This window comes from Diplotaxodon limnothrissa, linkage group LG5 (genome assembly GCF_057381915.1).
Source record: "Diplotaxodon limnothrissa isolate DT_005_m linkage group LG5, D_limnothrissa_male_GT1.1, whole genome shotgun sequence".
NCBI lineage: Eukaryota > Metazoa > Chordata > Actinopteri > Cichliformes > Cichlidae > Diplotaxodon > Diplotaxodon limnothrissa.
In genome coordinates this window covers 13,160,814-13,282,709 of record NC_140600.1, presented here as the reverse complement: position 1 = coordinate 13,282,709, position 121,896 = coordinate 13,160,814, and the positions used below count along the sequence as shown (strand labels likewise).

General features: G+C 44.0%; 3 protein-coding genes across 4 annotated transcripts; 2 read left to right on the top strand and 1 right to left on the bottom strand.

Moving 5' to 3' along the window:
• The first annotated feature begins 303 nt into the window (after positions 1 to 303).
• Positions 304 to 11,562, top strand: LOC146631742 (mitochondrial S-adenosylmethionine carrier protein-like). Its single transcript, XM_085353883.1, has 6 exons — positions 304 to 441; positions 954 to 1,110; positions 3,262 to 3,380; positions 9,797 to 9,901; positions 10,651 to 10,698; positions 11,398 to 11,562. The coding sequence occupies exons 1-6, from the start codon at positions 409 to 411 to the stop codon at positions 11,407 to 11,409; spliced, it is 474 nt and encodes a 157-aa protein (XP_085210009.1). The 5' UTR covers positions 304 to 408; the 3' UTR covers positions 11,410 to 11,562.
• Positions 11,563 to 37,260: 25,698 nt separating this feature from the next.
• Positions 37,261 to 57,919, top strand: LOC146631741 (mitochondrial S-adenosylmethionine carrier protein-like). The gene is made up of 6 exons (XM_085354834.1): positions 37,261 to 37,269; positions 37,375 to 37,419; positions 44,517 to 44,586; positions 47,335 to 47,399; positions 52,268 to 52,341; positions 57,510 to 57,919. The coding sequence occupies exons 1-6, from the start codon at positions 37,261 to 37,263 to the stop codon at positions 57,604 to 57,606; spliced, it is 360 nt and encodes a 119-aa protein (XP_085210960.1). The 3' UTR covers positions 57,607 to 57,919.
• A 3,563-nt stretch (positions 57,920 to 61,482) lies between these two features.
• lrig1 (leucine-rich repeats and immunoglobulin-like domains 1) lies at positions 61,483 to 95,706 on the bottom strand. 2 transcript variants are annotated; one of them, XM_085353072.1, is made up of 18 exons: positions 94,731 to 95,706; positions 84,313 to 84,384; positions 83,477 to 83,551; positions 75,028 to 75,165; positions 74,661 to 74,804; positions 73,576 to 73,719; positions 72,984 to 73,127; positions 71,200 to 71,343; positions 69,000 to 69,080; positions 67,356 to 67,427; positions 67,102 to 67,173; positions 66,812 to 66,975; positions 66,164 to 66,520; positions 65,200 to 65,481; positions 63,576 to 64,010; positions 63,304 to 63,438; positions 62,790 to 63,074; positions 61,483 to 62,332 (listed from the first exon to the last, which is right to left on the bottom strand). In XM_085353072.1, exons 1-18 carry the CDS (start codon positions 94,931 to 94,933, stop codon positions 62,136 to 62,138), a joined length of 3,144 nt encoding a protein of 1,047 aa, XP_085209198.1. In that variant the 5' UTR covers positions 94,934 to 95,706; the 3' UTR covers positions 61,483 to 62,135. The 2 variants fall into 2 exon arrangements, with proteins under 2 accessions (XP_085209198.1, XP_085209199.1); XM_085353073.1 differs by having other exon boundaries at positions 61,483 to 62,329.
• Between the last annotated feature and the right edge of the window lie 26,190 nt (positions 95,707 to 121,896).

The following is a 121,896-nucleotide window of genomic DNA, read 5'->3' as shown; positions in this document are numbered from 1 at the left end:
GAGCTATCGAAAAGTGGGGAAATTTTTATAATTTTAAGTAATTTTACAGCATCCCTCAAACACCTCAGAGCCTCAAACACGTGGAGGACTTACCACAGCTCATCAAATGACACCACAGGTATTAAAAGGCACATATTATACTGTTATAGAGCATGTTACAGTCAGAGAGTCTGTCTTACTGCTTTATTTCCCTCTCGTTCAGACACTCTCCGAAAAACAAACACGCACGTGAAGCTTCGGCTCAAGCGGTCGACGTCATATGCGTCGTGACGCAATGCGGAAGTAATTTAACCAAGATGGCTGCGTCCTTCACAGGCATGATTTGGTTTCACTGAAGTGTCAGATAATGTGTAGCAGTTGCATTTTTAAGAGCTAAAAGACCACAAGGGCAGCTTTGAGAGCGGAAACATGGAGAGGCGAGAGTTCGTGGCGTCTCTGGTGGTAAGATAATTTTATTTACACAGAGTCGTACTTTAAATACAGACAAATATAAGCTGTTAACCCCCCTCTCATATATCTGGATTAAAAAACGCCACTTTGCCGGTTCCTTGTTGTTCAGACAGTATAATGAAATCTGTTTGAACAGGTAAAAGTCCATGACGCTTTATATTTAGCTCGAGAAAATAAAAGAACGGTACTGAAATGAATATATGTAAACGTTATTATAATGTAAATATAAATATATAGATAAATATAAATTGATAAACTTCAGTTAATCTTCTAGCCAGTCTGTTTTCGGTTGGAGTTTTGTGGAGACTTGAACCGACCTTGAAGAGTCGATTTTAAATGAACTCTTACAGACACAACCAACATTTCTCAGCTCTCCTTGTTTTGCAGTTAAATATTTGCTAGACATTAACGTGACAATATAGCAGTGTTTTCTGTTTCTTAAGTGGACAGTGGGTGAGTGTTGCAGCATTACTGTACATCTCACAATGTGACTGTCACCGCAGGCAGGTGGCTGTGCGGGGATGTGTGTGGATCTGACCCTGTTTCCACTCGACACAATAAAGACCAGACTTCAGAGTCAGCAGGGCTTTTACAAGGCTGGAGGCTTTAGGGGCATCTACGCCGGAGTCCCATCTGCTGCTGTCGGCTCCTTCCCCAATGGTATGATGTTAAATTGTGACAGCTGGATATGTATTCCCTCTGAACTATTGTTTGCATTATTTCTGTTCTTGTGTTATTCTGTCAGTGTCTCACTGTGTATCTGTAAACATAAGTCACGGTGTAAATAATAATAATATTTACACCGTGACTTATTCAGCTCATTCATCTTGAAGAAGATATAAAATTATATCTCATATTAAAAAAAATCTACCTTAATCTCACCTGATTCTGTGTCCATGTATATGGAGGGATTACTGAGTAATGCAACCAGAAATGACAGCAACATATATCTAATTTTTTTTTTTAAAACAACAACAAAAAGAAAAACTTCCAAACTGCAATCATAGCTTATGTCTTGGTCATGAGTTGTTTTGGAACATATCTTTTCCTACACTTCCTACACCTGTCAGCATTTAACAGAACTTACCTGTTTGGTAGTATAATCTTTCACCGTTCACACATAACCTTATTTTGCTCTTCTGATAGACGTCTGGTTGGATATTTTAGTTTGGTAGTTCACAATCAGATTAGTTTGATAAGAGGCCAGCTGATTTTTCAGTGGGCCGATATTGTCAGTTGATATTAGTTTTTTGTTAATCTATCAGTATTGGCATTTTCGATTAGCTTAGAACTTTGTTTTATATCTTCTCTTCGAACAAGATAGAAATTTAGGAGTAACTTGGCCTTACAAACCCAACAGTGAGATCTTAAGAGATCCACAGCCTACGGCTCTTCAATGGGGTGTCACAGGGTCCCCAGGAAAAAAATGTTTAAATGTAAAATAATAAAATAAATATTCTTCTGTAGCAATAACAAAGTATAACATAAATTATTCTGTAGCAATTACACAAGAATATCCAGTAATGTCCCTGCCTACAATTAAACACATTCACTTACTGAAAATCGGGGGCATCTGCTGTGGCAAATGGGTTCAAGCCTTTGACCACAAACTTAGACACTGCTCGGTGACATTCGTCTATCCTGGCCTGAAAGGAGACGCTACCGGTAGACTGCAGTGAGAACTGCCAGCATCTGAGCCAGACTCTGTCCGTCTCTCTCATCATGGTCACCTAAATGCACAGTAATGGCAGGTTTTGTAATAAGGCAGATCGCGCTAACATAATATGCACTGTTAGTTGATTATTTACCTGCCGCATTAACGGGAGAGGACGTGCAAACGTTACCGCTGCTGCTGGGTTGAGATTCATGAGTCCGGAGCGGAATTAAAAACATGACATTCATTTAAGGTTATCGCGTGTTTTTTGCATATTCGTAGTGTTTGTGTTCAGGCTTTCTAACTTTTTCTACAGTCACTGCTTCAAAGAGGATCAAATGTTAAAAAAAAAACCCTTCAAAATCTCCATGGAATGCACTTGTGCTTTTCTCACAACTTTAAGTGCTGCCAATTGCTTGTTACTCCTTTAAACAGTTGCTGAAAAAAGTAACATTAATAACACTGAAGCTGATTCATTTATTTGTTGAGCTGCAGCAAATTAACCATGCACTCAAAGAATTTACCACAAATAACACTGTAGCTTTCTGAAAATTTAGTGATTATTTGAATTCACTGGAACCTTAAACTAAATGATGCTCTCCTTTTAGCATTTCGATCAATTATTTTGCTTTACAATCCTATTTAAATGTCCCTTTTATATCTGTTTGTTTTCTTAGGATTTAATTTGGGAACTTTGAATTGCCTTGTAGTTGAAGTGGTCTATAAAGGGCCTATAGATGTAAACCTCTCTAACTGTAGCTTAGTGTTTTCCACACAGGCAGCATCCTGGTCAAGGAGAGCATTTGCGAAGGTGCCAAGCACAGTCTTACAGGGTAGCAGCTCCAACGTACCTAATATTTGAGCATCAGTTTAAAGAAAGTATGTTTTTTCTGCATGTCTACCACTCTCACAGTCAGAAATTGGAAATACAATAAGCATCTCTTTATTTGAGTAGAGTAGAGTGATTTTGATGATTTCATCTGTATACTTTTGCAGAATGTGTTAACTTTCTTTGGGTTTAAGTGCAGGCAGACACACACACACACACGCACACACACACCTCAGTTCCTCCCCTGTCAGTGGTAGTGAGGGATATTAATTGCTCTATGCTGGTTGACTAATGGGCCTTAAACGCCTGTGGTTCTGCTTGGTTTCAGCCGCTGCTTTCTTCGTCACCTACGAATACACAAAGGCCCTTCTCGGCACCGGTGGAGTGTTTGCATTACCACATGTGGCACCTGTCACTCACATGCTGGCCGCCTCCCTGGGAGAAGTAGTAAGTCAGCCTGTCCCTCATTCTCCCATCCTTTGTCTCCTCTCATGTGGATTTCTATCCCTGTTTCACTCTGGCAGTAAACTGTTGAGTCATTTGTATTCTTTTGTTGGTCTAAATGATTCCCAGCACTTCCATCTTTAGAAGGCCAGCTGTCTTTACATGCATATTTTTGCTCTTCTGTGTTCTTGCCCTTGTTGTTTCTTTCCCACCAATGTATGTCCCAAATGAAAACCAATGGCATGTCTCTTAATGTTTTCGCCTTTTAAATTTCGTAGACCGCTCTTCAATGGAGTAGCTGGGGAGGGAGTATGTGGTTTTGGCTGTAGGCCTCAAGGTCCAGCTGGGTGAGTTAAGGGGGCTTCCTCGGTACTGTCCCAGCAGTTCTCTCAACCAGCTGGGTAAATAAGACCTCATTACTGCCTATTGATTCATCTACTTTCCCATCTCAGTACCCCAGACTCTGACAATTTAGTCTGGGGAATTCACGCTTGAAACCAATGAGAAGCAGCGCAATTTCCTCAGCCGAATCCTCTCCCAGTCACTTGTAGTGAACCGCAGGATTTGAGCCATAAGGGGGCCATGGGTATTCACACTGGCATGAAATGGGGGATATGGAAAATAGGATGCCCCCCTTGGTATACCCTAGGCTGTCTGCAAAATGCTAGACATTCAGTATTCATGGCTTTTGGATGGGTGTAATTTAGCCAGGTTTTGCATGTTTATGAAATGGGATTATTCCACATGGCAGGTTGTTCACTGTACTTTAGGTTACCTACGAGGTGCGATCAGAAAGTTCTGAGACTGAGCCTGTTCTGCAAGAACGGAGCGAAGCATGGCATCATGGTTTAAGACCTAGAGCCCAACAAGCCTTCTAGTGGGAGAGTTTCCTAGGAGCAGCTTGATCTGATGCATCATGCAGATGTTTCTTCCTCTTTCCCAGAATGAAATTCAAGTTGAAAGTTTGACATTTTGACTTGGTGGAAGAGATCCAGCGCGGGTCGTTTAAGGCGCTTACAGAACAGAACTTCCGGAGGGAGCGATCCGAGTGTGGCAAAGCACAGAGAACAGCGCGGTGCTACACAAGTTGTTGTTTTGTTTTGTTTTTGTTTTTTTTAATTTACAGAAGTCTGTAGCCAAACTTGGATCAGGGAAAAGTTTTTGCCTTTTTTTAGATGGAGTCTCTAAACTTTTCAGGCCTCACAGTGTTCGCAAGAGGACATAATGATACTCGAAGATTAGCAAATCTTCCCCTAGTTCTCAGAATTAGTGTATCAGTTATTGGGGTTACCGTATGTGTTTAACACTTAACAATCAGAACATTTTTTTCAGGTTTTTTATGTATACTACAGTCAAGTTGAATGTGAAAGGTCAGGCAGAGGTTGCCACTACCTCTAACCTCATTGTGGATTTGAGCACATCAAAGGCACAAATCCACAGAATGGAGCCGAGCAGAGCAGGGGCGGTATCCTCCTGCATTCTGCCAGCTGAGATCGTCTTGTTCAAAGAGGCTAATCTTCAGGCTTAGCCATGAAAGGCCTACCCTAGTGCTGCCCCGAGTTAGATACAAGACCTAAACTTCTGCACTGTGATGCAACAGCAGCCAAATATGATTCTTTGTCTCAGTAGGTGCTAATGACTTTTTATAACAGTCTTGTTTTGAGTGTCTGACAGAAGTGGTGACAATTTCTTACTTTTCTTAGTATTTGCCAAGAAAATAATTAATAACACAGGCAGCAGAAAATGCGTGATTAACAAACATTCTGGTAATCCTCACTTCCTGAAGTTTTGTTTCATGAGAGGTGTATCTGACTTACTTTAGCACTCTTTTATTTAGCTTCAGGAGACAAGACACCCTCTTTACTTTTATGATGAGCATAAATCTTTTCTTTTTAATTGAATTTATAGTTTGGTCTTGATAAGTAAACTTGAAGCCATCCGTTAATTAGGCTGCTATGGCTGCTGTAGGACTTCCCATGATGTACTGACCCTTCCTTATTTTCTAGTCCTCATGTATATAATGTTGTGGGCATTTAGTTTGATTTTGTCGATTCTCTCCTGTAGTTTTTCTCCTTTTGAATGTTCATGACTGTTCTCTCTTCTCCTTACACTGGTCATGGCCTTACACAGGCCATAACCAGTGTAATAAAATAAAACCCAATTCTTATCTGCTGACAGGGTCACTTGAATCTTACGTTATTCACTTGGTTTCATCCAAAGTTCCTTTTTTTAATAGTCCATCTCATCTGAGCTGAGATTATATCATAACTGGCCAATCATAGCTAGGTGTGTTTTTCACTTGTCCAAATGTTTTATGAGTCAGTGCCAGGCAACAGGTTAAAGCAGAAGCACATCAGCTCTGTCAGATGTGTGTGAGATGGGTGACAGAAAAACACAGTGAACACAGTCACACAAGACTTTATTTTCTATTTTGGCACTTATATGTGCTATAATTTAATATACAGTGTGCTAAAAATGTTTTTGTCCTTTAAGCCACAAATAAAAAGGACATTAGGCAACAAATTGCCAAAGGAAAATTTTGAGGGATCAAGGAAAATATTTCACAAACAGATTTTATGAAAACTGTGCAGCTTCCCCATTTTCATCCAAATGTAATATGTCAAACAGATCGTAATGACCACCTATCTTTAACCAGATCTAATCAATCTTCTTTTTTTCCCCCTCTTTACAAACAGGCCTGACTTTAGTAAGCAGTTAAGATGGTGGGATGGATGGCGACTGTAGATCAGAGTGACTCGCTTTGATTGTTTCCTTATTGCTCTACCTCCTTCTCGTTTTCTCTTGTGGAGACCAGAGCAGCAGTTGTGTAACACACACAACTTAAAGAAGAAGCAACTTGTTATTTGGTCCTCGCCTGACTTCCCCTCTCTAACCCACTCAGTCTACGATCCTTTCCCCCAGGAGGCTAGTGTGTTTTACCAACTGTTTCCACTCCACAACGTTCACTACAGATGTTTTACGGGCACTTATTGCTTTGCGACTTTGATGTCCAAGCTCAGTGGATTGTGTGCTTGACTTAGCAATATCTTATTAATAAATGTAGACTAAATCTATTATAGCCATACCAAAGGGAGTTTGCTGCTCAGATTTTATTCTGTACCAACGTATGATAGTGGAATTAAAATCCTTTGGTCTAACAAGTGCACAGTCTTTGTGGACGAAGCCAGAAATTTACTAGAGCTGTTGAATCTTACTCTTCAAGTGTCTATATTAACCTAGTTACCACTGCATTCACCTGCAGGCAATAACAGAGAGTTGTAGAGAGAAAGAACTCGAGAGGGTCGAGACAATGAGAGAAAATCCCCACTGCCACAAACACCTCGGTGTTTGTGCGACCGCAGTGGTGGGACGCTCCCATAAAGAATGTGTAAGCTGATGGCGTCTGTCAGGCTCTAGCAGGCTGTTATCCAGCCATTAGATCAGATTTATCTTCATTCCCATTTGCTCGACGTCTGCCCTGAAAGCTCATTTGTCAAGGCCAGGCAGCAGGCTTCTCTCGCATCTATAACCCCCCCTCCCCACACCCTCTTACTGCCACACATCTGTGGGAGGATGTACTGGAAAATACAGTGTGACATGACAAGATAGGGGGGACATTGAGAAGGAGGGAGCACAAGGGAGGAGTTTCTTTTTTTGGGAGGGAGGTAGGAGAAACTGGCAGCCACTTAACTTGGCTCTGAGAAATAATCCATGCATCGCCTTCGAGGAGCGCCACGCTCTGTGATTTATTGGCTGTTGTTTCAGACTTGGAGACATGCAGTGTCCTCATCTCTACCCTTCTTCTCCATGACCTTTTTCTTCTCCATCTTCCTTCTTTCTTCCATTTTCCTTGCTTACTTTATCCTTTGCGATACTGTAATGCATTTGAAGTATAATGAAATCCAAAGAAACAGTGGTTACAGACAGTATTGTCTTTTTGAAAGGGCAGCTCAAGGCACTCTTACTGTTTGTTTTTTATTTTTTATATTGTGTTAACTGCACTATAGTTGCAGCCAAATGTCAACAAAGAAAAAAGATTAAAATTTACTATTGTCCACAAAAGGGCAATCTTGTTTCTTGGTGGTGATCGCACTGTTTTTTAATGATGAATAAATCCAAATAAGTTAGGCCCAATGCAGTTATTACAGCCTATATGTTTTCCCACCTGTTGTTGCTATGGTGCCAAACGGCAATCCCGGTCCCGACTGACCGACCACAGTGTCCTGATGGCCAGACGTGGTAAAAGAGGCATGGGGGCAAAGGCTTGCCGGATGGAGGGATTTAATGACTCTAATGTGCTACGAGTCTCTGCTAATTTCCCATCCCTTACTGTGGTTCTCCCATGACTGAGTGCTGGACTTTCACTACAAACAGAAAACATACTCTGTCATTTGGACTAACGACAACAGGCCAAACTGAAGAGCTTCAAACACAGACAGGCAGCTTCCTAATGAAGGCTGCTTGACATATCCAGCAGCTTGTAAATAAAGATAAATGGTAGCAGAAATTTAAAAGGCTACCAACAGATTTCTAATAAGTTTACGAGCCGGAGGAAAGTGTTGAATGCTTGCATGCTTGCTTTCGTTCCCCTTCTTGATTCTGTGCTCCTTTCTTTTTCTTTTTCTGCTTTGATTTCTTTGTATCTCGCTTGCTCTCCGATGAGATATTACCTCCGCATCTCTAGCCATTATTTAGATTTCCTTCATCCCAGCCATACCTCATTGTGTCCTCATTCAGCATCACTCATTTCCCTCCCTCGTTTGCTGCCGCTTCTGATACTGTATCTGAAATAGCCTCGGAGACCACACACTCGATCTTTTATCCACTCAGCATCATCGCCGCCACCTCTAGTTGCACAAATTACTCCCAAATAAACAATGTTCCTCATTTATTTGGTGTAATCTGTGTCTCATTCTGGCCTCCTCGCTGCAGTGACAGGAAAGGAAAAGGCCATCTTAAGTCCAAACCCCCAGCCAATTACATCAGTAATTACTTGTCATAGCCACTTTCTTTCCATTTAGCTGCCGTTTTCTGCTCCTTTGGAGAGTTGGTTTGGGGTAAACATGATGTACAATGTATTAGAAATTCTTACTTGACCAAAGGGGGAGGGTAAATGAGATCTCAGAGGCAGATGCAGCAAGCTCAGTTGTTGCGAATGGGTCATGCAGGTGCGAGTTTGGGCACTTGGTGGTAGTGTTGCTCCGTGGTTGTGCTGCAGCTGGACACACTGATGTGAAACACCAGCAGCCTGCACAGAATTATAGAGGCACATTCAAGTCGTTTGTTTTTGCTGTTATGTATGGAGATTAAGGCTGCTGTGTTCACTGTGTGCTGAAAAGAGGAACAACTTGCATAGCCTGCAGAAAACATGATGTAGTGAAAGTCAAAACAAAGTTGAGAATTGGTCCATCTGTTGCTCAACAGTCAGCAGGTATTATAGCAGTACAGAAAAATAAGAGACGACAGAGAGAGCAAGTGTCCACCAGAACCCTTTAACAGCTTGCGGTGTATCTTTGCCTTCTTATTTACAGGGTATGGCCCAAAAGAGCCTAAAGAGCCCAAATGCTAAATCACTATAGCGACAGCTGAACTGGGAAAGGAGCAAAACGGGAAGCGTCTTTAATACACTGCCTCTAACATTCCTTCTCTCCTTGCTATCCTACTAGCTTGGTGTTGCTGTGGCGTCTGGCATCTGTGCGACTAAGGGAAGTCACAGTAGGGTGGGGGGGGGCTCACAAATCGCTCTCAAAGATTGCTTGCTGTTAGCCGGTTTTTCCACTCCGGTGCAGGATAAGTGGGAAATCAAGTCGCCAGGTGGGCAGCTGTGCTTGCCTGCCTGCCTCTCCTTGCCTTTCGGACCATGGGAGTTATGAAGCATAAATATTCATGTCTGTCTTCACTAGCTGTTGGCAGTCCATATTTTTGTTGACATATGGTGGATGGGTTGGGACTTGAGCAGGGAGTGTGGCTGCTGGGGTGTGCATGCGTGTCTGGATCTATCAGGGTGTTTGACGGTAGCATGTTCCTTGGACACAGATACACAGTCAGCCTGATGACCTTTTGCGAACATGACAACTGTTGCTCTGGTGTCATGTCCGCTCTGTGTACCAGTTTGTTAATTGGCCCAGTTGCGCACTAACTAAAGCAGTCGTTAGCCTGCCAGCTTCATGTAATTGCTCTCCTCGAGCCGTGCCACATCATGGCCACCTGCCACGTAGCAGAAACATACAGAAGGTGATATCATGTACAGCAAAAGGGCATCTAGGGGAGTGGCGTGGGTATGTGCGCACACAAAGATGTGGGTTTCCTAACCTCCAATTAAGCACAACATGGATATAAAGGGTCTATAAAATGAAAGTATAGTGTAATACAACAACTACAAATTCAGGCCTTTAATGTTTTGTTTTTTCATCCTGTAGGTGGCGTGTCTGATCCGGGTACCCACAGAGGTGGTCAAACAGAGGGCCCAAGCTTCCCTCTCATCCTCTACCTACAACATACTGCTGGCTACTCTTAGAGAAGAGGTATGTGGCAATCAGAAGCTCGTTTTTGGCCATTAATTTTGCGTTTATGTGTGTGTGATTTTTGGCTGTCGTTCATATCAGTAACGCTGCTGAGATATGGGATCTGAGGCCATTGATGAAAACAAGCCTGTTGCCAAGAAATGCAAGCAGATTATCAAAAAGCAAACTTATCTGAAATCCAGAACTAAAGTACTCGCACTGTGAGTTTACAAGTAATGAAGTGTACTGCTAGTTCATGTGAAGCCATGATTCAAGGCTGAGGTGTTGATAGTAGTTCCAAAAGGTAGCAGATCAAGGTGGGGAAGATTTAAATGAGTATATTGTCCATATTCATATGTTTGAACATATAAGTAAATTAAGTTTCTGAAGTCCCCTCTGCTTTGAGCCAGATGTACCGATCAGATCCACCAATCACTGTTCTGAATGGGTGTGGATGTTGGGTCACTGATTTCATAAATTGTAATAAATTGTTAGACTCTGCCGCTCCCATCTAAACATTATGATGTTGGGTGGGTGTGGGGTGGGGGGTTTAAGACGAGTGCTTTGGTTGGAGCATACCAGCGCCTTAACCCTAACAGCTCTCAGCAGTTATGTGCTGCTATAATCTGTGAAGAAGCTGAATAAACGTTGTTCCCACAGATGAATTATACAAGTGCTTTATCTGTTCATTGACTGATGTGCATTAAAGCAAAAATTAGATTTTATACGTTAGATTTAAACATTTTTTTTCCTGTTGTTTCTCGGGGCAGGGGGTTCGAGGCTTGTACAGAGGATATGGCAGTACGGTTCTCAGAGAGGTAGGTTTCATTCACGGGTTAACTTCACACTCAGTCGCTCACTTGTGTCTGTCATCCACTGTTGATACCATCATCAGTACCTGTTCCACAGCAGATCCTGCACTTATGTCTGTCTTTGGTAAAGTTTAGTTCCAGGTAATTACAAAGTATGTCATACAGATCATATTGAAATCAATACTAAAAACAGCTCCTCAGCTCTTTGAAAGATGTGTGGTGGATTTTTTTGGATAGGTTGAATGGATATTGAGGCTTTCCACGCTTGTGACTGAAGACAATTTAATTTCTCTGGGGTTGGATTGAAGTTTGTAGTATTGATTTACAGATTTTCTTTTTTCCTCCCTCACTTTCAATTCAGTCAATTACTTGCACAAGATGTGTGCTCTCCTTTTTAGAGCTAAATCTGATTAATTAATTCAATTACTCTGGTTATAAATGCAAAACAAAACAAGGATAAATGAGTTCTGGGCTAAACTCCCTTGATAGGCGCTCACCTTTTTGTAATGGAGAAAAAAAAGCAGCTCTAGTTCTTTGATTCATGATCCTCTGCCTAATTGCACCTGCAGTGCGTGATATTGCAAAATAATTGCGGGAAGCATTGTATGGGTGTTTTGAGTTTCAATAGAAGTGGAAAAAGAAAATGGAGAGGGAGAAAGAAGTATATGAAGGTGACACTTGTCTTTTTTTTCTTTTTTTTTTTAGGGAGGTGGGTGAGGGCGTAATCTAGTCCCCTCTGCTGTGCTAGCCTGTACTTATTTTCTGCCTCACTAAACTGATGTTATTCACGCAAATTCCATCTGGACAGCCAGGGAAAAAAAGGACAACAAGACACTGTGATTTCTCCGAGGGGCTCTGAATAAATGAATACATTTGGAGGCTGGCGCACGGCCTGTGTGCATACTAACACTGGCAGATGAAACGCAGCGGTGGCGGCAGGGATTTGGGGCACGGGAACGGCAAAGGATGCTTCGTGGTGATTGGCTTTGACGTGTGTCAGGAAGGTAATTCATTTTCTCTCAGCCTCCGTCGCTATCCGCCCATCTCGCTCCTTTGGCCAAGAGACCCTGTCAAGATAAGTTTGTTTATGTGGTACGGCATGGCGCCTCCCTGCTCTCACTGGCCCACTAATTGAGGTCCTATCTGTGCTATATATTCATTAGGCAGCCTTCAGAAGCCTTTTCTGATGGGTATGATATCGCATTAGCGCCCAGTGTGCAAGAATCCACTTTGATCATCTTGGAGGGTGGAGTAAAGGAGTACAAGTGTCACGTCAGTTGTGATCCGTTTGTCATTGTTGCGCCAGCCTACATGTACGGGCGGTTTTTGCCCAGCGCACCCCGGCTTTGCCCAAAGTTGTCTTTAAAACTTAAATCTAAATTATTGATTAATAGGATTTCAGTTCTTTTTAATTTTGCACCACATTAATCTTTATTGCGGTATACCCTTTCTGTCAAGTTTTCTGCTGAGTTGGCATCTTATGGGTTCCAACTGAACAGAGCATGAAATCACTGAGATTTAGATTGGGGTGAAGGAAACTGGAGCGCGGTGAAAAATTACTTTATTCTGCTCTAGAAAAACAAGGACCTTTTTTAATTAACACCAGCAAGACTTTGCTCAGGACTTTGAGAGAGACTACACTTGCCCCATATCCCACATAAGCTGTTGATGTTGTCTGTGTGTTCATTTGCATTCATTGTATGAAAACACACAGGGTAATCTTCCGAGTCTAATCAAGACTCTAATTATATGTCATCAGTAGTAGAGGTCCTCATTTCGTCAGGATTTCCTGCACTTGCGCGGTTTTGGATTGTACCATCTTTCTCCACTAGATGGCATGTTAAGATTGGTACTGCCTTTATGAAGCTTGTGCCTGACTTTTGTTTGAATTCCACACAATCTGTACTTCCCCTCCTCCCTCTCCTCACCTATCAGTACCAATCCAGCTCCATGACATTTATGCACAGCAGTTACTGATTTTTAAAAGAAATTATTTATTTTTATATCGAGCCCTTTTTTTTCTGATCCAACATATTCTGAGGCAATATTGAGTAATTGAGTCTTAAGTGGGTTATTAGATAGTGTTTAGTAATGCAGTGTTGTGTGGGTTGCGGAGTGGCAGGTGTAAGTAAAGCTGGCTCTGTAAAATGCACCTTGTCTCAGTGACTCTGACATACAGCCAGTCTACATATAATCACTTATAGTTATGTTCTGGAAAGTGTCTGCTCTGAATGCTCTTAATAAACACATTTAATCTAGGAAGCACACAGACAGGGGAGGCATTTGAGCCACCTAAGTTAAAGCAAAACCGGGTGTTAGAATGACTTCCCTTTACCAGCATTACATATAGTTTGCTTAATACAACCCCTCCGTCAACCTCAAAGCTTCCCCACTTCAGCAGCTGGGACCTGGCAATGCAAAGTACAGGCTCTGGCAGCTGGGCTTATGAAACACCTCTCCATCCAGGCTCCCCCATCCCAGCTCTGCTTTCTATTTATCCATCTCCTCTTCAATCTGCTGCCCGATCCCCCCCCCCCGCCTTCTCCAGCAGAGGGCTTAGCTGTAAGGAAAGACACGCTAACCTGGGATTTAACTGTTACCAACAGATCAAATACAAATCGGAGCTGATTTGTATTTGAGCTACAGAAAAGTGACAAATGAGAGAAAAACATGAACCAAAGACCGCATTTTGCCACAATTTGACCAGCTTAAACAGAGTTCTCTTTAACTCTGCTTGAATATATTGTTACATTGAGTGTTCTGATGTCATAATGATCATTAAGTAATTGCGTTTAAATGGTAACCACACTAGGGTCATTTAGGAAACTCAGCGTGTACCATGTTTACATGTCTGACAGCTCAGGTCTTGTGGTGTGTACACTGGGTTATAATTGTCAGAAACAATGTGGGGGTGGATGCTGCTTCCTCTGGTGGAATCCTAAGGTTGAAATTGTCTCAACAGGCACACAGCAGAGCGTGTGTGTGTGTGTGTGTGTGTGTGTGTGTGTGTGTGTGTGTGTGTGTGTGTGTGAGAACCCTTTCCCCATCCCCCCCCTTTTTTGTGTCCACCCTCCACCCTTGATGTGGGTTCAAAAGTGGAATCACTCTATATCCTGTGTCTGTGCACACTGATCCATAGAGGCTCATGTTTATATACCCTCATATGACTGAGACAGAGCAAAAAGAGGGGAAAAAAGAAATGGTAGTAGAAGCGAAGGTTGTTTATTTTCCTCTAATATGTAAAGGTAGGATTTGTGTGACACGTGTAAAGGAGTGAAGGCTTCCTCCTGCGTTGTGCTTTAGAGTTGGAGCTCATCGGAGCAGCTGCCGCTAGTCTCAGAGACCCAGAGAGCAAACCAACTCTTAAATTACTTCAATGCCTTTAAAAGCTTAACAAGACTGGATTAAATAAGAAGGAAAGTGCACTGGAAAAAAGAGAAATTAAGCCAAGGAAAATATTAAGCTGTCATTCGAAAATGAAATAGAAGGCTCACTAGTGAGATGAATGTGTTCACTTATTTTGGGCCTTTTCTTGATTCGTTTTGCACTGTTTGTGTGAGCTGTTTTCATTTCATAACTGTTTGCTATTATACAGTTATAGAATAAGACTTTTATCAGCCTTTGAAATTAATAAAATGGAGCGTTGCTCCGATGGGTTCACATCAGAAGCGAATGGGAGCTGCTGGTGTTATCTGTTTACTCTGTGATCAGTGAGCGGGCTAAGAGGACTGAAGAAGCCTGTTGACCTCAGTAGATCTGATCCTTGACCTGTGAAGGGCTATATGTGTGTGTTTGCGTGTGCTCCTGTGATATGGAGGAACCGTAGAGGGTTGTCTGCCATCTTGGTGTTTTGAGTCAGAACTGTCAGAGTACACATTCAAAGTATATTTACATTATACATACACAGTGGTGGTCAGAAGTTTGCATACACTCTTCATGGGCATGGTTTTAGCCAAATATGTCACTACTTTTCTTGGCAGAATTGATTGGTTTCCTGGTACTGACTTGGCATTTAAGTTTAGTTTACAAATTTATAATGGGATTGACATTGGGGATCTTCTAAGTCTTTTCCAAAAGTTTAGTGTCACCCTGCTTTATTCATTGTAGACGTTTTCGTGTGTGTTTGGGATCATTGTCATGTTGGAACATACAATTGTGTAAAGATTAAACTATTTAGCTGTTGATTCTGAGGTGAGGTTGAAAAATGTAGAGGTAGTTGTCTTCCTGCATTATTCCATCCACTTTGTGCAGCATTCAAGTACCACTGGAAACAGAAAAGCCTAAATTACCCAAACTGAGTCTATGTAAACTTTTGACTACAACTGTTTTGGTCAACAATTAGTTGGACCACCCCATATAATATGTATATATACTAATATAATATATACTAAGATAATATAATATCCCCTTGTGGGGATAGGTTAATTGGATAATCCAAATTGCCACTAGGTGTGAATGTGCGAGTGAATGTGAGTGTGAATGGTTGTCTGTCCCTGTGTGTTGGCCCTGTGACAGACTGGCGACCTGTCCAGGGTGTACCCTGCCTCTCGCCCTATGACAGCTGGGATAGGCTCCAGCGCCCCCCGCGACCCTGAAAAGGAGAAGCGGAAGCGAATGGATGGATAATATAATATAATATAATATAATATAATATAATATAGGGAACCATTTAAAAATAGGACCAATAGCCAAGGATGTCCTAAAGAAAAAAAGTGCAAAATAAGTCAGTTTGTTCCACAGGAAGTCCAGCTATCATTACAAAGAAAAGTACGACTGTATAGTGTGTATTAAAGAAGATAATAGAAAGTAAGGGGAGGATGATGTAGATTTATTTGGTGTTTACCTTAATTTGTCACCAGTGGCTAGCTGAAACGTCCATATGTTCAATCAAATTAGGTGATTGGTGTTGGGGATGTCCTTGCAAGTGCCAGTTCATTAACAGAAGGCTTTGAGTGACTTCCAGAACATTTAATGACAAGCAGTGAATTTGATAAAATAAATTTAAAGAATACACGATTGGAGGCCTTAGCTTGATTTCTCGGTTCGTATCATTCCTTTCTTTACTGTCAACTTTCTTGACTTATGGGATACTCTTTTTGAATCCTGCCCCTGTTTGCATTGCTTCCAGGTCAGGCTGACTCTTGTTAGAAGAGTGATGACCTTCTTAAGCGATCCACTTGTCGCTGGATGATTTGTATCACTTTATCATAGATGTCACTCAAGGGAATAATGGTTTTCCTCCCACTGCCATTATGGATGACGGATGAATGCGGTTCTGGCTGCACCTGTCATTCCCATCAATGTGCCTTTGTGAATATGATCATATCTATATATTTTTCCTCTTCTGTGTTTCCTAATGCAGCCATACTGGCATGCACGTAGCGTATTGCAGCCCACTCGTATATCCAGTCCCTCTGAGGTGGCAGTAGGACATCTGCTGCAAATCTGACTAAACCTCAGTAACCTTCCTTAGATCAACATGTGGTCTTATTGATGAGTTCTGCAGTCAGTAGGGCTAAAGGAGTTAGCTGCCATGCTGTCAGACCCCCACGTGTGGCTTTTGCTAAGTTCGGTTGGGGGACAGCACCGGGCTTTCTCTGCTGGCTTGTTTAGGATGATACATTGGAAGCCTGTACCACTGAGAGCCATGGATCACACACTTATGTTAAGTACGCTGGTCCCCGTTGACGACGACTCCGAAATCCATCATTCTGGTTGCAGTTCATCATGCACGGCTACTCTGTGCATTTTTGAGACTTATTACCGATATCATCTGCCAAACATATTCCCAGGAAAAAGGCACTGTTGCCTTTAACGGCTATAGTAGCTTTCCGGTGTATAGTGCCTGTGTAAGTGCTGCATTCATGACCACAGTGGCCTTGTTAGTCAGTGAATCCCTCGGGGTCTTGGGGCTGTGTTTGCTTCCCACAACTTTATGCATGTTTGTCTCAATCCAGGCAGAAAACCTTTAGTAATCCACATGTGTTTCTAATAACACACAGCCGACAGCCTGGCAAGGGACTTACGGTCTGTGAGTATTTGTGGGATTGGTGGGGGTCTGGAATGGAGGGAAAAGCGATGGCTATGTTTTGGATGTCATGTGGAAGGAAATAAGTGTCAGGAGTGTGCTTCTGTATGTTGGTGCCATAACACAAGATTGAGAGTGATTCATTATTCCCCTGACAGCCATACTTGTAATGCAGATTTAGCTTGAATTGGATGCCTGTTCCACTTGAGTTTAGCAGGTATTTAAGTGACATAATACCCCAACAGCCTAATTACTCTAACACCCATCGCAGTCAATCAGCACTTTATAAGTTACTGCATTTGCTGAAAAAGAATGTTTACATGAGGCAACTCATCAATCAGATCCACTCTATATAGCCAGTGTCTCATTTTCACTTTATCCTGGAGTGACAGGACAGAGTGAGAGCTGTGGGAGTGGAAGAAGGATAAATCAGTGCTGTGTAAAAGCCAGATGTGAGGAAGCACCCCATAATTAGAGGTTAACCTAACTTTTTTTTTTTTTTTCGTGAAAACCAGTGATGCAGATCCTTATTCCTCCCCTTTCCCCTCACTTCCTTTCCAAAGCCAACCACCTCTCTTTCCTGTGGATTTACTGTAACGTTCAATTCAAAATGTAACTTATCGCTCCTTGTCAAATTAGTTGGCTTTTTGACTTTAAATTGAATAGTTATGTCTATAACTTCTGTTCCCTGAAGGAGAGTAATGAAGTACAACACATAAGTATGAGATATCGCGCCCTTGCGTGTCCTGGCTGAAGAAACCTTTATTCACACCTTTAAGGCAGATGACGTTTGATGACACGCGCACGGCCCCGCCTGCACATATAGCCGCTGTCATCACAGTCATCCCTCAGTTCGATGGCCGCTCTTCACCGAGCCAAACTGCTCAGTGGGGCCACCTTGTGTTGTAACTCGTTCCTCTCCTTCAGGGAACAGAAATTATAGACATAACTATTTGTTCCCTGTCAGTCGATTCACTCCGTACAACACATAAGTATGGGACATATATACACGCCCCGCAGAGCAGCCACCGAACCGGAATCAGACCACCACCACCTTAGTGAGCGGTAGACCCAGCAGAAAGGACAGCATGAGCCACCAAAGGGGCTGTAACGTCCAACCAGGGTGGGCCTTTGCTCCAGGCTGACTGGCATGGAGGTCGGGCCGGAGGATGTGTTCCTGCTGGTGGCACACTACAGCAGTGGGCGCCGATCTCCATGCCGGAGCATGGAGATGGAGCTCATGGCGTGAGCACTGCCCGATAAATCTTCTCCAGCTGCAAAGCAGAGAATCTGCAGTCCTTGGACGGCAGAGTTGTGGGGCCGCCGACACAATGGTTATGGGACGGGGCCAGATAAGCAGCCATAGATGGCTCCATAGGGGGTGGGTTCGCTAAGCTAGCCTCCTCGGCGCTGTCCAACTCCATGTACTGTCCATAGCCGGGCACAGTGACGCGGGAAGACAGAGGTTTGTCCCATGATGCTGTTAGCTCGCAGATAAATTCTGGGAACATGGGAAGGCAGTTTTTGGCCATTGCGGGCTCCGGTGGGAGGAAAAAACCTGGGAACCGCAGCAGTTTGCATATTTTGCTGTGCAGTACAGCCAGACTTTTGACCGCTTCACCTTGGGCATTTTTAATCTGTAGCTCTGCTCTAAAAGAACATGCGTACCTGGACCCGCCTACTATCCTCGGAAACGTAAAATGATTGGCTAGAATCTAAAGTGTATAACAGCTCAGGAAAAAAAAGCACCGAAATAAAGCACCGAAATGTGCGCTGCTTTTCGGTCTGGTTACTATCGTTTAAGTCAGATGGCACCGGATACCGGTACCCATCCCTAACCACTAGAGCTGGGCGATAGAACGATAACGATATGTATCGCGATATAACTTTTACTCGATAGAGAAATTAAGCTATTGCGATAGACCTCGCCACTCTTGTTCTCTTAAAAAAAAAAAAAAAAAAAAAAAAAAAAAAGGTCAGCCAATCCAAATTAAGTAGCGCAGAGCCGAACCAATCACAGCCGCAGCGTCACGTCGCGTGACTTGTTACGTACAGCACAAGTGCCAAGCCGCACGTGTGTTTGTTTGGGAAGCAGCCAGCGGGTAATGGAGGAAATGAGTGTGCCGACTAGAAAAATCAACCGAGCGTGACCGAAGAGAAAACAGATGATGGTTCCAATGCCGGAGAGATTGTCGAACGGAAGAGCCATAGAAGTTCCGTAGTGTGAAGGTATTTCGGCTATTTCAAGTCTGACAAAAAACAGAGTAGCGTGCACTGTAAATTGTGCCGAAAGCAAGTCTGGAAATACAATAAACTGGTGCATGCGTCACACTGTGCGCCACGTTATTGTTTCGGTGAAATGAATTTCTACAATACTGTTACTGTTAATTCTACTCTCTGCAGTGTTTAAATGCTTACATATACACACAGTTACTGTCCCTCCACACATACGACTCGGTTCTGCTTCTATGCCCCAGCTTTGTTTACTTTTTCCCACCGAGGCTTCTAGACTTCTGATTGGCCAACATTTCTGCACGGTTAGGAGTCTAGCGCCACCTGCTGCTTTGGCATGTTCATAGCAGCGTTTTCCTTCATTTCTGCCTTTATGTGTGGACGGGATTATTTTTTAAAACGAAAACGGAAAATCTCCGTTTTCAAAAATACCCGTGTACGTGTGGACGTAGCCTCAGTCTCTGACTGGAAGCGCTAATTCGTCATTCGGCTTTTGTCAGACTAAAGTAACTGTTAAAACTGTTTGAAAAGCTAAGCTATACAACAAGGAGAGATTGAGAATTTCCTTTTAGTTCTCAGTTTATTTGATATTGACAAAAGTTAGTCAGTTTTGTCTGTTCTTCTGTAAAACAAACTAAGATTTATTTTTAGAATTAATATTTTGTTTCTAAGTGGAATTGACAATTTAGTCTGTTTCGTTTGTTCTATTTTGAAACTTAAACGCTTTAGCGGCTGCCTTTTGTGTAGTTTGCAATATTTGCCTTTATTTATCTGAAAAAGTCTCATGTTCCTTAAGTACATCTACCCTGTTGAACTTATTATGGGAAATAAATATTTAAATCAAAACAAGCTGCTGATTATTTCACATTTTACTTGTGAGCAACGGCACATTTAAATCTTACAAATAGTTATTTGGCTTATATCGTGATAGATATCGTTATCGCCTGAAATGAAAAAAACATATCGTGATATGAAAAAATCTCATATCGCCCAGCTCTACTAACCACATGATTAACTTTAGCTGTCACACTGCAATAACTCCATCATCAGATCAAATATTGAAAATGTATTGTGTCTTTATAAAAAACGGGCTCCAAGTGTATAAAAGTTAAGTTGTTTTTTAGGATTAGTTAGCAAAAATCTATTTTTTGCAGGGGCCTATCCCAGGTGATGGTGAATCTCATTCAGGTGACTAGTAAATGGGGAATTACAAGAACAAGTAAACAAGTATTAGAAAAGTTTCATACTTTTATACCATAGTATACTATAGTGACCATAGTAAACATATCACCTGAACTATAATGTGTTATAAAAAAAAAAAGACAGCTCAGCCCAGTCATCTGAAAATCTAAAACAAAAGCCAGTATTGGAGTAAATGATGAATTAGAAATGAATTAAAGGAACCGTCTTAATGTCATTCTGGGTGATCCGGTAACTGGATATCTGTACTATTTATTGTTTTTGAGGCGCATGAAGACTGAATAATGATGGGTGTGTTAGTTGAACTAAGATTTAAGATGTCTTATCCATGAAGGGTGTGTGTTTTTATTTCCACTAACGATGTTTCATCTCAGCATTATGTTGTGCTGCCTTTTGTCAAGCCCTTCAACGGATCAATCAGGCCCATACATGGTCTTGTTTTACTCGTGTGTGTGTGTGTGTGTGTGTGTGTGTGTGTGTGTGTGTGTGTGTGTGTGTTTTTCAGAATAGTTGCGTCACTGCCAGTATGCACTTTTCTCACTGTGGAGATTCTGTTATTTCCAGCTGTGCTGCTGCTGTGCTTATCTGATTCCCAGCTGATAAGGTACAGCTTGCGTGTGTGTGTGTGTGTGTGTGTGTGTTACTTTTCAGCTGGCCAACTGGTTAGCTGGAATGACTCTGGTCTGTGTTTTATTGCCGTGGGCACTGCTCCCAGAGAGCACAGTGTGTGTCTGCTCCTCTGCTATGTGGGTTTCAGATGGGCATGTGTGAGTGCCATGCTGGAGATATAAAAGCAAGCGGCCTTGTTCTGGACCTACCTTAGTGCTTTGCTCTTACTTTAATAACCTTACTGAAATTGGCACAATTGGTTGTTTTTTTACTTTTTCCTGCATAGTGTCACTGATGCATCGTGATTTCCAGGTTTACTCCTTCACCTATAATACTTCATGCTTGTAACCAGCTTGAATTAGCCTGTCACTGAAAAAGCAGCTCCTTCAGAGACAAGCTGTGGTACCAAGGGTGTGTGAAGGAGAGATTTAGCAGGTGGTTCCTTCCCGCTGCTGCAGACCCCATGTATAAATACACATGTGTATATACATATGCACTCACTGCTATATCTCAATGTGCAATAGTTTTCAGTCAGACAGTGCAAAGCTTCTTATCTTGTCTCCTACTAAGCATCTAAAACAATTTAATGTCATCCTTTGTATCAAATATAAACACACGTATTTAAATTATATTTCTTTCTACAGTCTATAGTTTAGTTTTTCTCCTCTACCTTATGTAGTTCATATTTTTCTTTTGTTGTGTAGTATTGGTGTTATAGGGTATATTGCATGTATTTTTTGTTTTGCTTCTGTAATAATGTGAGTTTCCCCATTGTGAGATTAATCTTATCATATCAGCCTACTATCTTAAACGATGCCTTATGTTGACTGGTTCCAGAAAAATCCTCGTTGAAATGTTTTAGCTGAGTCACATGGCAGTTTTGCAGATACACTTAAAATATTTTACCCTTATGACCTTCCATATCTGTTTTGTGTGTCATAGTTTTGATTTTGATCAGATATTATCTACCCAGGGTTTCTCAGATCTCAGTATCTCTGGAAGCTTCTCTTGACACCAGCTATCTTTGGTGCTAACAGTGAGATAGTTGACATTAAAGAGAAATGCTCGCCTGGTCTGAGCTACTTTATCATATGAAGAAGACAAAGCAGATGTACATTTGAATTCTAATGAGTTTAGTCAACCAGAAACCTCTGAAAAGAGTGTGTGTGCGTGTGTGTGTGTGTGTGTGTGTGTGTGTGTGTCGGTCATTACTTTGAACATGCCTGCTCCAGTTGCCCTGCTGTATAGTGTGCTGGGAAGACAAGTACCAAGTGTCCAGCTCTCTAGCCTCAGCTAGCCTCCTTGCCTGCGCCTCAGCTCCCAGCACCAACATGTTTTTCTATCTCTGTTCCCTCATGTCTCGCGCTCAGCTTCAGACCGAAGTCCTGAGGCAGCAATACATCTCTGTTCCTGTCAACAGCTAATTGGTCGACCCTCAGGGCATCCTGTATCACACCACATCACCATTGATTGGCTAATATGCCCTTTGCTATTGATGTCATCCATCAATGGCTGTGGCGGGTCAAACCATCATGCTTTTAAGCCAGCCATAGAATAAGTATGACATTTACTTCATATATAACAAGTTCAACTCAACATCTTCAACGTTTTTTTTTTTTTAACTAAGTTTGCAATAATTTTATATATTTTTCCTTTTGACATCATATGTGGATGCCTTTGCTTCACAACAGTGTTGCATTTGCAGTGGGCTAGACTTCACGTCGTAAAGGCCGAGTAGCATCGGGTATCCGTTGATAGGACCCTTTGTGTTTTTGCGTGTTCTGCAGTATCGTGTGTCCAGTCTGAAGCAACAAGCTGCACAAAGCTGCACACAGGTGGGAGGAAGGGGGGGGGGATCTCCAGCACAACATAAATATTATTCAGTTTCTGGGAAGCATTTCTCTCATGTCGATGGAATTGCTCTCTTGAATCTTTGCCAGCACACTGTTTCCACACCACCACCTCCTTAAGGCTTTTCTTTTCCACTCTTTCTCAGTCTCTCTCTCTTCTTCTCTCTCTCTCTCTCTCTCCAGCTTCGAACAAGTCTTAATTTGTCAGGACTATAACTCCGCTGTGCTGAGATTTTTGGTGGGCCGTGGCAGCTTATGGGAACCCAACTCCAGCTGCCATTTGATTGGCTCCAGCGTGATGTGCCGGCGCTTAAACCTCTCCCTATTTTGGCTTGTTTAAACATACGCACACACGCTCGCTGCCCTTGGCATTCAACACTGTCAGGTGGAATTCTTCAGCAAGTGCAGTCACACTCACACTAGTTTTTACAGCGCACAGGGGCTAGAAACTTTGGGATGAGCTATCGCTTGTCGCTTGCGGCTGAATGCTCCTCGCATTTACGCCGTATAGACCTTAAAGGGACATGCGCTTCTGCTGCCGGATGCACGGCAGATGTACGGCCTCCAACCCTCTTAATCTGTGACAAATTTAGGTTTGGTGGAAAGGCTCTGAGAACAAGGGAAGTCCTGCTTTTTTTGTGTTGTAGGTTTAGGTTGGATAAGCTTATGATTTGTGTGAAGCGTGCCTCAGGGGAATCTAGAGACAGGTGTGTATGTATGCACATGCATGCCTCAACTGACAAAGCATATGGGAGTCTGTTTTCTGTAATTGAGAGAGCAGGCCTTGGCTTCTACTAACCGGGACTATACAACCACCAAGAGAGAAGTAATCGAGCCTTCTCGTTTGCCTCTCTCTTTCGCTCCCCCACCCCCAGGCCAAACAGAGGCCCAGAGAGCCAGATCAGGCTCTTTCTATTGATTTACTTTTATATGTGTGTGTGTGTGTGTGTGTGTGTGTGCGTTTGTTTGTGTTTTTTAAATGTGTATTTGTTTATTTATTTAAGAAGACCTGAACCTTTCTGTCCCTAGAGTGTACTTAGGTGCATACACGCACGTACACACAGAGGATCCCTTTGTCTCTCTTATTGGACTGTACACATTCAAACTCCTCTCACAGTCCAAGGCAGGTTTTTTGTGGTTGTTGTTTTCTGTTTTTTTGCTGCGTCACTGCAGGATGTGAGATGTGTGATCACTCCACTTACTACCTGTGTCATTACTACAGATGTACAGCGTTTACATGCATGGTGTGGAGCCTGTGCAGAAGAGGAAAATAATTAACAGCCCCTTGAAGATTTAAAAAAAAGGCCAGGTGGAGTTAGCTAGCTCTGTTTTTAAATCATGGCACTACTTAACTGTTGTTTGGATAGAAATATAAGTACGACTGGCTTTAGCGAAGTGTAGAAATTTCCATTTTACAAGTTTTACTTTGGGTTTTGATTCGTCAAATTGTAGCCAACTGGTCTGGAACATGTATACGTATCAATCGCATCCCCTGACCTGTATTTAAAACAGGCCCGCTGTGTGCTCAAAGCTCATGGCATTGCAACATGCATCCATATCGCATGTCAGTGATACTTCGTTAAAACAGCACTAACTAGCAGCATGCCTGTGGTGAGTGTGTTTGTTTTTTCAATGTTCTTTCGTTCTCGCAGGCATGCACAAACTTGTTTTTAAGCGATCGATTGTTTTCATATTTTTGTCTTCAGCTGCCCTTGCACGCAGACCTACTTTTTATGTCAGCAGATAGTCCAACAGGTCTGGCTTCTTCTCGCTCAGTGACTTTTTAGCGACTGTGGTTGAGCCCTTGGCACCATAACCTACAGAAGCGTCCAACACCACCTGCCCGTCTGACATGATTAATGACTTTATCGACTTTCAGCATATTAAAATATGATCTGTCTGTTTGTTATCAGCGTGTCACCGCAGTCAGTTCCTCGTCATACTTTCGTGACACACAGCAGATGGAATGTGGGTGTGTCTCGATGTTTGTGTGAGAAGCGTATGCACGCGCTCATGTGTCTTTGGAAAGTGAATCCGGCTTGCAGCCCTGTTGCATTAGCAGGTAATAAATGTGGACTTAGACTGTGGGCTTTGCTGCGCCTGCATAACCCGTGTGTGTGTGAGAGAGAGAGAGAGAAAATGGTCCATAGAGGTCTATAGTCCTTCTTCCCTTCGAATAAGGTTCCTACTGAATGCTTCACCATCTGACTTCCATCTGCTTCTTTTTTAAAAAGGTTCCTCCTCTCCTCTCCTTTCCTCTCCTCCTATTTCTTAATTGGACCATCCAAAGTCAGCTACAGCTCTTAAGTGACTCACTGTTTCTTAAAATGACTATTTAAACATTTGGAAAAGACCTTATGTTTGTTTTCACTTGTGCATAAATTGAATTTGACGTAACATACGTGGTCTCATTTGAAATGGTACATTTGGTAAATTCCAAATCCACAGATTTAGGAGGTTTTGCCAAATGGATTTGGAATGGTCGTTGAGTATCGAGTGCTAACTGAGGATATGCTAGACTTCTCTGCCTCATGAATCATTTGCTCTTTGCTCATTTGCTCCACATCTGGTGGCAAGAATTGGGTAGGGGGGAGTTCAAGATTGCACCACCGTGTCTTGACTGAGTTACAATGTGAGTATTTATTATTTGTGTCTGGGATTTCAAAATGTAACTGTAAAAATCTTTGAGAGCATCCTTTACCGTCATTGTGATGATGGCAAACAGTGTCATCAAGACCACCCGGGCTTTTTTACTTTTTCATTTTTTTATTTTTTTTTATTTTTTTTTTGTGAGACCATGAATTGTGTGTTTGAACACATTTTTAGCAAGGTGGCAAACCTGGTGTGTGTGTGTGCGCGCGTGTGTGTGTGTGTGTGTGTGTGTATGTGCGTGTGTGAGAGAGGGAGAGAGTAATGTGGTAATAAAAACTGAAGCTGGGTTTCCACAAGGCTCAACCAAGAGTGAATTATCAGCTCTAGTGGAGTGTGAACAATCAAATTTGCACAACTGGTAATATGCTTTTTGGTATCACAGATAATTAAACCAAGCTGTGTGATCCACTTAGGGAAAGATACACCAGATGTTAATTATCCACTTGCCACAGTTAAACACAAGTTGCGTTTAAATCGGTCCAATCCCAGCCTTTATGGATGGAAATGATAGCGTGTGTTCCAGGTCACCACTTTAGCTTGGACTGGAACACCGTAATAAATGTTAAATTAGAGTAAGGTATGCATTAGGCAATAAATCCTCAGTGGATGTGCTTTTTCTCTCTCTCTCATATTGTAACATTCAGACCTTAATCTAACACGCTAACACAGTCTCATAAAAATAATAGCTGGATTTAGTCCGAGATTTTAGTATGTTTGAAATGGCTCCAATACTAGAGAGAAGTAAACAGCAAACCTTAGTAAATCATATTTGTGTAATTTTTTAAAATATTTGCCACACAACATTTTGCACTTGGAAACAAAAGCTCCTTCATAAGGCAGCTGAAAAAATACTTGGCTCGTGACTGAAAGTCATAAACTATGTCTCTTTTAACTCAGTTCAATTCAATGTATTTATACACCGACAAATCACAACAACAGTTGCCCCATGTTGCTTTATATTGTAAGGTAAAGACCCAAAAATAATATACTCCAAGAATCAAATGATCCTCCTTGAACAAGGACTTGGTGACCGTAGGAAAGAAAAACTCCCTTTTAACAGGATGAAACCTCCAGTAGAAAAAGGCTCACAGAAGGGAAGCTGCAACCAGTGTTTAGTAAACACAGAGTGTAGCTTTTTTAGGAGTTTTATCAGTAAATCTGGCTCTAAAAGCATTTACACATCGGATGTGTATGTGAATATTTCATGCATTAAACACGTTCATACCAAATTTGCAGCATTTTTTTTCTGCTCAAGTTTAATTTTTCCACATTTTTTTAAATGCAAATAAACAGATGTGACCAATCAGGCCACTGCATTTGACAAGAAGTGTACATGTAGCTCAAAAAGGCCCGGTACTGAATATACAGATAGTAAAACAATGCTGTTAAAACTCAGACACACAGCTAGACGCTGCTCTGGGTCAATCAGCTTTCTGACATTGTTCCTATGCTTCCTTATGTGTCCCAACTCTGCTAACAAGAGCTCAAACTGCCCCACTGACATCCTGAAATATGTACCATTGCTTCAACTTCTGTATCAAACCAAGAAATACTCTCTGCTGTTGCCTTTTAATGAGAATTGAATGAAACCAGAATCTTGGTTTCTTGTTTAGAAACATTAGGACCAGCTCATCATGGCTTGATATTGACTTCATGTTTTTCACAGTGAGGTTTTTGGACAAGTTTGTATCTGAAAATTTTTTAAAAACACGCTCTGTGTGGAAATGGCTTGATTGACTAAAATTGTAGGGAAAACCATGTAGCTTTTAAGGCTAACACTGCTAACATGCTACAGCTAGCGTACCTCCAAGTGGAGCTTTTGTAAATTTGTGTTGTGTGTAGAATTTATGAAACTTTGTCAACAGAAGTAGACTTCAGACAGTTTGATAGACAGATATTTGTTACTAAGTACTGTAACGATGGTTAAGTGTTACTGGACAGTGACATGTTGGTTTTCTCTGCACACTGTTGTTGTTCCTTTAAGATTCATGTTTGGTTGGGCTGCAGGAAGTAGTGAGGGTGGTGTACAGGAAGGGGTGGGGGGACCTGGTTGTTCTGTGTGTGTGCCAGGCTGAAGAGAGGTGTAGTTCGAGAGCGCTTCCCCCTGAGTTAACAACCCGCTGGCTTATGTGCCGAATAAACGGACAAACTGAGACCCCAACCGTCTGGTTCTTGTGAACGTTACATTGGTGTCAGAAGTGAAGAAAGAAAAAAGAACCCCAGAACGCCCGAGACCCTGTTGCCGGCGACGCTTGCCGTTACGAGACGAGGATGTTGCCGGGCAGGATTAAGAAGGAGACGGAGGAGAGGGAGGTTCGTCCGCGCTCGCCCGCCCATGGAGTGAGGGAAACGGCGCTGCGGCTGTCTGCCGAGGCTGGATTTTCTCCAGGTTTGACTAGGCTCGGGAACTGTTCGCACAGCGGCCGCGATTCCGGCGGGAAGGAGTCGACCTCGCTTGGCGCGCCGTCACGTGATGTAAACAAACATGGCGGCGCCCAGCAAGCTGCAGCGAATATAAAAACGCCTAAGTTCAGCGGCAAGACGCCATGGGAAGTGTTTATCGCACAGTTCGAGCTGTTAGCTGTTGCAGCTGGCTGGTCTGAGGAACATAAAGCTCTCCAATTGGCTTTGTGCCTGTGTGAGGATGCAGCTGCATGCCTGCTGCTGCTGACCGAGGAGCAGAGGGGAGATTATAATGCTCTGGTCGGAGCACTTCAGAGGCGCTTCGGGCAGTATAACCAACCAGTGCTGCTGAGGTCGGAGTTCCACAACAGACGCAGATTGCCAGGTGAGCCCCTCCGCATTTTGGCCCATGAAGTCGAGTGCCTTTGCCGGAGGGCGTATGACAGCATGCCACCATCAGTGCAGGCGGAGTTAGCTCGGGACCAGTTCCTGCAGGCCCTGAGCCCTAAAGAGCTCCGCATGCAAACTCAGCTTGCTCGGCCGGGAGGGAGATGCTTGCAGGATCCTCTGGGGGCGCTGACGACGCACACGTGGTGAGGGCTGTGTCAGCACCTGTGGAACAGATGGAGACGCCAGCGGGCCTGTGCAGTTTGGTGCAGACAGCTTCGCTGCAGTCGCCTTCCCCTCGGGCTGGCCCACACCGCCGACCTCAGAGCTGCTGGGGATGTGGACAAGTCGGACACCTCATCAGGCAGTGCCCCAAGCTTGCAGCGGTTCAGGGAAACGCCCACGGGCCCGTGTAGGCGGGAGTACACGGGCCTGGGAGAACGACATCCCCACACCACCGCCACCTCCACCCGGTGCGGCCATCACTGTGGGCTGGACCCAGGTTGGCGGCTTTTGCCATGTTCCAGTGACGATTGCGGGGGTGTCCTGTACGGCCCTGCTGGACACGGGATCCAATGCAACGCTGGTCCGACCCGATATTGTCCCAACCGGAGCTGCTGTACAACCGACTAACGTGCAACTTAAGACTGTGACCGGTGATCTGGCCCCAATGAGAGGGAGGGGAGTGTTCCAGTTCAAGGTGGGGGACCTCGGTGTGTCTTATGCTGCCTGGGTGGCTGACGTGCAGGACGCCTGCATCCTTTGGCTGGATTTTTTACGAGCCATTGGTGGTGTACTGGACTTAGGCAAAGGCCTCCTCGTACTCCCTGATGGGAAGAAGGTGCCGCTTATTCCTCCCCCGGTCTGCACAGCATCTGCCGCGGCGTCCACCTCCACCGCAGAGACCCCTGCAGACCCGCCAGCAGAACAGCGAGCGGAGGAGGAGGAGGAGGAGGAGAGGCTCTCAGCAGTGAGGAGTATCTGGTCAAAGAACTGTGAGGGGCTGACTCCACAGCAGCAAGAGAGTCTATGGCAGGTACTAAAAGAGTTTAGTGACATTTTTGCCCTGAAAGAAAGTGATGTTGGCTTGACACACTTGGTAGAGCACGTCATTGAGACCGGGGATGCCCAGCCTATTAAAGTGCACCCCCGCCGCCTGCCCCTGGCTCATCAGGAGGCTGCAGACAGGGAGCTGTGTGAAATGATGAAGGCGGGCATCATAGAACCATCTGATAGCCCGTGGGCCTCCGCGGTGGTGATGGTGCCTAAGAAAAAAAGTCCTAGGATGCGTTTCTGTGTGGACTACAGACCACTCAACAAAGTGACGAAGAAAGACTCTTACCCCCTTCCCAGGATTGATGAGTCCCTCGACTTAGTAGCCGGGTCCTCCTGGTTTTCCACCCTGGACCTGCGGAGTGGCTACTGGCAGGTGCCACTGTCCCCGGAATCCAGACCGAAGACAGCCTTCTGCACTAACAGGGGACTATGGCAGTTCAAAGTCCTGAGTTTTGGCCTTTGCAACGCTCCTGCGACCTTCGAGAGGCTCATGGACAGTGTGCTGGCTGGCGTCCCACGGCAACGGTGTCTGGTTTACCTGGATGATCTTCTAGTGCACGGGAGCTCCTTTGATGCTGCCCTGGATGCCCTGAGACAAGTGTTGGAGAGGGTGGCGGCTGCAGGCCTGAAGCTGCATCCCGACAAGTGCCACTTCATGAGGAGGGAGGTGGAGTTTCTGGGCCACAAGCTGGGTCGTGAGGGCATCAGCACGTTGGAGGAAAAAATTCACACCATTACCGAGTGGCCCACACCAGCAGACCAGAAACAGCTCAAAAGCTTCCTAGGACTGGCGTCTTATTACAGGAGGTTTGTGAAGGGCTTTTCCTCCATAGCCGCACCACTCTTCCACCTGCTGCAGAAGGACCGTGACTTCATCTGGACCCAGGACTGTCAGCAGGCGTTCGACACCCTCCGCAGATCGCTGACAGAGTCCCCAGTCCTTGCCCCCCCTGACCCCGCCCTGCCTTTTGTCCTGGACACTGACGCAAGTAATGTGGGGCTGGGAGCGGTGTTGTCGCAGGTTGGACCGGAAGGGGAGAAGGTGGTGGCGTACTTCAGCCGGGTCCTGAACAGGAGTGAGCGGCGCTACTGTGTCACACGACGAGAGCTGTTGGCTGTGGTGGCGGGGGTGAGACACTTTAAATACTACCTGTGCGGCACAGCATTTGTTGTCAGAACTGATCATGCTGCCCTTCAGTGGCTGATGTCTTTCAGGGAGCCAGAGGGACAGGTGGCTCGCTGGCTGGAGGAGCTCCAAGCCTTCAATTTCACCGTGGAGCACAGAGCAGGGACGCACCATTCTAACGCAGATGCCCTCTCTCGCCGCCCATGTGCTGCAGCTGGCTGCCGTTACTGTGAGAAGCGAGAGGAAATAGAGCGGGAACTCACGACAATAGACGGAGCAGCACAGCTCGCCTGCAGGGTTCTTCTGGTGGTGGATGCAGCGGAGTGGAGGGCACGGCAGGAACAAGACACAGACCTGCTGCCGGTCCTGCAGTGGCTGGAGAAGGGGGAGCAACCCCTTTGGGATGAGGTCACTGGGTTTTCCATCTGTACCAGGGGGCTGTGGGCCAAGTTTGCAGCTCTCAGGCTGAAGGAGGGGGTGTTGGAGCGTGCCTGGAAGGATCCTGCCACGGGGGAGGAGAGGTGGCAGGTTGTGGTGCCAAGGTCGCTGAGGTCAGCTGTGCTGGGAGCCTGCCATGGGAGCACTGGCTCTGGCCACTTTGGGGTCTCCAAGACTCTTCGCCGCCTCCGCCAGGGCTATTACTGGGGTCAACAGCGGAGGGATGTGGAGGACTTTTGCCGCAGCTGTGATGCATGTTCCTCACACAAAGGGCCACAAGACCAGTCCCGGGCTCAGCTTCAGCAGCAACCAGCAGGAGCCCCAATGGAGCGAGTAGCTGTGGACGTCATGGGCCCATTTCCTCGCACAGACAGAGGAAACCGCTATGTTCTTGTGGCCATGGACTATTTTACCAAGTGGCCGGAAGCATACGCCATCCCAGATCAGGAGGCTGAGACGGTCGCTGATGTATTAGTGGAGGGGATGTTCAGCCGCTTTGGAACAGCAGAGACCCTCCACAGTGACCAGGGGCGTAACTTTGAGTCCAAGGTATTTGCTGCCATGTGTGAACGCCTTGGGACTAAGAAAACCCGCACCACCCCACTTCACCCCCAAAGCGATGGGCTGGTGGAAAGGTTTAACAGGACGCTGGCCCAGCAGCTAGCCATCCTTACCTCAGAACACCAACGGGACTGGGATTACCATCTTCCCCTTACCCTCATGGCCTACAGGTCGGCAGTGCAGGACTCCACCCAATGTACGCCTGCCCTGCTCATGTTAGGGAGAGAGCTGAGAACTCCTGCAGAGTTGGCTTTTGGGAAACCCCCGGACGCGCCAGAGGCACCACCGGGCCGGGACTACGCAAGGAAGCTGCAGGACCGGCTGGATTCTGCACATTCCTACGCCCGAGAGCAGCTGGCGAAGGCAGGCCTGCGCCAAAAGAGGAATTACAACATCACCACTAAAGGGAGGCACTTCCGTGCTGGGGAGCTGGTGTGGGTCTACAGCCCAAAGAGGAAGAAGGGACGGTGTCCTAAACTGGATAGCAGCTGGGCGGGGCCTTGCAGCGTCCTAGAGCGAGTGGGGGAGGTTGTTTACAGGGTGCAGTTGCCTCCTAGGGGGAGGATAGTAGCGCTGCACAGAGACCGGATGGCCCCCTACAGAGGAAAGTCCCTCCCCTCCTTTCCAGAGGGACGTGTACAGAGCATCCATGACCCTGCTCAGAGGGGCCCCCGACCGGGGCTGCGTTCCCCCCCCTCGGACTCTTCACCCCAAAGCCCCGAAGCTCCGCGTCCTCCTCAGGGGCTCAGGAGGTCAAGGAGGGAACGTAGGATACCGCCCCGCCTCAGAGACTGTGTCGTTCCCTCGGGGACGAGGAACTTATTGCTGGGGGGGCAGTGTAACGATGGTTAAGTGTTACTGGACAGTGACATGTTGGTTTTCTCTGCACACTGTTGTTGTTCCTTTAAGATTCATGTTTGGTTGGGCTGCAGGAAGTAGTGAGGGTGGTGTACAGGAAGGGGTGGGGGGACCTGGTTGTTCTGTGTGTGTGCCAGGCTGAAGAGAGGTGTAGTTTGAGAGCGCTTCCCCCTGAGTTAACAACCCGCTGGCTTATGTGCCGAATAAACGGACAAACTGAGACCCCAACCGTCTGGTTCTTGTGAACGTTACAGTACTATCTTCCAAACAGTTTAAATCAAAGTACATCAAATTCACACACTAATCTCATTGGCTAGTGTATTATGCTAAATGTCAGACGTATCAAGGCAAATTTTTAGATTTGAGTTTGGCCTCAAGTGAAGTTGATTTTGGAGTGCTAACCCACAGTAGCCCAGTAGCCCAGTTTCTAAAGTAGGAAAGCATTCAACGTTGAGGGCTGACATACTTTTTTTGGAAAGAAAGCTTTTGGAAAAAATAAACCATGACTTTCATCGCTTGGTTTGGCCATCTATACATGTGTCTGCTTGTCTCAGTATCCATCTCACTTACTATTTCTCTCCTGCTAAATGCTCATCAGTATGCAGAGGCTGCAGTATGACCTATTAAAAGTCATTTGTCAAATTGCAGCCAACTGGCCTGCCTGCAATCAGGCTCAATGTGAATATATTTTGACATGTGTTTTTCCTGCCCTCCGCTGAGTGCCTAAGGACCTGTGACAGCCCGGAGCCTCTCTGAATACTAATAACGTTAGGACTAATACAGTTGGCAAGGACACACACACACGTACACACTCAAAAAACACGAGCACTGTCAGCAGAATGACACAGCAGACGCAATCTCCATATTTGCATTATATCGTACCTGACAGTCACAGCAAGTGGCACTGTCACTTTTGATCATTTGTGAAATACATCAGCGAGAAAACAGAACGCTGCTCTTCATACACACATGCGCACACATAAGCAAGAATATGGTTAAGCACGCCAATGTATTCATACAAAAAAACAACAACTAAGGCATGCATATGCAGGATAACGGGTCTGAGTGAGGGCCCTGTTTGTTTGTCAGGCGTGGAGTCCTGTCCCTGGAGGATTACTTGAATGTACAGATGAGTAGATACTGTTGGGCAGTGCAGCAAGAGCTGGAAATACATCATAAACTGGAAGGTTTATGATCTGTTTTCTGGTTAAAATATTTAAATTATTTGCCTCTGCTCCTTAAGCATGTGTGTCCTTATTTTAATGTCGAGTGATACTTCATGTTTGTAGACCTCAACAACGTGATTACTGCACTGGGTGTGTTCGCCTCCATGGTTATGATTCGGTTGTAGCCCGTGCAGCCATAGAAGTCTACTGATTGGCTCAAGCTGGGGTTGAGCTAGTAAAATGTTGGCAAGCAGAGAAAAACCTCAGTCTTTTTCAGTGGACATAAACAATACTAGTTCTCAGCCTTCAGGGAAGTATTTTATCCCACTTTAACAAACAGCTACTCATTTGTGACTTCCATGTCAAATAAAAAACACAAGGAAACAAGATAGAAATGTCCTCTTTTTAATTAGCTCTTAAATTGAACCTTAATTGATGAGATAATGATGCGATTCTCCTCGCCTGTGTGGCCTGATAATCCTAACTTTCTTTTCCATTTAAAGGAATTCATTAAGTCATGTTTATTAGGATAATCACAACAGCCCTGGACCTTCCACACACATGCACACGTTAACTTGGCTTCACAGAGCTGAATAGCCCATGGTAGCTGAGGCATTATATGAGGCGGTGGGATGAGACAGAGTGAGCAGTTAGCACCGTGGGGGAGTATGGAGTTTATGCAGCTTGGCTGCCTTCATCCTAACCAGCCTTAGAATAACCCGGGATGCCTGCATGGCCTTGTGTTAGTCTAGCATGACATAGCTGAGGTCTAAATGTGCCCTCAACACTTGTGGCAGACGCGTCTGTAACTCAGAATATCAAAACCATGCTGTTTTTGCCCACTGGCAAACACTTTGGTAAAGTGTGCCATGAAATTTAGCACCTGCAACCATTTAAAAGCAGCAGTGCACAGAACAGTACACTAAACAGTCATTTGTTCAATATCGAGAGTTAAGTGTAAGATATTTTCATGAGGGATTAATGGTAATTTTGTTTTTATGCTACTTTTACTGTCCCTCCTTCACTTATAAAAGCCAGTTGGGCTTTTTTTTTAGTTTTTCCACCAGCACTGCAGAGGGCTAACGCTCCAAAAAAAATCTGTAAAAATAGTACTTCCCAACTTGCACAATGATCCAACTGAATAATAACAGTCACACATTATCCCTGAAGAATAGTCATAGTCATGTTTTCCAGAGGATAGCAGTTGAATATTTTAGGCCCCTCTTTATCTGATTACAGTGTTGTTGGTGAAATTGTGACTTATAGAATATGTTAGGTTTCTCTCACCCTTTCTATAACATGGTGCAGGTTTCAACTCTGTAACCCTTGAAACTGTTTCTGACTGGATGTGCTTGTTAGTGAGGGTTCCTCTCAAGAAAGACGTCCAACTGCGTCTGCATTGATTTATATCGAGGGTCAAAACTCATCATTAAGGGTACAGAGGAGGTCATCAGATTTGATCTTTATACGGGACAGAGTTTAAAACAGTTTGTCCCACTCAGCAGTGGCTTGAACTTTCACTTAGTTTGTGAGTAACAGCGAGTCAGTCAGGTGTGACATGATGTGCATGTCTGTCTTTTCCCAACAATGGAAAATAAATTTCTCTTCTGGGCTTTTTTTGGGTTTTTTTTTCCCCCAAAGTCTTGCTTGTGTTTTTAGTTCTTCTCCATGGTCTAAGAAGCAGAAGGGAAAGCAGAAACACATGTTCAGTCCCCTTTGTTGTTTTCAGCTTCCCATTCTGTCTCTACCTATCTTCAAAATTTATTCCTTCTTTGATCTCCTTCTGACACTACAGCAACCTCAGGTTAAAGCATTACAGTAGAAGTGCAGAACCTCACATTAATGCTGTAGAAACAACTCTATAGCCGTTAGCTCATATGCCCTCCAGCCTGCGTTCTTGATTTTGTAACTCAAGCAGACATTCTTCTAAATGTCACATGGAGTCAGGTTGGTACGTCTTCCCAGTTCCTCGGTTTGCCTCGGTTTAATGAGAAATTACTCATCGATTTTAATCAGACCTCATGTGGTTTTTCAGAGGTTTCATCTTTGCCGGGCAACGCGCTCAAAAAAACGAGCACTCCTCTCCAGCTCAGTGTGCCAGGAGTGTCAAAGCGAGCCATAAATCACCGGTGGATCATTCTTTCCAGATCCTCTGCTGAAGCCATCTGTCTTTGTCTCGCTTGCTCTCTCTGTCTTTGCACTCACTGCAACCAAAGATTTTGTATTTTTTGGATGAAATTTTGTAAATTAATATGTAGTAAAAAACAAAAAACCTTGTCAGTTGCATTTAAGGCTAAATTTAAACAAGTTTTTGATAATTAATGCTTTTTTCAGTTTGTAAACAGAAGTTACTGTCGCTTTATCTGTGCTGCATCTATCTGTGCCTTATTTAAGGTGACGTTACAGTAGTTTTGCACTTATGTGCACAAGAATTCTAGTATAAAATATAAATATAAAACCTGTCAGGATGTGTTTACTTAGGTTGACTCTCAGTTTACTTTGACTCATATCAGTACAACATGTTCCCCTTGCACTCAGCAGCAGTACCCATTACCCCTCCAACATCCCTGTACTCCCTCTTTCTCTCTCTGTCCGTCTCTTTTCCCAGCCTGGAATAGCAGAACTCATCAGGGTGGTAATAAAACACAGGTGCACTTTTATAACACTCCACTTTCTGGGGGCTGGATACCAGGCTTCCAGTATGTCCCAAAAAATTTTTTTTAGATAATCTTAGAGGAGTGAGAGAATTTGCTTCTGTCTGCACAGATAGACCAGATGGGTGAAGATTTCTGACCTTGCACATGCCAGGCCCATTTATCAAGGAAAAGTCAAAAGCCGCCTGCAGTATTTTCAGCTTTAACGCTTGAGTAGTAACTACACTAATGCAGAATTGCATTTAAATCTAAGGGTCTAGGTGAGTTCAGGTGTAGCTGCAGTGCCTGTGTGGGTGGGACAGTGTTATGGGGATTACTTACAAACATTTTACAAGCAGTGGAGTACAAATGTATCAGTAACAGCTCTAACCTGTCATGGATGTCTGGTTTTATTCAGTAGGTGTTTCTTTAAGTTTGAATCTGTACCCCTCCCACCTCCACCCTCCACCCTCTGCCCCTTCGTAATACTATCTCATGTTCTTTATTTGTCATACTTGCATTAGGTCTTTTATCAGCTCATCTCAGAAACTCAATTTCCTCCACTTAGTTGAATTTGCACTCAATTTGACAGCTTTATGTCTTTACTTTAATAAAACTCTGGGCCTCTATGAAGATCTTTAAAAGTCTTATATTAAACTCTTAAAAAGCAGATGCCCTTTAATTGAATCTACTTCAGAATGAGTGTTTATATGAGGTCAGTCCATTTGGACTAAGCTCATTAGGTGGCGTAAACACACTTGGTGCATTGTCTTTGTGCTTTGGCTGACTCAGTTTTTGCCAATGTGCTAACATGGTCTGATGGAACATGTTGGAGGGGGTGGTTCGGATGGATGAACGATCCTGTTGTATGTGTGATCAAAGCCTGATGACACAACTCACTGTCACTTTATTTATTTCTTCCTTTGCTTTTGTTTTTTCCTGTCTTGCCTGTCTTCGTCCACTGCAGGATGACAGGATATGTGCGCGTGTGTGTTTTCTCTATTTGTTTGCTTAGTACACAAATGGAGAAAGTATACTCGTTCCTATGTCTGTGTGTGTGTGAGAGAAAGGGAGAATGTGTGTGTGGTCTGACTGCGTGTCATTTGCACCTCGCCTTGGCACTGCCATCGATTTCTTTCCACTGTAACTTCCTGCCTGAGCCGATTTAGTCTTTCCAGCAGCAACACACACACTCCCACCATCCCCTCATCCCTCTATTCCTCTCTCCAACTTTGCTCCATCTATACATCCATCCATCCGTCTGTCAGGACTGCCAGACCACAGCCCGTCTCATTCATTAATCATCAGCACTGAGAAGGAACAAGGGAGCAGTCAGACGAGTTAGAGGAAATAGAGAAAGGTGGCAGGAATGACAAGTGTAAGAGATTAGAGGTTAAAGATGAAACCTGAACCTAAAGAAAATGAAAAACTAATGCTGACATAATGACGATGATTAACACTCTGCCTTCTTTCTTTTTTTCAGATCCCATTCTCTCTGGTTCAGTTTCCGCTTTGGGAATATTTAAAGGTATGCATCTATCTCTTATTTTATTCCCTTTTGCATCTTTATTGCTAATCTATTTTATCAGAGTAGCATCATTTCCAGTGAAAATTATGTCGAGGATAAATCCACTGTACAGTCAAAACTCACACATTTACAGCACGCTCACCCTCTGCATTCTCCTGTATCATTGTGGCAGGCCAAAATGGGACTTTGCACCCCGGTTTAATGGCTTGTCACGACTGTCATCAAACCAGCCTTTCGATTTATCACGAGCTCTGAGAATAGCCGTGTTGCTCTTCCTCTAGCTTTTTCTTGCTTCCTCTCGTCCTTAATGTCTTTTTCTGCCCCATGTCGCTGCTCTCCCCTCGCGTTTCACAGATAAAAAGCCATTTCTCTCTGAAAAGATGGCGTTTTGTTGGAGTGACATCATGTCTCAAGGGCGCGAGAGGCGGCCAGTCAAACATTCCATCAATGTTGGGAGCTAACGGCCGAGCGAAGGCGAACAATACGGCGCACAGCTGTGTGTGTATGCGTTTCTGTGTGTCTGTGCATTTGCGGGAGTTAGATTTTGTCGTTCACAAGTGTCTCTTTGTCCCTCAGTCAAAGGCCTCCTCTCTCCAGGCCATCTGGACACATCCGTTGGTGGAGAAATGAACTGCTGGAATCTGGACCTCTCCTCTCGAGCCGTTTTTGAGTTCTAATGGCAGACTAGCCAAGAAAACAGATGAAAATAAAAACCCAAAAAGCAATTGCTTAGAGGCAAGCAAGTTTTTACTGCTGTTTCTTCAGTGACCACAGGGATGTTCAAGAGGATTTCTCCAACAAAAATAATGTGATATACTTTTAAAAAATGCTAAACCGAAGGAATTTGAGACAGTGCATGTGTGTGGCATGGTTTCCCATCTGCTTCACGGCATAGTAATGTGCTGCGTTATGGTTTTTTTTTTTTTTCCTTTTTAATTTCACATGGAGGCAGCACAGCTGTCAGAGAGAAGGGGGGAAGAAAAGAGAGCCAAATGAAGAAAACCCACGACCCAGTGCTGTTGTCTCGTCGTAAAATGGCCAAGCATCTAAATATCTGCATATCACAGAGGCAGCATTTTGCAGACACAAGTAGTCAGGGAGTAAATCATGAGGGAATCGGTCACTACACTGAGATTTAAAGCTTCTCCACGCCAGATTTCAATATCCATGTGAATAATTCTCACGGTTCTTTCACACATTAATTTCACAATATTTTGGTTTTCCCGCAGTTGTTTTCCCAACAGCATCTGCAGAATAAAGTGCACAGTTTGCTCCATCTGTTCTGACCTCAAAAATAACATTAGCAAAACAGGAGGGTGTAACACTTTTAGGTTATGATTGAACACCAACTTAGACCCACAAAAAATCCAGGGAATGTGGAGTCAAAGGCATGATGGAAGCTCAAAACGAGCCAGTGAGATATAGCACTGTTTAAAAAAAAAAAAAAAAAAATCTGGAGTCATTTCTCCTCCTTACTAATATTTTGCTTCCAAGGAGCTATGCTTTCTTCTGTTCTTTAAAGTGTCTTGAGCAATAGTTCTCCATTCCTTGAGTTTCGAGGGATGAACCAGTGTTGTCTACATATAACAGATAACTTAGCAAAGAACCAGTCTATAAAAATAACAAAAATAAGTTTCACAGCCAAAAAATAAGTATTTTTGCTCCAACAAGAAGGTTCCAAAAGAGCTATTAGCTGAAAGCTTTATATATGTCAGCGTGGTGTAAAACGTGTCGTTAAGAAAATTCAGTTGATCCATCTACTGCTGCTGAAACTGAAATCAGATGATCATCAGATATGTGGACAGAGGAGGTCAGGAGAAAGCTACAGCAGTGAGTCTCTACAGCTGTCTATAAAGCTTGGTGGAGGCTTTGTCATGGTTTGGGACTCCAATCATCTAGTTCAGCGGTCCCCAATCTTTTTTTGAGCCACGGACTGGTTTAATGGCAGACAGTGTTTTCATGGACCGGCCTTTAAGGTGTCGCAGGTAAATACAGTGGTCCCTCGTTTATCGTGGGTGGGTGTTACTTTCTAAAAAATAACCTGCGATAGGTGAAATCTGCGAAGTAGCCAGCTTTAATTTATACAATTATTGTAGATTTTTTAAGCAATGTTCCCTCTAATTTTTCATGTGTCGGAGCGAACACACAAATTCCCTGAGCGGTCTCTTGGACCGCTGTGAGCAACATTAGACGTGTGCGCTGTGGTCACGCCAGCATCGAATCCATCCAAGTTACATGGTTTATTAAAATAATCTAATTACAGCATTTATGTTAGACTACTTTTAATTAAGTGCTTTAGCCCACTTACAATGAAAATTTAAAAAAAGAATCTTGTTCTTGACCTGTGCAGCATGTTAACACTATTGGAACTAAAAATAACTTGAACTCCAATTTATAAACACAACTTTTTTTTTTCTTTTTTTCTTTTTTTAAATAAAGCTCTGACTTGTATTATGAGTCTGTGGTCTTGGAGAGAGTCCTGTAACTCTCTGTCTGCAAAACACAGTATATCAGAATCAGAATACTTTATTGATCCCTGGGGGAAATTATTTTTTGTTACAGTGCTCCATTATAAACCAACATTAAGACAAGACAGACAATACACTAACTAAGAATAGTACAATATATATATATATATATATATATATATATACATACATACATACATACATACATACATACATACATACATACATACATACATACATACATCACTCATAAATAAATAGCTGAACAAGAAACATGTGTAGTTATAGCAGCAAACAGTGTGTTAAGTGGAAGCGTTGTACAGGGAGATGGCCACAGGCAGGAAAGATTTCCTGTGTCGTTCAGTGGTGCTTTTCGGTAATCTCAGTCTCTCACTGAACGTGCCAGCATGCAACAGCATAGAGGATCGCACTATAATGACCAATGTTGGGTAATTAATTATATAGTTAACTGAGTTATGCAAACAACAAAGTTTTTTGCAGCTGTTTACCTAAAAATGCAGCCAAGGCAGTGTTTTTAAATAAACATTTCAAACTATTTACAGAACAATCAGCTTGTTCTGACACACACAACAAAACTATTGACTACACTACACGCTAACTACACAAGATTTGCGCTAAACGTTGCAAATCTCTCACATCTCAAACCACTGCCGTCACTCCTAAAACTTCCCCCTTCCTAAACAACTAAATGCCATGTTGCCATATCATTTTTTTGATTGGTCAACATGATACATTTTTCCACCAATAGGAAAGGGTGGGATTTTTTTTTGGTTTTGTTTTTGCTCACAGGCGGAGAGTGCTTTGAGCGTTTTCCTTATAAAACAGTAAATATAAACAACATCTCCAATGGTTGTACACGTTGTCATTGACGTGGCTTCACTCCATATCAGGCACGCCGCTTTGCTAGCTGAAACACCGGTGTCTGCACATAAGGACGCTGTCCTAGCCTGTCAATGACGTTGATTAGCTGCGTATATACGGATGTGAATCGCATTATTGGCTGGACTATGGGATAAGGTGGTATCGTTCTAATCCCATAGTCACTTACTGACTAACACTGCAAAACAGAACTGTTAAAGTTTTAATTTTAATGTCATTTCAGGTTGGATTTTTTTTTTTGTGCGCAAAGCAGATTTTCTGTGCGCAGAGACCGTGCCAGCAGTGCGCAATTGCACACGCGCGCAGCTTAGAGGGAATATTGGTTTTAAGGCTGTAAAACCCCTCACTACACACTTTAGACACTTTTCTCAGAAAGGCAGGAACATTTTCACACTTTTCTCTCTTGTTTAAACGCTTTCAATGTTCAAACCTTCGTAGAAAAATAAGTCCAGTGTTATAGAATGAAACCAAAGGCACACGCAGTTGCCTTAGGGTGCAAAACGTTTCGTCGACATTGTTGTGTTTGTTGGGGAAACAACTTACAAACATATAATGTAACACTTCAGAGTCACACTGCTAGCGATCGACAATTTATGTAAATTTGACGAGCTGAAGCATTCTGTACTGTAAAGGAGACACGGCACGAGATTGACAGTGATTGACAACGGTCTACAGCCAATCAGGAAACGGAATACAATGCGCTGTAAGAAAAACGAAATCATGCAAAATTGCACCAAAAAAAAGTTATAGCGAGGGACCACTGTACAACAAAATAAAATGAACAAGACAAAAACTGGTATTTTGTAAATATAATAATAAACGCAAATTCACTGTGTAATTGTGTAACTTTATTAGCAGCGTCCTTCTGAAATGAGCCAACAACATTGAGAGTAACATCCTCCTGTCTGCCCCTTAATGCTGTCCGGTCGCTATGGTAAGGCGTAAATATTTCTTTCAAAATAAGACACACAACTACAACACGGGAAAAGACCCAGGGAAGCCGAGTTAATGATAAAAACCCTGAAAACCATAAATTTCACACCCAAGCCTCAACTGGTAGCTGGTACCAAACGACTCACGGACCGGCCCGTGGGTTGGTGACGGAACAAAATGCATATAACATCCAAAAAAGAGCTTTAAATGTCCTTCAGCCTTGATGAACTATTCCTGAAGGCTACTTAAGGAAATTAGAGGAAAGCTGTGTTGAAAATTAAAGGTGGTCATATTGACTTTCAAGCTTGCTACACTATATACTGTGTTTCCACTTCTGTTTTGCACATGTATTAACCCCTGCACCTATTTACCATTTTCCTAATAAGATATATTGGGGTTTTTTAAAAGAGGGATGGCTCAAGACTTTTTCACAGCATTGCATCTTTACTAAAGGACGTTTCCCAGGACAGAAATTCGAACATACACGTGATATACACAGACCCACCGCCCACTTTCCTGTGGGAAGGCAACCAGGTGCAAAGGCTGATCCTGACACAAGGGTTCAGAGGTCAAAAAGTTTGTTTTCCCAGGTTTACTCCTTATTATTTATTCATGAAACGGGCAGTAAGGGAGGGGGAGAGTCGGAATAGGAGAGAAACAGAGGAATCCCCCAGCGTGAGGCCTTTGATGTGGAAAACAAAATCTCCTTTTTAATCTGCCCTCTAATGAAATACACATGACATATCCTGAGCTCATCCACGGCCTCTGCCTTTGCTTCTTCCTTCTATCTTTCTCTTTGTGTTTACTTGTTTGTGTGTGCACACGTGTGCGAGAAAAAGAGTAGAATGAATTAACATGAAACAGATTCAACTTGTGAAGGAGTGAATAGACAGAGAAAATATTAGTAATCACTCCATGCTGTTGCTCAATTGCTCTCACTGAGAAGTAATCATTACTTGCAGCACCCGAGGCAGCCCAGCTGTCCACATGTATTTTATACGCAGGCTAACCTTGCAGAGTTGGGCTCCTCGCCATTTTGCCAAAAGTGGTGAGGGCAGAAAAAGAGACATCCTCCCTTCTCATCCTGACTTTAATCTTAAAACAGAAACATCAGGTGGTTTCACTCAGTAGCCACTCTTAACTGTGAGAGTTTTTATACACAGTAAGTACTTGGAAAATACACTTATCTATATAATATAAACAATATATTCTATTGATACAATTCTGGGCTGTTTTTTGTCGGTGTAGTTCGGTCTGTAAAATTGCAACGCTAAAATAATTTTCAAATCTTTTAGGATATTTAAGGGGAAGAATAAATATAGCTCCAATCACACAAAAAATCTAGTTTAATTACATAAACTGTTGTTGCATGCAAAAGTTTCCTCATTTCTGAGAAAATATAAAAAAAAACCCATAAAGTTAAAGATTCAACATTTCTTTGGTATTTGCAAATACTACAACAAAAAAAAGAAAAGTTTAGGGACTGTCATGGTCAGTTTTTTTAACATCTGCTTCAGAAAAAAACCTACTGAGGCTTTTCTTTGGCTGGTGAGTCACTCAGTTCTTTTGGGGGGGATTTTTATCCATTCTTACTGTATGAGATACTTGTGGGTTTTCATTTTAATTTAATTCAATTTTTTAAATGTTTATGTTGGATATTGTGAAGTTCATGCAAGCTTTTGTGTTTAGTATCATATAGCGTTGCTAAGGCTGTTGTTGGTTATGAGTTAGCCACACCTTAATAACAACCTAATTAAGGTGTTGTTTTTTTATTTTGTTTTTGTGGGGTATTTTGCATTTGTTTCACATTCACTATATGTGGAGACGTAACAGTCACCAAAATTCCTTGACCGACTTTGAAATTTGAAAAAGAACCGCAGGCCTAGTGCCTTGGACAGTTTTACCAACAACATCAACATTTTGCATACCAATATTCAACAGAACATTTATATAAAGAAAGCTTTAATTAGTATATTGGCCACAAAATAAATAAATTATAAAGTCATTTGTCTGAGATGAACACTTGTAGAGATTTAAAGCCATTTAGCAAATATAGTGTTCTAGCAGGCTAATAACATACTGTTAGCTTAAACATTTGCTAATTAGCGCTAAATGCTAAGTACAGCTTGAGGCTGTAAGCTGTAGCACCTTTAACTGTACTTAGTATTTAGTGCTAATTAGAGGATTTAGAATCCTCCCCACTATGTGTTAGTATGTTAGTAATACCTTTATAAGCGGTTTGATTTTAAATAAAAAATTTAGAAATCAAAGACAATAGTGAAACACTTCTAACCATCTTTTCATTAAGAATAAATCTGCTACTGTGATGTTCCATGAAATATGTAAAGAAGCATTTAAGTAGGGGTTTACTGACACAGCTGCTTGGCCAGTACATTGATTTTGAGCTCCTGGTGTAAAACTACTAAAGTGTCAGTATATCCTAATATAATTTAATAATTATACTGAATATCTGAGTATGAGATGACCTGTTGTACTAAGTATATTCTCTTGCCTCCCTCTTATCCCACACCATGTCTTGGGAAACAAGTAGCATGACATCACTGGGGAGAAAAGGCAACACAAAAATAGCTGGACAGCTCATTTCCCAGCTGTGGGCTCTAAACCCCAGACCAGACCAAGGTTCACAATATGTTTTCAATGTGTCTGATAGTCCCACTAACTGCAGTCTCTCTCTCTCTCTCTCTCTCTCTCTCTCTCTTCCCCCATTTTCTTTCTCTTTCATCATCCTCCTCTATCTGCAACCCTCTCTCTTGACATTTCTTCTCTTTCTCCCAGACTCTGTGGTCGTCGAGGCAAGGTCACACGCTCTACTCTTGGCAGTCAGCAGTGTGCGGAGCTGTTGCAGGTGCAGGGGATTATATGCTGTGCTGGGAAAGAGGCAGAGAGGGAGGAGGGGAGGGAAAGGGGTTGGGATGGATGGATGGACGGACAGATGGATGTTAGATAGGATAGGTGAATAGATGGGCAGGAGGGCAGCGCAAGTTTACCCAAAACCACATTATTGCAAGGTTTCTCAAGTGTGAGCTCTGCAGACAAATCCCATTCTCTCCTCCACCCGGGATTTGCTAAAGACGACTAAGGAGAAAATGAGAAAATGAATTCCAGTATTTTTCTTACACACAGATGGCATTAAACTGGCAGTCCTCGGTGCATTGATCCTGGATTGTTTCCACAACAGAAAAGTCACATTATCACAGTTGTCGGCTCATTCAGCTAGTGACTATTATTCCACTGCAGACTTTATTGTTCTGTCTTGATCTGGGTGAATGGGATATACAGACAACCAGAGGAAAGGACGGGAAGCATGAGATGGAGCCGTTTCTGGCCACGCGCCCCTGCAGCGCTGTGACATCCTGGGCACTGGAGCCTAAGCTGCTTTAAGAAAGGGAGAAAGAGATTAGACAGTTTATTAGAACAAAATTCACAATGAGAATTTTTTTTTTTAAATAAATGAGGTACGGATGCACCTTCTTTATCCCAGATCTGGGAAATTCTTTTGGTTTGTTTTTTTACAAAGATTTTACAAAATTAAACTAAACAAAACATTTTCAGGAGGTAATACATTTTACTGCATGTTGTTTTTGTACTAGTTGTAATTAAATGTAGGGTTTCAATTCATTTGGAGAATAAATGGAACTCTGAAACACGACAGGCTTATACTAAATAGAGTTTGTAAAACTGATTCTCTGTTATCATTTTAAAGAGTTTTGCTTGTTTGTTTATTATTTGTATTTATTATAGTGACTTGTCGTACTTGGAGTTTCAGTGTAACCAGAGAGAGAAATCTTGACCCGGGGCCATTTAAAGCGGCAGCGCTGTCCTTCATGGAAGAAAATCTGCAGCAACATCTGTCTTTCCACCCAGTCTTGCATTTTTTGAGATAAAAAAATTAAAACCTGAATGTAAAGACATATTTCAGCAAAAGAACAATTCTGTAGTTCAGTCTGTGGAGCATTTATTGGACTTTTACAGCTTTCAGTCCATAACTCTTAAAATGCTACAGCATGCCAGACAGGACAGGAAGATGGAGGTTAGGTGATCTGGGGGCGTGATGCTGAGATTGAAGTGTGACTGATTTAGAGAAAACACACAACACAGCACCCTGAGGAATTGGGACGTGGCCTTTAGCCATCCCCCATCTGGGCTGTGGTCTCAGTGAAAGGAAGATTGTAGATAGAGATGCTTCAAAAGAAACAAGTGTGACAGTGGGTGTCATTTTAAAGAGGAAACCCCGTTTGGATTTATTGAAGGATTTCTGCACGAGCTGGCTTGAACCTCTTGTGCAGCTAGTAATTGTGAATGATGTCAAATTGCTGCACCTAATTCCTTGTTTCGTTAGTTCCTCATGAAATAATACAAAATCAGTGGATCAAGACTGCACTGTTCACTATATGCAAATAGTATTTGAGTATTTAAGCAGTCAGGCGGCCTGGTCATTGGTTTGAGAATATGTATTTGTAGAGAGAACAATGTGGGGTGAAGGATCGGGGGGGCAGGGTGCTGTGGGTCCAGGGTAGGAGTCAAGTTCACGTCCCTACGTGACCAAGCTGCTGTCCAAGAGGGATCCTCAAGTTTCAGTCACTTCCCCTAACATTGCGCTTCACACTCACTCTCTCTCACTCATACATAATCTGCTTGACGCTGGAAATGCTCACACATGCGTGTTTAATCATCCCAGATATCTCTATGAGTATCCTGCGTTGATTTATGGCAGCTTTCAGCCTGTGTAGACACCATCATATCAGTCACCTTCATCACCTTCACGTCCCCCACTTACCAAGTGTAGATTATTTAATTGAGCGCTAGACATGTGAGATTATTTATTGGGATGATCGTAGTAAAGCATGCCACAGTAAGACAGCTGTACTGTTTTATTCTTGAACTTATCCCCCTCCCACAGCAGAGAACAAAAGCCATCTATTATAATTAGCTATTAACTATAAACCCTAACGCGGTTTTCCTGCAGCTCCACCTCACTTACAGTCACATTGCTCCTCAGTGGCCCATATAGATATGTTTACCAAGAACAGTTGCTATGTTTGTGTCAGGGCGACACACACGTAACACACACTTTCTCAGTTATACACACTCTTCTGCTCACTGGAGGCTGCTCTGGATTTTGCTGCCTATCCAGCTTCCAACTTGGAGTGTTGGGAGGGAATTTGGGGTGGAACGTCTCTATAAAGCTCACAGGAGTGAGTGTGTGTTTTAGGGGGTCTGCGTGGCTTTTTTTTGCATGCATGTGCATGTAATCAGGTGTGTGTGTGTGTGTGTTTATAGCTCAGGGGAAGACGTAGGCTGGACGAAGCTGTAGAAAAGGGGGTGCTGGGAATAGAAGCGCGTCTCTGGTTTTTGTGGTCTAATAACAGGGGAAGGTCTGGGACTTGGAATATTATGATTTTATGAACTTAATGGAGTTGAGGGCCAATAGTTCTTGTGTTTATTGCTGAATTAATACATTACTGTAACTGTGGTTAAGTAATTGGTCTCTTTTATGGGTTTATTTTTAATATTTAAAGTCTGTTCTGAGAGCATAGAGTAAAGGCCTCTTATGTTTTCACTTTGCTGAGCGCGTTTGTGTGTCTTTCTGTAGGTGCAGTAGCCGCGCTTGTTACCACTCCTCTTGACGTGGCAAAGACCAGGATCATGCTCGCAAAGGTATACACACTTTAAACACGGCCACACAGCACAACGCCTCCTCTGGCAGCGAATTCATAAACACTGCTGTCAGGTGATGCCTCGCAGGCGGGGAGCTGAGCGACCCCCGCAGTGGTCGTGAGCACGTTTTGACAGTGTCAGCATGCAGGACCGGAGCAGGCCGAGGTAGCGCCGGGACATTAGTGACACCTGTGTGCACATATATCACCTCACCTGGAATATGGACCATTTCGGGAACACGCTGTTTGTGCGAATGGTTAGTGTTAAGAGTGCGGACATGTTACTACTTCAGGAGAATTTCCATCCCAAGGCTGCTTGTCACTGAGAGGTGAAGCAGAGGCCCATTGTCCCTCCGGTTAACTCTCCTACTATGTCCGTCTTCCAAGGCGTCCCCCCCAAAATCCTCGTGTTCTGCGAATCCTCCTCTTCCTCCCTCTCCAAGCCACCTTTTTTCTCTTCTGGCTCGCTCTAACTGTATGTCTGGCTTCCCTCACTTTGTCCTGTGTGTGTGTGTGTGTGTGTGTGTGTGTTTGTGTGTATAAAGGGTAGTGAGTTCAGAGTAACCTCAATCGGCCCCCCACAGACAGACACACACACACACACACACACACACACACACACACACACACACACACACACACACACACACACGTGCACACTTACACTGTCCTTGGAGAAGACACAGTGTTCCATTCCCACCCCGTCCTAACTAATGAGACACTGGAATTAACATAAGACTCCGACAGTCTTGATCTCTGGTGAGAAGCCGTTGGCTGTAGGTGGAACACTGTGTTACAGAAGCTTCCTGTAAACATTATCTGAAACACAGCTGCTGTAATTTAACCACCAGCAGAGGACTTGGCCTGCATCGAGTTTCAGTTATAACTTTATAAGGCCAAGTCTTTGATTCACTAAAGGCGCCACAGGTGAGAAAAGGAGAGTGAAACGAGAATGTGCTGCTATGCCGTTTAAAGCGCTTCTACTTCCTGTTTAAAGTCTGTCCACATCCACTTTACTACAAGGAGGATTAAATGTGTGCATCTCAGACTTTCATTTTTTGTAATTGAACTCAAAAAATGTAAGCTTTCATATATGCTATATTCATGACATGTAAAGTGAAATAACTTCAAGCCTTTTTTGTTTTAAATTTTAGGATGATGGCTTGCAGTTCATGACAATCAGAAACTCAATATCTCAGAAATGAGTGATTATTAATTTCCGGCTCTCTTATACAGTGTGTCTTTTGTCTTGTCTTTCTCCTCTCACGCTCAACTGGTTGTGGCGGATGGCCTCCCTGAAGCTGCTTCTGCTGGAGGGTTTCTTCCTGTTCAAAGGGAGTTTTTCCTTCCCACTGTCGCCAAGTGCTTGCTCACAGGGGCTAATCTGATCTTTAGGGTTTTTTCTGTATTATTTTAGAGTCCTTACCTTACAATATAAAGCACCTGGAGGTAACGGTTGTTGTAATTTGGTGCTGTAGAATTAATATTAATTTGAAGTGAAAAGTCTGCATGAATCGTTGGACTTCAAACACCTTGGATTCTGTGCCTCTGCATGCTTCCTCCAGACTCCAGGACCTTTGTTTTTCAGTAAAGTAAAAATGTGCTTTGATCTGAAAATAAGACTTTGGGCCGCTGAGCAGCAGTGGTTGTTGAAGCTTGTGCTTGTTCCTGCCACACTTTCCCCTTCCAGTCCACTTGCTTTTTATTCTTCAGCACAGCACTCTACTAACATCCTACACATGGAGGGTGTCAGTGATCATCATCATCATCTGGACAACGGTTAGGTCAGCAGGCTTTCCAATCGTGGCGGCGTGCACTGAACTACCTTTGAGTATAAATACTGTTGAATTGTAATTTAGTCAAACTTTAAATGAAAAATTCTAATAATTTGAGATACTGGATTTTCAATTTTCATGAACATCAATCGCTAAGCTAAGCTGCAGATTTTTTTTCTCCAGTAACCTCAAATCATTATGTTTAGGAGTTAGGAGAAAGTGATAATAATGCCAATAAATGTCTATTTATGATTAACAGTTTAAAGCTGTGATATTGAGTTTATATTCACCAACCTGGAAACAACAAATCTTTGGCATTTTTTTTTTTAAATTACTGAAAACCCCCCCCAGAAAAACATCATATTTAATGGCTGTGATGTATTTCCTGTCAGCCAAATTAGCAACCAGTGGTCCCGATAGTTCTTAAAGTGGTGCTGAAAATGAAATTGTAAACTATTTTTTGTGAAAATTATAAATTATTTCCTGTGACATCAGAATTTATACTGTCCCGATCAAAAGATCAAGACCACTTGAAAAACTGCAAAAAGCTATATTTTGCATGGTGGCTTCCAAGTAGAGCTTCAACATGCAACAAGAAGAAATGGGAGTGAGATACAACTTTTTTTTTTTTTTAACATGCAGTTTATTGAAAACAACACTTAAACTGAAACAGGCTGTTTTACAGCTGATCACAGGTTTAGGACCACATGCATTTAAAAGGCCAAATCTGTGCAAAAATGTGGATTCATTGTCATTTTCTGTCAGGTAGTCACACTGTCATGACGTTCTGATGGCAAAGGCAAAAAAACGTTCCCTTTTTGAACGTGGTTGGGTTGAACTGCATAAGCAAGGTCTCTCGCAGCGCGCCGTCACTGCTGAGGTGGGACACAGTAAGACAGTTATTTGGAATTTCTTAAATGATCCTGGGGGTTATGGAACGAAGAAGTCAAGTGGAAGACCCAAAAAAATTTCACCAGCACTGAGCCAGAGGATCCAATTGGCTGTCAATCAAGACACCGGACGATCCTCGAGCCAAATTAAGGCCCCATAACCATCAGACGGCATCTGAAACTGAAGGGCTTCAAAAACAAATCTCCTTGAATGCCACAGAGCTGACTTTTGGACTTTGCAAGCGAGCACCAAACATGGGACAATAAAAGGTGGAAGAAAGTTTTATTCTCTGATGAGAAAAATGTAACCTTGATGGTTTCCAATGTTACTGACATGACAAGCAGAGATGTTTTCTATGTGCCACAGCGGAGGGGGCGCCATAACGGTCTGGGGTGTTTTTTCCTTCAGTGGAACAACAGAGCTTCAGGAGGTGCAGGGGCGTCAAACGGCCGCTGGCTATGTCCAGATGTTATAGAGAGCATCCCTCATGACTAAGGGCGGGTTTGGTCCTAAACTTTTGATCAGCTGTAAAACAACCTGTTCCAGTTTAAGCGTTGTTTTCAAAAAATGTTTTGTCTCACTCCCATTTTTTCTTGTTGCATGTTGAAGCTCTACTTGGAACCTTGTTAAGATCCAACTATGCAACATACATTTTCAAGTGATCTTAAACTCTCATTTTTAGGGGCTCAGGTTTGGTGTCGCTCGGTTGGCTCCTTGTGGGTGACAAGTCCAGGCAGGAGCGTTGAAGAAAGACAGACAGAGCAGGGCTCGTGTTGACTGTGGACGCTTTAGATCCGGGCTATGGGGGGAAACTGGGTGTTGGAACTTGTCACATCAGTTTTCTTCCCACAGGACACAGAATGAAAGACTGGCGTTGTACAGTATGCAGCCTAGCGCAACCGAGACCCAGGCAGGCCGACATCCAGGGCACAGCTGGAGGAGCAAAGCCCCTCCAGGACAGGACTGCCTGCAGCAGTGGCAGCGTGCCTGTTGTACCACAGAGCTGCCTCATACCTCCTATGCTGCTACCGCACAACACTGGTCTTCTTAGAGTCGGAGATTTCTGCCTGTTCATCACAGTGCTGCCATCAGTGTCATGTTTACTAATATCCACTGAAACCAACTGTGGCAAAGACAGGAGCCAGTGCAACACTTTATAGAGCAGCCGTTACTGTTCAGACTTTTCACAGGAAGCATAGTGGATGCCAGAAAACCCAGAAAAACACATCAAGAAGCACTTTTAAATCTTATATTTGGACAACAAAAAAACACGAATCGGGAGAAGAAACTCATAAACTGAGATGCATAAAGATATTTTTGTATGTCAGCATAAGTTAGACAGGGACTGTGTGTGTGTGTGTGTGTGTGTGTGTGTGTGTGTGTGTGTGTGTGTGTGTGTGTGTGTGTTTTGGACACCCTGTTCCTCCATTCCCTCGTTCCACCATTCCACAGCAGTAAAGGAAAAGAAAACTTGTCAGGCCAGAAGAGGAGGGGGCGGGGGTGGATTCATTTCTCAACCACCTGTCTCCAACAGAAACACAAGAAATAGGGGTGTTTTTCCCATTTCCGTGAAGAAAAGAAGCATGAATCCTACTCTAGATTTACAGCGGATGCTGCAGACTGTTTCCTACATGTTCAACAAGCTGCAGCATAGATCGCTGTGCGCACACCAACACACAAACTCCTCAAGCCTGTGCTCAGCTCCCTCCTGCTTATTCGAATCTCACAACTGCCTCTTCCATTTTTATCTTCCTTCCTTTTAAACTGAAGCCACCCACCATCACTTAACCCAATGTGGCCTTATCGTGCCGCTCTCATACCCGTGACGCTCCACGCTGATGGATTCAAAACTCTCTGGCCAGCTAATCCGTTTAGTATAAATAAAACGACCGGACTGGCAGGAGGAGAGGGAGACAAGGAGAACTTGTTGAGTGTGTTTTTTTTGGGTGGGCAGCTGGTTGGGTGTGTTTCTGAGCGGGTGCTGGAGGTGACACCTGCGCTGACACAGCTGTCCATTAGCAGAAAGAGGGGGGAAGGGGAGGCTGGAGGAAGCTGGGCTAAGAAAGACTAAACAGGGTGTCTGTCTGAGGAGCAGGAAGCACGGGAGACAATTTATCAGTCATCGCACCTCTATTTGTGCTCTCCAGGTCCCTCTTTCTGTCTCACTCACTCACTCACTCTCCCTCTCTCTCCCTCTCTACAGGCCGGCTCAACCACAGCGAGCGGCAACATCCCACTGGTGCTCTACGATGTGTGGAGGAGTAGGGGCATTGCAGGGTGAGTGTGTGTGTGTGTTTGTGTGTGTGTGTGTGTATCTTGATTTTGGTGAAACATTCAAAGACCCTTGTGATTGTTTAAAACCAAACAGCCTCTTTACACAAACCATTTTATCCCAGGCCACTTTAGAAAGCTCGTATTTTACATGATTTGATTTAACCCGGCTCCCGATCCCTCGCGTAATCAAGTTTGATAGAGCGGTTCCTCCAGGGAGCGTGAATTTACAGCCACGGCTGAAAAATGAGCTGTATAAAAGCTTTTCCTGACGACTTGCTGCAGCGCCTTATTGATTAAGGTGTTACGAGGGGCCAAGTGAAAGGGTTTATTTAAGTGTTTTGATGTGTTTATGATGCGCACTGGACAAAAGGCCAGGTCTAATGGGGTCCACAGAGGGCCGCCAGCACTAAAACAAACCCTCAGTCCCGGTGAGTAATAGGCCTGCTTGTGTACAGGCTGCCATCGCTTAATCGGGATGCACCCCGGCGTAGTGCTCGCAGCAGATTTGGTTTGGGGCTGGGCCAAACGCTAGTAGGATAATGCTCTCCACCCTCCCTGACTCGCAAACACACGCACACACAGGCAAATTTTGTGTTTGTTTTTAGCAGACACAGTCCTGGAATCCAATCAGAGCCAAGGGTGATTCCCTAAAAACCTCTTTCAAACATTGGTAACACTCTGGGCATCATTTTTAATAAAGATCACGTCTGAGACTTGATTAAATCTCAGTGAGCTGATAGTTGGCAGGCCCCCGTGGAAAAACCCTAACTACAAGTCCCACTGTCCCTGCTGGAGCACAGGAGAACTGTTTACAGCCTCCAACTCTGCAGCACATGGAAATCTTTTTTTTGTCTCCCTCTTCTTCTCCTTCTACTCATTGTATCATCATCCTGGGCTTAGCTGTGTCTCAGCTGCACCCAGAGAACAAGGACCATGAGCTTAAAATGACAAACACTTTTTTTTTCTCCTTCATGATGCGATGTAACCAGAGAAGGTGAAGAATGAGAACAAAGAGAGTAGCTAAGAGACACATTAAATGCAGAAACAAAGGAGAGTGTTTAAAAAGTTTTTTTTAAGTACAAAGGGAGGAATGGGGGGGTCTGTTTTGGCCCGGTGGCCCGGTGGTTGCACTGGTGCATGCCTGATACAGATTGCTGGGGCTTTAAAGCTGTAATTATGGTAATAGGCCCAATTGCTGTGTAGTGAAGCTCTAAAGTGCTTCCATGTGTGTGCCATGCCCCAGAGAGCCCGGGTTAGGAGAGAGCAGTGCAGCTCACTGGCCTACCCCACTAACCTGCAGGATAACCAAACACGGCTATGAGTCATGTCAAAATAAACACTAATGGGCAACATGTCCTCGAGGCTCTCTGATTGGCTCCTTGTGCAAACCAGAATAGAAGAAAAGCAAATAAGTAACACGCTCTCAACTCACACACAGAAACCTGTGGTAAAGTGCAATTGTACTTTACTGTTATTGGTCCTGCAACACAGCATGAACGGAGTCGTGCTGTGTTGCAGGAAACAGTAAAGCTGTGCTGCAAAGACACAATGATGAGCAGCTGTCCGCCCATCATTTAAGCCTGTCCCTGTTTTTGTCTCGTAAATATCTCGAGGACTCCAGAACATTCTTGCTTTAGATAGGATTTCTGGGAAAAGGTGTCTGTCTTCTTCTTTTGGAGTCAAACTTTTCTTAGGCGCTGCGCTGAGGAAACACAGAAGTGATTAAATAGCATTTTACAGACTGTTGTTTCCTTCTGCAACAAGTGGGGAGAAACCATGTTTACTAGAATGCCATGTTAATTCAGCCTGTAGCACAGGTGTTGACTACAGAGGGAGTTATTTCCAAGGATTTATCAAATACATGTAGCGCTCTGTCTTCCAGAATTCCTCAGCCACGTCTCAAACTTGTTAGTTCTCACGAGAACTGAACAGTATTAAAGAAAATGTCACTTATTCTTTTTCTTTCTTTTTTTTATAGTTTTGGACTCACACAACACAGAAAGTGCTTGTTAGAGGCTCAGTGGTTTGTGCTATTTGTTCAGATGAAAAATGTCCACCATCACTGCAGTTATAGTTATATAACAGATAAAGATAACACAGAGGAAACAGGGTGACTACAGATGAGTAATTTGTTTTCCAGACACTGATTATTTAGTGTTTTTTAAGGGAAAGTGTGCTCGAGTCTGTTTTTGTCTCTGCAGCTATCGTCCACTTTTCTACACCCACTCCCTGCTAGAAGGACATAAAAAAGATTGATTTTCCTCAGATTTGTTGAAGACCCAAACATGTTAGAGTCGGTCCTCTTTCCTCTTAAATTTATCCTTTCAAAGAGTTTCCGAGGACGGCTATTTTTATTTTATTTTTTTCATGGAACGCATTCTGTCTGCCAGAAATTTGCTTTCAGATACATTTGAAGATTTCTCCCTCGCTCTCTTCTTAAGCAGCACCGGCATATTTCTTCACCGCAACCAAAACATTTTGCGTGAGCTCACGGCGGTTCCTCCATACTGTCCTGCCGAGCTTTGAAACTATATTTAGCCCGGTTCCTCGGGAGAGGCGATTGGCCGACAATAGGGGGATGACGGCTCTCTGTGAATGGCCAGGCCGTGATGTCGAGGAGTCCCAGGGGGAATATTTGAGCTCCGGCTCTGCTCTGACGTCCACAGGTGGGCCTGATCCCAGACAGGAAATGTAACGGCAGCAGAGAGCTGAGACAAAACATGAGCGCTGAGTTTAAAATTAGTTCATTCCTCGCAGCGCGGCTATCGGACCATCACATGATGGAGAAGGTTGAGTGGAATACACAGGGATCTGTGTTGTCATTAGGCGCTCCACCTGCCCTCTGTTACTTCTGTCAGTGGGTTTTGATTAGCTTTGGATTGTATTTGATATCAGGGTGTAAGCAATGCACAGCACTCCCCCGGTGCAAGCCTGCGACTTTTGTTTCAGCAGATGGTGATAGATAGCCGTGCCGAGATGGAAAGAGCACGTCAAAGGGCAGGGCAACAGCCTCTGACTAATGTCCCGTGTTTATTTGCAGCAGTTCGGTTCATGCTTGGATAAACACACTTGTATAAGGTCTCTCACACTTCCAACTTCCTCTCGGTTTCACACACTTATCAAAGCCAGCCATGCAAAGCTAAGCCGTCTGTTGAGACCGGGCGACCTAGGCCTGGAGCATTCTTAAAGGTGGAGTCGTGTGAATGGTTGGGATGTTTGGAAGATCCCTGGCATGCTTGGACACTTGTATAACTTTACAACGGACAACGTGAAAATATCATAAGTAGGAAGTCTGTCATGGCCTCTGATCTCAAATTTCTCAAAAGAGCTGCACTTAACTATGTGTGTGTGTCCAGAAATAGAAGCTTCATGTAGGGCACTGAAAGGAAGATGACAGAGCTTACACAGAGACTGTTGTAGGAAGATCTTCTGTTCCACTTGAACATGCAGGGCCGATGGTTAGGCACAGTAGAGCTTTGAGCTAAATGCTAACATCAGTATAGTAAATGCACAGCGGAGCGCCGCAGTAGCTGTGTCATTAATACAGCTTTTTTTTTTCCTCTAATAGTGAGTAATAGCAAATCTTGGACTGGGTGGCTCTGCAGCAGAAGCTGGTGTGAAGTTCTGAAATGTGATATGGAAAATAATCTGCATACTTTACCTCTCAGTTGCTAGCTGGAAGTCCTGTTTTAATTTCTTCTCTATGAAAACCTGAAACCTTAAAAATGTGATGCCTAAGCACAAAACCGGCCTGGTCAGGTTGCCCAGAAGTTGTCAGCTCTTCAGAATTATTTTCTTTCTCTTTTGATTTGTGCGTGTGTGTGATGTATTTGCATTCAAGAAGCATTTTTAAGGCTGATGAAAACCAAATTAAACTTTGCAATATTTCAAAAGTTTCTCTAGAAATGAAAGTGGACAGGAACACAAGTGCCAACACACCCACACGGATGATGAATGGAGACAGACATGTTGCATGCGTCGACAGTTTTGTTTTTTTCAAACACGTGCGCGCGCGCGCGCGCACACACACACACACACACACACACACACACACACACACACAAGCGAGCACAAGCACACATCCACCAGCACACAATACTTCTCATCTGGCTTGGACTGGGCCAGACCTTGTGAGCGTGGGGGCGTATTGGCAGACAGAAGGTGTTGGTAGGCAAATGCACTGCGAGAAAGTCAGACAGAGTGAAGCGGGGGGGGGAAATAAATGGAGAGACGGACACAAAAAGCCGGATGAACTGACAGGACCGAGTGAGCACGTGTCTTAGAAGTGCATGACGCAGCACGAATAGGAGTCAGAGGAGAAATCCCCAAACAAGTGAGCCAGCTGAGGGGGACGTCGCTGAGCGGAGAGACAGAGAAATGGATGGATGGACAGCAGAGAGACATGTGCAGATGTCATCTGGCCATCAGTCACATAGAGAGAGAGTAGAGAGAGCGAGAAGGAGGTAGGTGGGGGGAGTGAGAGCTCCAGAGAGGACTTGGGTGGAGGCTTGAAGCCTAATCCCAAAAACAGCTGTGTGTAGCAGGAGGTGGGGGGTATCTTGGGAGACTCTTATGGCCCATCACATCCTTTGACCACCACCAATGTTAGCAGCTCCTCGTTGAGCCTCGGTCGCTGTAACACGGGCCCCAGCCTTTGCTCTTTGTGAAAGTGGCTCACTAACATGGCCTCATGTTTGAGGCGCTCTCATCGACCCCTCTGCACCCAAACACCATGCAGAGCTGGACACGAGACGCTCCGGGCTCCTCCTTTCACAGCGCTTTTTCATGGCAGTCATTTAAGCTGCAGCACACTTTTATGAGAGTTGATCACACGTCTGAGTGTAAGAAAATCTAGTCCTTCCTCTAACCACGCCCTTGAAATACGGATGAAGTGTGCTGCACAAAACACCAAGTGTTCTCTTTTTTAAAAAACATACTCTAGCTCACAAACAGGGTGTCACGAACAAGGCAATCTTACGTTGTTAGACAGTAAGCGAACATTAGTGGACTGACATTTTGCTCTTTATATTGAGGACTCCATTCATCCTGCACAGAAGCGCTGTAGATAGTCTTGTAGCGTCTCAAATGCATTACTGTACCGCAATTTTGACAAATGCTGCAAAGATATCTTTTTTTTAAGAAGCACATGTTGCTCTCTCCCCTTTCTCCAGTCTGTTTGCTGGCAGCATACCAAGGATGACCTTCATCAGCGTGGGCGGTTTCATCTTCCTCGGAGCCTATGAGAAGGTCCGCCGCACTCTGCTATAGCAGCACGACCTGTGACTGTCCTGAGTCCTGACCTGATGGAGAGAACCAGAACAGCAGGGAAATCGTCTCTGGAAATGGAGGATCCAGCATCCTGCTGAGTCCTTTGAAATGAGGCAGAGAGGAGACGCTCACGGGGATGACTGCATTACCCAGAGTGCCACATTCATACTTATTGATTAGGCACTCAAAACATCACAGAATTTTTTGAAATGAAGCAACACTGTATCACCTAGGACAACGCAGTCATTGTAGTCGGCAGTGACTGGGACCATTTATGTTTCACGTGTTTGTGAGAGAATGAGTTATGTGATTAAAAACGGTCTTTGTATCTTTCGAGTGAGGTTTGGGGCTTTCTTTGACTCTCTGGAACTCTGCATAGTTTAATGGTCATTTTAGCGTTTTCTCCTCTCTATTGGACTAAGCCACCTGCTTTAAAGACCCACCAGAGAGACACAGCACTATCTCACCATTGTTACAATCCTGCTGCAGCAAAGCTGACCTCATCCACATGCAAAAGCCTTTTTTTGTCCTTTTTTTCTTGTAGAATCCCAGAACAGTAGAAGCCTTTTATTAACAAAATCACGCACTTTGTCATCTCCGGCTCTTCAGATCTTTTATTTATGAATAGATCAGATTTTTGATTCGGCCACTGCTTAAGCATTTTGCTGTCTCTCTTATAGGTTTGTGTAAGGCTTTTTTTTTTTTAACCTTTTGTTGACCTCCTTCACTAGTATCAGTGTCTCTTTGGAACTCAAATGAAGTTCGACTGAACAGCAACCAAACACTCCAGATCTGTTATCTGCTTATTTTGTAAAGAGAGAAAGAAGGAATGGGCTTCATGGGCTAGAAACCTGCTTATAAACCAGTTGACTTGTTGAGTTTCTGAAAACGGGGTAGTTTGCATAAAAAATGGCTGCTTCTCTGAAATTTTGCACTTGCTTAACATCCCCATGTTTTGATGTCAAGTGCTGCACATTAGCGGTGCTGATAGGCAGTTATAGAAAGCCATGCTAGCTTTTCCTCTTATGGCAGTTGTATGTTGTGGGACGCTCTGAGCAACTGCATTCTCCACAATGTACAAACATTCAAGTCAAACAGAATTAGAGTAAGTGATCGACCTGATTAGAAGTCATGAAACTGGTAAACATGCTGATTTTGGCTATGTAAATCACTTGTGCTCTGATACACTCACTGAAGGGATCAGCACACCAGATTTCACAAAGAAGCTTCATTTTCTGCTCTTTCATTTAAGCAGATGGTTTTGATTTTGTTTGCTGAGGTTGTGTGATATCAGCGGTCCAGTCCCACAGCTGAACCGATCTGCATGACTGGATCAAGCAGAGGTAAGGCCGTGCACATTTTTACTCCGGCTTTGATCTTGTTTATTGGAGCAGCGGTTTCCAACTCCTGGACCACAGAAGTGTTGCGCGACCCGGCCACGAGGACGAGATATAAGAAAAGTTTGGAAATGAATGAGAGAATCTCTGAGTTTAATTTAAATTGTTGCGTGATGTGATTTCCAGTGTGGCCTTTTTAAATTTTACAAGTATTCATGCACCCCCTCCCTGCTCCTCAGGCTTTTAAAAGAAGAGGACAACTTGATAAAAAATGCTCCAATACATCTTATTGAAGGATTATTTAGCTGGCATATGGAAGAACAGTTAGGTATCAGTGTGTTTTCAGTGAATTAGCTCCTCTCATCTGTCAGCAGCCGGTCTGGAAGGTAAAACTGCACGAGAAGACAAATGTCCTCACAGGTGGGACTGTTTGTCATGCTGCTTGTCACTAGGCTGTAGCACAACAATGGTCGGAGTGTGATTGGTGGAGGCCGCGGTGGTGACAAACGTCCATCTGGAATGCACATCCTGACCTTCAGTCAGACTCGACTCAATAGCAAATATTTTTAACAGCCCGCAGAAGGAAAAAAAAAAGCCTGCTGTCTTTGCAGCTCCAAGGAGCCAAGAGACATTCCTGGTTGGAAGATTAGCTTTCTCTCTGTGTGTGTGTGTGTGTGTGTGTGTGCGTGCGTGCGTGCGTGCGTGCGTGCGTGGCTACTTGACTACTTTGAAGATCAAGGACTCTGGATTTCATGTCTTTGTGCATGCTGCATTTGAATTGATGGCTTCTCCATAACCGCTGTGACAGGAGAGCAGCGTTAAATGCTAACTCAGCTGTTTGTGATATTGTCGAAACATCCTCCCTATGTGTGTGCTTTTTTTTTTTATATGAGCAAGAAAACAGGCCCAACACTTGTAATAATAGCAAAATGGGATTTTTATTAGACACTTCAATGCCATGTTAGACACTTCACTGTTTTAACTTTGACATTGGGACAACGGTTTCAGACAGTCTGCATCAATAAATTACTCAGGATATGAACTGCACCCTCGCTCCTTCGAGTCCCTTTTACCTACTACACGGGGGTTGCTTTCCCAAAGCCCAAAAAACAAAGAAGAGGAGGAAAAAAAAAAACATACTCTCTGATTGGTCTTGCTGGTAAAAATCACCTCAGTAAGTGCTATCAGGTGTAACCAGAGGAGCATGTCCTCCAGCTTACCTTGATAAGGCCACTGGTGTATTCATGTTGAATGGTACCAAAGCATTCAGGGACTGTGACAGTTCACCCCCCAAAGTTTGGTTACGGCACTTTTCACAAGCCTCCCTAACTGTTCACAGGAGTGAGCTGCACCTTTATCCACCTCAGGCATGAATCGTTATTACTGAACTGCAGTGATTCAGGTGGAGTACTGGCCATCTTTTGCTCCCAAATGCACCACCCCGTACCCCAGCTTCCCCCCTGGATGTCGACCCATATTACAGCAGTAACTGAATGACACAACATCACAATGCATCTTTTGCTAATTCCATAGCATTCAGATTTTATTATTAAAAAGAAGAGAAAAAAAACAGCTGGGCAGCCGGCCAATTAAACATCCAAAAATTGCAGCTTCGGTTATGAATGTGGGCCGTAACTCATGACAGGTGTCACGCAGTTGCACTGAGAGATTATTACTGGCTTTTGCAGCTTCCAAGCAACAGCTGTTAGCTGTTAGCAGCCACATGTGGTTGCAGAATTGTACCAAAGTCACTTTCTGGGACAAATAAAAAAAAAATCGAACTTAAAGAGGACCTATTATGCTTATTGCAGATCTCTCTCTCTCTCTAGATCGATCGATCTAATTTTGTAAAAAATTATTGGCATTGACTTGAGCAGCTTTGCACGATTCACAGTTCAAAACAATTATTTAGGTTTGTACACTGGGCCTAAGTGCAGCCCCCTCAAATCATCCTCTGGCAAACAGAGTGTCTGAACAGCAGGTGGGTGAAAACCGAGCAGTCTGAAGCCTGAGCTTTGGGCTCACAGGGATTACTTCTACATGCACTGACCTCGTTATGTGAAAACTTTGGCTATGTTTAATACGAGCATCCAACACTGTAACAGTTTCCACGTACATCTGCATATGAAAAGGAAATACCAAAAAGCATAATAAGTCCTCTTTAAAACACGTGAAGCATTCATCCCAACCCGATGAGAGCGGCTTTGCAGTAAACGTGTAGTGTTGTGAAACAGGTGGAAGAGCCTTAAGGGTACAGTATGTACTGTTGACTTTAGTGCGTCGAGATATGCGGAACGTCTCCTCAGAGAGGAGGCTACTGCATTCCTGCCGGTGGATCGTGTACACACAGTCTGCATGTTTGTGAAGTGAAGAAAAAAGTGCTTTAACTGATATCCCACCACTCGCACCAACATCTAACGTACCTAAATAATCAGCATCCGAGCTCCTCCTTCATACAAAAACGGTGGTGCGAGCTGTTTCCGTAAGGCCATAGCTGGCAAAAAAAAAAAAAAAAAAAAGGTAAAACATTCAAGTGCGATCAAGTGTTTTGTTTGCGATAAAAAGTGTACCAGGATCTCTCACAGAAACAGTCTCTGGATATATGCTATTACAACTTGAGTTTTCTTTGATCATGCAATAAGGCACTGCAGCTGAATGTTGGTAAAAGCTGAAAAAAGGCTGTTTTTTTTTTCTTGTTGTAAGAAAAATAAAAATACCATCACTCCTTTCTTTGCCATGCACATATATTTAAACACTCTTTTTTGTAAAAGTTATATAATATATAAGAAAACTCTTATGTACAGTCAAAAAAAAAGTCCAAAAGGCATATTTCTCTTTTTAGTCCCCCTGCACATACATATTGTACAAGATTCCCCACATTTACATGCTTCAAATGCAAGTCACATTTTTTTCTTCTTTTTTTTTTCCTCTTTTTTGCAGCTAAAATTTTTATTTTTATTTTTTTTAGCGGCCACCTCCCAAAGGAAGGTTTTTAACTATGTACAGCTGATACGCTCAGATGGGACGCCCCCCACACAAGCTCCGCCTTCAAACTCCGGATGCCCATCCCCCCTCCTCCGTCAGTTCAGATGCAGGAGGCTCGGGACCGTTTGCCTCGATATGAGGTAGCAGGTTATTTCCCAGTGCAAGAAAAAAAATTATTGTATATATCGGTCCACATTTTTGGGGCTGCTAGTCACTGGCTCTCCTTAGAGAGGCGCTCTCATTCTGAGAGGCTCTGAGGGCGTGTCCATTGGACAGCAGAGTCTGCCTGAGCTCAGGCTCGCAGTCCGTGTCGATGTGTCCGTGGCTCGTCACGCTGGCCAGCTTCACCGGCTTGTGGAAGGAGTCTTCCTGCGATGTCTTGGTCTGTCCCGCTTTGCTCACTGCTGAAACAGAGAAGGAACAGGCGGGGTCAGTGACGTGGCACGCACAAAGACAAATATGTGCTCAGCTTTGGAAGAAAGCGAGTCAGTGGAATGTGTGTGTAGAGCTGTGTGGAGGTGAGAATTGGTATTCAAAGGCCAATACCACTGCTATATAACTAAAGGAGCTGAAGCCCAGAACAGGCCTGGGCGTGCATCATCAGGAGGGAGATACATATCCTGAGGGGCTCTGGGCATGTAACTATGATACAGTGTCAGATGCTGGTAGGAGACAATCCATCAAAGATCACATTCAAAGGCACTTGCAGAAAGAAGACTCCAGAATGGCTGATAGCTTCTCATGGCATCACCTGATAAAACTGTTATTCCATCAGGGCAGTGTGGAGCTTTAAGAAGAGTAGTGGATTTATGGGATAAGGCTGGATAAGTACAGTTAAACTCACTACACTAATCACCGTACCTTTTCTATCGTGTTGGTTCAGTGTTGTATTATGGTTTTTTGGAAACACTGATCCTTCAGAGTTCTTTCGGATCCTGCTGGGGGTCCCATTGCAGAGTGGGGTTGTGTGTGACCCAGTGTCGTGCTGCTCCCCGGGGTAACAGTAAGAGTAGGGTGGTGGAATAAGCTGCTGTTGGTACTCCATGCCTGCAGCAGGACCAAACCCGTGTGCCAGGTAGTTGGGATCTTTGGAGTAGCTGTTGCCATTCTCCATACAATCTGTGCACAGCACTGTGCTGTCGAAACCTGCGGGCAGCCACGGGGAAACAAATAAATGATTTGGAGGCAGAAAGTCAACAAATGCATGTCAAAATTGTGCTGAGGGCGTCTCCTGTGATTATTTTTGACACTGAGCAGGTCTTTACAGCTTTACAGCAGCGCTCGTCTCATCATTACGTGACCCACCAGGGGACGTGGGAGAAACTGCCGGGGAGAGCGCAAACATTTGGAAGCAGAGAGCGAACTTTAGCGGTACCTGTGGTGTCTACAACGTGTCCGTTGGGCTGAGGGCCACCGCCGGTCTCCACACGGATGCACATGTCCTGCCGCTCGGACAGAGTCCCCTGGGAGGAGAGGTAGCTGGATACATCTGGGTGAACGATCGTCTCATCTGGGAGAGAGAAAAGAGGCAGACATCAGAGCCAGAACTGTGGGCTGCATGAAGTTTTAGTGGTTTCTTCATTTTTAGATTAAATGTGTTTTTAACTTACAAATTAAAAAAGCAAAAAGAAGTCATTCTGAGCTCACCTGTGTTGGTCACGCTGCACTCCTCGCTCTTCTTCCTCGTCTGATAGATGATACACACCCACACCAGCGATGTCACCACAATACTCGTAACCACAGCGATGACGATGATCCCTATAGTAACGGTGCTCGGGCCTGTCGGCGTGGCGCAAGCGTTCCTGCGCTCAGTCACCACCAGCTGGCTGTGGGCGCGCTCTGTGCCCAGAGTGTTGGACATGAGGCAGGTGTAGCGCCCGGCGTCCTTCAGCAAGGCGGAGCCGATGACAAGCAGCTGGTTTCCCGGCGTGAAGTGGTGTCTGTCGGAGGGGCGCAGCGGTTGGTCGTTGTGCAGCCAGGTGATGCGCGGGGGCGGGCTGCCGAGAGCTTTGCACTGCAGCGCCACCGTCTCCCCGACAGTAATGCTGCGGTCCTCCAGGTCCTGAGCCAGGTGGGGCGTTTCTGTGGAAAAGTGGGGTGATGAGTTTCCTCATAAAAAGAGGCCAAGGATTTCTAGAACTACGGTTTTGGTGGTTCTACGGTTTTCTTTAGCACCTTTCTGTTCACTGTATTGATGACAGACTACCGGATTGTGGTGATTCAGCTGGACAGCCTGAGCACAAACGGACATGTCCAGCCACTGAAAGCCTATCCGTCTTCTAAGACTGATATTTATTACTCAAACACAATGCTGATAAAGTCCGAAGTTTCCTGAAACTTAAAAGCTTTTTGATTGGAGCACAAACATTTCCTCTGGGGCAGGATCCTCTTCAGAGGACCTGTCTGTTTCCTTGCCAGCTTCACATTTCAGTGAATGAAGCACACTGGACTGAGCGATGGTGTGCGTGTTAAGGGTGGCCTCTCCTCTCAGAGTGAGCACTTCCCTTCACAGTGGGATGTACACAGATTAAGACATCTCACTTAACCCACTTCAGTTGTGTTCTCGTCTATCAATATTTTCGTCCTCCTTCTCCCTGTTTCTCTTTCTGCCCTCCCTCTTATTTTCTCTAAATCCCTTTTAACTACCTCCTCCCCCTACATATGCGCACTCACACTCCACCGCTGCAGTTCTTCTTTGGCTCCCATTTTTCTTCCCCCACCACTTTCTTTCAGTTAGGGGCCCCTTGACTACACACTACCCCTCCTTCTCCGTCACTTAAACTCAAACATTAGAAATTCAGAGTGGTTCTACGGTATCTTGTTTCAGTATTTTGTAGTGCTTTGTACAGATTAATTTAAAAGGTCAATTAAAAATGTATAAGTAAAAATATATCCCATCTGTATACAACAGTGGGTTGTTTTGCTCAGTTCAAAGACAAAGGACAATGATGATCTATGTGCTGAGATGGTTATAAGAGAGAAGCTCTGTTCTGTTTAACAGTGTAAAACAGCCAATAAACTGGGAGCACTGAGGCCTGCAGTGAAGCAGCCATGACTGTCCCTCACAGAGAGAGTGTGTGTGTGTGTGTGTGTGTGTGTGTGTGTGTGTGTGTGTGTGTGGTGTAAATGCCTAACAAACTCCCCCTCGATCCCCTCCTTTGACCCCTAACTGTGACCTCTGACCCCTGACCTGCAGCAAGGCCACAGCTGGCGAGAAAGCAAAATATAAAGATTCTCATTCTGCTTCGGACTGACCAAACCCAGCTCTTACCCAGTACGGTGAGGGTGGCGTTAGCAGAGACGGTGCCAGCTGTGTTTTTGGCAGTGCAGCTGTACACGCCCATGTCCACCGGCTTGACGTCCGTGATGAAGAAGACGTCGTCGTCGGGCATGACGTGCATCCGGCGGTCGCGGGCGGCGGGGAAATCCGTGCCGCCGTCCTTCTGCCAGGCGATCTGAGGTGCCGGGTGACCCTCTGCAGCACACTCCAGCCTGGCGGTGTGGCCAGTTCGGATGGTGCTGTCCCTGGGAGTCTTGATGAAGGATGGAAGAACTACGGATGGAAAAATTCCTTCAGTATTAGCAGATCAAAACAATATGACCTTTATATATTGTAGGAAGGTTGACAATCCACTTCATAGTTTGAGTAATTTCCTCATTTACAAACATATAGGCAGTCTACCCGAGCAGGACGTAGAACTGCAACAGCAGTTGTAAAGGATTACAGAGCTGCTCATTCATTTTCCCAGCTGCTGCTGACATTCAAATCAAGAAACTTTCAGTTAGAAAAGCAGGAAACCTTTATTTATACATGAGTAAGCCAAAGCAACAACCAGGTAACTGCCAAAATGCTAAATTCAGTTTGACAGGATCTGCTGTGAGCGAGCACTTGGCTACAGCAAGGGTTAAGAGGTCTGATGGAGGCTTTTTCACACTGCTTTTCTGCAGTTGGACAGTATTTATTCAGAGTTTGGTTCCCTGCCAGAGCGCAGAATAGATCAAGCCTGTCAGCGATGACATGCAGCTAAATCAATTTGTTCCAAATATCAGCCTAGAGGAGAGGACGCTCAAGAGAGTGAGAGAGAGGAAGGGGACTTTATTGTAGCAAAAGACAAACTCACTGTGGGCCCTATAATTTTGAAATTCAGTTGAATAATATAAACAGCTGAAACAATTCGTCTGTTTTAATAAATGAATAAAAGTGACCCAAAGAAGCTATTAATGACGTAACATACCATTGACGATGAGTCTGGCCTTGCTCGAGTAGGTGGAGCCAAAGTGGTTGGTGATGATGCACTGGTAACGACCCTCGTGGGCAAAAGTGACGTGGCGCAGGTGGAGAATCGTAGTGTACTCCATCACGCCTCCTCCTCCTGCGCCCGGCAGATCTGGTGTCGCGGCCTGGTGGTGAGCACGCACGTGGGCGTAGTTCTCCATCTCAGCGTTACGAAGGAGCTCCTGGTCCTTGCGCCAGGCAAAGGTCATGGGGGAGGAGCTGCTGCTGGCAGCTGTACAGGTGAGACGAACGTCACTGCCGAGGACTGTCATTGTGGTTTCCGGCTGTACGGTGATCTGAGGCTTGGGGAGGTCGTCTAAAAAAAGGCAGCGGGTGAAATAAAGTGTGTTTAAAAAGCGTGAGGATATTATCACAAGCGTTGCTCAGCAGGTGTCTGAATGTAAAAAGGGAAAATAAAAACTGACATCATGTTGCTGGAGAGTTTATCACAGAACTAAACAAAAACACTACCCAAATACATGCAAATGTGTCAATAACAGGACAGCGGAGCCCATGTATGTGGCCCATCTGTGCCTTGAACGCCTCCTACTCATCACAAAGCAATGACACAGCCATGTAACCAGAGAACACACACACACACACTCACCACACACAAAGCTGCTGGGCGGAACCTCAAAGACGCTCTTTCCCTTCAGACTTTCCGGGTGGGCGCAGGTGGCATTGATACCGACCTGCAAACCACGTGCCACCAACCAGTCGGGCAACCAGTGGAGCTGGCAGTCACACAGCAAGCTGTTGCTTTGAATGAGACTGGAGGAGAGGGAACAGACAAGCATATGTCACGTGCACTGTGCCCTTTTCTGTATTTGTGAGTGAGTTGCTGCAGGCAGGTTCTGTAAGCACACTCAGAACCAGAAAGATCCGTGTTAAACTCACAGGCTTTTGAGGTTCCTCATCTTAGTGAAGGCGTCGGGCTGGATGGAGCGAATAGCGTTCTCCCCCAAGTTCCTGTTGAAATATTAAATACTGTTTCATCAAGTGTGAACAGATTAGTGTTACCCACACCGATATCATTCTCTTTCACCACGACGCTAGCAGCCTCCCCCTGCCAACTACTTTTACAAAACCCACACCCCCTTACACTCCACCCCCTCTTTCCCCTCTTCCGCTCTCTCTCCTGGGATACTCACAGGTGTTCCAGGGTATCCAAGCCAGAGAAGGCCTTCTTGGCCACGGATTTGATCTTGTTTCCAAACAGAGTCCTGCCGTTTCCAAACACGAGGGGTGTCAATATATGAAGAAGGGGGGAGAGGAAGAGGGAGGAGGGAACATTTTGGGGAAAGGGGATGAGAAGAGAGAACAAAACAGAGAGAGAAGCACAATTAGCCGGTTTGAATCTGATAAGATTGACGGGGGGGGGGTATTGGAAACCTGAACTGTGTGGAGATTAGCCAAGAGGAAGGGTAAAGGGGATGGAACAGGGATGTGGAGGTGGGCGGGGGCACCTGGGCTCTGTGCTGCTCTTCAAAGACCACTTTTATCTTTATTAGAATCTAAAAGCCCCCCCGCGAACAGGACATACGTGTAATCATTTCAGTGTCTGTCAAGCCCAAAGTCTAGCTGCTCTGGGTCTTAATCCCCTTCCTTCATCCCGCCACTGCCACCTCTTCATACCCGTCGTAGCCTTTGGATCGCAGGAAGAGGAGACATGGCTGGCTGGCTCACAAAGAAGAGCCCAGTGTTCAAACTCGTCCACATGTACACAAACAAATGGCAGTCTTGTCACACAGATAACGGTATAATTTTTTGTTTTTGAAGGAATTCAATGAAGCTGTCACATGCACTTGTAACTGAATCAAATCCAAAAATCATCTTTTGAACAGTAAGATCCACTTCCATCCCATGTGGCGGCATTCCCACGCAGCTTTTTAAAAACAGTTTTAAAATGGGAACTCTGTGTGTGTAATGGACACTTTGATGTAAGATTCTCTCTCTTGTTTTTCCCATGGCTCGCTTTGCCAGCGTTGGGATGCATCAGGCAGCTTCCGACAACGCCTTGACAAAAGGGGCAGGGTCAGAGGGCGGGGCTCATGAGGCGTTTGATGTTTGATGACTGAATGCGGCCCTCAATTTCACCCTCTCTCAGCTCTTAACAACAGAGACTGGGAATGAGGGGATGAGAGGGAGTGCGGCTATGGAGGAGAAATAGTCCTTCGCCTATTGGGGAGCGAACCCCTGCCAGCTCAAAGAAAAGCCCTTTCTCTCCCCTCTTTCTCTCATTCTTTCTTTCAGCGGTGCTCACACTGGGAACCATCTTGGCTGGACATCATCTTTTCATCCTGTGGGTTGATGATTGCTGCTCATTGCCAGAAACTTCACGCCTCTGTAATTTCTAAGCTTACTAACTTTTGATATTGAACTTTATACAAGGCGTTTGAAAGCACCAATGAGTAATTAAAAACATGACTCATTTTTCCAGCCATTATCAGCAAAGAGAACCCAGTTTGCCCATAAAGCTTACAATCAAATCACAAGATGAACGCTAGAATGAACTGAAGAGAAAGTGGCCTCTATAGGATGAGGAGAAAAAAAACTAATAAACTAAATAAAGAGGGGACCTTTAAATTGTTGCTCAGTGTGAGCATGTTTTTTTCAAAGTAAAGTGTGGGGTCGTGATAGTGTCTCAAAGTTCTAAACAAACTTAAACTGGAGTGGCTTTGGGATGCAAGAAAAGGAGGCGGCTCCCTTCGCTTTCTCTATTTTTGTTTTCTGAAGAGAGCAGAGAGACAGTGGCAGGCCAGGGCTGAGGGATGAAAAGGAGGGGAGACACTCACAGCTTGATGAGGCTGTCCAATCCAGAGAAGGCCCCGTTGGTGTCCTCTATTGTGCCTGAGATGTCGTTATGGTCCAGCTCCCTGTGGAGAATGAGAGAAAAGAGGAGGATAAGAACGGCGGAAGGCGGTTGAGGAGAGGAACAGGGATTAGTCCTGGCAGCGCTGAAGCGCTTCACAGCCCTGGCAGAAGCTGCTCTTGGAAGTCACGGGTTACCCCCTTCGCCCCCGCTGCACCTGGCTTAAAGAGCCCCTCTCCCGCTCTGCTCTGCCAACCAAGCATATTCTTTCCTTAGAGGGGTGGAGAAGGAGTGTGCGTGTGAAAACGTGTGCATGCGCGCTGGTGTGTTGAGGCAAACCCTAGTGCAGGGAAACATGTATAATTCATGATGGCGTAGAGGGACTGGCAAGAACACAATGCCAGAAGCCAGACAGTTCGGACTGCAAGTCCGATGCTGGCAGGTACGGCGCAGCCAAGAGTGCCGACGGGGTTAGCAGCCAAGCTTAGTCATGGCCAGACAAAGACAGAAGAGATTGAGTGAACGAAAGTTGGGGGTTTCCGAACACTTGCTGAATGCTTCTGCTTGAGAGCTACCTCTTTCAGTGAAGTCATAGCTGCAGAGGGGCCACCGCTCCGCCCTGCTGCATGGTGATCAAAAAGAACAAGCGGCAGAGTCTGAGAACTTCTCCAAGCCATTAAAAAGAAAAAAAAAAGACTTTCCTCAAACTTGAGAAAGGGCCTTCGGGGTTAATGGTCAGCCCCACCCCTCCGCCCCCACCACAATAGCCACCTCCACTCCTCCTCCCATTTGCTTTCCAAGCATCTCTTATCCCCTTTTGGTTCTTTTCACTTTGTGCTGACGACTGTGTCTGTTTGACTGGACTGGAGCTGCCAATTTCCTACTCTTTCTGGCTGGGTGGATGTTAAAGGCTATTGCCTTGTTAAAGCAAGGGCAGCGGCGGGGGCTGCAGAGTAGAGGAGCGAGCGAGAGAGAGAGAGTGAGGGAGAGATGGGGGCACGGAGAGGGGGGCCCCGATGAGCCAACGACCCCCGTGGCCGAATTAGAGGGCAGGCTGGCTTGTTTGGAGCTTTCACACCCCGTTTCAGGCTCCAGCCCCATGCCAGCGCAACCAGCCACTCCGGCCCAATTAAAGCTCCCCCGGCTCCTTTTCAGGGCCCAGCCTATGCACGTCCTCCCCACTGCTGATTAGATTAGGCCTGCCTCAAAGACACCAAGCAGAAGGAGTACAAGAGAGGAGGAAAAAATTCCAAAATTAAGACAGAGATTATATGTATTGTGGGATATCGTTAGGAGATGACAGAACACACTTAGAATAACAGAGGGGAAGAAATGGGCATTAAGAGGGCTTTGAAAGTGTGCAGCCAAATGAAACAAAGCGGTTAATTAAAGACAAGAAAGAAAAACATGAGAAGGGCTGAGATATGGCAGTGAAAGCTCCCTGTTCCACCCTCTGTAGCTAGTTATCTGGCATCCAGCGTGCCAGCAGAGGGAGAAGCCTTATGTGCCTTGGCTTCTGACCCTGCTGTCAGAGAGCCTTTCTAGCAAGCTCTGGTATTACTCTCCTCTCTGGCTCTCTTGTGAACAGCTCAGCCAAGAAGACCTTGGTTAGGGACCAAGACCCCCAAGTCTTTCTGCTGGATTTATCCACCGGCTTTCTCCCTGTGGTTCTCCCCTTTTCTTTCTTTGGGCTTTTTGTACACATGGTGGATCAGGGAAAGGAAAAAAAAATCCTCTATCTTCATTCATGGCTTCAAAAAAGCCAGGAAGGATCTCAAGGGAGCCGAGTGACACAGAACCCTTTTAGATCCAAGATTGCTGGGTGTTTGGAGACAAAACAAACGCCCCAGACAAAACTGAAGAAACAAAGTGAAAAAAGGCACTAAAAAAGTAAGAAGTTGCTACAGAAACCATGACAATAGACACCTTGTAAAAGACATGAATACAAATGACAGTAAACCCTCACTGAAAGCCAACAGCTCCCTCTTTCCTATGTCAAACGAAGGGACTTCATGAGATTAACTATCAAATGTCACCCAGGCAAAAAACAAAATTAAGCATCTCAATTTTCACTGCTCCCAAGTGGCACGTCTTAACCTTATGGTCAGCAGGGGCATAATGTGTGAGTTAGGGGTCTGTTTAGGGCTTGGTAATGGTGGTTGGGGGTGGGCTGGTGTACTTACAGGATGCGTAAAGCCTTGAGGCCTCTGAAGGCTCCCTCGTTGATGTGGCTGATAGAGTTGTGGCCCAGACGGAGGGTGTGGAGATCCCCGAGCACTGCCAGACTCCCTTCATCCAGACGAGTTAAGTTGTTGTAAGACAAATTCCTGGAGAGAGAAAGAAATAGAGACAGAAGAAGAGGAGAGACAGAGAGAAAGTGAGGGAAAAAAACAGAACAGACAGAGAGAAATATTCTGTGTGAGGTCTGGAAGGTTGGCAGACCACTGAGACCGCTCACGACATCATTATACTTCAGTTTCAAAGCCCATTCGATGACCATTTGCCAGTTTATGATGCGTTTTTCCATTGTACGGTTTTCCACACCGCATGATGTTAACGGAGAATGGATTTAGCAGAAGTCAGAGCTTAAATGAGCTTCGCATCGTCTGACAGGAAAGAAAAGAAATTCTGGGTTGGGACTCAGCATGTCTACAACCCCCGTTTATAAGACTACTTAAGCGTGTGGTAAACCCCAGGGGAATAAACTGCTACTCGTGTCCTGGAACCCTCAAAATGTTGCTCATATTCACATCCAGCCTCTAAAGCTTTTCTTTTTTATTAAAAGGCCTGAGGAACATACTAATGGGGTGTCGACACTGCATGGGTTTCCAAGGGATTTCCCCTGTTTTAGGAATTCAGAGAGATGGTTTACTTGCAATCTTAAAAAGAAAAGGAAAAAAAGAAAAGAAATGAAACTACAGCTTGAAGAGACTTCTAAGAATGTTTCTTCTTTTCGTGGTTTTTATGGCAAATCCTGATTACCACTGATAATAAATCTTACAACGGTATCTTTCAAACAGTGCTCAAAGGCAGTATTGTGCATTTTATTGCCCTCTCTGTCTGTCTCAGGTTTGCTTGACTAGTCATGTGTGCAGAGATTCTCCCTGATGACCAGTTCAGCCCGGCGAATCGGGAATGCAATAACAAGGCTTCTCATAAAGACGAGTCACTCACTTCTATCAGCCGTGAGGGTCATCAAAACGCAGATAATAAAATCATATAACTGGTGGAAAGGTGTGGTGCTGGGAGAAACGTGTGCTGGGAGCGTACAGGAAGCGGCGCTGAGATACCCAGAGCAAACTAGCGCGATCACCATCTACCACTTTATCCATTCTGACTGTTACACATAAACAAACATAGGCGCCACAGATAGCCCCGGCTACCTCGTAGTTAGCAACGCCTCAGCTGAGCGAAGCACTTTAAAGCGGCATTACGACAGTCGTGTCAACAGTGCAGGAAAGACTCTCAGATAATAACTCGGCAGACAAAGGCAGTGAAGGTGATCCTTCAGTGTAATTACCACAACATCCAGCGGAGGATTTACACGCCGGTTTGCCGCAGGTTTACACACGGAGCACAAAAACTCATGTCGAAGCGCTCGAGTGCTGTTGAGCCCAGCTCTAATTATGGGATAAACAGGCTTAATCCTAAGAATAGTGTAAGCGTACTGAGTGTTAAAACAAAATGTCGTTTAACCCTGAAAGGGAGATGGTGATGATGATATGGGTGGCAGGTCAAAAGAGTTGGGCTCTCGAGGCTTTAAGAATCCACATTTAGTGTTAGTGGAAACTTTAAGAGCTAGCATTTAAACCTTTATTTTAAAAAATGCAAACTGCACTGATATATACGCTTTTTGTCGTTACCAAGCTGAGTTTTTCGGATATTTAACCACTCTCCGGTGAAACGTTTTAGCGGTACATCTGGCAAGAGAGTGTGCGTTCGGGCTAATTTGAATGCTGGTACTTACAGCTCCCTTAGCTTCTGGCAGAACTTCCACCCATCAGGATTGATGCGTGCTATGGAGTTGTTACTGAGGAACAGCTGCTGCAGGGAAGTCAGTCCGTAAAGCGAGCCACTGTTCACCTCCGTCAGGCTGTTGTAGTCCAGGTGCCTGCATGACACAGAGATACTGCAGTGAGAATCTGTTGATCTCACAACACTTCACCACATTACTGTGACATAAATTACAATGCAATTTGTGAGCATTACTCTGTTATTTTGCGTGTAATTTAAGTGATTATGTAAAAGTTCTGGGTGGAGGGGGGAAAAGTGTAATTGTGAGAAAGTTCCAGTAAGGGTACAAAAAGATCTTTTTTAGTCAGTGAGTATTCCTGTAATGGCAGTAAATGAGTGCAAATAGGATTAGCCAATCAGATAGTGCTCGCTCCAAACTAACTGCAGCACCCAAATTCTTTAAATTAGATTTTTTTTTCTCCAACTATTCGGATTTGTCCTCTGCTGTGCAGGAGAACTTGTGAAAGTAAAACAAAACCAGTCGGATAATAGTTTTAAATAAATGATTCTCTTTGGTATGATTAAAGGTCATGTTTAGTACGTACAGGACTTTCATCTTAGCCAGGTCAAAGAAGGCTCCGTCAGTCAGTTTGCCGATGCTGTTCCTTTGTAGTTTGAGCACCTCCAGGCTGGATAAACCCTGGAAGGTTAGACCCTCCACTTGGCGTATACGGTTCCTGTTCAGCTCACTGAAAGGTGGTAGGACAAAACAGATGACTGTAAACAGAAGACCATTTTAAAGAGAAGCAGCAGAAAAAACATCTTCCCCTTGTTTTGCCCTTATTCAGCAAAGGCATTTATCAAGCATTGGTGGTGGTATGGGGCCAGGGTTGTACACTACATGTGTTATTACCCCTTGAATTAAGACAGAGTGAGATGATTAAAAACTTTACTCATTTTCTCTTTGTATAAAAAGCCTGAGGTGCCTGTGGATGTAACAATGAATCTGTACAGCCGCTGTGTGTGTGTGTGTGTGTGCGTGTGTGTGTGTAGGCTGTAAAAGCCTTCAGCTTTTTCAAAGATAAACATTCACAAAGCTTCTTTTGTGTCTCATGTGCATCACCTCTAGCATGTGGTGATACAGTGTCACTGGGGCCCCATGTCCAACAAAAGGCACCTGGGGAAACTACTGGAGCCACAATGGAGAGAGACTCCCATTACGCGAGTCCCTTTGCTCTCCAGAATGGAGGCGTTGAGCTACAAATGGGTCTACCTCACCGTTATGCTAGAGGGAAGTTTGACGAAGATAAAGGAGCATGGTGTGGGGACTAAACTAACCACTTTGGGGGATATGGAAGAAGGCAATAAATCACCAATAATATGGCTCTGGTGTTTACCTAGTCAGGTCTTATCCATCCCTAGTGGTACAGCTCACACTAACAGCACTCTAAATGTTAAACACACACACAGCTCAATCAGCAGACACTAGAAGCTCCTTCTCAGGGAAAAGGCTCATCTCTGTGTAGTTTCCAAACACTACAATTGGGAAAGGCGCTCGGTTTTCAGCCTAAATATGATATGACAACAGCGTAATGTTTTTGCAGGGTGAACTGTTTTGACAGATCAAAGCTCAAGCTTGTCAGCACACTAGCCTACATTGTTAAAACTGATCAAATCCAGTGGCACTCACAGCTGGGTGAGCCTCGGGAGCTGGAAGGCTTTCACGGGGATCTGGCTGATGCGGTTTCGGCTCAGTCGTAGAACCTGTAGGGTTTCGCCCAAATGGTCCAGAGCTCCGAGCTCCAACACATTGATCTTGTTGTTACTGAGGTACCTGAACAAAGGGAAGTCACAGTGAGGTTTGTTAGAAATCTTATATTTGGAAAACATGTTATTTTGCATGTGCATGTCCATTAACATCACTTAATATTAGTTACAGAACTAAAGTTTCCTCATATAATAAATAACATATTTATCTTTACTAATTTATTTAATTTTGTTTTAATTAAATAGCTGGTGCATGACGTGCCACAGGAATCCTCTGAGATGCTACTTACAGATCTCGGATATGGAGGCCTGCAGGGAAGCACTGTCCTCGCAGCTCAGTAATGTCATTATTGCTCAGGTCCAGGGTTTCCACAGAAAGCAGCTCCCCAGTCCGCCTGCCATCAATACTGCGAATCTTATTATGATGTCTGAAAAATAAAGACCACAAACAGAAGACATAAGGTGTGGTCCTCACTGTTACCTAAACTTTGTGTACTCTTCCCATCAGGGAAGCCACTCCAATCCCACTGGCTTCTGTAAGCCCATTCGGGAAGAGAGAGTGAGAGAATGACAACACACAGAACAAAGTGGTCTTCATCCACCACAAAATGTAGTACTTTAAGTGCTTCCAAACAGAGGCTGGTCTTCTTTAAACAACTCCCAAGGACAAAAAAACAGCCACAAAATCTGTCTGATGGATGGGGCCTCAGTGATGAACCAGAGCCACTTGAAGGAAAATCTTGGTATGCTGTGAAATGGGGAGAGGAGTTACTTTAAAGGTCCTAATGAACCCAGGGAGTTTTCACACAAGGAAACCTCGATCTCCGCCGAGCTTTGTCAGTGGGTGCTAGCCTGGTTTAGCCAGAAGCCTGAAAGGAGACTGAATTTCCTCTCAGGCTGTCCTGTTTAGAGCTCTTGTTCAGAAATGAGGGTGACTCTCTTTACCCTATTCTGACCTCCTCCACATCTGTGCTCTTTGAGAGTAACGAAATTTCTATTCTCTGTATGTCCTGTACATGTGGCAGAATTGACAAATAAAGTTGACTTGACTTGACTTTATTTTGTGGAGCAGACGTGTTCCACACAGAGAGGTTGAGAAAGACAGTGATATAATAAAGAGTGAGATAGACTGATGGAGTGTGATATTTGACATTTATCCGTGTTGCAACCAAAGTGGTGTGTGTGTGTGTGTGTGTGTGTGTGTGTGTGTGTGTGTGTGTGTGTGTGTGTGTGTGTGTGTGTCTGGAGACTGAAGGCCTGTGTAATCTGAGTGTACATGAAAGCTTTTGCTGGATGACACGTTTGACACATGACTAGGTGCTAACTAGGGTCAGGGGATCCATTTAGTACCACATCCATTGTTTTTACAAAACTAAAACAAAACATTTAAAAAGATAGGAAACACGACAGAGTAACACAAAAAGGCAGAGCAATAAGCAAACTGCCACTTCATCATCTGACATGTACCACTCAAGGGAGATCTTTGCTACATGACGGAGGCTTTTTTTTTAGCTTTCACAAGCAACGTGTTTGACATCACCTTGTAAGGCAAAACCATTTGATGCTTCTAACTAGTTAATCACAACTTCCCAAGAGCCTTTTTCCAGCAAATGACACCAACTTCTTTTTTCTCTTGAATTTAAACAAAGCTGTCTGGAGTGCCACAAAACTACAGTTCCTCTCATGGCTCCAAAAGTAGTCCTGCTGCATCATAATGCTAATCGCTGAACGTCTATCATGAAATTAATATAGCTGGAAGCTAATTCCCCTCCTTCGTCAGGTACTGTCTGTAAAGCTGCATCTCTCCTAATTCCAGTCACAGTACTGGATTTTGGTGCTTTTTGGAGCATCTTAATGTAATTCTCTGGTAGACGATGCAACCTGTTGTAAGGTACAGGGTTCATACGCCTTTTTCAGGGTCAAATTCAAGCACCCGTACGAACCCTGAAGGTACAGCGATAGGCAGCACGGATATAGGTCTGAAAAATGAAGCCAATCGTCTGATCAGGGAGGGGGCAAGACTTTCCCGATAAGTTGTTAGGCTAAGTCACTCATTCCAGGAAATAATGAATGAAATATTAAGTTAGAATGGCCACAATTAAACAAAACGGTTTTTCAGAAAGGAGCACATCTCATGTATGGTTTCAAAACAGCAAACTAGCAATGAAAAACAACAACAACAAAACCCCACTTAAGGCTTCACACTAGCTGACAGTAGCTGATAGCTTAGCATTGCACCTTCTGGTCTAAAATAGTGTTCTTTCACATCACATTCTTCATAATGCTAAGGTTAATCGTTCAAAAATCCACAGTGGCTTTTAAACACAGTCTATGATCCAAACCTAAGAGTACTGTCACGTGGCCTGCCTCATTCAGATTTACTGTAGATTCTTTCCAAATCTGATAATACACACTATCACCATGTCGAACCAATTCGGTTAATAAAAGGTCACGGTCTTCTTGGAAGTTAGGCAGCTTATTACTTATCAAACATCAGGGACAGAGAGATTTTAACCAAATCACGTGCAGCATCTTTAAATCAATTCACTTGACCTTTTAAGAGTTTGATAGTGTTATATTTAAAAGGGCAGTGCGTGTGCGTGCTTCACGGAAAGTGTGAGGTGGCAGGTGCTCTACCAGTCAAACTCATCAAAACAAGGTCAATCCCTCCTCTTTTTCTAGCCTGCAGCCAGCAGATGAACACACACACACAGTCATTTATTGGTGTATGGGATGTAGGAGGGTTCAAACCACAGTGGCCCACCTGAATAAACAGTGGCAGAAATGGTTAAGGATGAGCACACATGCGCAAACACACAACACAAATAACAAACGCACACATGGGCCAGAGCAACAGACAGTGGCAACAGTGAGCAATAAGAGCAAGAAAGGGATGGAAAGAAAGAAGGAAGGAAGCAAAGGGGTGAGGAGAAAATGAGGGGGGATTATGGGGTGAGGCGAGGTCAACAGCTGGTGACCTTCACTGTGGAAAAACAGATCAGTCTCAAACTGGTGGGAGAGGCTGAACCCCCCCCCCCCACCCCCACCCCCCCGTTCCTCCTCCACCGCTCCAATCAAACTTTCCCCTCCCACAGCCAGAGCCCAGCTGCACCGTGTGAGAGACGGATAAAGCCTCGGCGCTCATCGTGTTTGAAGTCTGCACATACAATAGTAGCGATCATGAAAACTGATTATCATACGGCTAGTGACATTTCTGATAAAGAGGAGCTCGGTTCACCCGTGCTCCCTTTGATGTCCAGGAGTTCCTTATTCGCTTTGATTCCACTTAATTCCAAATTTCATTACCCTGCCCCATCGACCATCTGATTATCATGAGCCCGGCTCATTTTGACACGTCTTTTGATGTATGGAAAGTGCATTTGTTGGGGGGGATACACTAGCGTGCCCATTCTCCTGTTTCCAGTGCCATCTCTGAAGTCGATTGTTTGGCCCGTCTCTTTCCGTTTGAAGTCCACTGTCAGGACAAAGGGAGAATTATTTGAAAATTAGATCATCCAGTGGGCCATACATATTCTATCCCAAGCTGTGTTAAAGAGCCCCTCTGAAGCAGGCGATGAGCACAATAGGAAAGTTTGTGCTGCTCTGCTGTCGCTTTGACACTCTGATTTTAAAACATTTACTTGCTTCTGGTTTGCTTGTCATCCTGCTGTGGCTTTCTGGGAGCCTGCAGGACATCAGCAGGCTCGCCAACTGTATTGTGGAACTGTGGGTGCCTGGCATATGGCCTTTGGATGATTTAACAGAAAGTTTGACATGCTCAGATGACTTAATAGTAATTCATGTCTTTTATGTGATGATTGATGGACATCTAATCAAATTGAAAGTGACCACAAGTTTCGACCACCCCGCCATGCTTGTCTGTACCCGATCAAAAAGTGCAGCAAAAAACAGAGCTCGCAGACATTTACGGAAAGGATGAAAGCACCAAAGGGAGAGTGCTACAAGAGGCACCAAAAAGGCCAAAAATTTGAGTCTGAGTCATTTCTCAATCAAACAAAACATTGAGAACAAAAGCAACTCACCTGCCCACTCGTCTCTTTTTAGCATTCCTATTATTTCCGTAGAAGCCAGGCTGATGTACTTGTTTTTCATTTTGTATATTGCACACCCACATGAATCAGTCAGCAGTTTCGTTCTTCACCTTCCAGTGAAGGTGAATAATGAATGTACAAAAAAAAAAAAACCCACAAGTGTTCATTTTTGCAATTATTGTTCTTCATTTGGCAGAAATTTATAATGCCAAAAATCCTAGGAGCTAGGGCTGGGCGATATGACCCAAAATTCATATCTCGATATTTTTTAGCTGGATGGCGATATACGGTATATATCTCGGTATTTTTTTAAAGCCATAAGGTAAGAACAAAAAGAGAGTTCTTAGTCAAAGCTGTGTCCCAGATGTCACACAGGCACTTATTAACATACAGCGTAGATGTACATGAAGAAATTACTCAAAAATAAATTATCAGCATTTATTAAATAATAATTCTCCATAAATAAAAGAAAGCAATGTTGTTTTTGTGCATAACAAAAAGCTCACAATTGTGCAGTCAAAATGTAAACTAAAAGACGATGAGCATAATAACAAAGACAGACAGATTTCACAGCTGCTCTATTCCCCAGTTCTACTGCGTGGCTGGCAGCCTTGAGTTTGAAATCCTCTTTGGCTACGTCCACACGTACACGGGTATTTTTGAAAACTGAGATTTTCCATTTTTGTTTTAAAAAATAATCCCATCCACACGTAAACGCAAAAATGAAGGAAAACGCTGCTAGGAACATGCCAAAGCAACAGGTGGCGATATATTCCTAACCGTGTAGAAATGTTGGCCAATCAGAAGTCTAGAAGCCTCGGTGGGAGATAGTAAACAAAGATGGCGCATAGAAGCAGAACCGAGTCCTATGTGTGGAGGGACAGTGACTGTGTGTGTATGTGTAAGCATTTAAACACTGCAGAGAGTAAAATTAACAGTAACAGTCTCCCCCATTGTAGAAATTCATTTCACCGAAACAATAACATGGCGCACAGTCTGACATCAAAAAAGGCGCACACCTTTGACGCTGCGTTTTCTCCGTTTTCCTCGTCCACATGTAAATGCAAAAACTGAGTTTTCGAAAATATCCACCCTGGCAGGCGTTTTTAAAAATCTCGGTTTTCAGTGACCGAAAACGCTGTTTACATGTGGACGAAAGGTGCAAACGCATAGAAAAATCTCCGTTTTCAAAAATACCCGGGTACGTGTGGACATAGCCTTTGCAACCATGTCTCTTAACAGGTGCCATTTATGGCCCTTATACACACACAATACGGTAATATTACGTTGAAGCACAGTACGTGCACTCAGCGAGGCTCCAGACTACGTAGCCGTAATGCTCCGACAATCCATCAAGCGGTGCAGCTCCATAGCTTACCAAAGTCGTACTAAAACATTTTTTGACAGATTGCTGAGCGCCGTGTACCACATAAAATTGGTTCGCGGTCATCAAGCACAACCAGAATTCATACATAAGGCGCACTATCGATTTTTGAGAAAATGAAAGGATTTTAGGTCGTTAGCGCGGTTAGCTCGCTAACACGTTGACGCCGTCCAGCCCCACGCACGGGGCGATCCGCGGTAACTCGTTAACGGAGATTTGCCGTGTTCATCTTGTCGTTGCCTGCAGGTGAAGCTATGGGGGAGGGAAGTTGTGTTCAGTGAAGGAGAGGCGAGGCCGAGTAACGTTGCGTAGAAACAAAAGTGGACGAAAGAGAGGCAAACTTGCGGCTCCATAAGTATAATTATAACGTAACATAGACTATATCGATATAAACGATATTGTCACATCTTATATCTCGTATGAAAATATATGGATATTTAAAAAAAAAAAAAAAGATATATCGCCCAGCCCTACTAGGAGCTCACCATTTATTTCAGGTTCTGTGTCAAGACACCTTCTGGATAGATCCTTTTATTCATGACTGCATACCTTGTCTGCAACAAGTCATTCGATAGACTAGAAGACTCGGAGGGAGTCAGCCTGTCAGTCAGTAGCAACCACATATAAAATGCTCTTGGGCTTTTGGAGAGTTTACTGTTTGATGAGCGGCTGAAGACAGATTCTCTGTCCATTTGCTTCCCTGGGTGTTTGTATGTTTATGCAAGCCACTGTCTCACACAAACTTCTAGTCAGACTACATTCCGGACGATCTCCAACCAACAGCACGGGAACACCGCCCAGCAGCCCGAGCTGCTGTGTCTGCCAAGGTGCATGCGCGCGAACGCGCGCGAACACACACACACACACACACACACTGCAGAGGACTTAGTGGTTGGTGTGTTAAAGCACATTGGATTTACTTTTGGGAATGACACTGAACCCAAGATCACTTCTCACTTCCTTTTTCCTTTCTTTTCTGCACCCTTCCTGCTGCCTCATCCACTACTTCTCCTTTAACCATTCCTCTTTCGATATATGATGGTGTCATCCTGCTCTGATACTACGATCTATTACTACCTCCCTGATTTCTCATCCTTCCTCCCCTTCCCTACCCTCACCCATTTTACTGTAAGCTATGTGACTGACAGCTGCAGCTGCAAGTGCTTCGGTGGGCCTTCACTTCAGCTGCATGGCTTAGTAAAAATCTGACCCTCCCACCAGCCTCCACTCCCATCAGCACTACTGGCCTTTCCCCTAGCAACAGGCTGCAAGTCAGACCCAAAAAAAGACACCCCAATCATTTGCAGGGCCTGCAACTGGACACAGTTTGTGCAAGTAAAGGTGAACTTGCTCCAGTCTGTTTTATATCAGAGGCAGAGTGAACATGAGACTGTGCTAAAACTTAAAGATACAGACCAAAAAACCCCCCAAACAAACAAACAAACCATGACACACAATAACAGAAGGTCAAACTTCTGATACACGTCAACAGACATCTGTTAGAGTTGAATAATCAAACCACAGATGCTTCCCTTACCAACTGTCCACAGCTTACAGTAATATTCTGACCACATCAGTGCATCACGATAAATTCTGAGAAGCAGGCAGATGACACACAGGGAGAGGCGGACGTGTGACTCCCACAAAGATCCCCGCTGAATCTGATATGTCGATGACCAATGTAATAGGAACCAGCAGCTGTGTACTTTACTACCATGCAGCCCGCCTGGATGCCAGCAAAGTGTGAAAGAAAATACAGAGTGAAGCTAATGGTTCGCACTCGACGATGGCCGATTAACTTGCTCGTTTCAGGCTGAGCGAGTTGTGAGAATGTTTGTGGATACCGCAATAACCACAACGCTGCCATATCCATTCACAGGCCAGCATCACTACCCACATTTATTTGCCTTGTTGACCCCAATCGGAGGTGTTGGGAAGAAGTGCACTGCAGCTACATTTATATTTGCACAGTGAATTATGTAGTTCAGCTCGTTTTGTTGGTTCCATTACTGTTACTGTATACATATTTATAATTTTTTAATTAACTAAAACACAAGCAATTTAGGACAATAATGGCATATTTTTCCTTGCTGTTATCGAACCCCTTTTGGCAAGCCCCGCCCCCGTACCCTGAGCTGAGGGGCTAGGCGCTGCATTCGTCACATGCTCTGCACATGTGTGGAGCATGTGCAGAGAGGCCACCGCTGCTCAGCACTCACGAGGAGAAACATCCTCAGAATATTGATTATTTCTATTTGTTAACAAACGTTCAGGGAAACTGCTGCACTTTGTGGCCATGTGACTAATCACTACCTTTGTTGAAGTTTATACCGGTTTTTTAAAAACCTTTGTCTCTTGCATTATGAGTTGCTTTAGGTAACATCCTGAGAAAACAAGGTGTCAGAACTCTTTTATTTCCTTCAATTACTTTGCATTGCATTAACTTTATCTTATTATGAACAACATTAAAAATAAAAAGATCACATATTTCTGTGGGCTTGCCTCATCACTGCTTTCGCCATCTTTTAGCAGCATGAATAAAGTTACTGAATTACCCCCACTTCATCAATTTCCTTCCATTGCAAAAAAAAAAAAAAAAAAAAAAGACACTGCTGAGCCCACGTTTGTGACAAACACAAGTGCACCCACGCCCTTTCCAAATACGGCTGTAAATATGCAGCAAGATGCCAGCCCCCGCCGCCACAATTTCACAACTGGGAGCAACGACTTAGAACTATATACGAGCTGACACTCCAAACAGCCAGCACCACTCACTGCAGACAAGCCCACATGGAAAGGTAAAAGGACTGGTCGCTCACTCCATCACATGCTAATCCGTGAAGACAGAAATTCGTACTGACACCAGCTAATTTAAATGCAGTCGAGTCACATTTGTGGCTACCTTCACATGAATTCAACATTACTTATGAGATGCAAAGGCCTATTCTTTCTCAACATATGTCAACAGACTATTTAAAAGCACGCCAGTGAGGCAACTGACCTAAGAATACAGTAACAGAAGCCCTCTGCAGACATGGGATACATAGGCATGGCTGGCTTCATCAATCTGTTAAAATTACTAAAAGAGCAATATTTGCTGTGCCCTTTCAGACGTGAGTGTGACCGCACTCTCTAACGTTTAACTCTCTTTGTTGTTGTCACTGTTTGTGAGTCTGGGCATGTGTGTGTGTTGCAGCTGTGAACACACAGGGGCACCTCACACACAGGCTACAAGGGAAAGGTCTCTCTTTTGGATACAGATCTTCTGGTGCCATGTTAATCAGTAAGTGTAGTAATACTCACAGGTAGAGGGACACAATCTTGGATGCAGCCTGTCCTAAATCTGGTATGGAGGTCAGCTCATTGTGGTCTAGCCGACTGAAAGTTACAAACACAGAGAGAAGAGGGTTAGAGAAGCAAACCGCTGATAAAGGAGCACCCTTGAAAATTGACTATATACAGACAGACAGATAGATAGACACACAGGCAGACAGATAGATAGATAGATATATGTGTGTGCACAGATATCTACACATATTTAGATATGGTTGTTATAACTCATTTCAGTCAAAGCACGTATAAATCAACATATAGGACTTTTCACGTCTGCTGCACAGCAAGTGGCAAGTCATCCTTTTAAAAACTGAAAATAACATGGGAGTAAAACAGATGTCCGGGAGCGTATGACTGGCCCGCTGGCCTGCCAAAGATGTCACCAGTGTGTGTATCACCAGTACGTTCCTGTATCTGTGTGTGTGTGTGCCTTGTGTACTGGCGCTGAGTGACACAAAACCAAGCCCTCTCCTCACCATATAAAATATTTACAAGGCCAGTGTTGGCCACAGTATCAGGTGGTGGGGGAAAGGGCTTAATATAGAAAACCACCACTTAATTCTCAATTGGACTTAGTTCAAGGGAACACATATGAGAATGCTGCTCGGAAGCGGCGCGGCAAAGATGGGAGTTAGCCAGAATGAAGTAACTGATTTTTTATTTTTTTATTTAAAAAAAAAAAAAAAAAACAGGTGACACTTCAGGTGACAATCCAACAGGGCCAAACACATTTACTGAAAAGGGTTTAGGAGATTTTAAGGAGACTGTCAGCAGAAACCATGAGTGCTCTGCGGGTGACTACTTACAGCTCTCTCAAGTTGGGAAGGTTGGCAAAGGCTTCAGGACTGATGGAAGTCAGTTTGTTGTAGCCGAGATTTCTGAAAACAAACAAAAAGTTGCTCATTACAAGACAGGAAACAACAATTATTTGAAATACCTGCAGGGCAATGGTGTTTCACATCTTTTATTGCTTTTGTCCTTGGCATTTTTCAGCACTTTAAATAAGGATCCTAATCAATAGCAGCAATTATGTTTCCCATTTGACAAACATCCTCATCTGTCTGCATTAAGTATGCCTGAAAACACTGCAGTACATAAATTTACGCCAGCCTTCAAGGAGGGCCCGAATCGATACCATCGATACAGAGCGTCTCTCTCCTGGCTCACTTTCCAAACATTACCCACAGGCCATTCATCTGCAGCAGTCAATCTGCACTTTCAGCTAACGGTGTATTTAATAGCTGGCACTTGACTTGTACAGAAGCTTATTAGTAAGCGATTTGTCCAGTGACACAGCCTTACTGCGGTTAAGAGTGCAGGTAAAAAAAAAACCACAGCTAACACACCTTTGCTTTTTCACCGAGATTCCCACGCCGTATGAATCGAGTTTATCTCGCGTAGACAAGTGCTATCTGTGTCACACACTTGCCTCCTGCCTAGCTGGCATGTCGCCTGCCTGTTGGCAGAGCAGGCCGCAGTGAGAGCGCTGTTTGTGTTTGCGTGGTGGGGCTAGGCTAGGCGAGACAAAGGGAGCCCACAGCTCCGAGCCGCCTGCCTCCCGCCCCTCCATCCCTCTGTCCAGACGTGAGAGACGGCCCAGGAATGTTTCACAGGCCTGCCGAGAGATGGCTACTTGTTCCCAGAGTCTGGGGACACTTTTACCTGATGTAACGCATTCCTCATTCTGCTCTTGTCCCACAGTGGGCTTTTACCACAGTGGCCTTAAAAGCCCACAGACTGGACAGCGACATATATTTTTTTAAAAGATAAATTTGAAGCTAAACAAACACAAAAAACCTGCCATTTTCATACTTCATGCTCACAACACTTTCTCTTAAACAATTTATGCCCATCAGTCTCAATAGCCATCTCACTTGACAGATTTCCCTTTCTTGTCTTCTGTGCTCAATTGCAGATAATGACAGTCTTTTTCCCCATTTCTTTCTCTCAAAGTGTGTGTGTGAGACGAGATAATAGCAGAGCGTGTGTCTGCCCTCGGGGCTGACAGAGAGGTGTGTATGCATGTCTATGTCATGATCATTTACTGGGGCACCTCCCATTCAGGCCTAGATCGCTAAATTATTGTTCCCTGCAACGGGAGGAAATTACCTTGTTATGACGAAGCCAAAAAAACAACACACACACAGAGTCCCCATTGATCGCCTTTGCCTAGAGGCAGGTATAATGAGCCAAAGATACACCCAACACCGACAGCATGAGAGGCAGTGCCGTCATCTGGACAAGCTATCAGTAGTTTCTAATCAACCTGCATTTGGCACAAAATAGCAGAAGAAATTTCAGCAGTCCATGCTGCATAACAAGCAAGTAAAAGATTTATCCAAAAACGCCACAATCATGGAGCTTTGTTAATTTCTAACTTTCATATTTAATATTGAATTAAGCAGAGAAAATTGACTGCAGATATGATACTCAAGGTTTAAAATAAGGAGAAGGATAAAGCAGGATGAAGGAACAAAGTCGAGGTTGGGGGGTAAACCTGTCGGGTTGGTGCCAAAGGCCACAGCAGCAAACAGAACTGGCCCTTTATGTGTGTATATGCAAGCACGCCTGTGCCTTTTTTTCCTCAGTCACCTATGGTATTTACACAACTCCGTCTTTTCCTTCCCACTTCATTGAGACAAATCTGTTTTCTTGCCTATCAGATGAGATAAGTTTCACAGTATTTTAACACCTACTGTAAAGGAGGCGATGGTGATGATAAGGGCTGGGTTCTCTCCCTCTCCAACCCCCATCGCCACCACACACACACTCCCTCATATGGCAGGAAAGAAGGAGGGAATGTGACTCCAGCTTTAAGCATTGTTAATGCTTTCCAGAAAGTGACCTTGCACTCATGCAGTTTCTGAAAGAATTTGCTGCATCGGGTAAGAAAAATACAAGTCTTTGAGTTTTCGACTGCTCCGCGAGTGGAGAGATGCAGACGCCAACACTAACAGAAACAAACATGCTCAGAAGAAGAAGAAAAAAAAAAGAACTATCCAAATATCCTCTCAAATGCTAAACTGGGTTTAGTGTTCCATAAAGCTCTGCAAGTTTATGCTGTATAGTTCAACCAGCTGGAAAACGAAGTGTAGCTGTGTTTTATTAAACATGGCAAACACTACTGCAATTTACCTTAAAAAAAAAATTGAGAGTGGTTCAAACACTGCATTCCATTGTGTGGTACAACTACTTCATAATGGGCAGGACTATTTGACATTAGTCAGCAGGATCACACTCAAAAGCACTCTCAGCCAGGTAGTTAGCCAAAAAAAGTGTGGGAAAATCTAAACGTTGAATCAAATGCTAATTTTCGCAATGACTTCAATCTGTTCTGATTAATGTGCTGATGCCAGTAAAGCATTTTGGATAATCAAAAAGGGGCACAATTAACATTCATCACACAGTCTACCAATGTTTTCCCTCAGATTTTGAGTCCTTTGGTGTGCGTGGGCGAGTTTATGTGGAGGAACAGCTTTTTCAATTATTAAATATTATTTTATCCTCCAAATAAATAACTGAACAATACAATCTGCTGCCTCTTTAGTTACTCGGATGTACTTTCACTCTGCCGTCTCTAGTGCATTGCACCTAAAAATTTTAGTTTTTGCTCACAACAACCCCACCAAGTCAACTTGGCCCAGTACCAGTACCCTAAAACACTTAAAGATGGAACATATCAAAGGTTCTTTATGAAACAGCAACAGGCATACTTCAATTGACAACATCCTAAGCTGGTCGCCTTAACAACTAGTTGGAAGGTTTGACTCAATCCGAGTATACCTGGGAAGGAACGCTTCAAAAGCAAGCATGATAAACTCATGAAAGGCCTGCTTCATAGAGCAGGTGTCTTAGAAAGAAAAATGGAGCCTAGCGCCTGCAGAAGACCATCACTTCTGGACTGTGTAGCCGATGTGACACATAAAACTCATTAAAAAGCTTTAAAAAATTGCTTCGTTATGGGTACTGTGGGAGTAGAGGAAGCCTGTGAGTAGTGGAGTGATGTCATAGCGTATGACACTACACTTGTAAGTCAGCGCATAGCCTGTGTGTGGGAGAGGAGATGTGAGGAGGGAGGAAAAGTGCAGGGACTTAGACATACAGAGATACATCATCATTATCTTTTCCCATTTCTATCGTAGATAAATGCAGTGTGAACTTTGCTCGCTCAAAGTGTGAAGTGATGTCAGGGATGAGCCTTCTGTAGCCCAGTTGTGAGACAAAAGCTCTTTAATGTGGTCGACTTCATGGCATCGTAAAACTGGTCAAATAATAACCTGCGTGTCAGAGAGCCAGACACACAGACACACAAACACACATACACACACCGACGCTGCTCTTCCTGTCATTAAAGGCCAGTTTATAGCCCGGCAACTGCAGTGAGAGTGTACACAAAGCTAACACCAGCTCCCGGCCACCATTTTACACACAAGTCATACAGCGAATGAGAAGTGGGGCCGGTATCTTATCAGTTTCGACAAGGTTAAAAGCATAAACTGGCCGACAAGCGTTACTATAGAAGTGATAAATCTGACTCGTTAAAATCGGAGCAAAGAAACACAGTAAATACCAGATCCTTGGAAGGGGGGGCAAGGAGAACTTAGGTGCAAGATCAGAGAGATGTAGTGCTGATGGGCTCAGCATATTTTACCATTTGCATTACAGATACTCACTGCCCCCACACACATAACTCAAAGAGGCTGCTCCTGCCTTTGAAATCAGCCCGACAGGGAGCGTGACTCTGAAGTTTTCCGATGCAGGCACATCTTGGGGCCATGTGCAGCCCCGTTGTGAGTGTTGCCGCTTTGGGGTTATAGCAGGAGATGAAGCAGCGCACTCCAAACAAACCAGGACGAGGTTGGGGAAAGTTTCTGCAGCAGCCCGAGGCGCTGCTTGAACCCACGGCTGGGCCCACAGACCCGAGACTGGGCACTCCATATGAGAAGCACAAACCCGTTGATGCCGTCTGCACAGCAGGCAAACCAAGGGTTTAATGCAGGAGCATGCTCCTGCCGTCTAGTGTGATAACAGTGTAATGTTTTACAAATGGCGCCATGCTAGATCATTCCGAGTACAGGGAAATGAGTGTCCCAAATTAATCTCGAAGAATAACATAAACACTGTATTGTTGTACTCCTGTCTAGTAGTCTGGCCTAATGCTCTTAACTTCAAAGTGAAGAAAAAGACAGACAGTTTTTCATTCGTTAATTTCCTTCCCCAGTGATGTTTATTTTATTAGCAGAACAATAATTACCCATGGTAATAATGATTACACATTAATATGTGGTTGTTTTGGGATTTAAGTTGATGCTGTTTTCTACAGTATCAGAAAGTACAAAGGCCAAAAAAAAAATCTGGCCCAAGTTAGCACTCCAATCTCCCCTTGTGTCTCGAAGGGCTGTCTGTTTTCTGGGGTGAAGCTGCTTCACTTGCGCAGTACCTCTCACTCTTTCCAAGTCACACTTTTTTTTCTCCCCCAAACATCTTCTCCAGATTCCCAAACTCTTACCAGATGTACAGAATTCACAGATGATTCACTGATCAAGCCCACTTTGTAGATACTGACTTCAGGGTAGAGGGAAAAGAGGAAAAAAAAGAGAAAAAAGAAAAACTTGGCGCCCTAAAGTGTCTTCACAAAAGAGCCATCTATTCTGCTGACTGAATTCCTGTCGAATGAGTTGTGGCAGCAGCTGTTTGATTGTCATTAGAGCCAGCGTGAGGCTATGAGCTCATTCCATATCTCCATATTAATGTCAGACTTTATCTGCTCTTATTAGAGTAGAGGATCAAGCTTTAGCCATTTCTTCCTAATTTGTTCACAGCTAATGCGTTACATGAATCATCTCAGCCGGTTAAAAAAAAACAAGACTTCTATTTAATCTTCCATCTAAGAACCACCAATACTTCTACTAACCTGAAAATCTAATGGCCTGATGTGGGAGGAAAAGTGACGTGGGCCTGATAAAGATCACCTCCAATGATAATATCATCCTAAAGCCTTCTAAACACACAAGTTAGGTCTACAAAATATCTACCAGACATGAAAGTCGCAAGGCCAGCAAAACTATGACAATAAACAAACTTGGTATAATCACCAATACCACAAGATTACAAGGCTGCGTAGCGAGAAATGCCCTAGAAACCACAAAGGGCTCAGCCCTGCTGAGTGCTGTTGCTGTATCTCTGCCCCAGCTGCTCAAATGTTGATGTGTTTAAGCAAGAGACGAAACATTTCTGCACTGTGGTGTTTATACATCAGTCAGTCCCAACATAAAATCCAAAATCCCTGACAGTATAAATGGCCATGATGGAAAAAGTAAACCCAGGGCAAGCATAGTACTAGTGGTTAAACCTATTTTGTGTGTCTATTAATAGCTTAGATGAAGCAAAACACTACCTGAAAATAAAAGTGTTATTTCTGCATATATGTGGCAGTCAAGCAAACGGCTGTGTAACATGCAATTTCCTTTGGGTTTCCACTGTGTGTTACAACATGTGTGACAGTGGTTGAGGTTTCTGACCACTGAGAGGACTTTCACCAACTAGTGGAGCTGAGATTCAGTAAGCAGAAGCAGACTGTGGCATTAACAAGACACTTCCGCTTAATGCATCCCTCTCCACGAACTCCTACTCCCACAGGCCAGGTGATCCAGAGTTACACCCCCCCCCCAGTAACCAGTCTGCAATCGACCATCTGGGCTCTCCATCCCGAAACCACCAACACAAACCTATTTCCTGAGGTAGAAGCCAAAAACCAGCTGTTGGGGGTAGCGTTTACCAATAAGGCTTTAAGTGAGGTTGAAGGCTACACTTTGGGGATGACTTGCAGCAGAGAGTTTGGCCAGCACATGTAAAAACTTGGGAAACCACTAGCAAAATGCCACATTACACAGGGGGTCATTTGAGAGCAGGTGAGTGATTCAAGGGCTCAGTATTCAAGTGAAAAATATATATGTAGAAAAGATGGAACTTTCCATAACAACAAATAGCAAAAAGAAAAGACGGAGAGACGCTGGCAAACAGACACCCTCCATCTGCTTTATCTCTATCCCAGCACGCAATCGCAGCCAAAATCTGTAATGCTCATGCTTTTATTTACTTGCAAAATCCCATTATGCCAGTGGCACAGTGGGCAAAAATGCTTTTAATACACATTACTGTGGCTGCAAATAAGATAAGACACCACTCCTGAGAGGGAATATGTGACTTTGTGAGAGTAAACTTGCTTTATATGTTGTTAGGCTATTCATCAATCAGAAACAACAGGCAAACATCTGAGAGTGGTGGACAGTTTGTTAAATGTTACAAGCACTGATGTAAAACAGGAAAGGACAAGTGCAACGAAGAAGTTCATAACCACAGAGGTTTCAAAGAGGCTGGATGTCCAGGCTGTTAGGCATTCACTCATAAATCTCATGTGCTTAAAGGGGGGGGGGCAATAAAGCATTCTAGTGTGATCAATAGTGATCAATATTACTGCGATACAGTAATCAATGATCTAAAATAGCAAAAAGTAGCTAATACGCTTCTTTTTAAGGGTACATTTCCACACCTGGTCAATCACTGTGTTCACTGCATCATTCCATGTTTGGCACTGATCACCACCTGCACTCATGTATATATCTTTCAACGTAGCACTCTTAATTCTTATTCTCGTGTATATATCTCATGTATATCTCTTGCACATATCTTTCTACGTAGCACTTTTAATTCTTATCCCTACTTTTATTTTTTCATGTCTATTTAAGTGCTATTTATGACACTATGTTTGCACTGAAGCACCGCAGCAATTTCCTAATGTTGTAAACCTGCTCAACATTTGGCAATAAACCCCTTTCTGATTCTGATCACCCATTTTTCCCTTAAAAGTTTGAGTCTTATTTGTCTCTGTTCTTTCTGTGGCCCAGGCAGGATGTGCTAACATCTTTTGTTTCCCTGAATGCACCATCAAGGCCACTTTCTCACAAGATCCTGAGGAGAGATTATTTTGACAACTGGAAAGCATTACTGTTTTCTCTCCACCAAGGGATGTGGACTCTGTGGACTTGGGGCTGCTAGTAATGGATGAACTGCAGTATAACACCGGTCCACTGGCCACTTGTCTTGACTGGCCAAAAAGCTCATCGGCTTTTCCAGATCCATTCTAATAAACTACACTCTTCATCCATTTTCCCTGACTCTGTAACACAGGGAACAACTGCAAGAGCTGCTTTGGTTGTGGCTTTAACCTGACATTATACAGTTCTATTAACACAAAGTGTAAAAGAAAAATGTTGCTGCAATCATTTGCTGCCTAAAAGCTTTGAAATTCTCCAACATCTTGGTGAAGGTATGATAACTCTCTCCAAGAGCAGCTTCCTCGAGTGCGCTGCTGTGTCATAAGAGCCATGGTTCATTACTGTAATCCCAATTTAAGCGCCTGTGTGAGGATAACTGCAGCAGCTAAATGACAGCGCTATCGTTCTTCACCCACACAAAAGGGTGGGAAATGTTCATTTATTTGCTGCTTGAACCATGTTCATTTTACAGACAGCAGAAAAGAGGGTTGAAGGGTTAAAAGCTTCCGACTGTAGCATGCACGCTGTATGTTTGACTAACGGAGGGTGCTTGTTGTTGTGGATTAACAGCCTCTACTCGTTTACCTCAGGTGATGATGAAATTTTTCCTTTATGGGAAGCCTCTGCACTGCGCACTTGAGTGAGAGAAGAAAACTGGTGTGGGTGCCTTGTGTTTATTGACAACCACCAATGCTGCCTTTTCTTGCACCACCACTGCCGCTCCCTCCCCAGGGGGAAATCATAACAATGAACTGATTCCACACTGATTACTTGGCTAAGATGCCTGAAGGTGGAGATAGACAAGCACACTTTGTTTGAAACCAGGGACTGTGCACACTGACTCTTTCAGCTCTTTTGACAGGCTAAAACTATTATTGTTGCACTGTACCACAGCCCCTGCTCTATCTTGTCTTTTTCAACAATACCAAAGTTTCCCTTTCAGCTGTGCACATCATGCACCACACACGAGACAAGCTCTAGTGCACAGAAATAAAAAAATAACCTTCCAAACTGCTGCATACCCTAAAATAAAATAAATTGTTTTCACATAAGTGGACAGAGTTAGCACAGGGTTCACTATGATGGGATCACATTGGGCCACAGGTGAAATTGTCCGTATTTGCCTCTTTGGGTTTACGGTAATCATCCACTAATCTGGCTCATTTACGGACCCCAGAGGCAAAGAGCTGGTTCCCTTTGAGTTAGCCGCCAGCACAATGTGACTATCTCAAGTGGTGTGGAAATATGCAACCTAGGTGTTTTAAAAGATAATTCAAAGCCATAAAGCCATTCCCTTTGAAAACAACAAAGATTGCGGGTCCTTAAATCTCTGCCTGATAAGGTTTGGACGAGATAACAGAAGCCGACTTGGAGCGGCACAGGGCTTGCGCGGGGAACCCTGTCTTCACACAAACCAAAAGGTCCAGTGCAGCAGTTTCAGATGGGACATTTGTCCCACAATACATGATCATTGTCCAAGAGGACAGGGCAGTACTGTGAGTCTGCGTGCATGCATGATAAACAGCATCTGCACTTGAGAATGGCTAAGAGGTGCTTCAGGGCAACGGGGCTACTCAGGCACAAGTGCCATTATTCGTGTTTTCTGAGGACTTTTTAAAGCCATTGCATTCCTGACTACATGGGGCAAGAAAAACTGCCTCAAACAGGAACCTGGGAGCCAGAACAGTCCTAAGGCCTTTATCTAAATTCCCAGGAATACACACACACACACACACACACACACACACACACACACACACACACACACACACACACACACACACACACAAACACTAAAAAATCTCAAAAGTTTAAGGATTTGTAAAAGTCACTGGAAACAGTGGGTGCAATATACTCCAGTGAGAAACAACATGTCAACAGGGAGGACAGAGAGCAGTGTTGTCTGTAAGTAAACTATCTAATTCAGTCTGGTAAGTGCTTAAGTTCCCCATACATTGGGGGATGTTTTATAAAAATGTGCCAAATTAGCTCATTTCCTAAATGATCTGGCAGACAGAGTTTCATTTGTTGTCAGCTTTACTTCCAGGAGCCGGTGACTTTCCCAAGAAATTGAATTTATGAAGTGAATCTAGCGAGACAGAAAGGGGAATCAGGATGATACCTGTCATAAGTCTCACTGAGTAATGACGGTTAATTTGTTATGACATGTTTGGGTCTATTTGTTTGCTCAGGCTGCAGGGACTGTTTGCTCACTCTAACACTGGAAACATGAATACACCTTCAGATAGATGCAACCGAAGGCACATGTGCCAGGCACAGAAAGATAAATCTTTTTTTTAAGCATGAAGATAAACCAGAGCCTGGAACATTCAATCACATCTCTAAAAGTAAGTGCGTTATAAAATACAGAATGACTTGAAGTTAACGATAATTCACAAAGCAAAGCCTTTGACACCCTTTTAAGTGCAGACAACTTGGAATACACGTTTGCGCACGTGGCTCTTCTCGCGATAACAAAAACACCTGTTAACCTACTTACTTTGAGTAAAACTCCCCAAGTCTGACTATTTAAGCAAAAATTAAAAAAAAAAAAAAAAACATCAGCAGGGAATGCCCGAACTACACAAAAAGTCTTTCAACACAGCATCTGGCCAAGTGTCAAACTCACAGATGCTTTTATTTGTTTGGGGGGTACAAAGTTGTGAAAGATTATGCGACTTTAATTTACGAACAGCATGAAAAACAAAAAAGCTCAAGTGGAGTTACAACATGATGTTCAGGGTCTACCTGCGTAAAGTTTTAATGTTCCGTCACTTTCTAGAGGCGCGGGGGGCCTCCGGAGTACTTTGACGGGGTAACTAACTGAAAACAAAACGCGCGGGGCAGGGGGGCAGTTTTGTTTGCTTACATACAGTTAGAAAGGAGGCACGGGCATAGCTTCTATGACAGCTGCCCGTCACTCCCCCCTCTGTTTTAGTTCATAAGCAAAACTATGCAACTCTAAGCAGACCCACAAAAATCTTCTCTGACGGGATTCCTGGGGAGAAGCCCCGTACCAACAGGGGTCCTCTGCTTCAAAGCCGTGCTGTCGGCGTGTTTAAGCAAATAAAGCCCTAACACTCTATGCTGCTGTCCACGTTTTTACACTGTTATCCCGTTATGGGCTGGTCAATAAATAGGTTAGAGCAACTAAGCGCTTTACTTACAAGGAAACAGTCCGAAGTGGAAGGTCCAAAGGCGTCGCCGTCAGCTCCAGATTACTACAGTCCACTGAGTCGCCACTGCAGGTACAGTTCTGGGCACATGGTGTGTCTGAACTCAATCCGTAACTTTGAAAGAATTCGACCGACAAAATTAAATAAAAAATACACCGAGACAGATATCCAAATCGTCCCAGGAAGGCCGCCATTTTGTATCCAGTTTTAATAGCGCGGCTGCTGAGCTCTCTCCCGGTGCCCACAACCTGGTGTCTTTAATGTGGCTACGAAAAAAAACGAAAGCTCGTTATAACGCATTAATTGTCCTCTTGTACTAAAGATGCTAGCACGGACAACTTTGGGGCAGCCAAATGTTTTCCGTCCCAGAAACATTCATCTCTGACACAAGTCCCCCACTTCCAACTTTCTCCTCTAGCGTCCGAGGCGGGCTAAAAAAAATAATGAAAGGTAAATCACGGACTAGCAGCGAAACTCTGCTACAGCGAACTCCTTTAACTCTCCAAACTTTGTGCATAAAAGGCTAAATGTAGTTTGTCAGTAGTGATATTGCTTTTGCCGACCTCTGAAAACATGCAACAGTCAGACGTTAAAGGACACTGCGCCTGTACACCTCTCAAAGTAACAGTTGATCAGCGGAGTAGCACAAAAAAGTAAACACTAAGCAAAAGAAAACTGCCAGACGAAACCAGAAATTTGAATATGTAGGAAATAATTTCGGGCTCGCAGGAACAGTGGTGAAAACTCCAGCGCTGGTCTCTCAAGCCGAACGTTGCATGTCGTCCATACCGCGGCGGTCGAATACATCCAACTTTAAACCCCCCGCACGCCCGGTGTTCTCCACCAGCTGCTTATCAGGTACAGTCTGTGGTCACAAAATCTCGACGATGCGATTAATAGCTAAATTGAGTACCCCCTCCTCCTCCTTCTGAGCGTTCAGTACCACCATGAGTTTTTCCCCCTTACCCAGTTACTTTTCCTTTTTTTTCCTACGGGACCTTTCGGTAATCCCATGTTGGAAACACAACAGCAATTCAATGGTCCTCCCCCGGTTCGCTTGTGATTGGCTGGTGAGAGTTGACGGCCGGGTTACAGCCTAACCTCATTGGTCGTTGCGGGTTCTCACTGCCTCGCGAAGTTGGAGAGCCCTTGAGCAGTTGTCACTCAGCGGTTTCTGGCCCCGCCCATGTTTCCCACCCCGGGGTGTGAAACCGCACCACCTCCTCTCACTCTCACTGCTTCTTAAAGAGACAATCACCCAGATCAAGCTCTGTAATCGCATTATAACAAGCCGTAATAACATAATTGGTTTGAAAGCCCGATTTAAGTATTTGTTAGTAAGGCTGACATCAAGATTTACATACAGAAGAAAGAGCGGGAAAGCTGATTATAAGCAATTGGCTGTATTCCCCTCAGCCACGCGCATTTGAAGGAGTTTCTGTAAAATACGATAAAGTTCCAGCTGGAGAAAGTTGAATTGTGCATGTGCATTTGCTTGTGTAAAGTTTGCGTATGCATGAATATTAACAATTGTGGAATAGTAAGTACATTTCTCTTTCCAAGTGAACACCTCAGTCGACTGTTGCCTAATAATAATAATAATAAGAAGAAGAAGAAGAAGAAGAACCCTTATATCTCCACTCCGCTTCAGAGAACAATTGCACTTTGCAGGTGTTCAGATAAAGAATAGAATCCAGCAGTGAGTGTTGCTGTGAAAGTAATTTAGACATTTTACATCACTTAAAAATAACAATACTACAGAAATACTTTGTTTATAAAGTTCAAAATTTGCAAGTTTAAAAATGCTATACTCCTAGTGAAAGTAGATACTTATCAGGCTCAAATCAAGGTTAAATTAATTGCTATCAAAATGTCAAAATAAAATATACTAATTACTCTGGTCCACTTTCACCCAGTGATAGATGAGAATGTCTTCAACCCCTCATCACCCTGAAATAGATTAGCGATTAAGAAAATTGATGGAAAGGTGGTTGGATATTACTCTGTTTAACGATAGACGATTGTGCAAACATCATTAATGGCGGTGACTGTGGTGATGATTCCACCTATGTATATGTTATCTAATCTAATCTACTCTAATCATTTTATATTCTAATTCTAATCCAATCATAATTAAATGTATTTAATCTTAAATAATAACATCTTACAAATAAAACTGGAGAAAAATACTGGATTTGCTTCCTAGTAGTGGAGCATAAAAAAGTGTAAAGTCAAAATACCAAAAGTGCAGTAAAAGCATAATTAAATATAACTGTATTTAAGTTCTCTCAGGTACTCCAGATTCATCCCACAGGTTAACTTGTGGTTCTAAATTGTCTGTAGGTGTGAGTGTAAATGGTTGCCAGTCCCTATGTTGGTAGAAAGTGATGAACTGGCAACCTGTGCAGAGTCTACCCTGCTTCTTGCTCCATGACAGCTGGTATAGGTTTGTACAGGCCCTTCTGTGACCCTGAATTGGATAAACGGACGAAAATGTATGAATGTTCGGTGCATGAGTAAAGCCTACTTACATTCCAAGTAGCTCAAATTGGCTCCATATTGACACACTGTCCATACGCTGTAAGCAATTGAAAGGCCTCTTATAAAATTCTTAACATAATGTGATTAAATTATCGATTTATTTTCGATCTTGTTGATAATATTGCACAATGACTTTGAATGGGGTGTCTTTAAAATTAGTTGTGATTAAGTAAAGAACCTTTTTCATAACCATCCGCGAAAAGCTGCAAATGTTTTGTGTACATGTACCTGACAATTTGCATACACAATCGCACGCAAAGTGGATGTGTATAATTGTATGTGTGTATGGGCCTGCAAACACACCCATACACATGTGTGTCATTTGTCCATCCAGAATAATCGTTCACCATTTGAGCATGCCCAGTAATGGCCACATGATAGCAGAAAATTTTTCCCAAATGTTGAAATCATATTTGCCCTGTGCCTCAAAAATGCACATCTGTGATAAATCAACGCCCCCGTCAGCCTCCCGGCCCCTTGTACGCTTTTTTTTCTTCTTTTTCTCGTCACATTTCTTTTCTCAGCACTGAAAGATAAGTATTGATTGACTCTGTCGGAGCTATTGTGATCGCTTCGTGTTGGGAGAAGTCCCAGATTTCTTTGCTATTAATCACAGTAGCAAGGACATAGATATTCACACCTGGAGCACTGCAGGCAGTTTAGCAGCGCGGTTCCTTTCCAGTGAATAAGCAAAGGTTTCACATTGCACCATGTGTATGAGTGAGCGCTGTGGCCTACAGGTGAGGCCTCTGGCTCTTGGAAGCGAGGAAAATATCTGCAAAATGAGACACTGTTAAAACATGACTTCGATGGTGATGGAGAACTGCAAATTTCTATAGTTTTGTCCAGAAACTGCATTTCTTTTAGACTGTTCTTTGGAGTTGTGAAAATCATTCAAATATTTTAAATGCTTGATATCTCACAAACTTTCAACTTTAAAATATAATATGGTATTTATATCTATTCGTTTGATAAGAAATGTATTTAGAAAGTAAATTCCAGTTATATAATTCTATTTCTTAGGAATATATGGTGTAGTATTAAATCGTGTCTTTTTTTCAGTATATTTTTAATTGATACTCAGTAATATAATATATCAATAGTAAAATATATAAATATCAAATTGCTAGAGTTTATTATATTGGACTTCCAGCCACTGAACTGCTATTTAAATGTCCTTATTCATATATACCATCGCAGCTATGCCACAAATGCCCAGCCCAACAAACAGGGTATGTGGACCAGGTACTTTGGGGCTCTATTTTGAGTGGACTGTTGACTTGTCTCTTAATGTGATTTATCTGGTCATATAATGTCTACTAGTGCAGCAGGCAGACAGCAGGTTAAACTAATGAGAAATATTTCTTCTCATATTTTTTCCTCCAAATTATTTCTTATTCTTATTTCAGTAGCAGATATTTCTTTACTTTGATAGCATATGTTTTGGCACTACTTTTGCCGTTCATTAAACTGACAGTCAAACAACGATGTTACATTGTAAGAAAAGCATTAACGGCCTTTTCTATCACAACTGGGAAACTCCTCAGACTCACCCCACGCCCATTCTTGTCTGTGTTAGTGGACATGTTCCTGTCATGAGAGTCCATTCTAAAGAAGATAACGATTGCACCAGATGAGCCCTTGTCTTCTTCTTTTTTATATCTGTTTTTTATGATTTTAACACCATTCATATTGGTGTTTATGCAGCTGGAACAAAATCAAAGTGTCCATAAAGACACGTCCACAGATTTCAGGGCCGGTATGAGAAGTGCAGGCAGTAGCTTCTTATGTGTTCACGATGAGTCAAATACACATTGTTCACATTTCACTTTATTTCAGTGCTGGAGGGGTAACGTGATGGCGAGAGGAGGGGAGAGGAGGGGTGGACGTGCGAGGCCTGGAGCGATTCATCACGCTCATCTTACTGGAATCTTCAAAGATAACAAACCATCTGCTGCAGCTATTCATCAACTATAAAGTGGAGAGGCGTGAAACGCAGCCAACTCATCAAACTGGGACTAGATGGCTAACGGGTGTTGCAGGAGTGCAGAGATGCCTGGCTAATAGGAAGCAGAAACAGTTTGGGCACTTGTGTCGATACCAGACTGCCTGCTAAGTGGCGTGATTACGTGGCCTACAAGGCAGAGGACGTGAGTGAAGAGGGGGAAGAGGAAAGCGTGACAGATGCAGAGAAAGAAAAATGTAAAGGCAAGAAGGTGCAGGATGTCTATAAACACTCCACGTGCAAGACATTTTGGATGAAAGACTCTGGCCTTGACTCTGATCTACCTTAGGGTTTCCTCAAAATTAGGAATAATCACTGATTACTTGATGACTACTTATTTTTATAAATTTTAAAAGTCTGAAGAAGATATGTGTTGTAAATAAATGTAAAGATATAAAACCAAAGCATGCGACAGGCTACACTCACATACATTTAATGGAGTAGAGCATTTTTCAGTGTTGTGAGAGAGAAAAGGATGCAGGTAATGTGTGTTTTAATTGCACAATTACTTTAGATACATGCTTGCTATTTGTTTTTTACTGCTACATTGTCACTTCCCCAGCTACTCAGTTACATTATCATCTCCCCATTAGTTTTGCATTATTTTTTTTATGATCACAGTGGGTTTTTTTTTTTTTTTTGTATTTCTGCTGTGTTTTTTTCAACTTCAACTTTTTGTGCTTTTACAGCATTTTTCTATTTCCTGGTGTTGTTAAGTTGCATTGCGTTTGACCTTTCAGGGCCACCGTACAGTCTCCACTGACCTGGCAACAAACCAAACAGATATTCATGTGTAAAACGCTATCATTATGAAAATGCACAGAGAACAACCATGCATCCATCTCCTACACTTGGCCTTACCAGGGTCAAGGGGAGTTACTGGAGCCAATGCCAGTTACTCAGGTACAAGAGGCAGGGCACACCGTTGGGAAGAAGTGCATGGAGAGAACTCATGCAGACACTGAGAGAAAGCCATGCCGACATGGTGGATTTAAACCTAGAACTGTAGGGCAACAGTGCTAACCACCGTGCCACTTCACTACCCCTGAAATTTACACCTGTAGTAAAGAAATAAGCTAGGAGTGATAGCTACGTCGAGAGGAATCAGTATTTCACCAGATAATGAACTAAACCACGGGTATATGAAAGACAATAACAAAGAAGCTTCAAGTGTGGTGCAACCTGCAGGTGTCTAAACACCATAGCTCCAGCTATTCTCCTGTTTTTTTCTCACTGCATAGAAAGTGAGCTAACCTTCACAGTTCACATCACTGTTTTCCTTATGACGAGGGTGAATCAGGCTGTGCCATGCCAAGTTCCTGTCAGTAGGTAAGACTCGCAGCTTTGCAGCCCAACGGCGAGCGATGAGAGACAAACCATACCAGCTCCCTAACCTGTTCCATCACGAGGTAGGCGTGGCGAGAAGCGCACACCTTGTCTACTATGCTTACATTTCAAGCCCACAGTGTCAGCTGCAGTGAAGGCATGCATTGTTGAAAGTGGGGCCCAAAATGGCAGTTAGTTTCCAGGTCCTTTCAACAGGTGTTTGCTTGTGTCTACATTGCTCACATCCTCGCCCTGCGAAGTCGAAGCCACGGCTTGTCGGTTTACAGCTACTTTGACAGACAGGGTGGGGAAAGGTGACTCTCTTGTGTATTCGGCTGTGGTTGTTTTAATAGGCCTTGTCAATAGAATATTTCATAAAAGAAGCAATGGCCCGGAACAGTTTTTGTTCTGTCCTAGCAGAGGAATGTGCTTGTTTCACTTTTTGAAAGGTGGTGCAGGGCTGCAGCAGCCAAACAGCTTTCAGTCTGCCAGCGCTTTTTGTTTCTGTGTTTTTTAGTGCAAACACGTTTGTACGAAAAAAAGAGATCTCATTCTGTCTTTTCTCTCCCTTGCCCTTGTCTTTTGCTCTCTCTTCAGGCTCTGAATGGGATTAAACACAGCTTTTGTTGTTTGTGTGGAATATAGCTATAAAACAGTTGGAATTACCGAACTCGGTGACCTGTCTCCACCGTGCACGTTTTTCTTAAAGCAAAAAAGCTTTTAAAACGACTTGATTCAAATCCACGGATTTAAAATCGCTAGGCCTACGTTTGACCTGTCACATTTCACGGCTGGTTACCCACCGGCCTGGCATTTAGATAGCCAGTGAGCGGTTTAATTAGCTAGCGAAATCAGAATGGTCTGAAAGTCTCAATTCAATTAGGTCTTCAAACACACTCAATGGCACCGCAGACCAGAGGTGGAAAATTCAATTTATTTGAAGTAACTGGATACCCATTCACTAGTGAGCCAAATGGCCTCCCTCTTGGTATGCGTTGTATATGTTTACGAGCAATTCATTCAGCATCATTACTTTATCTTGAGTGTATCATTAACTGTGGAGAAATGGCAATTAGACGGCGTGTTAACTGCTGCCACAAAGACTGCATGTTTACCAGCCACTTCACAGCTCGGGCACAAAACATTTTCCCTCTGAACCACATAAATTACAGTGATTGAGTGAAATCACACTCCACTGCATTTGCACTTGTACATTTATTATCATCTTTAATTGCTGCGCTTTCCCTCTAAATATCCCGGAGCTGGTTATACGTGACACAAATGGACTTATAAAGTGAAGCCACCCATGTAGGCTGATGAACGTAAGACCGGCATTCCATCAGAGAAAAGAATGAACCCGTATTAATCAAACCTTTTCTCTTTTGCAAACCTGTTTCTAACTCTCTCTCCGCTCACACAACGCTGTGGCCAACTCATTAGTGGAGGCTTTGGAAATGCTTGTATAGCCATGTGGAGTACAAAGAGTGAAAAGGCTGATCCCTCCTTTTTTTTTCCCTTCTTCCTTTGCTCCCTTGCTCTTGACAAAGTAGAGCCTTGGTGAATAGTGGAGGCAAAGGCAGAGTTGAATAGAGCTGGAGGAATGGGGCTCGCTCATGCAGAGAGCTCTCAGCTCCTCTATACCTGCTCTGGAGAAAAGAGTGGCCAGCTGCTGCTGAGCCTTTTTTCCCCTGACTTCAATAGAGACCTTGTGAAAAGAGCCTGGACAGGGCAGCTGAATAATGAGAGAGAAAGTGAGGAATGGAAGTTAGGTAAGGAAGGAAGGAAAGGGGGGGAATAAAGAGGAGGTTGGTGCGGTGGGGGATTAATTGGGAGCAGAGAGGGTATGTGGGGTTTGCATAAGCACATCGTCGCTAACACCCCTGCTGTGCACGCAGCTCTTGGGGCTGGTGTGTGACAGCGAAGAAGAGCAACTTGGTTTATCATAAAGGAAATTAGCATGCGGTAGTGAAGCGGTTGAAGTCCATTATTTGGGCAGTTCAAAGTGAGAGATTGACTTTGGAGCTGGGATCTGCAAATGGTGGCCAAATCAAGCTCGGCAGGGCGTCTGTTGAAGCTCAAAGAGAATATGAGTCATTTAAAGAGCTTTCCAATGCATGCCAGGTAAAGTAATGATGTGCACACAGAGGGCCTCCCAATTCTTTCTTCTGAAGATTGCCGTGGGTAAAACCCCTGCTTCTATTTTTAGTCAATTTTTGCATCTATCTTCTCCGCTTATTAATCTTTTTTTTCTTTCCACAGCTCCAACCACACTGCTGCGCTGCCACAGCTGCTAAAATGCATGTCAGCTTGTTTTCCTTCCCCGTGCACTTTACATTCATACTCTCCCTTTACCTACGAACTGTTGCTTTACCCTCCTTCCACCGGCTGCAGCTCCTGTTTTTTTCTTTAGTGCCGGTTCCTTTCCTCCTTCCTTTGCTCCCTTACCTGCCCCCAGGCCACTGTTGCTGCTAATAGGATAATGGCTGCCATGTTATGCACACTTAAGACCCACAGAGCAGCGCTGAGGGCTGTGTGCATACATGTGTGTGTGTGTCAATGTGTCTGTGTGTGTGTGTGTGCTTGGTTTGTCTGTTTGGGGGGTGGAGATGGGGATGCAGGACGTCTTTAAAATTATGTAAAATTACTTTGTGGGGATTGCAGGAGGAGTGAATTATCTTTAACGTTTCAGCACCGGGGCTGGGGACATCTGGGTTTTTAGCCCCTGAGGAGCATTTATAAGAGTTTATAGATGTTTTTTTTTTTTTTTTAAACAAACAAACTTGAGTAATTTTTTGAGGTAAGTAAGATGTTGGATAAAAAATCGCTGACACTTCTACAGGCTGGATTCACTTGTTACTGAAGGGTGAACCAAGTGAGATAGAGGCGGATTTATAGGGCACTGAAAATATGTTCCATTTATCTGCTTCTGTTTATTGAAGGAAGAAAAATGGACAATAACTTAAGACCTTGGGGAGCTTTTCTGAATTTCAGCCAGGTGTTTTTTTTTTAAGGTGCTTTTTAACCTACATAACAGATGTTTGCTTTTTTTTCTGTTCTTAAAGCGACACGGGACAGTTGTTCTCGCAGAAAGACTGTAGGTATGTGTATGATGGGGAATGATTCAAAAGGGGAAACTCTCACTGCTCTCACCTCTGTAAAAGAGCAGGCATGGACACTCATGACACTTTATCATACGCCTACGCTTTAATCCCTTGGAGCTCGAGCTCGAAGAATGCTGGAGTTCAGAAATCCAACCTGACTCCATAAACTCACATATGGGCAAACAAACACATGCAACTTCTATCATCCACACCTGAAGACACATATGAGTTCTGCACATTCCCTGCACACTGCCGCACATGTCAAATTCAAGAATAATAAATCATCCAGCCATCTATACAGCCTTTTTTTTAACCACTAGCCCTACTCAGGATTGCAGCAGGGGTGGGAGCTTTAGTCCATCTCAGCTGTCACAGGTTGTCAGTCTGTCAGGGTCATAAAATATCATTGATGAAAAGATAAACAAATCAGCAGCAGGGCATGCAGCATCGTGCAAATTTGAAACGCTATGCAAACTAAATTTTCCAAAATCAAATTTACCCCGTCTTCAAATGTAATAACTTAACATCTCGCATTGCACAACATCTTCACGATCTCTTCCATCTGCCTTGTAGCATTTGGCATGATGCAAAAAAAAAAAAAAAAAAAAGCCACAAAACACCCACGAATTAGTCGCTTCTTGGTGGTTCTGGTTGCTCAACATTCGTCGTAACCATGAACACGCAGCAGATGTCTGCATGTGTGGAGAAGCAGAGACGTTAGATCTGAGCTGACAGTGAGATATGGACATCTGAGGCCCGTGCTGTAAACATCATTTTACTTCAGAGCTGAGCTCATTCAACAGGTTGCATTTATTCCTCGTTAGTTCATTACAGCTGCTGACAGCGACGAACTGTCGTTCAAACTCCCAAACTCTTCAAACTCAAACTCTTCTGGATCTTTTCCACCTCCAACTTAACTCCTGTAGATCAGTTTAACCTTTGGCATTGCAGACACGTCCAGCTGAATTTGTTTTTACCGGAAAGGTGCTGCTACGCGCCAGAGCTTCCTGATGTTTCCCATTCCTGCTCACACACACACACTCCTGTGGTGAATTTGTTGTGCTTATTTAGCGTGGGCACCTCCGGCTGTTGGAGACCAGAAGCGTGACAGGACAGATGCGCCTCAGTTCTGCATATCTAATTCCGAACAGACACTTGCAGTTTCTCTCTGTCCCTTGTTTTCTAACCTGCTCTCTTTGTTTCCCTCGGTCTGTTCGAACTTAGTAATGGTAAAGACTGATGATGCACTAGGAAATGAAATCTTTATAATGACACTTGGCTTTATTTTCTTTTTAAACAGGCATTTTGAGTGTCCCGGCAACTGCCTGTCCCTCATGTAGTGAGACGTCAGTATAATATCCTAATAATAATCACTCGCTTCCAAGTCAAACACACAAAGTTGATTAAAACATGACTATAGCAGGATATTTGCAGTGGAAATCACATTTCGAGTTGAGGTGAGATGTGGAGCCCTTAAGTCTGGCAGTCACCGAGTGGAGCAGATTGATTGCCTCGTCTCACATTTCATCTTGTTTGGACGAGGGCCCCGTCTTACACTATCATACTTAGCTCGAGCAAATTAATTGGAGCTCTTCCTAATGAAAAGGGACATCTATTTGTTGTTGATGTAGTTTGAAAGTATGATTCCATAGTGAAAGTACGGTGTATTTACCTTTTCTGTCTTTCAGATTTTTATGGCCGTGTGTGCCTGCCGTATTGCGTTTCTCCACATGCCCTGCCTGCTATGTGTGTCTGTATACACAGTATGTCAACATGCATGAATGCTTACATGCCGGCATGTGAGGGAACATTTGCTCTGTGAGTTGCAGACCCATTTGCAGGTGTGAAAATGTGCTTGCGTGCCTGCAGACGTGCACAGTCAAATGCAATAATGACACCAATGATTCCTGGAAGAGTTTATTCCGTCTCACAGTGGGTTTTCATCTTTCTCTTCCCTCTTCCTCTTCTTTTTCTTTTTTGTTCTTTTTTTTTTTTTTTTTGCTCTGTTTGACAGTGGATCAGACAGGAAATGCTTGCCTGATTGGAAAGATTAGTGAAGCTTCTGCCAGCTGTCGAAGAAAGATGAGAAGATTAAAGAATGTAAAGAGATACACTCCCTTGCTGTGTGTATCCTTTCTGATTGTTAAAGAGATGGAAAAAATGCTTTGGCTAGGTAATCTGTTCAGCAAATTACAATGGAAACAACAGTAGGCTACAACCACCTTAGCTGCTCTGTCAGGCACAGGCGCTTTGAGCTAAAAAGGCTATTGAAGTCAATATGCTGGTATAATTTTTGGTACCATGCTCACCATTGTTGCCTTAGCATTTTCAGAGTGCTAACGTTTTGTCACGGTCCTGGGTCTCCTGACCCAGCGTTTTTAGTTCTTTGTGATTTTTGTATTATTGTACTTGTGTGTGATTTATTCTATGGCTTCTAGTTTTGATCCCTTGCCCTTCATGTGTCTCTGTGTCCCCTCTGTTCTGTGTAATTGTGTGTCTTTGCATGTTTGAGTTTCTTGTTTTCTGTCACTCTGCATTGTGCATTATGTTCTCATGGTTGGTTTTTTGTTACTCTCTCTAGTCTAGTCTCTTGTGTTCCCAGCTGAGTATTTCCCTGTGTATTTTGGTTCTTAGACCTCTGCCTTATGGTTTATGTCTCTGTATTTCTTAGTTGCTGTCTCCACTGTGTCAAGTTCGCGTCTCTGTGTGATACTTCCTGTTTTACTTTGATGGTCCGTGTCTCATGTGAATGCGTCCTGCTTTGCTTGTCTCGTCAGTCCTGATTTCTCCCAGCTGTGCCCTCCTTCTGTGTCTCATTCCCCTCGTTACTTCCCAGTGTATTTAAACCCTGTGTTTCTCTGAGTCAGTGTCGTGTCGTCCCTCATGCTGTGTGTGGATCTCCCTGTGTCTCCCTGTGAGTTCTTAGTTTATGGTTTCCCAGTTTAGTCTAGTTTTGTATGTTTGTTCTACCAGCAAATAAAGCTGTGTTTTGAGTTCACCTCCCCGAGTCTGTGAGTCCTGCATTTTGGGTCCAACTCCTGCCTGCCGCACAGCGATTCATGACAGTACGACGCGACCAGACATGGACCCAGCAGGCTCCTCCCGGGAAAGCGATTTGGCCCGCATCTTCAGCCTGTGGGAGCGAGTTTCCCATGCCTCGGACATTAAAGCAATGTCCATTGGGATAAACGCCATCGAGGCAATTCTCAAGGGGAATCCCCATCTTCGCGAGCTCTCAGGATTTTCGGGCCTACTGTCCAATCTGCAGAAAGCCAAGGAGACAGTACAAGCTCGCGAGCTCGTCATACCGCAACAGCGACCGCCACAATCGGGAAACGTTTCCACGCCGCTGCCACTGGACTCCTCTCCATCCACCCTCCACTCTGACTGTCACTCACCCGCTGCTTTTCTCGCAGCAATGTGGTCGGAGGATGAGGAGCCGGCCGTGATCTCTCCGTCGTTGCCAGTTTCCTCCATCACCGCACCTCCGGCTTCCCGAAGAAAACGGCATTCACGCCGCCGACACCCACCGCCACAGCCAGACCCCGAGACGTCTGAGTTGCCAGCTGTGGTGAGTGGAAGGGACAATCAAGAGTTTCCTGACTTTGGGACTGTTTATTCCGGGGCTGTGTTTTTTCACTTAGCTGCCCAGCCAGAAGCGCTAGCTCCATCTCCTGTGTCCCCGCTAGCACAGCCATTAACTCCACCACACGCTCCATTTTCACCTCTACCATCGCTTCAGTCATCAGTTCGGTCTGCCACTCAGTCGCCCTTAGTTCCGTCATCCACACTACCACCTGTTTCCCTTCCACCACCACCATCACTACACCCAGCCATTCAGGCTGCTACTCAGTCAGACATTCAACCCATAGCCCTGCCGTTAATATGCTCTATAGCTGAGCCACTAGCCGCCCGACCCGCAGCCACTTCAGCCACTCCTCCACCCGTCACACCTCCACTACAACCATCACTGCAATCCCCAGTGCAGTCTCCAGTGTCCCCAGTGCAGTCTCCAGTGTCCCCAGTGCAGTCTCCAGTGTCCCCAGTGCAGTCTCCAGTGTCCCCAGTGCAGTCTCCAGTGTCCCCAGTGCAGTCTCCAGTGTCCCCAGTGCAGTCTCCAGTGTCCCCAGTGCAGCATCCCTTAGCACAGTCATCCACTCAATCACCAGCTCCACTTTCCCCTCAACTATCACTACCACCTCTAGCTCAGTCTCCTGTGCACTCACCTCTGGTTCATTCTCCTGTGAAGTCATCAACTCCCCTGCCTACTCCGCTCTCACCACCTCCGTTACAACAGACATCAGTTCAGTCCCCTGTGCCAGTGCAGACGCCCTCAGTTCAGTCTCCCGTGCAGTTATCTACTTCACCACCATCAGTAGCTCAGCTCCCACTCTCACCCGTGTCGCCAGTAGCTCAGCTCCCACTCTCACCCGTGTCGCCAGTAGCTCAGCTCCCACTCTCACCCGTGTCGCCAGTAGCTCAGCTCCCACTCTCACCCGTGTCGCCAGTAGCTCAGTTAGCTGCCCAGCAGCCTCTCTCTGCTCAGTCTCCTGTGTCGCCAGTTTTGCTCATTCACTCCATGCAGAGAGGTAACTTGATTTCTACTCAGGGTACTTTTCATGGTTTAGCCGCCGTTGGCACAGTTGGCCACTCCAGGGCTTCCCCAGAGGCTAGGTCTCAGTCCCCAGCTGATTCTGGACCCCTGAAGTTTAAGCAGCCCCCTAAGAACTGCACCATGTTCGCATTGCCTGGGCAGAGTCAGTGCTCAGTGCAGCGCCAGTTGTCCTCATGTCCGCCAGAGGACTTCATGCCTGTTGGCTTTGTTTTAGCCTCCGCTGGAGGGTCCGAGGGGCCCGTTCAGCCTCCGCTGGAGGGTCCGAGGGGCCCGTTCAGCCTCCGCTGGAGGGTCCGAGGGGCCCGTTCAGCCTCCGCTGGAGGGTCCGAGGGGCCCGTTCAGCCTCACGCCGCATCAGCTGGAGGGCCCGAGGAGCCTGTCCAGCCGCCACCTGCGACCGCCTCGTCGTCGCCTGGTCCGGCTGCATCTGCCTGTGCTTCTGCTACGCCTGGGCCGGCCTGTGCTTCTGCTACGCCTGGGCCGGCCTCTGCCTGTGCTTCTGCTACGCCTGGGCCGGCCTCTGCCTGTGCTTCTGCTACGCCTGGGCCGGCCTCTGCCTGTGCTTCTGCTACGCCTGGGCCGGCCTCTGCCTGTGCTTCTGCGTCCTCGTCTGGCCCGGCCTCTGCCTCTGCCTCTGCGTCCTCGTCTGGCCCGGCCTCAGCCTCTGCGTCCTCGTCTGGCCCAGCTTCGTCTTTGGCTTCTGTTTCGCTTGCTGCAGCCCCGTCGTCGCCTGGTCCTGCCTCGCCTGGTCCTGTGCCCACCGGGCCATGGCCAGCACGCCTAACACTTCCGCGCGGTCGGCCTCCTGAACTGCTCCGTTGTCTCCTTCGCCGCCGCCGTTGCCTTGCGCACGGCCGGCCTCCTGAACTGTTTCCACGTCGCCGCCGTTGCCTTGCGCACGGCCGGCCTCCTGAACTGTTTCCACGTCGCCGCCGTTGCCTTGCGCACGGCCGGCCCCCTGAACTGCTCTGTGTTTGGGTTGTTTTCTTGGGCTCCGGTGTTTGCTGTGCTCTTCTTTTGTTTTCTGTTCCGAGCCCTCCGTCCTGGGCCCCCACCGCCCGCCCTGGGTTGTTTTCTGTTTGGTTTTGTTTTTCTGTGTTTGGGCTGTCTGGAGCCAGCCCTTGAGGGGGGGGTACTGTCACGGTCCTGGGTCTCCTGACCCAGCGTTTTTAGTTCTTTGTGATTTTTGTATTATTGTACTTGTGTGTGTGATTTATTCTATGGCTTCTAGTTTTGATCCCTTGCCCTTCATGTCTCTCTGTGTCCCCTCTGTTCTGTGTAATTGTGTGTCTTTGCATGTTTGAGTTTCTTGTTTTCTGTCACTCTGCATTGTGCATTATGTTCTCATGGTTGGTTTTTTTGTTACTCTCTCTAGTCTAGTCTCTTGTGTTCCCAGCTGAGTATTTCCCTGTGTATTTTGGTTCTTAGACCTCTGCCTTATGGTTTATGTCTCTGTATTTCTTAGTTGCTGTCTCCACTGTGTCAAGTTCGCGTCTCTGTGTGATACTTCCTGTTTTACTTTGATGGTCCGTGTCTCATGTGAATGCGTCCTGCTTTGCTTGTCTCGTCAGTCCTGATTTCTCCCAGCTGTGCCCTCCTTCTGTGTCTCATTCCCCTCGTTACTTCCCAGTGTATTTAAACCCTGTGTTTCTCTGAGTCAGTGTCGCGTCGTCCCTCATGCTGTGTGTGGATCTCCCTGTGTCTCCCTGTGAGTTCTTAGTTTATGGTTTCCCAGTTTAGTCTAGTTTTGTATGTTTGTTCTACCAGCAAATAAAGCTGTGTTTTGAGTTCACCTCCCCGAGTCTGTGAGTCCTGCATTTTGCGTCCAACTCCTGCCTGCCGCACAGCGATTCATGACACGTTTACCTCAGCCTTTTTCATACATGAACTACAGACAGTGTCAGGGGAATTAGGTCAAGAGTCCCAGCCCTTTGTCAGCAGATTGTCCAGGTTAGAGGCCTGATGACGATGTCTTTTAGGTGAGGGGTGGCACCCAGGCAAAGAGTATTGTATTTAGCACACTGAGTCACTTTCTGTGAATTCTCCAGATGTTTACTGCTGTCATTTTCAAACTAGCTCATTGGACTGTTGGTGGATTAAACCTTTGAATAAAAGTTTAGTGTGATAGTAGTGCTAGTTGACTAGTGAGCAAAGTTGTTAACAGCTCCTCCTGAATATTTATATCAAATTATGATTATAATTATGATTTTTATTTTGGTAATTTGGTTAGTCATAGTAAAAGATAGTACACACTCTGCACCTTTTCTGTGTCTTTCTCAGTTTCACATATCATTGTAGACGACTTTAAGTCCACTTTTTTCTTTCTTCTTATTTGCCTTTTTTCTCCAGATTAACCAGATTTACTTCTGCACTTTGACAGAGCCATTACAACACATAGATTCTTTTAGTTTTCAGGCATTCTTTCATAGATTTGATGCTGTGCTTTGGATTATTGTCCTGTTGCGAGATCCAGTTTCATCCATGCTTTAGCTGTTGGACAGATGACCTCACATCTGCCTGTCTAGAATTCTTTGGTATGAAGAGAACTGCATGGTCGGCTCAAAGACTGCAAGGTGCAGGTACTGTGACTGCAAAATAAGCCAAACTTACCACCCCTCTTTGTCACTGTAGAATAATGGACTAAAAAAACAGTTTAAAATAGACTTATCCCCCATGGTGGACGTCTTTTCTTGATTGACATCGTCTTAAACACACCTAAATGCTCCAGACCAGAAAACCTCTCAGATCTGCTTTTATTGAGACATGTTTAGTTTAGTCTCCCCTCACCAATGTGAAAATAATTAAAAACTTTATATTACGTACAGTTTTTATATATTTTCTTCAAACTTTACAACAATGTACTAGGCCTTGGGAGACAGAGTACCTAGGCTGGCTAAGCATTTGACCTTAACCCTCATTTTTATTAAGTTCAAAGTTGACCTTGAAAAGAAAATTTCAAGAAAACATATGGAGTGTAATATATTATATGAAGGGGCATGGAAAGAGCTGCACGACACACCTTATTATATTATATTTTGTCAATACGACTCACTAGGACGTCACAATGACACCATAACTGGCTGACGTCAACATGCTGTAATAAAAGCGTCATAAAACATCAAAGATTGAGAATATGGCCCTTGCCCTTTAGAGGGAGTTGTGCTCTCTGAGTGCTCTTGTTTGCTGGTGAGGAAGTTGCCTAAAAACTCCAGGCAAGCGCACGTTTACTTTAACACAACTGACCTGAAAACGTAAGAAATGACTTTTCATTCTTTTCCCAAACAGATTAAACAGCCAGCTTAACCTTGTCAAGAAATCTTTTGAAGGCTCTGTATCGCATGACATAAACAACAGATGCCTCAGAATTTCAGATCTGCAGTTCAGCGCTCAGCTTTTCAAATGATTAGAATGAAACAGAAGCTTCATAATGTACTGGAATGTGGAAATGCAGTTTGTCATAGCAGAAACAGCTGCACCTGGAATAAGTCGCTTACACAACCGTCGCACCTGCATGCCCTAGATGTGTTTGGTGTGTGTGCTCGTGTTCAAGAAGAGTGAAAAGGGAGTAAGAAAAACCGCCCCACGGAAAATGAGGGGAGGAAAAAAAAGATTAAGATTTAGAGGAAGTAGACAGTAAAAGAGGTGAGAGTTAGACAAATACAAACAGAATAACGTATCGACACGGCGAAGGCTCCATTTTCCTCCTCACTCCCTCTGGGAGTAGCTGTAAAGTTTCTTTTAAAGTGCTTGCAGGATGTTTTCTGAGGCCTCCCCCCTGCTCAGTCCTTTTATTTTCTCTCTGCGCAGTTGCTTTTTCAATCACCCAACAACGCTCTCCTGCATGTCAATGACCTGGTTTCTGTCAGCGTGCGAAGCATTAAAAGCCCTCCTTAAATACTCTTTTCTCACTATTTGGTTTACAGGCCAGTGACGCACAACCAGGAAGACTGTTGTGGTAACAAAGGACAACAAGTCCACGCTTTCTGTTTTTCATTCACATTATTAAGCACGAAATAAACATCTTTCTCCCAAAAGGTGAGAATTTCCTCCCAAGAAAACGGGAAGGTTTCTAGGGTACAACACAATCGCTGAATTGCTGTTTACTTAACATGACGTGCTCGTAATGGGTGAGATAAATTGCCGCTCAGAAGTAGTTGTGTGCGCTCAGAACAGTGATGTTCATTCACAAGGCTCAGCTGCCTTGCAATGCACCGACAGATGGGAAATAAGCCATCATTACCTACTATTGCTCATTTATCTTTAACCGCCTGTATTTAAACATAATTATCTCCATTGCACAGCCCATCAAGACAGGACAACATAGGACATCTGTGTGTATGTATGTGCGTCTGTGCACGTGTGTTCGCGTTCACATGTGCTGCTGAGCCTGGGGACTGCTCGAAAATTGAGATGATGATGTTCCAAGTATTTTTCTTGGTCTTAAATTGTTATATTTTTCACTCTCTCAGTCCAGCACACGCAGCAGATGTTTTCATGTGTACCTCCTTGTTTTTACAGCTTTGTAATAGTCACAGGCCCCTTCTGATAATTCATCTAATGCCCTGCCGTGTTCAGCTTTGGACCGTAACTTCATGCTTGTTAGTGCTGTCTGAAAGAGCAGGTCATTTTGAGTTTAGGGGCTTGTATGATGCCTGTACATATACATTGACAGCCGTTAGTCAGTGGTGCAAGTTCCCTGACCACTCACATGAGCAAAAGCAGCAGACCTGTGATGGAGAATTGCTCCATTTCAAATAAAAGTCCCGGCCACTAGAGTTTTATTTAAGTAAAAGTGCATTGCCTCTTACCCTTGGAAGCAGCAGATGTTGAACAAGATGAACACATGTGGATTTAATTTCTTCAATTTTTATTATTTCTTTATTCTGTCAATTTATTACCAAACTTTATTTGAACCTACACTAGCCAAAAAAAATAAAAATTAAAAAAGTTGGGAGGCTGTGTAAAATAGAAATAAAAACAGAATGCTGTGTTTTGCCAAAACGTATTAAAACATAAACCTGTATTTTATTCACAATAGAACGTGGAAAACATATTGTACTTTTAAACAAAAAAAGGGGGTCATTTGAATTTGATGGCACATCTAAAAGAAGTTGGAATAAGGGCAACAAAAGGATGGAAAAGCTACAGCACATCTGAAGTACATAACATCATCAAAAGTCTCTGATAATCTGGAGAAATCTCTGTCTGCATGGGACAAGGCTAAAGATCAATATTGGCTTAATTGACACTGCATTTAAAAAGTTTATTGAATCATAAAGTGTGCTCACTTATTTCTCGTGGGATTGCATAGAAAAACGTTCTTTTTCACATGACTGTATTTATTTCTTTACAGTATTCTTGACATTGCATTTCCTTTCTATGAATGGTTCAAAAGAGCTTGTATGTACTGATGAACTGAAATGAATCATTTCCTCGTAAGTGTGGGATATAACAAACAATTAGCTTTAAATGACTTGTCACCACTAAGCAATCAGGCTTCATTGTGAGGCTCGGTACAGTAAGTCACCCATGGCTTCATAAATGAGCTGTGGTGCTTGTATATAGAATGCTTCACTGGCCACACAGTTTGTTCAATAGGCTTAAAGGAGGAGGCATGTGTGCACAAATGTGTTCAATGTCTTGCTGGGGCCCAAACCCACAGGTTGGATCCCTATACAAAACAACACAGCCAGAGGGGAAAGCTACCACATGCTCTTGAAGCACAGGTGCAGCTCTGCTGTCTCTCATTCAGCACAAAAAAGAAAAGAACGAAACAAGAACAAAACTTGACCCTGTGACACGCAAACAAACACTGAGGTATGCACCAATGGTGGCCATTCTTTCCTTTTTTTCTGCTTCTCTCTATAACAGTTTCTTACAAAGCTACAAAGCAAACACAGTAGTGGCAGAAATAAGGGTAAACACAGGTTGTTGTGACGTGTGTGTGGTGAGTGACTGACCGTATGCGGTGGACATTCCTGATATTTAGACAGCTTTTTTTTTCTTTCTTCTTGTCGGATGAGATGTTTTAAGAAGCCCAGTCCCCCACCCAGGGCTCACCTGTTGAGCCGACAACCAAACAAATGGCTTCTATTTCTGCTGACACCGACCTTTGACCCCTGGGCTTTGAGCTGCCCTGCAGAGAGGGGCCAGTGGAAGAAGCTTCCTGGTTCAATAACATCTTTTCCCCTGAAGCGGCTAAAGCGCTTAGCTGTTTAACACCTGTGGTTTCATCCCTCTGTGCTCCAACACTGCTATTATCTTCCACATATCTTCACACAAGGCGCAAGTCATTTGTCACGGCTTGTTCTCTGGACATCTGAATGCAACAAAAACTTCTTATTTTTTGTGGGATAATAAGAAGAATCTGTAGAGAGGGCGAGAGGAAGGTAGGTAGGTATTCTTATGCACATCCATACTGTGCATTAAAAAGTGATGTAATTTAGCAGACCATGTGCTCGTTAGCTATTTTGATTGTTTAGTTGTTTTCTAGAGCAATTATCCAGTTAATTAGCTGGAAAGTGTCACCTCCAGCAGGGTGCGAAACAGCATATGAACCACGATGCCAGGCTAATTGACATTCTGACTCCATAATCTGCTAAATAAATGAAACACCCTTACAGAGATGTAAATTATGATGCCTAGATTGCAAAATCCCTCTGTGCTATGTATGTGCTGCAAACAATTATTGATCATTTCAGAGTTGAGAACTTCAAAATTCAGAAGTAAAACAGAAACACAGCAGTGTGGAAGAAGCTACGTTAAACAGTTAGTTTGCAGGATGCTAACTTGCAGAGATGTTTACTTGTTGTTTGTTTGTTTTAGCAGTGTGTATTATGTAAGTGCTGTGAATTAAAAGAAGCGAGACAGGTGAGTCTGAACCTTTTTTGTATTGACCATTTCCTATATTTGATCTTTAACCTATAGCATATTTAAACATCAGACATTGACCCAAAGTGCTTTAAATGGTAAATGGCCTGTATTTATATGGCGCTTTAGTCTAGTCCCTAAGGACCCCAAAGCGCTTTACACATCCAGTCATCCACCCATTCACGCACACATTCACACACTGGTGATGGCAAGCTACATTGTAGCCACAGCCACCCTGGGGCGCACTGACAGACACATTTACATTCCAGGTCAGCCCAGTTTCAAAATACATGAAAAGCTTAAAGGTGTGTGTGGTTGTTGAAACTAATTATTATGGAAAGTAAAAATCTCAGTGATTTCGTGGTCATTAAAAGGTGTTCAGAATTTGCAAATTGATGATGAATCATCTCATAAATCATGACACACTGCTCTGCCGTACTTGAGCTGCCTCCATAGGTTAAAATAATGAGAATCGGTATTGATATCAGCAATACTGGCTGATATCAATACTGATACTGATGTACCACTAGCCTGTATCTGTGGATACAGGTACAGGCTAGTGTACCATTCACTTGTCATGTGCACACCTCGAGTCCAACGTGCACAGCCCATCAGGCTCTAAGCGGGAGAAAATTACTCCACACTCATGCATGAGCGCACTCAATCCGAGGCAGATATTCACTCACCTACGGGTGAGGAACAAACCCCCCGTCTGACCTCATGAATAAAATAAATAATCTGCTTTTTAATGTCTTAGAAGCAGACAGTCTGCACACAGAACTGCCTATTTTTACGCCGGTCACACAGCTTGGTTGTAAGCTTGTTTTTATTTATTTATTTTTTTAAGGTGAGCTTTACAGCTTTCTCTTCACTCCACAAATCAGCAGCAGTGCTTCAACGTGTGCCGCTGCGTGACTCCTTTTCAGAAACCTTGACGGAACGCACGCTGTTTTCTTTCACACATAAGGTGACGTAGTTTAGCCGCACAAACAACCTCACTTGCTGTACATTCACTTGCAGAAGCCCATTAAAGTGTGCGGATGCACAAGTGCACACAAGCGCACACACGTGTAAAGATATTGAATACATTTAGATAGCTATGGCGTCATGCGCAAACAGACATTCTGTAAGAGTCATAAAACATTTGTATGACTCCTGATTCAGATTGAGAAACCCTGCGCTGGAACAGTTGGGCTCTGTGAGTTGCAGCATACCACCAGGAACACGTAACGGCTTGTATCAAGCTGATACAGATGCAGAGAAATGCTGCAATCCAAGACTGTGCTGCCAAACGCTGCTACAAACAACAGCAGCAGCACCTGCTCGAAATCTGGGGAGCGAGTGGCGTGTAATGCCTTGGCTTCGGAGTGGATGTCTGCATATGTTCTTTCAGGAGTGATCGTGATGAAACAGGGCTAGTATTAGGTCATCACTTCTCCTGGCGTCTCTATAGCTGCTGGGCTTGACTGGTGGAGACATGTCCACATATGGAGGTTCTTGCTGCTCTCAAAATATTTTATACTAACGACGTTTTGTGCTGAACTGGAACCAGAAAATACCACTTTTTGCTTTCAAAGGGATCAGTAATAAACTTGTTATTAAGGTGGTTGGTATGGACTCTAATGTTGCACATTGTATGAATGGACACAAATTTGATTTTCAAAGATTTTTAAGAATAGTTTCAGATTTTTTTTCATTAGATTTTTATTTTGTGTCTTCTTCAGTAAATAGACAGTGAGAAAAATATGCAGATTGCCAAATAAATGCATTTTCATTGTTCCATGCTATGTGTTCTTTCTTTTTAGCTCTGTTTCCCATCTGATTGCAGTTAAACCAGGACAACGCTCTGACTCATCAGCCGTTACAGTGGCGTACTTTCTTGCAATCCATATGTGCAACAGGCAAATCACTCGTGCACTCGTTTTGCGCCCTCGCACGCGGTCCAACAGCATCAGTGCCGTCGAGCTATTCCGCTGCCGGGTGCGAATCTGTGCTGTGTTTAGCGCATGAGATTGTGTATTTTGAGTTTGAGAGTGTATTGGGAGTACAGCGGGTCAATAAATATTTGATGACAGCGCCACCTCTCCTCAGCGCCCAAGTCCAAGCAGATGATCTCCTGACCTTCAGACACCCAAGGCCAGATGAATTATTAAGAACAGAGCTGTCAGTCATGAGTGCCGCGCCAGCTCCAGGTGGAATAGAGAGGGAGGGCTATCTGTGGTCACATCTCGCTCAGATGTCAATCGCCAGACCACCACCTGCTGTTTGGACACTTCGAGTAAGGGGGAAAAGCTCTGCAGAATGTGAGCGCTATGGATAGATGGATCACAGGATCCCTAATTGATGATTATAGAAAGCGTTCTTTTCATCTTTCGGCATTATGAGTGATGGTTATGACCTGACAAATGAGATTAATGGGATTCTTTCATCATTCTAACATTAGCATAGGCTTGCTGCATCATATGGACGGCCCGTGTTTAAGTATGCCAGATGCTTCAGTCGTCTTCTAACACACTTTCTGCTTGCCTACAGTTTTGCTATCACATTAATGTTTTGTTTGCTTTGAGGAGATTCTAAACAACTGGTCAGGACTATGTGCGTTGAGCTGAGTTATTGTGGTCTCTAGACCAATACCAGACAGCAAACTACTGAAATAATTCTGACTTGCTAAGCTTTGTTTGGGTGGAGCCCTCCAATTTCACCACTCAGCTGTAAGAAGCCGCTGTGTTTGTGCAAGCCCATATGGATTAATCAATGAGTGTGTGCACTGGCAAATTGGACTTATGCTGAGAATGTGACTCGGTGTTTGCTTCATCTTGTGAGTATTTGTGTGTCAGTGTGAGCAGTGGGTGTTAATCTGTGTGTGTGTTTGTCTGTAGATTTGTGTATCCGTCAGCGTTTCCTGAGACTTGTGGTCCTGGCCGCTGCTCAGCCCAGAGTAACCTTCTCTCATGAAGGTGTCGCATATGATACTTCCTCAGGCTTTGGCCAAACATCATCCGATCCCTCATCTGACACTCCAGCCTGATTTCTTCCATCCCCTGTATTCCCTTTCTGCAGTCCCACAGCTACCTTACTGCCACCCCTTCCCTTTTCCCAGCACTGGACATTTAGTCACCACCCCAACCTAATATCTTCTCCATGACACCCAGTCCCGGCAACAGCTGGGCTCAACTTGCAGCTGATTGGCACTTTTGCTTTGTTTGAATGAGCTTGGATGCTTCAGCTGGGTGGCAAAGGACCAGAGAAAACTGTGTGTCAGACTGAGATTTGACGAATGAAAAATGCTTGTTTTCAAAGTTATGCTTTTAATAGTGTTGAATGGGTTTTACTCTGAAAGGCCCCAATACTTCAAGAGAAGTGTTTTATTCACTTTGGGAAGTTATTGGTCCAGTTAAAAGCACTGTTTAGATTGAATGAAATTCAAAGACTTAAGCTGGGCATATTTGCCCTGAGTTTAAGGAAAGATGTTTGAGTTTCTTTCTTTTCACAAGTTTTCCTCTATTGTATGTGCCAAACACATGCAGCACAGTGCAAAAGTCTTCAACCACCCCTAGTTTCTTTATGTTTTCTTTACAATGAGCCAGACTGTCTTGTATTTTTTAATGGTCCTGAGCAATATGTTTTCTAAAAGTCGTTCATAGTTTATCTTTGGACATTGCATGGTTTTTCATGTTATTTTCAGTCCAGTTCTTGTACCTGCCCATTCTTAGAGGAATATTCTTTCTTTTTTCTTGACTGGCTGAAAACAAGTGGCAACACGCCTTATGGAGTGATTGAAATTATTATCAGCATGCATGGAGGAGATCATGAGAGATGTACAAGAATGAGTGTCTAAAGCCATCTGTAAATACAACATGGTTTGGGGCTGTATTTTAACCAGTCGTGTTGGACATCTTGTCAAAGTTGATGGAAATATGAGTGCAGAAAGGTAACTTCAGGTTTTGCTCCAACATGCAGTATCATCTGGAAAGAATCTCATTGGTATCAGCTTCATTTTTTAGCATGACAGTGATCCCAAACACATTGCCAGTGCAGTAAAAGCACACAATGAAACACCATCAGTCATGGATTGGCCTCCCCAGAACCTGGATCGCAGCATTACTGAAGCAGGGTGAGATTATGTTGACAGAGAACCGAACAAAAGTCAGCCAAGATCCAAAGAAGAGCTTTGAATGTCCTTCAAGAATCCCGAATAACTATTCCTAAAAGTGCTCAAGAGAGTTCAGGTTGTGTTCAAGAATAAAAGTGGTCATACCAAATAGTGACTTTCAAACTTGTTGTAACTATACAAATTCAGTTTTTGCCTTATGTACTGTATTTTCATGCATGCTTGCATGTTTGAATAATTCACCGCACCTACGTTCCCCTTTTCCAAGCAAAATATAAAGGAATGAGGGGTGACCCAGGACTTTTGCACAATATTGCAAGAAATAAGACTATGATCATACTCGTTAGTGATAAAGGAGCTAATCATTTTACCATTACGAAGATTACTTTATTGATCCTTTGAGAGTACGTAACTCTTAATCCAGCCACATGCACTTCAAAATGAATCCATGTTAGACCAGATCTCTCCATGTGGACTTGTCATCCATTTTTCTTCTGTCCAGCTTTTGTGTACTGTCGAGTTAGGGTTTCAATCACGGCAAGAGTGTGGCATTTAGTTTTCCTTCTGAATTATATTCTGGCAGGTTCACCAAATCAGGTTTCCTGAATGTTTTTGTCCTGCTTGTGAGTGACAGGTGACATTGTTATTTCTCAAAGGCAACATGTCGGTCAATGTAAGCGAGCTGGCATGGCTGATACACAGTGGATTTCCACCCAGCTGTCATCGTGTGATTGGAATGTAAACATTAAGGATGTTCTGCTGCTCGGATCTGACAAACACCATTACAGTGAAGCTATTGATCATAGTGGACTTGAAAAGACACAGGTTGTCATAACGATCAGAAAATGGATGGTGGATTTTTTTTTTTTATAGCTTTAGATAGTTTGACAGTCATGAAAAGGGTTTGGGAAAGGGTCCAGCATCATGTTAATATACAGTGTCCTTCAAATTGTGCACTTGCTGATTTGCATGACTCTTCAAATGTTTAAAAAAAAACAGATGCACACAGACAGACACAGAGACATTTGTTGCAACATGAAAAGTACTCTCTAGCTGCTTTGAGAAAGTGAGCCAGCATCAGACGTATTGTGCCCAGCAGACGCAGTTTTTCTGTTTGTTTCAAACACAGTGTCCCCAGTGCCGTCTTTGCTATCTCAGCTATGGGTATCAGGGGAGACATTCTGCTCAGGGCTTGGATTCTTATGGGTTTCCTAAGTGAAAAGACAGGCCACGCCAGGATTACTCCTCCGCTTTACCACAATGGCTTTTCCAGTGACTGGACACTTACACAGTGTTTGGGGGAGGGGGGGGCACCTGGGGCTGTATCTCTACTGTCAGCACTTTTTTTTTGGACAATGCCTCCACAAAAGCTCAAGTTCAACGATCTGTCTGCTTCCTAGATCTCTCGAATCTGGCAGAGAGCAATGAGACATATTTCACGTAGCTCGCTCTCAGCTGGGACCGCAGTATAATGCTTCACTGCTTCACTGGTTGCATGTGTCTGGAGTCTCGGGGCAGTGCTTTGCCTTATATACCAAATCAGCAAAAAATAATCACCCTTATCATTTTACCTACATCAACACTCAGCCAGTGAAATATTATCAAGTAAAACACACAGGTGCTGAATATGACTGATCAAATCCGACGAGTCCAGTTTCATAACCTGTGAGGAAGACATACGGCTGGCATCAGACTCTTTGGCAAATGATCACCCCTCCTCCATTTCTTGCTTGATATTCAGTTTTATATAGCTCACTCTCTTGGTGTCTCATTAACACGTACTCCTGTCCATCACTTCTCCCCTTTTCACCTTTACCATTTCTCATCTTCTCCCTCCGCTTTGCTCTTTTTTTTAATCATCGCTCTTCTTTGCCAGTACCTTTGCATCTGCTATGTTGCTGTCTGGCTCCTCCCAATCCTGCTGTGTGTGTATTATACGGCGTCTCCTAGTTTAAGCCTGAAAAAAGAAAAAATGCTTATTTCACATTTAAACCAAAGAGTATATATTACCACAGGACCCCACAGGCACGGCAGAATAGTGATAAATTGGTATTTAGTTGAACGAGGTCCTGTTATGAACATCTATTTGGAGTTGTTAATGAAGTCTGGGGACAAAGACTTTGCTCTGGAAATTTTCATGCATCGGTTGAAGTGATTCCCGAGACAAATAATGGACTTTTTCAACTTCATTTGGCGTTAATAATGTGATTTATTCCCGCTTTCTTTAATCAGCACTCTCTAACTTCCTGTCATGAAAGTCATGAGAATACCAGAGAATTACTGTAGACAAATCCGAGGAACGTACAACTCTCCCCATCTTGTATTTCCTTGGAACGCTATAAGAAAGAAGAAGCGAAGAAAGAGGGAGTGAAAAACAGTTTGGCAGCTGTGATTGTGAACTTTTCCCCAGTTCCACCTGGCTGCAGCGGAGCGCTTTTCAGCCACGACAGGCCCCCGGGATCTGGCGCTCAGTGGAGCGGACCATGCATATGGGCTGTGATCCCATTTGTATGTGTGTCTGGAGAGACAGCTGTCCAGCTCATCTTCCCCTGTTGCGGGCCTGCCTCATTTATAATTAACCCAGATGA

Excerpts from the sequence above, each read along its gene's own strand:
- LOC146631742 (XM_085353883.1), top strand. The coding sequence starts at position 409 with ATGGAGAGGCGAGAGTTCGTGGCGTCTCTGGTG. Across the intron at positions 442-953 it reads AGTTCGTGGCGTCTCTGGTG|GCAGGTGGCTGTGCGGGGAT; the intron begins GTAAGATAATTT and ends CTGTCACCGCAG. Across the intron at positions 9,902-10,650 it reads TGGCTACTCTTAGAGAAGAG|GGGGTTCGAGGCTTGTACAG; the intron begins GTATGTGGCAAT and ends TTCTCGGGGCAG.
- LOC146631741 (XM_085354834.1), top strand. Across the intron at positions 47,400-52,267 it reads CCAGGATCATGCTCGCAAAG|GCCGGCTCAACCACAGCGAG; the intron begins GTATACACACTT and ends CCCTCTCTACAG. Across the intron at positions 52,342-57,509 it reads AGGAGTAGGGGCATTGCAGG|TCTGTTTGCTGGCAGCATAC; the intron begins GTGAGTGTGTGT and ends CCCTTTCTCCAG.
- lrig1 (XM_085353072.1), bottom strand. The coding sequence starts at position 94,933 with ATGGCGGCCTTCCTGGGACGATTTGGATATCTGTCTCGGTGTATTTTT. Across the intron at positions 73,720-74,660 it reads CTCCCGAGGCTCACCCAGCT|TGAGCTGAACAGGAACCGTA; the intron begins GTGAGTGCCACT and ends ACCACCTTTCAG. Across the intron at positions 73,128-73,575 it reads CTGGCTAAGATGAAAGTCCT|GCACCTGGACTACAACAGCC; the intron begins GTACGTACTAAA and ends TGTGTCATGCAG.